At 41.6% G+C, this 141,170-nt stretch overlaps 9 protein-coding genes and 1 long non-coding RNA gene across 14 annotated transcripts in view; 7 read left to right on the top strand and 3 right to left on the bottom strand.

The window, feature by feature from the left end:
* Positions 1-8,261, top strand: part of tox4b (TOX high mobility group box family member 4 b) — a 10,734-nt gene extending 2,473 nt beyond the window's left edge. The window contains exons 1-9 of one of the 2 annotated variants that reach the window (XM_069707979.1): positions 1-480; positions 1,163-1,231; positions 3,300-3,587; positions 3,680-3,940; positions 4,311-4,631; positions 4,869-4,949; positions 6,210-6,854; positions 6,960-7,114; positions 8,112-8,261. The exon at positions 1-480 is cut by the window's left edge and continues 1,370 nt beyond it. In XM_069707979.1, the coding sequence (XP_069564080.1) occupies positions 373-480; positions 1,163-1,231; positions 3,300-3,587; positions 3,680-3,940; positions 4,311-4,631; positions 4,869-4,949; positions 6,210-6,854; positions 6,960-7,114; positions 8,112-8,169 (1,986 nt within the window). In that variant the 5' untranslated portion in view covers positions 1-372 and the 3' untranslated portion in view covers positions 8,170-8,261. The remainder of the gene's footprint in view (positions 481-1,162; positions 1,232-3,299; positions 3,588-3,679; positions 3,941-4,310; positions 4,632-4,868; positions 4,950-6,209; positions 6,855-6,959; positions 7,115-8,111) is intronic. The other variant, XM_069707980.1, reaches the window with a different exon arrangement.
* A 2,232-nt stretch (positions 8,262-10,493) lies between these two features.
* Positions 10,494-24,116, top strand: supt16h (SPT16 homolog, facilitates chromatin remodeling subunit). Its single transcript, XM_069708018.1, has 24 exons — positions 10,494-10,930; positions 12,120-12,212; positions 12,309-12,479; positions 13,519-13,671; positions 14,095-14,241; positions 14,820-14,971; positions 15,127-15,299; positions 15,791-15,881; positions 15,992-16,065; positions 16,176-16,288; positions 16,830-16,895; positions 17,559-17,657; positions 18,129-18,244; positions 18,847-19,000; positions 19,081-19,208; positions 19,309-19,571; positions 19,689-19,807; positions 20,281-20,519; positions 20,653-20,728; positions 20,907-21,076; positions 21,259-21,388; positions 21,565-21,691; positions 21,931-22,005; positions 23,045-24,116. Exons 1-24 carry the CDS (start codon positions 10,865-10,867, stop codon positions 23,158-23,160), a joined length of 3,111 nt encoding a protein of 1,036 aa, XP_069564119.1. The 5' UTR covers positions 10,494-10,864; the 3' UTR covers positions 23,161-24,116.
* A 22,158-nt stretch (positions 24,117-46,274) lies between these two features.
* On the top strand, positions 46,275-48,299 carry LOC138626420 (sterile alpha motif domain-containing protein 9-like). The gene has a single exon (XM_069708063.1). The coding sequence runs from the start codon at positions 46,516-46,518 to the stop codon at positions 47,575-47,577; it is 1,062 nt and encodes a 353-aa protein (XP_069564164.1). The 5' UTR covers positions 46,275-46,515; the 3' UTR covers positions 47,578-48,299.
* A 2,670-nt stretch (positions 48,300-50,969) lies between these two features.
* LOC138626414 (E3 ubiquitin/ISG15 ligase TRIM25) lies at positions 50,970-56,270 on the top strand. Its single transcript, XM_069708057.1, has 7 exons — positions 50,970-51,729; positions 52,164-52,269; positions 53,296-53,391; positions 54,200-54,433; positions 54,750-54,772; positions 55,043-55,191; positions 55,493-56,270. The coding sequence occupies exons 1-7, from the start codon at positions 51,098-51,100 to the stop codon at positions 55,789-55,791; spliced, it is 1,539 nt and encodes a 512-aa protein (XP_069564158.1). The 5' UTR covers positions 50,970-51,097; the 3' UTR covers positions 55,792-56,270.
* Positions 56,271-57,681: 1,411 nt separating this feature from the next.
* Positions 57,682-61,192, top strand: mrpl48 (mitochondrial ribosomal protein L48). 2 transcript variants are annotated; one of them, XM_069708071.1, is made up of 8 exons: positions 57,682-57,856; positions 58,264-58,316; positions 59,005-59,036; positions 59,159-59,244; positions 59,795-59,964; positions 60,123-60,225; positions 60,342-60,431; positions 60,894-61,192. In XM_069708071.1, exons 1-8 carry the CDS (start codon positions 57,836-57,838, stop codon positions 60,969-60,971), a joined length of 633 nt encoding a protein of 210 aa, XP_069564172.1. In that variant the 5' UTR covers positions 57,682-57,835; the 3' UTR covers positions 60,972-61,192. The 2 variants fall into 2 exon arrangements, with proteins under 2 accessions (XP_069564172.1, XP_069564171.1); XM_069708070.1 differs by having other exon boundaries at positions 58,258-58,316.
* Positions 61,193-66,210: 5,018 nt separating this feature from the next.
* Positions 66,211-71,811, top strand: LOC138626416 (E3 ubiquitin-protein ligase TRIM21-like). Its single transcript, XM_069708060.1, has 11 exons — positions 66,211-66,640; positions 66,722-66,807; positions 67,010-67,100; positions 67,210-67,298; positions 67,527-67,631; positions 67,996-68,091; positions 68,177-68,280; positions 68,381-68,489; positions 69,206-69,350; positions 69,447-69,473; positions 70,428-71,811. Exons 1-11 carry the CDS (start codon positions 66,622-66,624, stop codon positions 70,970-70,972), a joined length of 1,416 nt encoding a protein of 471 aa, XP_069564161.1. The 5' UTR covers positions 66,211-66,621; the 3' UTR covers positions 70,973-71,811.
* Positions 71,812-73,345: 1,534 nt separating this feature from the next.
* Positions 73,346-75,819, top strand: LOC138626379 (uncharacterized). Its single transcript, XR_011311289.1, has 3 exons — positions 73,346-73,433; positions 74,268-74,433; positions 74,773-75,819. It is a non-coding gene; the product is annotated as an uncharacterized lncRNA (long non-coding RNA).
* Positions 75,820-81,721: 5,902 nt separating this feature from the next.
* LOC138626343 (complement C1q tumor necrosis factor-related protein 3-like) lies at positions 81,722-83,342 on the bottom strand. Of its 2 annotated transcripts, none has more exons than XM_069707917.1 (3): positions 83,159-83,342; positions 82,911-83,039; positions 81,722-82,160 (listed from the first exon to the last, which is right to left on the bottom strand). In XM_069707917.1, exons 1-3 carry the CDS (start codon positions 83,301-83,303, stop codon positions 81,856-81,858), a joined length of 579 nt encoding a protein of 192 aa, XP_069564018.1. In that variant the 5' UTR covers positions 83,304-83,342; the 3' UTR covers positions 81,722-81,855. The 2 variants fall into 2 exon arrangements, with proteins under 2 accessions (XP_069564018.1, XP_069564019.1); XM_069707918.1 differs by having other exon boundaries at positions 82,911-83,036.
* Positions 83,343-84,602: 1,260 nt separating this feature from the next.
* Positions 84,603-86,402, bottom strand: LOC138626378 (complement C1q-like protein 2). Its single transcript, XM_069707978.1, has 3 exons — positions 86,138-86,402; positions 85,891-86,019; positions 84,603-85,060 (listed from the first exon to the last, which is right to left on the bottom strand). The coding sequence occupies exons 1-3, from the start codon at positions 86,364-86,366 to the stop codon at positions 84,780-84,782; spliced, it is 639 nt and encodes a 212-aa protein (XP_069564079.1). The 5' UTR covers positions 86,367-86,402; the 3' UTR covers positions 84,603-84,779.
* A 2,211-nt stretch (positions 86,403-88,613) lies between these two features.
* On the bottom strand, positions 88,614-109,524 carry casq1b (calsequestrin 1b). Of its 2 annotated transcripts, XM_069707976.1 has the most exons (12): positions 109,120-109,524; positions 95,833-95,865; positions 93,651-93,744; positions 92,397-92,497; positions 91,605-91,716; positions 91,405-91,478; positions 90,973-91,103; positions 90,657-90,702; positions 90,494-90,548; positions 90,272-90,372; positions 90,063-90,137; positions 88,614-89,181 (listed from the first exon to the last, which is right to left on the bottom strand). In XM_069707976.1, the coding sequence occupies exons 1-12, from the start codon at positions 109,366-109,368 to the stop codon at positions 88,879-88,881; spliced, it is 1,374 nt and encodes a 457-aa protein (XP_069564077.1). In that variant the 5' UTR covers positions 109,369-109,524; the 3' UTR covers positions 88,614-88,878. The 2 variants fall into 2 exon arrangements, with proteins under 2 accessions (XP_069564077.1, XP_069564078.1); XM_069707977.1 differs by lacking the exon at positions 95,833-95,865.
* Positions 109,525-141,170: the final 31,646 nt, after the last annotated feature.

Genomic DNA, 141,170 nt, shown 5'->3' with positions numbered 1-141,170 from the left:
CGGTTAACGGCCACGTTACCTCGGAAACTCGCCCGTCAGGCGGCGGGGAGGTTTTATTTTTGGCACCGGCGGCCGGCGCACACATGCTCCGTTTTAGTCGCGTGAGCTAGCAGCCCCCAACATCTGTGCCAAGGCTTGTCAGCGTGAACTAAAAATCTCCACTCGGGTGTTTTAAGGTCGGTTACCGTCACACATTTTTACTACCAGTCTCGAATCGACCACAACATTTTTTTTTCTTTTTTTTTTTTTCTTTTTTTTTTTTTTCCCCTCCCAGCAAACGCAAAAAGCTTGTGGACATTTCGTTTAATCGCGTAACGTCTTGTTGAAGTGAAGAGGGGCCTCATAGCTAACATATGAGGCCCAGCTGAAAAGATGGACCTGAATTTTTACTCGGATTTAACGGACGGTACCGGGCAGCACGACGGTGACCCAGAGTTCCTGGATCCGCAGTCTTTCAATGGATTTGACTCTGACAACAAGGTGACTATCCGCTGGGTGGGCAGTAACTACCGGGGTTGAGTATTCCCATTCAAAAGCCACATTTCAGAATTAAATCTTTACTTAAGAAAATAATGTTACAGGATCATATTTGACAGAAAAACAGATTTTTATTTTTTTTTAATTAATTTTTTAAGAGACTGTTTGAGATTAAAGTGACTCGGTCTCCAGGTGGGGTTCACCTGGTCACCCTTCAGACATCTCTTCAGTTTTTAATCCCACCAAAGAGGAGCGACTGCCTCTCCAAACCTCTCGGAGGGTTTCATTTCAAGCATCAAAGTTGTTAAATGTTTAAAGCGCTTCATCAGCTTTGTTTTATATTAAAAAAAAAAAAAGAACATTTTTCAAAATGAAACACACATTGAAATATTCATTTTTTTTTATTTTTTTACATTGCTGCAATTTCCATCACCCTCAGATTAACACCGTGTGTCTCCAGATTATTTAATCTCATTAAAACCTCCGAACTCGTCCCGGCGTGGAGATGACGCTTCTTTTGAGTTTCCTCGGCGCTGAATGGATTTTTGCTCGGTTTCCTGTGATGGTCGCCCTCTCGTCGTTGCCGTCCTGTTGAAATGTGTTTTCATTTGAAAATAAGGATGAGGAACTATTATCAAAACCACTGAAACACCTACTTCCTCCTAACTTGTTGTTGTTGTTTCAGTTCCCCGGAGGCAGCGACAACTACCTGACGATATCTGGGTCCGGCCATCCTTTCCTCTCCTCCTCAGAGGTACGCCTTTGCGCCTTCGCATCACGCCACTGCTTGCTGTTCGTTACCATGGCGACCTCTCCTGCGGACGTACTTCTGGGTTTATCAGCCAATGTCGACTTTCACATCCCGTCAAGAGATGAAAGTCGACAGGATCGGCCCGGGCTTGCACCGGACGAAGACTTTGTGGCCCTTTGTTCGCCCTAATCTGACATATGTTACCGTCGTTAAAGACAAATATAGCGTGTAGTCCGATCCCGGCCTCACCGGTGGGTAAACGGGGCTCTTTTTTTTTTTTTTTTTTTTTCCTTTCAGCCCCTGGTTTCCAACCTTGTAGACTTGAGGCCCCTTTAACAAACAGCTCTACCTACCAAGGACCCCTTGTTAAAGTCTGCGTCAGTGGCTGACGAGCAGTTTAAGATTGAGTTCTACCGTTTCTATTGTTTTATTAGAGGCCTAAAGATTAAAAACATGTCCAGTGATTTCACACAAAAAAAAATTAGACCTCCAAAAAGAAATCAAATCAGAGCAGCAGGCCGAGAGGTTTCATTTCTGGCTTCCTGGGTTCGAACGTGAAGTCACAACTTGTGGGAATCTTTTGGCAAATGGTAAACCGAATGTTCTTCTATAAATACGTTTTGAGGAGGGAGGGGGGGGGTGTCGTTGATCATTTAAGAAAAACACACTCAGAAGTGTTGTTCAATGACCCCTTTGAGTTTTGCAAAGATCGATATCTTTCAGAAACGCGGTCGCCAATTTGATATCTGGCAATCGCGGCGGTTCGTTTCCTGGCACTTCTGCCGCGTGAATAATAGATTATTTCCAGTTGACAAAACTGGAAATGATGTCGGCGTCATGCAAATTGAGACTTTTCTGCCCTGCGTTTGAACTCCTTAACGTCAGAACGACATGTCCGAGCAGTTTTGCCGTCACTAATACGACCCGTGACATTTGTAATCTACTTGAACTCGCTCGCATGGTTTCCACTAAACCTTCGACCCCTCCCTCCCCCATCTCCTCTCTCCTCCCGTCCTCGCTGGATCTGCCGATGGAGTCCGAAGCGTTAATGACTCCTATCCTTTTTGTTGTTTTTTTTGTTTTTTTTACACGCAACCTTCAGACGGCGTTTCAACAGATGTAATGTAGGAAACAAGCTTCTCGCAGCGAGTGAGTCATCAAAAACGCCACGTCAGCATTACACATAAAACATTCTTTTTTTCTTTCTTTCTTTTTTTTTTTTTTTTTTTTTTTTTTTTTTTGAAAGCTGCAAAGCCGACTCATCCAAGGTGTCGTTGTCGGATGAAGGGAGGACGGAGAGCTTTTCGTTGCGACGCAGCATCAGACGCGCGAGTCCGAGGCCTGAACCCGTCGGCCAATCAGAGGCCGCCGTCACGTCCCCGTCGTTGTTGTTTTGCCGTCAGAACAAACAGAAAGCGAGAAACATAAGTTGTAGAGCTTTACAAACGGCTGCATACTTAACGTTTGAGTGTTTTACAGGGATGACATCATCACTAGGTTGTGATAAATAATAACTGTGATTAATGATTTAATTGCCTCTTCTTTTTTTCATGCGTTGCCAACATTATAGTAAAAGCCTAATCATAGTGTTGTTGGTTTTTTTTTTAAACAAGTTATAAACAGGGTTCTACGATGGTTTGGGAATTTTAAGAATTCCTTTCCAAACGGTGAAAGTCAGCAAATTTGATCATTTTTTTGGGGCTCGAGTCATAAACTGTAAGGGATTTATTTTTTTTTTTTTTTTTTTTTTTGCGTTGAAATTTTAGTCGCCCTTTATCAAAATGTAATAATTTCCATGTGTGTAGCTGTAAGTTATCCTCAGTGTGTATGTCTGTATATTATCGTTGGATGAATTCTTTGCCTCTGCGACCAGGATGTCGACACGCATTTGAATTATTTCAGTATTGATTAAAACGGAGGGGTCTGTGTCGGACCCTCCTCTTCCAACGCTTGTTTCCTTTCTTCCATGTTGTTGTTTTTTTTCCTAACTTCTTCCTCCTTTTTGCCTCCGTCCTCTTCGTTTCCTCCTGCTCTCTCTCCCTCTCACTCTCTTTCTCTCACTCTCTTTCAGACCTTCCACACTCCCAGCCTCGGCGATGAGGAGTTCGAGATCCCTCCCATCTCTTTGGACCCGGACTCGGCCCTCACCGTGTCCGACGTGGTGTCCCATTTCGGGGAGCTGTCGGACAGCGGCCCCTCGGACAGCGTGGTGGTCCCCGGGAACGCCGTGGTCGAAGGCGACGACCCCTCCTTCGCCTCCACCTTCGTCAGCGCTCCCTCTCAGGGGCTGGAGCACCTGAGTCTGGGGGTCATGAACCAGTCGGGAGGAAGCGCCCTGTTGGGGTCGTCGCTGGGGATGGTGAGGAGGGCGAGACGTTTGAAATCATCCCGCCGGTAATCCCCAGTTTAACTTTATTTTATTTTTATTTTCCTCCCCTGCTGCTTCCCCAGGACCTCGGTCATCCCATCGGCTCCCAGTTCAGCAGCTCGTCCCCGGTGACCATCGACGTCCCGCTGGGGGACATGGGCCAGGGCCTGCTGGGGTCCAACCAGCTGACCACTATCGACCAGTCGGAGCTCAGCGCTCAGCTGGGCCTCGGCCTGGGAGGCGGGAACATCCTGCAACGGTCGCAGTCACCCGAAAACCCTCTGTCGGCCACGGCGTCGCCCACCAGCTCGCTGCAGGACGACGACATGGACGACTTCAGACGGGTGAGTCTTAAAAGGGCCCGGAAACATCTGAATCATCAATAACTTTATGTCGCGAGGTCCGACATGGACACTGTTATCTGTGTAGCCCTTTGCTGCTGTGCTGCCTGTTTTGCATGCGTAAAAAAAAAATTCTGTGTGTTTAGTTTTTTTTGGCATTTTAGATACTTTAATGGGATTTTTTTGTTTTAAGAGACTTAATGAGCTCAAGAAGTTTGGGAACAATTTATTTGAGCTGAAATTTAAAAATGAGCTGAATTAGAGATGATTTGTGTGACAAAACAATGGCCTCAACCAGGTCCAATTTGTCAAATCTACCCTAAACGTTCATATTTGGAAATACTCATCTTCCCTCCCCTCCTCCTCCAATCAGAGCGTCCTGGTCGAATCTCCGGTCTCCCTGGCCGTCTCCCCCAGCGTCATCTCCCTCGACCCCTCTCTGTCCGACTCGCCGCTCTCGGCCCCGACCGCCAGCGTCTCCCCGGGCGTCGGACGCAAAGGCGGGGCGGGAGGGGGGAAGAAGGTGAAGAAGAAGAAGGACCCCAACGAGCCCCAGAAACCCGTGTCGGCCTACGCTCTGTTCTTCAGGGACACGCAGGCAGCGATCAAGGGGCAAAACCCCAACGCCACGTTCGGAGAGGTGTCCAAGATCGTGGCCTCCATGTGGGACAGTCTGGGGGAGGAACAGAAGCAGGTGAGGAGGCTCTTCCAGGGTTCCTGCAGTCGTGGGGGGGGAAGAGGGAATTTGTATTTCTGAGATAAAAAAAAAAAAAAAAAGTTGTGGAAAAATATTCACATGTAGTTTCAAATTTGAAAAATGTGCTTATAGGTCATCCATCCATCGAGCAGCTTGTTTTTCATCAAATATATACTGAAAAAAACCACCAACACGCAGTGTCTTGCCGGTCGGTCATAAGTTCCCCTCTTTCAGGTTTACAAGAGGAAAAACGAAGCGGCAAAGAAGGATTACTTGAAAGCGCTGGCAGAGTACCGAGCCGGACAGATGTCTCAGGTGAGCACAACTTTATGACGCCATATGATGTCTGCTCACAAACACTAAGAGTAAGAATAGCGAGAGCTGGGTGATCAATCCTTTGCAGAAGTTCGTATCAATATACATCACAGTCGAGTTATCATTTCTACGAAGCTGAAAGACCCCCCTCAGCTTTGAAATTGCTCAATAGTAGATTTCCAAACTTGGAAGAACGACCAAAAAGTAGTATGAGCTGCCAACAGATTGTATCTCAAAAATACTAGCTGGCAGCGGTTGTTCAAAAAAAGATGAATTTTCACATAATTCTGAACTATTACAATATTTATTTTATAAAAATACACTTTGCAACATAAGAAATAATAATCACAAAACAAGGCTGAGAGTGAATGAATTGGAACTGCAATTTTCTCATCATAAAGGAAAAATGAGCCCATTTAGCACTCAAATGTGTGTTTTTTTGGGGGGGGGATCAGTTCATTTTTATTATGTAAAAAAAAAATTTTTTTAAAAAATACTAATTGCCATTTTGCATGTTTCCATTATATATTCAAAAAAAGCAACATCACAGCAGGTGGGATTACAACGAAAATGCACATTTAGCGTTACTCTGTGTGTGTGTGTGTGTGTGTGTGTGTGTGTGTGTGTGTGTGTGTGTGTGTGTGTGTGTGTGTGTGTGTGTGTGCGCGCGCGCGCGCCGGCTGTGTTTTGTTTAAGTAGAGGAACGCCATTTACGACCGTCTCATTCACTTTATTGCCTAACAGGAATTTATTTTGTTTATCCAGAGCTCCGTTTGTTTTGTTTTTTTACGTGCCCAACGGTCGAATTCTTTACGTGCTCTTTAAATGCGACGTGTCCTCGGAGGGAGCGCCCGTCTCTCTGATTTGACCTGACTTTGAACAACAAATCGGTCTCGTGTCGGGAGGATTTTCGAACTCAACCGGTCCTGCCGTGTCCGTTTTAAGAAGAAGGCCGTTTCTTCTTCGAGGATTGGCCGGAAATGCTCCTTCATGATCGGGGCGTGATGAGCAGATACAACTTTTTAGTTGTCTTATTGAGGTTATTCTGGCTTTTAAATATTCTTAAGCCTGTTGTTGCACATTGTAAAGTCAGAGTTACATTTTTCTGAGGTGGCTAAGACACTATTGAAACCAGTAAAGAGACAAACGTCCCCACTGGACCAAGACACCACTGGATGTGTTGAATATATTGTAGTGGAGGTGTTCGAACGTGCTCTCTGGTTTCGTGAACTTCACTACGTCCGACTTTTCTCCCTTCAGGCCCCCATCGAAGTCATGGACACGTCCCCGTCGCCTCCGCCTCCGTCGCCGGCTCCCGCGGCCACCCCCGTCCCCGCCCTGTCCGCTCGCTCCACCCGGTCCCAGCACTACAACCCCGAGGAGAACACCATCACCAACATCTGCACCTCCAACATCATCCTGGACCTGCCCCAGGTCAGCACGCGCTCCCGCACCGGCGCCATCAAGCCGCCGCCGCCGCCCCCGCCCGCCCCCACCATGCCCATGGTCGCCAAGATCATCATCAAGCAGACGCCGCTGCCGTCCGGCGGCGTGTCGGTCACGGCGACGGCCGCCTCCTCGCCGCGCCAGCCGCCGCCGCTGCAGCAGATGCAGAGCACCCCTCCGCCGCCCCGGCTGCAGCAGATGGTGCACGCCCAGGCTCCGCCTCCTCTGCAGGCCAAGCCGCGGGGCGCCGGCGCCGCCGCTCCGCCGCCGCCGCTGCAGATCAAGGTGGTCCCGTCGTCGCGCCAGTCGGACTCCGGCGCGCCGATCCTGGTGTCGTCGTCCGGCGAAGCGCCCGCGTCGGTCTCCTCGTCCTCCTCGTCGTCCGGCCTGACGGTGGCGGTGGGACAGACGGCCGGCGCGGTGACGGCAGAGGGGGAAGTGGCGGAAGCAGAGGAAGGGGTAAAGCGCGGCGATATCACTTAACGGACACCTGAGGGTGTTCACCGCTGCACGCTCATTTTGGTATTTGATGTGAAGATGAATATGTCTGGCACTTGTCTTCAGATGGAGGTGGAGGTGAACGTGGCCCCCGGTCCCAGTCTGACCCCCGCCGCCAGCCACAACATCTGCGTGCGCGCCGGCTGCACCAACCCGGCCGTGGAGAGCAAAGACTGGGACAAAGAGTACTGCAGCAACGAGTGCGTCGCCACACACTGCAGGTCGGTACCGCCGACGAGTCAATCCTCCGGGCTCGTTTAGGTCCGTTTGCGTGGTGATTCAGAGCCGGTTGTTGTTCTCCGTGGACGTTTACGCGTTATTTGTTCAGCAGTTATTGAATAACGGCGAAGACGAGACGGGAAATGCAGGAAAGGCGCAGCTCACTGGGAATCCAACCCGTGACCCCGCTTTGAAGACTTGCGCGGCTGACTTTCCCTTTTCAGTGTCGTACGTTGTTAAAAGATCATTCATTTTTGCCGTTTCTCTTTATTTATACGACAGAAAGAAACCAAAACAACGTAAACACGACCCGTTTAGAGTTTACAGGAAGTTACAGGCTGAAAGTGTTTCTGAAACGAGCACAGCTACGAAGTTGAGAAGCAGTCTTGACGTGTGCTCGTTGAGGTTTCCGCTTCGTGAACTGATTAAAGAGGGAAAAAAAAAAAAAAAATGTATAGTTTGTTCAGACCGGACGGGAAGCGAATTATTACATACAAAGTCAACGCAAAGAAAGAAAATGTTTAACGAGGAGAAAAGTGGTTTCGCGTCCGGTCCGAACACGGCGAGAGGCGCCGCATGCTTTAAAAAAAAAAACGTCACACAGAGACGGACGAGCTGTTTGCTGTCTAAACCAATCAAGTCCCGACTTCAGCTTCACGGTTAACAAACAGAAGTGAGTGTTTGTTGACGATCTCCAGCTTTTGGCAAGAAAAAGGGGAATAAAGATGTTTCCCAACACGTCGAACCGCTCCTTTTAAAGAAGCAACATCGCAAGAGCATCTTCCTCCTGAACTCGGCGTCACGGCTACATTTGCGTCTGAAATTGCACGTTAGTGTCTCGTTTAAACGTTTTTAAATGAGGGAACACGACGATCTGCAGTTCTCCAAATCCCTGTATTTACATTACGAGTGCGTCCGTTTCAGACGCTGGAAACTCAGTGAGAACGATGATGATGATTTGATGATTTTCTTGTCTTTTCTTTTCTTCATCTTCCACAGGGATGTGTTCATGGCCTGGTGCGCCATCCGAGGTCAGAGCTCCACCACGGTCACATAGGGACGGGACACACCGGACGGAAGGAGCGCTGCACACCAGACGGAAAAAGGCCAAACGACGACACGCCGAACGCAAAAACAAACGGGAGGAAACGAAAGGAACGACCGGCTCAGGTATCGGCACGTAAACGCTTTCGTTTTAACGTGCTCCCGCTGCGGACGAGACCAAAAGAGGAGACGGTCGCAGGCAAAGTATTTAAAAGAAGAAGAAGAAGAAAAAGAAGAAGTCACTGTATTATGTTTTCTCCGGCAGAATAAAACAAAAACCAGAATTATTTGCAAATACTTCACTCACGATGACGACTCTCGCGCGGAGAGACGGATAACGATACTGAAGAAACCACAGAAGAAGAGACGAGAGGCTCCACTCTGCTGCTTCAGACATTTCCCATCGATCATCTATTGTGAATTTATAAATATGAACTCCATATATATATATATATATACATATATATACATATATATGTATGTGTGTATATATACATATATATGTATGTATGTGTATATATATATACATGTATATATATACATATATATATAAAGTACATTTTATATGAACTTACGGTGTTTTTAATTATTTCGAAAAGGAAAAAAAGAAAAGCGCAGGAAGTCTCTTGCGGGTGTTTTCAGTTTTGTTTTATTTTTTTTTTTCATTTCATGATTTCTTATGTGTGCGCGCTTCCCTTTACTGTTACAGTGAGGACCGATCAATGTGAATGAAGTCTTGAGAGTTTTGTTTGTTTCGTTCTGCGGGAATGTGTGCGTGTTCAAACTTCAGAGATTTACAAGACCAACAACCTGGCAAAGCACAAACAGTCTTAAAGCTACTTCGGAGTCGTCCGAGACGGCGAACGCGTTTGTAAAGAAGCCATTTTTGGGAGACGAGGTGGGAATGAATCTGCCGCCAGCTAAATGCTGTTTGTCACCTTTAAGAGCCACTGTGGGGGGGGGGGGATATGAACCCCACCATGATTGAAAGGTTGTTCTTTCATACATTCAAAACAGGTGCTAAGATTCAGGAAAAAGTAGCTCTATTGTTCTCTGTTCTCCTTTCCTGCTAAAACACCCTGCGACACGAGAGCTTTTTAAACATGTGTTGTTGTTGGGGTTTTTTTGCTTTATCGGGAAGATTTGGGGTGAAAATTTCTGTTTGAGGGAGAAAAAAAAAGAAATAATGGAACGAAATAAAAATAAAACACACACCAGCTCTGACAACACTACTCACTGTAAAGGGAATACAGTATAAAAGCTTTATTTTTTGACATGACATTGTTTTGATTATGGAATTGCTGGTGTGTTGATTAATCAAGGGAGTTGCTTCCAAAAAAACTGTTCCCAGTCAGATGAAATGATCGGCCTGGTTTATTGTAGATATTCTGGAAATGTTTTTAATTATGAAATAAAATATTTTATGTTTTAATATACATTTGGTGATATACATTTTCGCCTCGCAATTACTGCTGGTGTGACATTAATTTTATAATCTCACAGGGAATAACGGGAATAATAATAATGACTCAACCCAATAAATAATTTTTCTTCATTTCAGAAGAAATGCACTATATTTTATTTTTTAATTTGTGTTATACAAGAAGACAATGGTTGTGGCACATTTTTTTTTACATTAAAGCCAGTAAATATATAGAGACACATAAAGTACATAGAAGAAAGAAGAAAAGGCCCTGGGGACTAACACTTTTTAACAATAATAAGGAATTAAATTATACTTTTACATTTTGGATTTCTAGAAAAATGCTTATGTGCTGTTAGACCCAAAACATTTGTCTTTTTACCTGTAGATTAGCATTTTTTATTTATTTTTTTATATATTCATATTTGCCAATTTCAACGATTCCAAATTTTTGAAAATGTATTAAAAAAAAAAGGTTTATTTCTGTCGCTGTTGATTAAATCACCAGAAAAAGGCTGAAAACGGGGAGTCTCACTTCAAGCCGCTACAGCAGGAGGTATCGCGAGAACCACATCAGTGGAAGCGTTTGATGACGGTGGCGGGAAAAACCACCATGGCGGGAAAAAAGCAGCGTGGTCAACACAAAGACAGGGGGCGCTGTTGTGCAGTGCAGCACGACACGTAACACTGAAATGCGCCACAAAACGTCAAGTAAAATTACAAAGTAGTTAAAAAAAAAAAATAAAAGGAAGAAATTAATTTACCGTGTATTGAGACATATGTTTTATCGTAAAACATTTCATTTATAGTTAAGCAAAAAGAGTTTTAAATGTTTATTAGAAATAGTGATGAGTAGGCGGAGGAGGGAGAGGAAGGAGGGGCGGGGGCGGCCCCCCCGACTCTGAGGACTTAATTATAACAGATTGGTGTGTGCGTGGTGTTTGTGTGGCGAAAACAAGAGGAGCTATTTTATTACAGTTGAATATTTTTTTTTTTTTTTTTTTAATTTTTAACCGGTTGAATGCCTGTCGAGGATATTTACGGGATTTGTTTTTACACGAGTCCTCAGTGGAAAAGGCCTCTGGTGAAATTATAAAGGAGGCAGCAGCAGCAGCAGCAGCATCTCGTTGTGCTGGTTGGATCTCAGCAGGCGTGGAAGGAAAGTGCGTTGTTGTTAGTTGACTCCGATCATCCTCCTCCTCCTCCTCGTCCTCCTCCTCCTCCTCATCCGGCCTGCTGAGCAGAAGCGAAGCCGGGAGCTGGAGTTTGCTACAGAGGAGTCACCATGGCGGTAAACCTGGACAAGGAAGCGTACTACCGCCGAATCAAGAGGTTATACAGCAACTGGAAGGTGAGCTCGCTCGGTTTAAGTCAAACGTGCCTCCGGGGATTCACGTCATGTTTGAACTCGTGTTTTTTCTCCGCTGCTGGAAGATGAAGAGTTCATCCGCGGTTTGTCTGCCGAGCGAGAGTCGACTTGTCTGCGTGAAGAGGCGCTCTCTGCGCCGCCAGCATCCGGCGCACACACCCCGGGCCGACAGGCCCTGCGCGGGTTCACCAGCTTCATTTGACAAATTCCTCTTTTTTTTTTTTTTTTAATTTTAATTTTTTTTAATTTTTTTTTAATTTACCACTTAAAAAGAGTTTTTATTTATTTATTCGGTCGCTCGAATCGTTTAAACGGACGAGCTACCTCATGTTAGCACGCGACTCTCCCATCCAAGCTAGCCCGCTAACCTCGGTAACTTTACCCGAGCTAACCGGACCAGCTACGCGGCTGGTCGCGTCAGAGAGCACGCGTCTTGTCCGTGTGGTGAGTAAATGGTTTACAAGGCGACGAGGACATCAAACGTCCCCCCGTCCCGTCCCCCCACCCCACCCGGGGAGATGTGCTTTGACATTCGGCTAACCGCGAACATGTTTTACCGTCATCGTCAGTGAACGTTTCGCTACATGCTAATGTTAGCTGGCTGATTAGCATCGGGATAAACGGCAGCATCCCGGTGACATGTGCAGCTCCTGGAAACCTCTTCATCTGCTAACGGGGTTGTTTTAATTCACGGTAACCTTGTGGGAACTTCTTCTTTTTCTTTTTTTTGTTTTTTTTTGGAGGTGTTAAGCTTGTTCGCAAAAGTTGCTCCGTGATGTTTGTAGTTGGGAGTTTTCCAGTTAAAGTTGAACCGCATCGCAGGAACGTTTCTCTGGTTCACTAAAATATATAATAAGTGTTTAATGTGCGTTATTTTAAAGCCTCTAAAGCACCTGAACGTGTCTGCGGTGACCTGCTGCTGATTTAAAACCTCCATCACCTTTTTAAGTGACTCCAACTCGACTAACTACCTTGATTTATTTGAGGTTTTTTTCTCACCAACATCCATCAAGTGTTTGTTCAGCTGTAAACTGGCTCGGTGTTGTCTGCTCCCGGTTCCCCGAAGAACCTCAAGCTGGACCTAATTTTGTAGTATTTCTTTATGCGTCGTATTCAAATTTTTAATGTGATGTATGTTGTTGTTGTTGTTGTTGTTTTTTTTAATTTCCAGAAAGCAGAAGATGAGTTCGGTAAAGTGGACGCCATCGTGGTGTCTGTCGGGGTGGACGAGGAGATCGTGTACGCCAAATCCACCGCCATACAGGTGAGGGTGTTAAACACTCTTTATTCTGTATTAAAAACAAATGAACTCCTCTCTCATGTTTTTTTTTGTTGTTTGTTTTTTTCCTCCCACCCCCAGACCTGGCTGTTCGGCTACGAGCTGACGGACACCATCATGGTGTTTTGCGACACCAAGATCATCTTCCTCGCCAGCAAGAAGAAGGTGGACTTCCTCAAACAGGTGGCGGTGACTAAAGGCAACGAGAACGCCAACGGTGCCGCGCCCATCACCCTGCTCACCAGAGAAAAGGTAACGCACCTGAAGGCGTCGTGGTCACCGCCGCACAGCTGGAAGTCATCGGTGTGTGATGAGTTCGCTTACCGATGGGACGAACCCGTGTTGTTGTCAGAGTTTGAAAAAGATTTTGAAGCCTCCATTTCAGTGGTTTGATTGGGACTTCTTTTTTTTTCCCACCTTGAGTGCAGATATGTTTCCTGTATTTCAGTTACTTTGTGAAACTTTTTTTTTTTTTTTTAAATCCTTTTGTAGCCTGATGTTTACTTTTAACATTTATCTTGAGTTTTTTTTGTTTTTTGACAGAAAGTTCACCTTTTATAGATCACGCTGTCTGCAGGTGTTAAGGACCCGTTAAACTTCCTCAGAAACCAAAGCCGTTAAAATGTATAAAAACGTCCATAACGGTTTTGAATATTGTCTTTTGTAGGCAGTGATGTTGGTTATGAAATGTTCAGGGGGACCGTCCAGGAAAAGTTAAATCGTTCTGCAGGAGGCTCTTTAATCCTTTTCGGTGGAGTTTTCGACTCGAGTGTTGCAGCGAGCTACATCAGCGTCTATTGTCAGTTTTTATCATAAACGACAGTGTCTTCCCAGAGACACACAACTTATTGAGGGATTAATTGCGCCTCCTATCAACAGTGATTTCACACCAACATAAAAGTGTCCGCACTTACAGGCATGAAGAGATTACATTGCAGACGCTAGTCATTTGTGTGATTTGTGATGTGAATACAGCAAAAAAATACATGATGAGGAAACACTTGTGCTGATTAATAGATTTATTTATTTTTTTAAATAGCAGTTGGTACTTTTCACAAGAACTAATGTAAAAAGGTTTTAAATTGAACTTGATGAGTCTTAAAGAAACCTTTTTTTAAAAGATGTCTGAAAGTCCACAAGGAACTTCAGGATGTTATTATATGATCATGTGCAATAATACGATAATCAATTACGCAGTAACTGTAAAGTACGATCAAACCCTCTCTGGGTTAAATCTACTCTGTTTTCCGTTCTGATGAATCTGGATGTTTGTGTCTGCGCCGTGTCTCAGAATGAAAGCAACAAGGCCAACTTCGACAAGATGATCGAGGCGATCCGAGGCAGCAAAGAGGGCAAGACGGTGGGAGTGTTCAGCAAAGACAAGTTCCCAGGAGAGTACATGAAGAGCTGGAACGACACGATCACCGCCGAGGGACTGGAGAAGGTGAGACGTCGGCCGAAAGGTCAACTCGAACGGTTTTAAAGATCCGGGAGTGAAATAAAAGCTGAATCGGATTCTCGTTTTAAACCCACAACTCACCCAGTTCACCAGCGGAGGACTTTTTTTTATTTTTTTTTTTTATTTACAGCCAGAGAGCTTGCTTGGGGTGTAGACTTCAACAGACTTTACTGATTTGAATTACCCACAATTCATTGCGGTACAGACACGACATGATCATTTGTTTTTTGTTTTTTTTTCCAACTGCTGACTTAAAAACAACCAAAATAACTTCTGAATGTGTAAAACATTCCTGAAACATAATATTAAACGAGCACGGGCGAAGAGACGTTTGGACATTTTGGACATTCAGACTCCCGACCGCAGCGGTCTTTCGTAATGATCTCCGTCACCGCGTTCTGTCTGCAGGTGGACATCAGCGCCGTGGTCGCGTACACGATGGCGGTGAAGGAAGACGGGGAGCTGGGCCTGATGAAGAAGGCGGCGGCCATCACCAGCGAGGTCTACTCCAAGTTCTTCAAGGAGCGCGTCATGGAGATCGTGGACGCCGACGAGGTGAGGAGAAGAAACCTGTGTTTCTTGTGTGAAACAGAGAGCATCATGGGAAAACTAAAACATCTCACGACACTCCGATCTGCTGCTCCCGATCGCTAAAATTTGCAATTAAACGCACTTTCTGTGGCAGAAGAGGCACGTTTACGAGACGTTGTTAAGAGTTAGTTGAGAGTGACAACGTCGGGAAAACTGTTGATATGTTTGGGGAATTTCTGGCGGCAACATTTGGCAAAACAAATCCAGTTTGCCACATTGCTGCCAAGACTCCCATCGCTGGTAACTGCTCGGAAATAAAAACCCAATATTAACGATATGGATGAAATTAATGATCATTTTCATTGCTGATCCATCTGTGGATTGTTTTCTCAGTTGTTCGCTCTTAAAAATGTTTGACCGGTGTTCCAAACATGTTTTGTTTTTTCCCAATTTAAAAAAAGAAAAAAAAATCCACAACTAAAAGTTTTTTTTAATTTTTTTTTTTTTTTTTTTTTATCAGTGCACAAAAGAAAAGGTCACATTAAAGTAGCTGAAGTTTGAATTTTAGCTTCTTTTTTTTCCCCCCCCTCTCCCCCCAACAGAAAGTGCGTCACAGCAAGCTGGCGGAGTCGGTGGAGAAGGCCATCGAGGAGAAGAAGTACCTGGGCGGCGCCGACCCGTCCACGGTGGAGATGTGTTATCCTCCCATCATCCAGAGCGGCGGCAACTACAGCCTCAAGTTCAGCGTCGTCAGGTAGCGCACGTTTCTGTTACGCTTATAATTCCGTTTTTAATCGAGCTGCAGTTGCCGATTATTTTTCCCTCCAGTTAATCAACTTGCGGATTTATTCTCTGGATGAATCACTCGGTGTATCAAATGCTAAATCCCGACTCTCTCTGCTCCCCCAGCGATAAGAACCACATGCACTTCGGCGCCATCACGTGCGCCATGGGCATCCGCTACAAGTCGTACTGCTCCAACCTGGTGCGCACCCTCATGGTAGACCCTCCTCAGGAGATGCAGGACAACTACAACTTCCTGCTGCAGGTGGAGGAGGAGCTGCTCAAAGAGCTCAAGCACGGTGAGTTCGGGCGCCCGCCGGGAGCGTGGGAGCTTCGAGGGCTCGTTGGAAGTCACGCAGTAGGACGTCAAGTGGGGAGCTTCTTCTTATTTTAATCCTCTACCTTTTTTATGTTCTTTTTCTGGTGTAATTTTGCTCAGTGGAAATGTTTTTTGTGTGTGTGAATAAATTAAGACTGTAAATATGGCTTACGGATATTTTAATGTACCTGCAGAATGTTGTTTTGACTATTGATTGATTGTAGTGGAAAATAACGCCCAATGAGACTCATTCAAAATGTCTGTTTTATTCAAACAATAGTAGAAAACTCAAGATTGTCACAGACAGCAGGGAAAATCTTGACTTTTTCAAAAACTGAAAACGAGTAAATTCTTGTTGTTTTAGCTTGAAAAAGTGAGTGAGGCGATGAACGGTGGGCCGGTCAGAGAAATATTGACCGCGTGTGTGTGTGTGTGTGTTTGTGAATTTTTCTTTTTGTTTCCTCTCCTCAGGTGTAAAAATCTGCGACGCCTACAGCACAGTTCTGGAGTACGTTAAGAAAGAGAAGCCGGACCTCGTAGCGAAGCTCACGAAAAACCTCGGGTAAATAGTCTCGCATCCGTTTCCCTTTTTTTTTCTTTTTTTCTTTTTTTAATTAGATGCACTCGGATGCGTTCAAACACTCACTTCCTCATTTTCTCTGTCTCGTGTAGCTTTGCGATGGGGATTGAGTTCAGAGAAGGCTCGTTGGTTTTGAACACAAAAAATCAGTACAAGCTGAAAAAAGGTGAGTTTAAGTACTTTATTATAGAAGCACATGAAACGGTGCTTTCTATGGATTATGTAAAATTATATTATTGATAATCAAACTTGTGTGTGTGTCCGTCCTTCCACCAGGCATGGTGTTGAGTATCAGTTTGGGTTTTGCTGACCTCATGAATAAAGATGGCAAGAAAGACGAGCTGAAGAAGTACGCTTTGTTTATTGGTGACACAATACAGATCAATGAGGTGAGTTTTTTGTTATTATTATTGATATGAATCTGACTTTTAGTTTTTTCAGTTAATCAATCATGTGTTTTAGTCTTTAAGATGTGAAATCACAATTTCCTGCAGCCGATGTTTATTAGGTTATATTTATACCAAAAAAAAGCAGCAAATCTTCACATTGGATCAGAAACCACAAAACTTCAGGCATTTCTATTATAATACAGCCTAAATGTTGTTTTAAGTGATTATCAGAATAGTTTAAAATTCATTTTTCTGTCAATAACTAATTGTTTCAGCACTCAGTCAAATCTTTTCCCTGCTGAGAAGCCGTAAAACATTTTAATGAAGCTTTCTTATTTTGAAAGGATTTTCTTTTTATAAACATGTTGGACCATATCGCTGAAATTTTCAGGAAGATTTTTTTGATTTTTAGTTTGTTTTTATGATTTGTGTGTGTGTGTGTGTGTGTGTGTGTGTGTGTGTGTGTGTGTGTGTGTGTGTGTGTGTGTGTGTGTGTGTGTGTGTGTGTGTGTGTGTGTGTGTGTGTGTGTGTGAAAAACAGGAAGAGGCCGCCACGATACTCACACCAGTTAAGAAAAAGATCAAAAATGTGGGAATCTTCTTGAAGGTACGACTCTTTTTCTTTCAGTTATTGAACAAATACGAGCTGAAGTTGAACTTGGAGACCGACCGATTTACCGACTTGTGTTTTCCGATATTTGAAATTTACTGCATTTCCGGGGAAGTTCGGTGTTTCCACGTACTGACGTCATTTTGGAGAAAAGTTTACTGTTAAAACGTGAAATATTCTGCCTTTAATTCATACTTGTTTTATGATCGTGTTTTAGTTTATATATCGGAAATAATTTTTCTTCTGATATCGGCCCCCCCAAAAAAAATCCATCATCTGTCAAGCTTAGTTAAGGGTTTTTTTGGGGTTTTTTTTTTGCGTTACCTGCCCACATTCAACAGCAGCTATCTTTTATTGCAGCTTCATTTCTGTTGATATTTTAAGTCAAATGAGTGGATGAGAAAAAAAACAAATACTCGCCCGTACGTCTTTCTGTGAAATAATCTGTCGTGTATGTGCGATCAGCTGGAGCCGTTTTCTCCCCGTTATTTCACGTGTTGTTTGTGTTGGTCTTTTTTAAAATTTATTTATTTATCGTTTTGCTTATTTTGTCCCGATATTGTGATCGTTTAAAGAAAAGGGAAAAAAAAAATCGCGACTTGATCGTAGTCAAGTAATCGGAGGGACCAGAGCCGTAAACTCACTGATGTGTTTTGTCAGAACGACGACGAGGATGACGAGGAGGAAGAAGGCGACGATGCCGAGGAGCTGCTGGGGAAGGGAGCTCGCAGCGCCGCTCTGCTCGCCGACAGAACCAGAGTAAGTGTGGACGAGTGTGTGTGTGTGTGTGTGGTGTTAAATATGTGATCAGTGGCTTTTTATTTTTATTTTTTGCCACCATGACAGAATGTTCATAACTAAGAGTGTGAATGTCTTTGTACTCTCCCAGCTACTGGGGAAGGTAAGTATTCATTGTTCTTTCTAAAAAATTTCATAAGCTGAACTTCACTCGTTCAAAACTCCCCCTTAGCTGATTTTTTTGTTTTTGGGGTGGGGGGGAGATCTGTTGTCGTTTTTAATTTGAGTGATTTTTGATTTATCTTTTGTGTATTAAATTCTTTTTTTTTTCTTTCTTTCTTTTTTTTACCATCCAAAGCTTTAAAAACACATCTGTTTTGTGCATGTATGTTGTGTTTTCCACCTTTTATTTATTTTTTTTAAACAACAGAAAAGTCTTGGCTCCTGGTGTTTCTCTGTGGTCACTCAGTCGTGTCTGTTGTCAAACTCTAGAACGAGATGACGGCGGAGGAGAAGCGGCGCGCTCACCAGAAGGAGCTGGCCAGTAATCTGAATGAAGAAGCCAAGCGGCGCCTGACGGAGCAGAAAGGAGAGCAGCAGATTCAGAAGTGAGTGATCGGACGCCGGTAGTCCGCTCGTATTAGCGGTTTTTTTTTTTTTTCCCTCTTAGGCCACTCTGAATCGGCTAACTGTGTTTGTCCCGCCCCTCCTTCGCTGTGATTGGACGGCTGGTGACGGCGACGAGCGCGGCGTTGATATTTTTCAACACTCGCTGACCGGGGAAGAAAAATCGAGGCAGAATAAACGCTCGGCACTTCGTCAAGCTGCTAAATTAAAAACATTAAAGACTGGGGAAGAAAAAAAAAACCTCTGTTGCAGAGTTTCAGGTAGTTTTGCCGCATGCTGATTGGTTAAAACGAACCTGAGAGGTCTCCGCCCAGAACCAGATATTCACAGACTGGAATTGTCTCTGGGCCGCTCCAGGTTCGCACGTCCGACGGGGATTGTTGTCGTCGTGTTTATTTCGTTTAAACCTTCTTTCATCATTTACATCCACCAGTTTTATTGTTACTTGTGTTGCTGTAAATGATTTGAAAAATGTGTCTTGGATAACTCCTAAAGACAGAAGTAGGTTAAGACGCACGTTTAATTAAGTTCCAGCTCATTAGTCGGCATTCTTTCTTTCTTTTCTTTTTTTTCCCCCTCTCAGGGCCCGAAAATCAAACGTGTCCTACAAGAACATGTCTCAGATGCCGAGAGAAAAAGACATCAGGGACATGAAGATCTTTATCGACAAGAAGTACGAGACGGTCGTCATGCCCGTGTTCGGCATCGCCACGCCGTTCCACATCGCCACCATCAAGGTACGCGGCGCACGCATTTTATTTTATTTAACCGTTTATTGTCTCGTGCACCGACCGATCTCTCCTGATTCTCGGCGTAGAACATCAGCATGTCCGTAGAGGGAGACTACACCTACCTGAGGATCAACTTCTACGTCCCCGGCAGCTCCCTGGGACGGCAGGAAGGAAACATCTTCCCCAACCCCGACGCCACCTTCGTCAAAGAAATGTGAGTGCGGGAATTTTGAACGCTCGTTTTTCTTCTTTTTTTTTTTTTTGCACGCTTTCAAGGGGAGGGAAGATATGATTTGACTCCTCCCCCTCCCCAGCACGTACCGGGCGTCCAACCTGAAGGCCCCCGGCGACACGTCGGTGCCCTCCACCAACCTGCAGAACGCCTTCCGCATCATCAAGGAGGTGCAGAAGCGCTACAAAACGCGAGAGGCCGAGGAGAAGGAGAAGGAGGGCATCGTGAAGCAGGACTCGCTGGTCATCAACCTGAACCGCAGCAACCCCAAACTCAAGGACCTCTACATCAGACCCAACATCGCGCAGAAGAGGATGCAGGGCTCGCTGGAGGCGCACACCAACGGTGACGCCGCCGAGACGGTTTCTCGTCGAGTTTGAGAGATTTCTCACGAGTGTTTTTTGTTTTGTTTTTTTATTGAAGTCTCTTCTTCTTCTTCTTCTTCTTCTTCTCCTCGCGCAGGTTTCCGTTTCACGTCGGTCCGCGGCGATAAAGTGGACATTCTTTACAACAACATCAAACACGCCATCTTCCAGCCGTGCGACGGGGAGATGATCATCGTGCTGCACTTCCACCTCAAGGTCTGCTTTGTTTAGCTGATCCGTCTTGAGAAAACGCAGAGTAAGCTTAATTACTGCCGCGCTCGTACGTTCGGTAAATACGAGGCCTGCAGCTCGCGGCCGTTTGGCTTCCGTTTACAAAACCCGGAAAAACAAATGAAGTGACATGTTGGTGAGTTTTAGAGAAGTCAGCAGGTAGAATTTCTGATTGCCTTTCGTGGAGCCGGGTTTGCCGACTCGTCCTTTGTCTAGTCTCCCGGCTGCAGCTCCGTATTTGCAATACGAGGCGCAATCGAAACGTTCACGGCAGCACGGTGACGTTTTGGTGACCACTTGAGCGGAAAGCACCAATTTAATTCTGTGTAAAAAGAAAAAAAAGAGTCTCAGAACCTTTTTGACCGCGCCTCGTACGGACACGAGCGATATCGAACTCTTCGGCAAATCAGCACTTTTCCCAGAGCGTCAAACTCTGTCCCGTCGCACTCTTCCTCCAGAACGCCATCATGTTCGGCAAGAGGCGCCACACGGACGTCCAGTTCTACACGGAGGTGGGCGAGATCACCACGGACTTGGGCAAACACCAGCACATGCACGACCGCGACGACCTGTACGCCGAGCAGATGGAGCGCGAGATGAGGCACAAGCTCAAGTCGGCCTTCAAGAACTTCACGGACAAGGTGGAGGCGCTCACTAAAGAGGAGCTGGAGTTCGAGGTGCCCTTCAGAGACCTGGGGTGAGCGGATCGGGCCGGGGGGCCGCCGAGCATCGCCGTAACGGCCCCGAACGGGGGAAAAGAAAATAAGTTCTGGGGAAGTCGCTGTAAGGAGGTGGGCTGACTGTTTCTGCCTGTGCGTCTTTGTTTCCAGGTTCCAGGGCGCCCCCTACAGGAGTACCTGTCTCCTACAACCCACATCCAGCTCACTTGTCAATGTCACTGAATGGGTGAGGCTTTGACGCACATTTTGCACGTTTAAATAAAATATAACCTTTACTCTTCTCTTCTCTTCCTTTTTTTTTTTTTTAACATCAAGCACATTTTTGTCCACAAAATGGTTCCGATTTGTCTTTCTAATCTTAAATTCAAATTTTTCGTACCCTCTCCTGTTGGATAATCTCGTAGCCGCCGTTCGTGGTGACTCTGGACGAGGTGGAGTTGGTCCACTTCGAGCGCGTGCAGTTCCACCTGAAGAACTTCGACGTGGTCATCGTCTACAAGGACTACAACAAGAAGGTGACGATGATCAACGCCGTGCCCGTCAACTCCCTCGACCCCATCAAGGAGTGGTTCAAGTAAGGCCGGCACGCAGGGAGAGAGCAGTGGAGTTCATGAAGGAAGTCATCTAATTGAACCAATGCAGGCCGGATCACAAACAAGTCGTTCTGGTTTCGGTTCTTTTTTTTGTTTTGTTTGTGTGTGTGTGTGTGTGTGTGTGTGTGTGTGTGTGCAATAAAATGTTTTGTGTCTTTCTCAGCTCGTGCGACATCAAGTACACGGAGGGAGTCCAGTCTCTGAACTGGACCAAGATCATGAAGACCATCGTCGACGACCCGGAGGGGTTCTTCGAGCAGGGAGGCTGGTCCTTCTTGGACCCAGAGAGCGAGGTGCGTTCAACGCAGTGGACCGAAAAAGGAAAGGAAACGAAAATCACCCCCTCCTTCCCCCCGTTGTCCATTTCAGTCGAAGTTCACGACGGACGATAGATTTGTTCCGCTTTGTTTCCTCCTGTTGTTTTGCGTTTGTGATCACGTCCTTGTTTTTTTTGTTTATTTTCTCTCAGGGAAGTGGTGGAGAGGAAGACTCGGAGTCAGAAATGGAGGATGAAACGTTCAACCCGTCGGCGGATGAGGAAGAGGAAGAAGAGGAGGACAGCGACGAGGATTACAGCTCGGAGACGGAGGACTCTGGTAGGGTTCATCACAACCTCTTAAACTCGCCACGTCGGCAACAATTCTCTGGTCCTTTTCTTTTATCGTATGCGAGAGTGAGCGGAAACTTAAAAACAGACCGTTTTTGCCGTTTTCTTCAATTTTGTGTACAAAATATCAAGAAGGTAACATCTCGGACATCTTCAGCGAATGATAATCTGAACAACTCTCATTATCGCGCTAATTTCTGACCGTCTGTTGTGATGGCCGTTGTGTAGACTACAGCGAGTCGCTGGGCAGCGAGGAGGAGAGCGGAAAAGACTGGGATGAGCTGGAGGAAGAAGCCAGGAAAGGTTCGTATCTTAAACTCTCTTGTGATCCGTGTGTTTACACCTGCTAATAAAATGCAGCCCATCAATGTGTCCCAACCTCAATCCTGTCAACAAACGTACATCCCAGGTCAAGAAAGCAATGCAGCTGTTTGTGTTGTGGTTGTTGTTGTTGTTGTTGTTGTTTTTTTCCCGCATGTTTTATATGACAAGCTGCTGTTACTTACCTGTTGTTGGGATATATTATAACAAAATATTTTAAAAGTTATTGTAAAACCGTAGACTGTATATAAAAATGCACGTAGTCTCCAGGTCTGAAAAGTGAAGCCAATGCATTACCACTGATGGCCACTAGGGGCCGGTTCCAAAAACACCTCGGGCTCCAATCGACTCCCATTCAAAAAGCGTCAACTTCGCTCATCAAATACAAAGTCGTTGCGTCAGGAAGTGACCATATTTGGACGAGCTGGCGGGGAGCGACCGATGGATTTGGGAACCTGAGGAAGCTATGCCCCGCCCATCGATAGTGACTATCTGACTGCACCATGGGCCTTTCAAACAAACGGACACGCCTCCCAAAGAAACAGTTTTTAATTTGCTTTCCTTATTAATGACGGGATTATATTTAGATGGACCGCCAGAAAACTAATAAGAAAGTGACTTTAGTGAATGAAAGGAAAATGTATAGAGTCTAAGGAGCTGAAGGCTTTTTGGAGGAAACCCCCTTGTGGCCCTCTGTGGTATTAAGAAGCTACGTCCGCTTTTATATACGGTCTGTGGGACAGCCTGCCAGCCTCAAGTGGCCGTTCGAGGTACTGCAGGTCAGCGTTGGGTTCAATTTTTCCGCCCGTTGTGTAAAACATTCAGTTAGAATCTTGGTTAAAATGAAAAACACAAAAGAAAATCAAACTCCAGGATCCATATTGAAGTTGCTTGTGCTCGTACGAAACGTCTTCTCGATACCTGCGTCGGTCAAAGACCGAGCGATCGCACCCTCGTCCTCTTTAAACGACAACTGTGACTTTGTGTGTGTGTGTCTCCCCCCCCCCCTCCCCTCTTCCAGCTGACAGAGAGAGCCACTACGAGGACGAGGACACCTCCAACAACAACAACATCAACAACAAGAAGAGGAAGGTGCGGTCATCAGCTCCGCCCAGCAAGAAGAAGCGACGGTCCTAAATTCCTCTCTCTCGCATACACGCTCACACTCACACACTCACTCACACTCTCACACACATACTGCCAAACCTAGTTAGCCCCCTCCTCCACCCCCCACCCCCCCTCCCCCCGGCTCTTCTGACGCTCACACACACACACACACACACACACACACACACTGTACATAGACGTAGGAGCCCATTATTTTTGTGCCGGTCGGTGAAGTGCCGCGGCGGGACGGTGAACGACGGTCACACTTCATCCATCGGCTCCTTCTCCTTCCTGGTCCTCGCTTTTGTTTCCACCTCCATCCATCCATCCATCAGGGTTTGTTTGTGTGTGTGTGTGTGTGTGTGTGTGTGTGTGTGTGTGTGTGTGTGTGTGTGTGTGTGTGTGTGTGTGTGCGTGCGTGCGTGCGTGCGCGTGCGCGGGTTTGTGTGCGTGTTTAAATGGGTTTTTATTGCGAGCATTTGTTTATTTTCTGTTTAAAAAATAAAAATAAAAAAAAGTTTCTTAACTAATGGGTGACAGAAGAAAAGACCTGACATCATCTCTGCCAAGTGTTTTATATGAAAACAGAGAAACGTACTGCTCCCCCTCCTCCTCCTCCTCCTCTTCCTCACCTCCCAAGTTTTCACTCCCACCTTTTTGTTTTCTTCAGTGTTTGTTAAAACATAAAAAAACAAAAGAGATAGAACATTTGTCTTTTTTGAAAGGGTGGGGGGGGCAGATGCACATTTTCAGATGATTTCCTTTCATTTTTTTTTTTTTTTTTTTTTTTTTTTTTTAAACGGGGTTTGTAAACTTGTGCATCCAGACAAACACACACACACACACACACACCATCTCCTTCCCACTTGTCCTCCCCCCCCCTTTTCTTTTTTTTTGTTCGTCCTGAGTAGATATGATGTTGTACTGTTAATTCTGAAAAAAAAAATCCTGTTTTTGTTTTTGTAATAAAATTAAAAGGAACCGTAGTTTGTTTTTTAGTGGGATGTTTTTCTTTCATGCAGCTGGTGGGGAAACGATGACGTGATGTGATGACGTTTACCATGTTTTTTGGGTTTTTTTTTCTGGGTCACATGAATCACTTCAAGCCTTGTCCAGTGCTTGTGGGGGGGGGGGGCTTTCAAACATACTCAAGTACTTTTGAGCTCAAAGTCCAGGTGTGGATGATGGCTGTACTTTAAAAAAAAAAAAAAAAAAAACAGGAAGTGGTCGTACTTCTCGATTGTCACAAACAAGCTGCTCTTTTCAAAAACAAAAGTTATGGTTTTGACGTACGTAAATGTCCTGTCCAGAAATCGTGCAGGCGCTGCAAACTAAAACACACCGAGGGACGTCTCTGTTTCTGCACTGGGGGGGGGGAGATGGACATAAAAGACATGCTTTTCCTTGAAATGAACTTATTAATGCTTCTGAAAACACGAGTCGCTGCCAAAACGGTCCTTGTTTTAAAAAAAAAAAAAAAAGGCCCCGTTTATTTTTAACAACTTCAATCCTTTTAAAGTTTTAGGCTTTTACACCTTCTTGGCACGAACATCCTCTGAACGACTGAAACTTACTTCTCTTATATTTTTATCTGATTTTGTATGTTTTTTGTTTTTTTTCTTTGGGGGTGGATGGGCTTCTTTTTTCTTTTTTTTTTTACCGTGGCGTATTTTACATATTGTTTTGTTGTTGTTGTTGTTGCCTTTCAGCACGTAGAGTCTACGCCTTTCGTATGAAATGTGCAATATCAATAACGTAGATTTGACTTGCGGAGACGGAAGCGCGCCGACAAAGAACACAAACCGCTGGCGTCGTGGTCTCGGACCATACGGACGCCAAGAGGAGAGGTTAGACCCGCTCTTACGCAGTTATTGCACCATTTTTGTTGTTATTTACAGGTTTTGGGAAGGGGAAAAAAAAAACAAAAAAAATAGAATTTTTGATTCACCGCCGTGAGGAGTTCGTGTCGTCACTGCAGATCACGGAGGGATGTTTGGAACAACTTGCTGTTTTTCGGGTTGTTCTCTTTCCTCTGCAAGCTTGTTTATATAGAGCAGCCATACAGTTGTAGTTTTTTTTTTTTTTTTTTATGCGTGTGTTTTATTCTAATAATGGATGTTTTTTTCGCAGGAGCATTTTTTTTTTTTTTTTTTTTTTTTTTTAATGAACATGGAGTCACGCACCAATCGGGATGTGTTTTTATGACCAGCAATTTTTTTTTTTTTGTAAAAAAAAACTATATATATATTTTCAGAAATAAGAACCTGCTGCTGACTAGTCTTCAAAAATACTCAAAAATAACCCTTGGACTTTATTAATACCACAGTATAACAACAACAACAACAAAAAAGGTGCACACAAGAAAGAATTTAGAAATACCTATGCATAAAAATTTAAAAAAAAAAAAGATGGATTAAAAACAATACTTATTTTAGAAAAAGAAATAAGAGCAATACATAAATACACACACACACATATACAGACTTTATACACCAATAAAATTCAAATGATTAATTACAGTTTGGGATGACTTGGAAGTGACAGGTGCTGTGCAATGAAATGAACAGTGCAGTGTTATTTTATGGTGGCGTTGAATAGAATAAAAGTATTAAGTAAATGCAAAGCTGAATTTTTCTAAATGGACAAGTGCACGATCAGATTAACCTGAAAAGTTGTTTTTGCGCCCCTTTTGATCACCACTTTATACGTCAAGAGTCATTATTCCCCCCCCCCCCCCCAAGAAACCACCCAGAGAATAATTGTCAGCTGCTTGGGACCTTCACAGAAGATGGTATTTAGAAGTGTTCCTGTGCCCACGCAGTGATTTCCACTACCGAGTCGTGTCTGTTTTTAGTGCAGCGCCGCCTTAAAGCCGGAATATCACGGCCGTCCACGAGTGGTTTTCGGCCTAGTCCCCTGCGCAGTGATTTCTCCAGATTTTCTGAATTTTTTTTAATGATTCTACGCACCATAGATGATCCCCAAATTCTTTCCAGTTTTACATTTCAATGAAATATGGGTTTGCATGATTTGCAAATCATCGCATTCTGTCTTTATTTACATTTTACAATGCGTCTCGACTTTTTTTTTGGAAACGGGGTTGTAGTAAAACACTGACAGGGAACATTTACTGCATCGTGTGTATTTTTTTTTTACTTTTGATACTTTAATTTAATCGTACTTTAATTTGAAGTTTTGAATGGAGAATTTCAACTTGTATTTTTTACAGTGTGGTTTTAGTACTTTTACTAGAGTAAAGGATTTGACTTTCTTACACCTCTGGCAACATTATAGAACTTTTTTTTTTGCCTGAGGTTACATCTTTAAAGTATTACATGACAAGACAACAAGATAATGCAAATTGCACTCCTCCCCCACCACCACCACCACCACCACCACCCAAGACCCCTTCCTAAATAACCTATAAACATCTCCACTCGTTGCTTTTGTTTGAAAGCTGTTGAATTGTTCTTCTGTAGCTGAACTTCACCCGCCCACCGGCTTCTCCGCTTTACTATCTTTTGCCTTGACGGCTCACCAAATTTGATTAATCAAATGACTAAAACCAAATTTGTACTTTCGAACAGGAAAGTCGCGACGACGGACATCAAAGTCGAAACACAATTTGAATAGTCTCCATAAACAATTACTGCCGCAGTGCTGCACACGCATTGTAAAATAAAAGTTTCCGTTTGTAGTGACACATTTAACGGTTTTTTTTTTTCTAACTCACCCCAAACACGAATAAGAAAAGACAAAGACTATCCGTCTTGCTTTTTCGCTCCTAATTATGTAAGGTGTTTTAAGAGAGACACACCAGCACTGCACACGATTAATTACACAGGTTAATGACTTTAAACCGTTTAATAATACAATACTTAAACCGTTTGATCCCTGATGACAGGATATTCAAACCAAACCAATCCTGCTGTCCAAAAATATATATATATTTTTTAACAAACTACTTATTATTGATTTCCTACGTGATGGTTTGTAACCTGATTACACTGCTACGACTGCATCTTATTTTTTCTTATTGTTGTTTGTCCTTGTTACATCTTGTTTTCATCTTATTTCTACGTAATGACATTAAAAATGTCTTGCATGTCTTGAAAAAAGAAAAAAAAAATTATGCAATTTACAAAACCCCTGTGCCCCAATTCCATACCATATAATAATTATTTATAGTAAACAATTGTTTTTGTTAGTGTATAAATAAAATCGACATATATTGCTGTTTCATACAAACTTTAAATCATGTGATATGTGCAATCTATAAAGGCATCAAATGACAGTTTTAATTGGAAAGGGTACTTCTGGTTAAAGAAAAAAGCAAAGTGTTTTTCTATGAAAGTTAATTCTTCATTTTTTTTTTTTCTCTGAAGTATTCTGAAAGCGTTTTCCTCTCATGCTGCAGCTCGTTGTTATTATTATTATTTTTTTCCAGCTCAGGGAAGAACCTCCATTTCCTTTGAGCATTGCACTGTGGCAGAATGTCTTTACTTCATCTAGTGCATTTTTAGTACTTTATACTAATTATTATACTAAAACGGCAAAAGGAATCAAACGCGTCACAGAATTTGTCAAACCAGCAGAGTTGACTTTGACCTAGTTTAGGTTGCACGACTTTTGTGAATGTGATTTGCCTTTATTTGCATTTAAATCAATTCAAATTTATATAAAGAGGAATGGAAACGTAGGTCGTCAATAAAATGGGTTACTGTTTGAATTGAAGTCAAGACGACATGGACACAAATTGTGGGGTTCATTTTTGATGAAGAGGTTTAAACAGTCCTATGTGTTGCATCGCACTGTGACATTTATTTCTATGGATCATGGAGTGGAGTTGGAAACGATTCATTATTTGGGGTGAGTCGAATAATAATACACATCTTTAAATATATATATATATATTTTGGTCTTTGTTTAACAAACAACTGTCAATAATCAGTCTATTCGAGATTCATTGAATTATAAAATGATTAGTGTGAGATTAGGATACAAGTATGTACGATTTTAACTTTGATCTAAAATGTTAAAATTAATAAACCACCTAAAATTAATCTAAGAGGGTATTTTTAAAAAAATACAACTTATTTTGTAGGCCACAAGATGTTCTACTATAGAAGTGTAAGAACTGACGCAGTCTGCATGCTCACTTGTGTATATGTTGAATGTGTTGATAATGATGAGTTTAATATCGATGTTAAACTTGTTATTTGCAGGATCTGTCCTTCTTGGTTTGAGCATTTCTCACCGGGCAGGTAAGAACATGTTTCCTGACAGGAAAAGTACCACTATATCAATTTAAAAAATACTTTGCTGTTACATTAAGTTAAATTCCTAAAGTCCTAAAATGAAGTGGATTAGGTACGATAAAAAAAAAAAAAAAATGCAGTAACATATGAGGTTTTATGAAAGGTATTTTGCACTAAAACACAGAACAAACACAATGAAAATAACTTGACAATTTTAAGGGACATTTAAAAAAAAAAAAAAAAAAAAACGGAAGTCACTGAGATGGCAAGTAAACGAGTTTTTCTGGCATTTGGAGGTTTGAAGGAAAGTGTTACTTATTATTATTATTATTATTACTAATTATTATTCGCCATGCAGACTCCGTGTCCACCAATGGCTACACTCTTATCACTGAATGGAGGATGACCTGGACAGAGGCTCAGGGCTACTGCCGGACAGTGTACCGTGACCTGGCCACCGTATTTAGTGAGGAGGGCATTAAAGACCTCAATGAGCTGTCCGAAGACTTGGACGACGCCGTCTGGATCGGTTTGTACGATGACGTCAACAGCTGGAAATGGTCTCTGGTGGGTGAATATTACTATGCAGGGGTAAGCAAGGACTTCAGGAACTGGCAGCACGATCAGCCGGACAACGCAGGAGCGGTCGAGCACTGTGTCTCCATGAAGGAGGACGGCTTCTGGAGAGACAACGCTTGCGCAATCGTCAAAATGCCTTCCATTTGTTTCGTCGGTGAGCTTTTAATTTACTGGACAAAGTGATCAACAATCGATCACCACTGAAGAAGTTACATCATTTGTCATTTTTTTTAAGTGCCGAATAAAATACGTTTGACTTTTGCATAGAATAATTCAGATTTATATGTAATTTTCCACCTTAAAAAGATGTGATTTTTGTCACGTTTCCCCCCCCCCCCCCCCTCGTTTGTTCTCCACGTAGATGGTGCTGGCGATCAGTATGTGCTGGTGACGGAGGAGATGACTTGGGTGGAGGCTCAGATCTACTGCAGGCGGCACCACACGGACCTGCTCAGCGTGAGGAGCGCGGCCGAGAACGAGGGAGTGAAGGGCGGGGTGCTGGGACACGGCTCTGTGCAGGAGGCCTGGATCGGACTTCGCAGGGGCTCCTGGAAGTGGTCGGACGGCAGCAGCCTCACTTTTACTGCCTGGGACAGCGGACAACCCAATAACGGGAACGGCTCCGAGGCTTGTGTCAGTATTCAAAATGGGACATTTCACGACAGGGACTGTGCCACCAGATTCAACTTCTTCTGCAAAGGTAAGTCCAAATTCAACATGTCCTTTTGTACTACTCAAGACTAGTTCGTGCATCTAAAGGTTTGTCTTTAGGCCCCAACAGACACCCACCGTTTGTGTTATTTAAATGAGGGGTTTGCTGTTTTAAAGGCGCGCGTTAAAGGGATTCCAGCAATGGAAAACAGAGGAAACCCGATCCCATTGAAATGAAGAAATATAAATGTAACAAGAACAAAACGCTTTCTAGGAGATCATCAGTAAGACAGTCAATACTGTGGGAAAAACAAAACCGCGAAAAAAAAAAAAAAAACCCGCTTCATAATAAAACGTCGGCAAATAAAACAGGAGGGACGGTGGATGAGATCCTGTAACAAACACCGATCAGCAGGTCCAGATCTTTCTGTGATGAGCAGGTGACTTTTCATCCAGTGCCTATGTAAACACTATGTACCTGTGAATTCTGCCGGACACATGCAGGACCTTGGACAGCACACTTGAATAACGGGACTTGGTGGGCAGGAAAGTGCTGAGTCGTAAGAAGTTTTTTTTTTTTTTTTCAATTGCTGGTACTTCGTAGCTCCTCCTTCTTATTGGCTGTCAATCATCATTCAGTTCCTTCAATAACTCAGAAATGTCACCGCTGGACAAACGATATGTCTGAATATTTTGTTTTCCCTCTGACGTCTCAAAAATGTTTCCACGGGTGTAAAACCACGTTCTCTACATATTATCTGCTTTCTCTGCGTCTCCTTCTCACCACCATAATAAGAGAGGCAGTCTCTCCAGATTTGCGCACCTGATTAATACGTGTCTTTCAGTCGTACTAAAATACACACGCAATCACTTAAATCTGCTTGGACATTGTTTTGCGGGTGGTGTGGAGTTTGCACGTGATTTTCCACACGCAAACCTTTGATGAATCAGGCCCTAAATGTGAAATTATTCGTTTTGCAAACGTTGCAAATGTTTCTCAGACAGGATTTTTTTTTTTTTTCTGTAAGAGCAGCAACAACAAAACGAGGCTTTTGAATATCGTTCCTGATATGGAAATTAATTGTACTTTCTTGCAACTTGACCTAACTTAACATGACAAGACTACAAGACTGTGCAAATTGCAAACAAATGAGAGATTAAACAAACGATAGGTAGTGAAGCCAGACCTTTGAGATGCCTGTGAGTCCGGCCTCATTTTCTTCTTATCGCTGAAGATTGTTCTTTGTGACTTTTACTGTATCTGTGGGGTTGTTGGCGTGCGTTCACCAAATGTCTCCCTGGTGGTGTTGTGTGAAGAATAACGCTAAGAATATATAAACTTTGGAAAACCGTTACAACAAGTTGAAAATCTTGTGTGAATTTTAAGGGACATTTAAAGAAACGTTTCACAGCTCCATTTGCCCCACAGGACAAAGGACCAGCAAGAGCACAAGAAACAAATACCAAAACGCATACAAACTAGAACTACCACCTCAGGGTATGTCAACCGGTCACCTTCCAGTTTCCACCCACTTCTGTCTAGACTCATATATATGTAGTGAAGTCTTTGAATGAATGTATATAAATTCACAGACTTGGCCAATAAAGCTGTTTCGATAACCTCTAGAAAATAACACATCATCAAATCTTTATCTAATCCCATCAGCACATTTGTGTGAAATTCGACTTCAATCACGGCCAATCAAATCAGCTCCTTTCATCCTCTCTAAAAGTCATGTGGCGTTGTTCGCAAAAATTGGACGTACAGAAGGAGCAGACATGACGTCGCAGTGACCTCGACTTTTGACCTTTGGCCACCAAAAACGCATCACCTCATCCTTGATTTCAAGTGAAAGTTTTTGCCGAATTTGAACAAATTATTAGCCGTTCTCGAGTCGTAGCTTTCAAAAGAATAGGCAGATGTGAGCTCACAGTGGCCTTAATCCTTGAACCCCAAATTTTAAGCAGTTTATCGCTGGGACCAAGGGAACGGTTGTTCCAAATTTGAAGAAATGTCCTCCAGGTGATCTTGAGATATCGCAGTCAACGGCATGGGACGGATGGACACATGTATGTAGCACGCGCAGGAGAGACAGGCCACCCGCAAACATAACGCACCCGTAAACCAATAAAAAATCAAAGTACTTGACCAATGGCAAAAAAAGAATCAAACAGAATCGCTTCCACCAGCTCTCAGCACAAACACATTTCAATTCAATGTGCCATGACATTTTCCTGGTTTTTGCAGTCAATACAACTGAAGCAACAAAAAAAAAAGTCAGAGTTCGATTTTGTCTCATCAATATTTCTCCAAGTATCTGTCTAAAAAAAACAACAACAAAAAAAACTTAAATATGAGCAACAACAACAACAACAACAAAAATCCAACCATGAATCCAGGTTCTGTTTGATATTTAAATTTTTTTTTTCTCAGGTCCTGTGCCCTCTGTTGTGACCACAAATCAACAGACTGGACCCTCCCACACCGTAGAAGGTAAACTGCATGGCCCCGACTATAACCGTAATTCAGACGTCACCTGATTTAAGGGGTGTGAACGTTGAAACAGAGGTTGAAGACTCGGATGTCAGAAGTCCTGCATTCAAAAGATTTAGTAGGAAAAATAATGCTGTGGATCAATTTGTAACTAATTAATGTTCATTGAATTCTTTCATAGCTGCCATGACGGCAGCTGTGCTGCAGACAGGTAACGTGGCACCGACAGGTAGAGCGACGCAGTCTGCACCACCGGCTTCTGCAGAAACTGGTCCAAAAATGGCCATCGATGAACACCCTGGCCCAACGTCTTCGCATGTAACCTGCGCCACGGTCCCACAACAACTCAACCCTTTGTTGCGACTCGACCTGCAGAGTATATATCGCGTAAATGTCGTGTCTGTCATCGCCATGGGAGATTGCTGCCATGAGCAGCTGAACGGTGCTGAAATCAGAATCGGCCTCAAGGCTGACCTCAGCAACCCAAGGTGATATTTGCAGGAGCAGAAGAGTACTTACTTGCTGTTGTAGCAACTAGCACTTACCGGCCACTTTGATCCTCCTTCGTTTTTTTTTTAACCACGCTTCCTCGTGTCTTTTAGGTGTGCTGTCATCGCAACTGAAGCGGGACAGCACAAATATATCTACCAATGCGGAGGTATGGAGGGTCGCTTTGTCCATATTGTGCTTCCTGGACACGGGAAGACATTGACTCTGTGTGAAGTACAGGTGTATGGTACTGTGCTCGGTAAGCTCCACACACCACCACGGATGATTTTATTTTATTTTATTTTTTTTTTTTAAATTGAGCATGCTCAACTCAGAAGAATAACAGTTTTCCTTTTTCCACTCTGTTTTAAGTGCACGGTAACATTGTTATAATAATATACTAGAAATATCAACATTGTAGGTAGAATTTTTTTTTTTTTACATTGTGAAAAGTGGACAGTGATGTTTAAAATCTTTTTGTAATACCACCTTGCCAATCACACGAGCAACTATTTTTCAGATTATAAGAAGAGATCTCTGGTGAAGATCAGCGCCGACTTTGACATGAGTGAGCCTCTCATCCAACAACAAATCCAAAAGCAGGTGGGAGATGAATTTCCACTATTTTCTTTACATGTTCTATATGTGTATTTCCAAAGACAACTTCCTTCAACCAATAAGTAATAGCATCGTGTCAGCTAAAGCAAAAGCTATTTGGTTAATTATGGAGTAAATAAAGGTAAAGACTGATTGTTACGTATGCTTCCAAGCTGGAGACGGAGATGGAAAACAGGGGCATCAGTAATTTGAAGATACGCTGGAGGATATCCGGGAAATGGGTTTCGCACATAGGAGCCTGAGCCCGTACAGTAAGGCTTTGACCATAACATTTTCTCTCATTCCTTATTAATTTATTCATATTTGTCTGTTTTTCTTTTCACACTTCTAGAGTTAATGCCATGTACCAAGGAATATATATATATATATTTTTTTTTTATTGTTGTGTAATAAAATAGAATAATGATACTTTTAATGCTAATGCTGTCCTTTCTGCAGCTCGTGTGAGAAAAAAAATTCCAGCTCGAGACTCGGCTCACCAGAAGGACTGGGAAGTGAACAAGAAGCACAGCGTGCGTGTACAGGAGGGAATGCAATGACTTTAAACATATTTACATTTTGAACCTACTATTTTCAGTTTAATGCACGTCAAAATAAACGTATGCAACTTATTGAGACAGATGTTAAAGAAAGGTGCAGTGTATATTTTTTGCATTTAAAAATATTGTGTGAAACATTTCCATGTTATGTTTAAAAAACGGATTTTTTTATTTTTTTTTTTTTTATTTTTTTTACTTTGTCATATTACATACAAATAAGAGCGTTTCCTTAGATACGCTTATTCAGTCTCAACATGTATGGGGAACAAATGGCAGAAATTGAATTTAATATCATACAAATGAATAAATTTGAAAAGCAAACCTCATTTGCCCAGTTAGTCTTATTGTCACTGCGTGAGATGTTGTGAGATTTCACGTTTAATGTCCATATGTTCACACTTTTATTTTGCATTTATTCAAAAAATAGATGCTTTTGTTGAAAGTGAAATACAAATAGTGCCTCAAATCATCACGTCCAGCCTGGAACAAGAGGCCACAGGGCTATTACCTGTACGTAACAAGTGCCTATACATTTTTGATTGATGATGTTTGATTGGACTGTTCAAACCCCATTCCAAAAATATCAATATGATATCAAAATGCAAAATTATCCCAGGAAATGTCTCCGTTTGTGGACGCAATGTTGAAATTTTTGTTTTAATAGATAGATTTGTAAATGCTTGTTGTTAGTAATGTTCATGTGTTGTGTCGTCAGGAAATCTGCCTGCTAAAAGGTTTGTGTTTTATTTTGAAGGTCTCTCCTGTCTTGTTGTTCCAGTTCCTGCGTGTGTGTTTCCTTCACCTTGATCTTTCTCACCTGTTTCCACTTTACCAGCAGCTTCCTCTGTTCCCTGTTCTCCTCTCTTCTTTCTCAACTTGTTGTTGTCCTCTTGTTTCAGGTCAATGCCTTCGCGTTTGCTTTCACCTCGCCTCTCCATGTATTTTATTGCTTACTTGGTTGTATGCCTCTGATTTAATAATTTAATTTAATAATCTTTTCTTAGGGCGCAGTTTAATTTTCTAGTTTTTAGAAATATTTTTGACTGTGTTATATTACATGCAAATAGGAGTATTTCCATAGATACGCTTATTCACTCTCAAGATGTAGGGGGAACTGTTGGCAGAAATTGAATGTAAAATCATACAAATGAATAAATTTGAAAAGCAAACCTCACTTGTCCAGTTAGTCATCTTGTCACTGCGATGTTCTGAGATTTCACGTTCAATGTCCATATGTTTACATTTATTTTGCATTTATTCAAAAGATAGATGGTTTTGTTGAAAGTGAAATTCAAATAGTTCCTCAAATCACCACGTCCAGCCTGAAACAAGAGGCCACAAAGCTTTGACTTGTATGTAACAAGTGCCTATATATTTTTTTTAAGAAAGAGCTAATGAAGGATTGAGAAAGAGAGCAAAGTCATGTTTGGAGAATGACTTGGTTTAAAATAATGCAAAACACAGACTGGAAATAAAAGTGAAGAACTGGCCAGAATCAGCAGAAGTCCAGTCTTGAAAAGATTAGGTTGATAGCTCTGAACTGAAATTGTTGAGCCGGCCCTTCAATGGGAAGGACAGATAGAGGTGGGTATCATCAGCATAGCAGTTACTGTTTGACTGGATGGTCAGACCAAAGATCATATGAAGAAGAGCAAGCGACCAACCGCAGATCAACTTTGAATGATTACGCTGAAGAAGGACTAGAATTGAATAATGTTTTTTTCTCATGTAAAGTGTAATTTTACAACTCAAATTCTAAAAACTTAAACAATTTCAAATTTATACAAAAAAAAATTAAGCTTACTTTAAAATTAAGGAAGAAACCTGGTAAGACTGCAAATAACAAATAACCCAAACACTCAGGTGGGCAACCAAATGAGATGTTTAACCAAGTGATGTCAGAGGTCCATTGGAACATTTGTGTGCTATGAACATGAGTAAATGACACACAGAGGGGTTTTTTGTAGGAGAGATTTAAAAAAAATAAAATAAATAAAACTCTGAATGGAGCAACACATTTCTCAATGGTGGTTGATGGTGGTTTACTTTGGGATTGTTGGGGCAAAAAGAAGAAACGTGCTTAACTTATTTTTAGCCATGCTAGTGCTCCACAGATCAGATTTACCACTTTGGTCCCGACTGAAATAACTCCCCAACCATCCAGTTGTTGGTGAGTGAACACAGTGGAAATGTTATGATGAATCCTCAAATTTTACCATTGGTCTTTTCTTCTTCTTTTTTTTGTGAATCTGCAATTTTGGGATAGTTTGCCCCGAAATTTGTAGAAATACTCCCCCCTCATGTCCTTTCTTTTATTGAACTATCCAACAGTTTGTGACCAACCATTCCAATCAGCCTCAGCTGTGTTTTGTGTAGTGCTAATAAGCACGCTAACACGATGTAGCCTGCCAAGATGGTACTGCATACGTTCACATTGCCATTATAATGTTAGCATGCTGATTTCATTGGAAGGTTTCATTCTTAATGTTAGCATGGTTATTTACAGTACTTAAAAGCATCTTTGTGCTACAAGAACAGCCTTGCAGAGTTACTATGGTAACTCGTCACGATTTTGAGGTTTCCCAAATACATATTGACTCATTTCATAGTATCACAAGGGAAAAGGTCTGAAAACCACCGCAATAGGCCATTTACACAAACAGCAAACACTTTCAGCTTATTATTGTTTGAAAACGGACATTTTCTTGAAATCTCTTTGCTTCAAAGACCTGCATGATCTCGGCAGGAGTTTACATTCATTCCTTCGATTTCATTTACTCATTGTCTTGCCCGAGGCTGACTTGCCTTTCAGAAGACGGATGTGACGGATTCCTCACTATTGATCACTTTCATTCATTTCCCGAAAACAACGGTACTGGAAAAGAGTTGAATCTTGCTTTTTATTGTTAAGCTGAAAATCTTTGAAAATGATGGCATTATTAAGGCACTAAACCAGCTTCATATGCGTTTTGATTCGACAGATCTCAAAGTGAAGAGGATTGTCATAAGGATGAAGCTGCACTCTGGCGATGCACTCCTGAAGAAGGTACAAAAATAACTGATACAATAATACTTAATATGCATCTGCTTTTGAAAAACAGAAAATTACACTTTTCAGGCATAACATTTACATTGAAATGAATCATGAAATTCCTGTATGTCTGTGAAGATCCTCTGTCATGTACAGATTTATAGACTGATTGAAGAACCCATTTTTGTTTCTAACACTGGTGTTTGCCTCCAGTTGGAGACAGACCTGCGACATCAGAGCGTGACTGATTTCCATCTCCGCTGGCGCGGTGACAGAGGTGGACTCGTCTTCAGACGTGATGAACAGTCGGAGGTCGCTGAGAAGAGGGGTGAGTGTAGCCCCCTAAATCGTACACAAAGTGGAAAATGCTCTCTCCAAAGGTCACGAGATCACACTACGAGCACCTCTAGAGCTCACACGTGAACACATTGTAATTCATACAGAAGACAAAGTGTAAAAAGGCCGATTTGTAGTTTCACGGGGCCTCGTGTACCGAACTATTTCTTGCACACATTTGTCATTTTGGATTTTGGATCACAATCCGGAACCCTTAAGTTCGTTCCTAAGTAACAAATATATCATGATTTGTATAAAATGAGCTTCTTCGGGCAGATAAACAGTTTAGATGGACCCAGTGCTGTTCGTCAGGCAAATATCCATTAGTTAGTTGGAAAACTAACCTTAAGTTATAAAAAAAAAAAAGCCTAAAATAAACATCGACCACGACAAGGAATCCAACGAGCTTTCAAAATAAAAGTTCATTTCTGGCTCTAAATTGTTTTTCTAAAATCCCTTTTTTTTTTTTCTTTTACAGGAGGCTGATTGTTAAGCACAGGAGCCCATATGGTTTCACTCCAGATGTTGGAGCTAAAGTGGATTGAAATGTAATGTAGAAGAAGTCTGATTGATCATTTGAAGACCGTATAGCTTCAGTGTATTGATGTGGACTTATTCATTCTATCTTGCTTCATAGGAGCTGATGAATGTATCTTCTTTTAACTCACCGGCCTTCTTAAGTAAATAAATGAACTGCCTGACCTCCTCGATTTTATCGAGTCTATACTTTGAAAATATGATGTTACATACACATTATTTACATTTGTAAATATTTACATGTTGTTGGCAACATTTATGTATTTACAGTTTTTCCTGATGAATGTGAGATAACTTATTAGTTACTTGAATTGAGGTTCAAAATATGAAATTTTCCATGATTTTTAGAGTCCCTAAAAAACCTTGTTGACTTTTATGACGCTGCTATTGGTAATTAATTTAATACATTTATCAATATTCAAGTTAAATTTGAATTGTGACTTTATGTGAGTAGCATGATTTGATGCTATAAAGTCATTAAAAAGGGTGATGTTATTAGTTTTACGTGACATTAGTGGCTTTATACCTTTATGTTTTGACCCAACAAACAACTGAAACAAATGAATGACATCCGGTCTAAAATCATTTTCATGATCTCTGTGGTGATTCAGAGACTTGCCTGAAACTCTTCATCCCGAAATCTTTTTGCTCGTACAACCACATGTAGCCAAATATGCGGTGAATACAAACCAAACTCACCGCATGTGTTTGCATACGTGTTGAATAAGTACACCCTGACATCGATTGAAGGTTCAGGACTCCAGAGTCAGACCACAGCAGATGCAGTGCAGCGCATCAGGTACTTTTATAACTTTGATTATCAACAATTATTATAAATATTTAAATTTTCTTAATTTTTGCTGCTCGTTACTGTGCAGGTGGACAGAATATCAATACTGAAAAATGTATTGTGTCTTGTTTTTAGGTTTTAAATATTTAGACTGTACTTATAAATTAGGAATTTCGTCTGATTTATTTCCTATTGTGCGATAAAGAAAGAATGCCTGGCTGAACATCAACTCTTTCTGCTATACTTTTGCAGCTATGGATCACAAATGGCTTATTTGTTCAGGTAAATCTTAAAAGTGTCAAGAAAATCTCTTTTTGTGAATGGATGTCTTGAGTATTATCTTATCAATATAAGATAATACTTTGGTCTTCAACATGCTTCAGTTTTAGTTTTTTAGTTTAGTTTTTTTTTTTAGTTTTAACCATTTAAAAAAATCTTCTGAATTATGAAGATCAAGCTTCACAACATCGTTAGATATAAAATAGCACACCATCAATATCATACTGGATTACTGTAGGCATGATCAGTTTAGTATTTTTTGAAAAAAATTATGAATCAGGTTACTGAATAAACTAAAAACAATAATAAGCTTTATTTGTGAGGTGAAGTTTTACCCATTCAAATGTTGGAGATTTGGTTTGCAGTGAGGTTTAACGTAATCAAATGACTGTATGGAAACTCAGGGTGTGTGAGATTAGCTTGCAAAACACAGATGTTCAACAGCAAAGGTGGAAAGTTCTGTCATTACATACAGATATCTTCTGTAAACTCAATCTATACTTCTGAGGACACCAAAGTCATGTACAGCATGTGCAATTTAATCCAAATATAGTTTTTGATGGCTACCAAATGTTTAACGATAAGGATTTGAACACAAATTAAAATTGAGCAAAGAACTTTCTGATCAAAAATGAAATGAGTTAATATATTATTAAATACCGCCCAACCCACCCGCTGTTTGGTTTGCAGGAATTTTCCTGATGATTTTGATGGCTACCACCAGGACTAACGAGATTCGTCCCACAGGTAAGCAAGCATTCACTACAGCACTGGGTTCCAGTTTTTTGTGCGTCATTACATTTATGCTTATAATTCTTTAAAAAAGCAAAAAACAATTGAGTTGTTGTAATTTTAACGCACTTTACACTTAATGGCCACCTTGTGCTAAAGCATGCAATACACCCATCAGTCCACCACAGGACAGCATGACAATGTCATAATTTTGTCTTGTCCAGGTGAAAAACCATGTGGTTTGGTTAAGAAAAACCAACTAATGTAGTTGGGTTTGAAGTTGGCTTTTATATCCATCCAACTCATAGACTGCATATAAAAGATGCAACTACCCCCAACCTGCCTCCCTACACTGACATGCTGTCCTCTAGTGGACTAGTGGGTGTTTCACCAGCTTCCCATGCTGGTAGGTGTGGTCAAAGGCCACATGACATTTGTCACGTGACCCGTGTCATGTGATGCACATATCCTTTCATGGCAAGGCCAATCATAACCTTGACATGATGCCCTCTAGCAGACTGGCAGGTGTTTTTACTTACTCTGGTGTGATACTGGGATGGAGGCCAGTATTGGATGGGCAAATCTGATACAGCATTTTACAGTGGTTTGTAGGGTTTTTAGCTACCTAAGAATCTTATTTTTTTTTTTTTTTTAAATTTTGACCACAGTGAATCGACAGTACCTGTTTGTTTCAACTCCTATGAATTGGAGTGATGCTCAAGAATTCTGTAGAGCCAGCCACAAAGACCTGGCCAACGTCGACGGCATGGAGGAGCACGAAAAGCTGAAGAAGATCATCGGCACAACTGAAAAGATAGTCTGGATTGGCCTGTCAAGATCAGAGACAAAGCAGTGGGGGTGGTCTGAGGGCATTGCAGAATTGGAGTGGAGACCAAGCAATGATGATGGTGACTGTGTGTGGATGGGAGGAGATGGAACCTGGAACCTCGAAGACTGCAGCACCCTCAAGCCTGCTGTGTGCTTTTACTGTGAGTTACAGCAGCGAATAATGGTGTTTTGTTTCTAACTTTTCTAACATTAATACACAAATCTGTGAATCCACATGTTTTTGTAATGATTGACTTTTCATGACAAAATGTTTTGTCGCAGCGAACATACTTTAAAAGACTAAAATCCAGCTAGTGACCCTCAGGGGCTGCAATGTTCTTAAGACACGACAGTACAAAAGCAAAACTAAAAACATACACACACATAGAAAAGTGTCCAATGGCGTAAACATATATTAATTCAATGAGCAGCCTAAATTTGCTCAGGATATGAAATTACAATACATTATTCAGCTCAGTAAATATAATTACACATCATTACATTACAGATTGCAAATTAATCAATGATATTTATTGTATTTAAGTTGATAACAACAGCTTAGAAATTTATTCTCTGGGAACCTGAACAATCCCCCAAAAAATTTAGGCACATCATGAGAAAAAAAAAAAAAAGACAAAGAAGTTCCTCCGACAGAATGATGTATCGATTTTATAAAAAAATAAATAAAAAAAAAAATCTTTTTTTTTTGTTTTGTTTTTTTGCAGATGACAGCTACGGGATAAAACAATATTACTTGTATAACATTTTGCAGTCTTATCGAACAGCCAGGATAAACTGCAGATTGTTTTATTCTGACCTGGCCACTGTAAACAGTGATGACCAAAATATAGAGATTAAGGTGGCTGCAAATGGCAACGATGTCTGGATCGGGCTGTTCAGAGACGCCTGGAAGTGGTCTGACGGAAGTACTCGCTCTTTTAGAAACTGGTACCTAACTGCCCCTATTAATGTTGGAGGAAATCGGAACTGTGTTTCGATGAGAGCATCCTATGGATACCAATGGAGTGATATTGATTGTTCTAAAAAAAGTGCTTTCGTCTGTAACGGTGAGTAATTTATCACAGATTTTCACAAATATGTATGCTGTTTAACAAAGTGTCAATGCAATATAGCCTTCAGTATTTCTCAATTCTGGTTCTGTTTTCTGGTTCCATTAGATCACACATTTAATGTGGGATTGTCATAAGGTATTGTGTTAAATGTCAGAAAGCTCTGCATAAATGCTGTCGGAGTAAACGATTGAAGAATAATACATGTTTATTCATTTCAGTATTTCATGAGTGCTTATGTGATTTATGCACGTTTACATTGTTGGGAAGGACAGTTTGTGCTTTCTTGTCAGGAGTTAGATGGGAAAATTGACACCAAGATTAAATTCATGCAGTAAATATATAGACTAGTTCGACTCATTGCAGACTAATTGTTAACAGTCAGTTAGCTTCGTTTAGCAAAACTGTTTTTTGACAGATGTCATAAAACTTACAATACTCAAAGTGCATTATGGGTTTATCTGCCATTCTGGAGGTGCTATGTTGTCTAAGGTGCTCAATGTTCAACTTAGAAATTGTTGTACCTTTACTGATTTAATGGTACAATGTTTTATAAGATGTTATAAATTGCAAATAATAAGTCCCGAGATAGACACGGTAGAAAAATCTACCACGAGGCAAGATTTTTAAAGTTTCCCACATGGAAAAAAGGATACGTTAGTATATTTCCCCCAAATATTTAACAAAAACATATTTATGTTATATATATGTATTAAAATTAACTATTTAAATGAATCTCTGTTTTGGGGCTTTAGCACAGGGTACCAAGAGATTTGTGGTGAAACTGGAAATGAGCTCCGCCGTAAATCTGAATCTTCCCACAGTGAGTGAATCACTCCTGCAGCAGGTGAGAGTAAAACAAAGACAAACACAGACACTCACAGTAAAATGCGTCTTTACATTTTCATATGTGCTTTCAGGTTCAAACCCAGTTTGAAAAACAGGATTTGTCAGGTGTCAAAATCAGCTGGCGAGCTGTTAAAAATGAAACAATCTTCCGTCGCAAACAAGACAAGGACGATGGAACCAAAAAAACAGGTTTGTAAATTTTTTGGGGGGTTTTGTGCACTGGAACAACAAATCACCTCCACCTTTGAAAACACTTTTATTTTCCTTTAAAACAAATTCATAGTTTGAAAGTGAAACAGGTTCTGCTTCATGAACTTATTTAATGAAGGATTTTATTCATTTTTAGAATTGTGAATCCAGGTCCCAGAATAGAAAGGCCATTGAAGACTCCTGCTTGGTAAGGTTGTGAAGAAGCAGCTGTTCAATGACGACAAATAAAATCCTGCGTACATGTCATAAGAAACCTTGTTTTGTGGAGTATATGCTAAATACTCCACTATGCTCACCAGCTTGCAACTCTCGCTGGTTGATTTGCTGTTTTTTTTTTTTCCTGCGTTCTGCAGCTACATTTTATGGGAGCAGCGAGCGTGAATGTAAACAGTAACGGTGAAAAGTTAACAGTAGAGTTGTAAAACCAAAACAATGAGCTGAAAGATGTTAAATCGCTCCATAGAACTGGGCTGAACTGCAGAGTTGAGTAATAATTCTCATCATCATGAGAAAAGTTATTTGTTTTTGTGTTTTGTTGTTGTTTATGTATTTTGCACTTCAGTGCCACCGAAGCAAAAAGCCATTGACAGCACATTATCATTTCACCCAATGATTATGTAAAAATATTGTCTGTCTGTATGTGAATGAAACATGTTTTGACTAAGTCCAAAAAGAGATTACATATTACTCTAATTCCAAAGTCTTTGCTCTGGCTACCTGTCCGCTTCAGAATTGATTTTAAGATTGTTTTATTGGCTTTTAAAGCTCTTAATGGTCTTGGTACATCTTATTTATGAGATTTGATTGTATTGTATGAACTTTGTCGAGCCCTCAGGTCTTCTGTTAGTGGCCTTTTAATTACACCTGGGGTCAAAACAAAACCCCACTGGAATCTTTTCGTTACGATGATTCACGTCTCTTCACCCATCCTGAAGATCTCAGGGCTGCAGAAAACGTTGATATTTTGAAAAGCAAATTTAAGATCTACCTTAATTTTGCCTTCATTGAATTCTATTGATTTAATGTATTTGCTCAGTTGTCAACTTATTCATACAATTTATTTGGTTTTACTTCTTAGTATATCTAATTTAGTTTTTTATAAAATTTGAAATTGAATTCTATTCATATAATCTTAAATATAATAATTGTCTAAATATTCATGCATTTTAGTTGGTTTTCCTTGGTATATATACTTTAGTATTTAGTTAACTTTGAATATCATTTATTTTATTCATTTATTAAATTGTCTACTTATGTAAACATTTTAGCTGGTTTTACTTCTTGGTATATCTATTTTATTATTTCATTTAACTTTTACTTTTGTCTACTTATACATTTTAGCTGGTTTTACTTGTTGGCAAATGCTTATTCTCTAATTTAGTGTTTTATTTAACCGTAATCCTGCCATGATGTTTCCTCATTGCAGATATTTGTGTTTAATAGCATGTCTGAGTTCCTCTGTTCCAGTTTTATTGATTCTTTTATCCACATAAATAAAGTAGTCATTTATAGTTTTGCAGTGAATGGAAAGAACGTGTGTGTGTGTGTGTGTGTGTGTGTGTGTGTGTGTGTGTGTGTGTGTGTGTGTGTGTGTGTGTGTGTGTGTGTGTGTGGTGGTGGGGGTATTGTTTTTATTGTTTTTAAAGCTCTTTGTGTCAAACTGTACTTCGATGAAAAGTACTATACAAATAAAGTCTGATTGATTGATTCAAATAAGACATGTTGTTGCCTGTATTATCCTTCTTTAGATTTAGAATGATTATGCACTGTATTCTTGAAGCAAAGATCTTATTAGAAAGCCTTTTGTAACATAATACAGTTTCACTGGTTGTTATGTATAACGTATATTCATGAGGAACGATGTGTTTTGGATATAGAATATGTCTTAATAAACTTAGCAGCTTAATAGTGATGCTGCATTATTTTAATTGAAATGTTAAACACATTAAATATATCAGGCTTGTAAAGTGATCATTTACAGGAAAGCAGGATTTATAGGCTGCTTGTCATTTATGCAGAAACAAAACTGCTCAGTGGCATCTCGTCTTTCAAGTATGAGCTATTCAAGTTGTGTTCACCCACACACACAGCAACACTATTGTTGTCATTGGTATTTTGGTTTACCAACGTCACCACACTAAGACTTACTCAATATCAAAGATTCCAGAAGACTTAGTATGCAAAAGGCGTGGCTCAAACCATTTATAAATGACAATCTCAGTCTCCACAGTCATCCACACACCTGCTGGAAGTCAAACAGGTAACAAGATTTTCAGAACATTTGCTGCTTTTTTCAAAAGTTTTTTATTTTTTATTTTTATTTTTTTAACTAAAAGATATCAGTAAGTAAAAATATGGTCTTTTCTTCTTTCTTTTTTTACCTGTTTGATTGGACTGTTCAAACCCCATTCCAAAAATATCTTTATGATATCAAAATGCTAAATTATCCCAGGAAATGTTTCTGTTTGTGGATGCAATGTTTTATTTTTTGGGAATATATACATATATTTGTAAATGCTTGTTGTTAGTAATGTGTCTGTTGATGTGTTGTGCCGTCAGGAAATCTGCCTGCTAAAGGTTTTGTTTTATTTTGAAGTTCTCTCCTGTCTTGTTGTTCCTGCTCGTGTGTTTCCTTCACCTTGATCTTTCTCACCTGTTTCCACTTTACCAGCGGCTTCCTCTGTTCCCTGTTCTCCTCTCTTCTTTCTCAACTCGTCCTTTTCGGTTCTTGTATTTCTGTCCTCTTGCTTCAGCTCAATGCCTTTGTTTTTACTTTCACCTCGCCTCTCCATGTATTTTATTGTTTACATGGTTGTAAGCCTCTGATTTGGTAACTAAAGTTGGACATTTGCTTAAAACTCCTGCTTCCTCTGCCGTGCGCGGAGGTCCTCTCTTCCTGCGAACACTTGTGACACAAATGAATGAATTGGTTTCTTTTTGACAGTGGCATAAATCATCTATTCTTCATTTTCTTTTCTCCTTTCTTTTGTGTTTGTTGTTTTTGGTTGGGTGAGGGTTTGGAATTTTTTTGTTTCTCCATGGAGAAAAGAAAAGGACAAATTGAACATTTAAAAGAGGAAAATAGTTCCCATTAAAGACTGCATAACATAGAATAATAATAACTATATTGTTCTTGTATATTTTAAACCTAAATCATTAACATTCATCCCTCATCCTCACGTCTGCAGGTATTTGAATACTGCTGGATTAAAACGAAGAAAACAGTCAAAAGTCAAAGCCACTATGGAGCGTAACTCAACAGAATCTGGGACCACTGATGTCATTGATGTGGTTGCTAATAAACAGATTAATTTTGATGACTTGTGGAACCGGCACCTTTCACAGTACGTGCAGCAAAACCCAAATTCCACCAACACGCAACTGTTCTCGGTATTAGCGCTGCTGAACGCATACGTTCCCGATTCGTCCCTCTCGATGCAGGAGTGTCAGCACATCCTCGGTCCACCTGATCCCATCCACGGAGGCCCCCCCTTCAAACAAAGAATGGAGCCATTTACTGAACTAATTGACACATCTGAAAACGTGCGTATTGACCCAGTGATTGCACAGAATGTTGTGGAGCGACTCGCTGACTCCGGAGTTACCCGAAGCAATACAGCGAAGCTTTTGATGTCCTTTCTTTGCGGAGATCAGCCGCAACCAGACATCGTCCAACACATCAAAGATTTGCTCACAAAGAGAGAAATGGGGAAAAAGGGTAAAGAGCTCTTCTCGTTGTTGATCACCGATATTTTGGAAAAAGAGAGATTGGTCCATGCAGTCTCTGTGTTGAAAACGGCTTCAGATAAATTCAGACAGAACCCCAGTTTTCCTCAAACCATTTCTCGTCTATATAACAACAAAAATGACAGTGACAAAGCAAAAATTTGGGCAAAGACAGCCATTGAAAGAGCTCCAAAGAACTCGTACGTGGCTGACACTCTTGGACAGGTTTATAAGAGACGTGTGAGAGCCTGTCAAGTGCAGAATATTTTGCATTGTGCGACAGAGGCCTTGCGAGCTTTTAAAGATGTGGAGAAGAAAGCTGAGCAAGAAGAGGGCCCAGAAAGGCATGACATAGCTGACACTGTAAGCATGTCAGATAACTTCAACAACAGAGGTCTTTTTGGTTTCATTCAAGTGGCAAAGATAGTCTTCGAGAAACTGGGCAACGACTATGCTAGTGTTCAAATAAACTTGAAAGAAGAAGTTGAAGCCAAGTTTGAGTTTTTTGAATGGTATCTGACCTACTCCAGGCTGGACATGACCTCCTTAGAGCCAAAATTCTTCTGGAAGGATGTTGCAGAGTGTTATAAACACTACACAGGGCAAACAGCAGCTGAGTCCACCAGCTTTCCGGGCCTTCTTGATCGTCTGAATCAGGGCCGTTTCATTTCAAAGGGAAGACGTGCAGGATTTGAGGAAGCCGAGATAACAGCGGACGCTCTACAGTCAATCCGAGACACTTTGAGAACTAGCCAGGAGAATAACGCTGACGACGTCAAAGTAGCAGAGAGGTACATCCTCTCCAACATCATCTTGAGCAACAAGATGCCCAACTCTCCTCAGCCCACCCTGGTGCACGAGCTCCGAGCAATAATCTTCCAATTATTGAACACGGAGGTCGGGCGCAGAAGCCCTGAGTTTTACCTTTTGGTTCTCATGTTGTTCTGCCCGGAGGAACAGGCGACGCAAGAGCCTGGCCTGGTGATTAACATCGACCTGCAACGGTACGTCACATTCATGGCGGATGCATTTGAGAGAGTCGGGTATGCCAAGTACCTCCGAGGCCGTTACCTGTTGCCACTGTTTTTTCTGGGAAAAGGCTCCGGACTGAGCAAGTGGATTCACAAATCAAGGTTGGATGCAATCGTGGAAGAACAGGTGGACACGGAGCTCGCTGCTGAACAAGATAGAAGAACTGAGATGAAAATGAAGCGCATCAGTGATATGTGGTGGAGTGGGGAAGTGTGGCAAATCCCACAAGTCCAAGAAATCCTTCTCCCAGTCCAGGTAGAGCCTTCTACAAATCCATGGGAAGTGTTTATCTATGTAGGAGGGAAGAAAACTAAAGCAATAACAGAAGCTAAACCAGATGGATCAGCCCTGAGACTTTACTACCTCGGCTTCACCATTCAGGGTCCTGTAGTCTTCTAGGTGGACAATGATGACGATGATGATTATCAATGGCCGTAATAAAGACGCAACAACCATTAGCTTGACAACAGGATAGACTACGCTGTTAATGTTTAAAAAAATGATTGGAACACATGGATTCATGAAAAAATACAAGCAAAGTTTGCCAAAAAATAAAAAAACATGTTTTGTTTAATGTATAATAATATATGTAATGTGTATAATATATTTATACATTTAAATGTAAGTTTGAAGCAGTAAATTATCTTTGTTTAAATAATTAAAAGGTGGTTGGGTGTATAAAATATGCTCTTTTAAATTCAGGTTTCGATCTTTATATTTTTATTAACCATGACTCAAAACAACATTATCTTAACCATGAGTCTTTAGCGTCATATTTGAATCATACTTCGGTAGCAAAATGTAAATATTGAAGAATTATCAGTTTGAAAATGCCAAAAGTGACATTTGGTTTGACAAGATCTGAAAAATCACGCAGTTTTAAATCTGTTATGATTCAGATAAAAAAAAAAAAAAAATAAGACTTTTTTTTTTTTAAAGTTTTGTTTTGTGGCCTACTTTTATAGAAAGAAAGTTAAATTGTTGTATTGGGCTGGATGGGATTTTGCAGATATGATATTTTAGGAGTTGCTGCTTATATTCATTTTATTTGAGGTTTTTATGTTGGTGTATTCCAACATAAAACCCTGTTTTCAAAGAATTTACTTCTGACAATGTATTTAAAAAAAAATGGATGCAGTTGTTTTGGTAATAAAAATATAAGCTTCCAATGGTATTTTTGCTTTGCATTTCTTCTTGAAGATCTTAACTACAGCTTTGAAGCCTTTAGTTTCCTTCATGTTTTTTTTGTATTTTTTTGTATTGCTTTGCCCTGGATATGCTGCTGTAACGTAAAAATTGACGAACTTGGATCCTTTACCCAAGCAATACAGCAGTGTAAAAATACTGTACATAAAATTTCTCTTGCAGTACAGGAATTTAGTTTGACTTTATACTGTAAACTGTTACATAGTTTGGCGCAGTGGTTCCCAACACAGGGGTCACAAAATAAATCGGAGGGGTCCTGACAAACAATGAAACAACAAATCTGGAAACATTTGGGGTTTTCTCAAATATTTTTGGGGTCAAATGAGATCATTTGAACAGTTGTCAAATTAGTGCAGTAAAAAAAGTACAATATTTGTCGGGGAAATATACTAGACTACAAGTATAAAGCAGCATGCGTATGGAAACACAAATATGTCAAAATCGTACTGAAGAACTAAATAAACAGAAATAAAAAGTCCCTAAGCAATATTTGTGACAGCGTTTTGCTTCATCCCTCTTAATAAAAAAAATTAAAAAAAAGAAGGCATAATATTTGAGGACTCACACACACGACTTATCGAAAGCAACAACTTCCAACATTTATGCAACAGCGGACCCAAGCGGTTAGATATTTTACCGGGTTTACAGAATTTGAAAGCTAAATTTCCGAGGAACCCTGAAGGCAGCATTTTCCCCGCATCAACCTGCTCGGTTTCAGTTCACCGGCTGTCCGTTTGTGTGCGGCTCAGGTGTGTGTGTGTGTGTGTGTGTGTGTGTGTATGTGTGTGTGTGTGTGTGAGAGAGAGAGTGTGTGTGTCCGCTTGTCCCTTTGTGTCAGATACCGAAAGCTCCAGATGAAAAAACGAAACGCCCGGTGACAGGAATATCTCCTCGGACTAAACTGGCCTGTTTGCGGGAACAAGGCAGAGCCAACGGGTCCGTGACGCGTGTTAGCCGCGGCCGGACAGGTGCACCGCGGCTTTGGAGACTCGAGCCGTTGGCCTCATCCTGCGCGATACAGACCTCCGGCTGTGTGTCCCGAGCTCCGTTATATATATATAAATATATTTATATATATATATATATATATATATATATGTCATCGAGGTAAGAAGCCATAAGTGCTTGTTTGTGTCGTGTTTTGCGACTCAACCGCCGGGAGATTAGAGTCGTAGAGAGCTAATTGTCGGTTGGCCCCCGTTCAGCTGCCGTCGGGAAGAACCGCCGCATGGAAACGGGACGTCGTGTTAATGTCGCCGGCTTTCTGGGCAGCTTCACGGGCCTTTTAATGTGACAGTTGGAGGACTGGAAACCGGGCGGGGAACAACGGGATGGGGGTGGTGGTGGTGGTGGGGGTGGTGTAAACAACACGGAGCGGCTCGGCGGTGTTTCCTGGTCAGATTTGAGGTCACGGTCTTTAAAAAACGGATTTCAACAAGTTCAAGCAACGAGGCCCGAAGTCACAGCAGGTTTTTTTTTTTAATGACGTCTTCATCCTTTTCGTTTGAAACTTAAGACAAGAAGAAGGAAGTTACAGTGGTCCAGTGTCACGTGTGGTCGTAATGCACTTCAAATAAGTTATTGATTTACTTTTATGGCTCGGTTACAGATAGTACGAGCATGTTTACTGCCGTTACTTCAATGACCTAGATTGATTTGTGGATTATTTCCTCAAGTATTCAATCGTTTTGTCGATAAAAGGTCAGTAAAACTAGGAAAATGTATTGTTTTTTTTTTTTTTTGCTTGTTTTATGTTCAGATTACTATTGAAATGAACTATTGGAAAACAGCCACTTTTTTTTTTTTTTTTTTTTTTTTAAGTTTGAGAGACTTTTACTTGTGAATTCATAATATTTTTGCTTGAAAAAAAAATGGTTAAATCACTGAAAGCACAAGGTGTCAAAACAGCTCATCAATTAATTGACTCGTGATTGAATTATGTAAATTAAGTCTTGCAACTAATGAGGGTGAAACCATAAATCAATTCATCCACGAGTGTCTTAACAAATGAAAACCATCTTCCCAGCAGTTCAGGTATTTATCAAGCACAAATACCAGGTTCTTGCAGTTTCCAGCTTTTCTAAGTGAGGGTTTGCTGCTTTTCTCCGTTTGGTGTTCACGTTCATTTGAATATTTTACTGTCTTGCACTGTAAGTCTGACAGGAAATGCAATTTAAAGACATCAACTCGGGTTCTGGGAAACTGTGATTTCACCCTTTTTTCTGAACATTTTACATCTAAATAATGCATCAAAAGACAACTAATACAGGAATTGACAATAATAATAATAATAATAATAATAATAATAATAATAATAATAATCATTAGTTGTCTCTCTTTTCATTAAATCCATAATTTTGTTTCCTCTATGAAATGCTAGAAAGTGGCGAAAAATGGCCGTCGCAAATTCCCTGATCATTTAGCGACATGTAATATCAGCCTTTCCTGACGTGTGACGAGTTAAAAACACAAAGTTGTTCAGTAACTACTTTCTTACGAGCCTTTCTTTCTTTTTTCCGTCTGTTTCAGCAGCAACACACTTCCAGGAGGCGAAGAGTCTGCATCAGGAAACCAGCTGTCGTCACTCCTCTCCCTTGTCTTCCCTTTTCCATCTCTTTCCCCACCACCACCCCCCCGATTCCACTTCTGTCATCTCGCTCCACGTCCGGCCGCCTCCAGCTCACCTCTCCGGCCTGGCAGCCTGGATCTCGACATGGCCTCGGCCCAGTCGGAGCAGTCCAGCGTCCTGCATGAGGAGCTCACCTGCCCGGTGTGCCTGGACTTGTACCGCGACCCCCACTTGCTCCCTTGCGGGCACAACTTCTGCAAGGCCTGCCTCGATCGGCTGAAGCGGCAGGCGGATCGGGGCCGCTTCCGCTGCCCGGAGTGCCGCGACAGCCACCGGTGCGGCACCTCCTTTCAGAAAAACTTCAAGCTTGCCAATATCGCCGACGACTACCGTCACAGGCGCACCGCAGCCGCCACAGCTTCGCAGTCCAGGGATTTGAAGTCGTCTTCGCTGACGGCGCAGCAAGCCAGGAGCGCGTTCGCCGTTCCGTGCGACTACTGCCCGCCGCTCGCCACCGAGGCGGCGAGCGGCGACGACGGCGGGAACGCGTCTTCTGCTGCTTCTGTTTCTCAGGAAGGCGACGACACGCAGGAGGCCGCCGCCGCCGCCGCCGCCGCCATGTTCGCAGTCAAGACGTGCCTGAAGTGCGAGGTGTCCATGTGCCAGGAGCACATAAAGCCACATCTGGAGCTGCCGGCGTTCCGCGAGCATCCTCTCACAGATCCGATGAACGACTTCTGGAAGAGGAAGTGCCCTGATCACGATGAGATATACAGGTAGAAGGGCATTTATTTATAGTATTCATGTTTTAAAAAACCACGTCTGTTCCATGTAGGAGTGCAATTCTGCTTTTTCTCTGTCCCACAAGGCTTTTAAAAAGTGTGTTTTATATCTGTTGTTGCTGGTTTCCTGTCCGGAGCGGTGTTTGTGTTTATGGGGTTGAAACTGCAGCTGATTTTCATTGTCGATTATTCTGCTGATTCTTGTCTCTGGTCACAGTTATTTGTGTTGTTGGGAAAATATGTCGAAATTATAATTTCCACGAGCCGCTGGTCTGACGTCTGACCGTCAATCCAAATCCACAACATATTCAGTTTTCTGTCAAATTGTATGTCACACACAAAAAAAAGCAGCAGCAAATCTTAGAACCAGTCGTAATATCGTAATATTTATCTGGACCCAGTTTTTTTTCTTTGGTTTGCGAATGCAGATACTTCTGCCTGGATGACAAGATATGCGTGTGCAACGCTTGCACCATCGAGGGACACTCGGGACACGCTATCAAGACGCTGAAAAACACCATGAAAGATCTCAAGGTACGCTTTTCACCAGCGTCACGGTTTCTTCCCTCGCTTTATTATCGTCATAACAACAACGGTATCGATAGGTCCGCTCCACTAACCCCGCCTCTGCATCCTACACAGCCATAAGTGTTTGTTGCATTCTTATTAAGATGATGTCACTCTGAAATAAATCTGCTGCAGCACCAGAGCTCAGAGAGCGTTTTAGCATCCTGTTCCCTTCAGTTGAACTACCTCTTCATTGTTTGGCTTGGACGAAGTCCTGTGATGGATCTGGAATCCTAATGAATGAACACAGTCAGTTGTTTGGCCGTCTGTGAATGAACGAAAAGAGTCACGTGACTCTGTGGGCTCTCTGTCAGGGGGATGAATCCACTTCCTGTTCTTTCATTCCCCTGAACAGACTGTGAAGTTGAAACTCTTCCAGTTCACTGCTGCGGAAATTCACTCCGCATCCCGTTTGAATGTTTGATAAGTTAAACACCCTAATACAAATCATTTCAACAGAAATTCTTGAGCAATGTTTTGCTCAAAAACACGATAATGAAAGATCCTCCACGTGATGGATTCCCCTCTAATGTTTCTGTCTCAGGGGAATCCACCACGTGTTCGGTTTGCCGGCTTGTGATAGTTTTTCCGCTCCGATTTAATCATACGAAAGTTTTGCGAGACAAAATATTTCACAAAAACATTTTACAAAACAAATAAACATTTCGCAAAACGCTAAAACATTTCGCAAAGATCTGTGTTTCGTGAAAAGTCGAACTGTTTTGGTGATTTTCTGAAATGTTGTTGCGTTTTGACCCTCAGGGCCACCTTACTTTTAAGATATACGACGTCAAAGTCAACGTAGATGAGAAAAACTAATCGGAGCTGAGATTGAACAGAATAAGGAAAAGAGTAATTGCAGTATTGTACCATGTAAAATAATGTACTGATGATACCAACAGCTCCCTGCTGTCCCTGCTGTTAGCTCGTGACAAAATGTCCCCCCTCCCCCCCCAAAAATAATAACACAAGAATAATGTTTATGTCCACCAGGGCACGCTGGAAAAGCAGCTGTACCGGGTAGAGAGGAAGTACAGCCTGGCAGAGAAAAAACTCCAGGAGCAGAAGGAGAAGGAGAGACAGAATAAGGTAAAAGGACACGTTTGAAATTCTGCACGGTGGTCAAATTAGAAGAACAGTTCAATATTTCACCAAATGTTCACTTGAAGAATTAACTGATTAAGTTTTAGTGGTCAAAGGTCACCGTGATTTCACAAAAACACATTTTTGGCCATAACTTTAATCAATTTACGTGCCAATTATGACAAAACGTCACACAAATGTCTAATAGGATTAAATGAGGAAGTAGTGATGTTTTATATACAAAAAGGTCAAAGGTCAACTTCACCTTCAACTTCAAGAAGGATGTTTTGCAAAAAAAAAAAAAAAAATAATGTATATGCTCATGATTCAGCACCATAACTCAGGAAGAGGAGGGGAGATTAGGAGCTTTTCAGCACCATGGACAGCTAAAAAGAGGCCGCGGGGGGGGGAAGTGGTGCGTTTTCTCTGGCTCCGCTGTTCAAAATTACAAAGTGTGAAACTGTGCTGCGCAAACACATGCGACCTCTGTTTAACTTGATTTATAAAGCTAAAAGTAAAAAAAAAAGAAGAAAAAACGCATGAGAAATTATGTCTCCCAGCCGCTTCACACAGAGTTAAGAGTTACTACAAAAATAGAATAATTTGTTCCAAGTTCATTAGAAATGAATGCTTATTTGGTTTTAATTATTTCAAATAAAAAAAACTCAATCTTGAAATGAAAATTAGAAATTTTAAGTTTATAAAAATATAAAAACGCACTGGTTGATTCGACAAGATTCCCGTGTAATGTTTTACAGTGTACTTTTCCTACTGTGGTCTTCCTCTTCTCCTCCCCGTCGCTCCCCTCATGTAGAAGTTCATGGACGACTCGGACCAGTGCTTGTTGAGACTCGGCGAGGAGATGAAGGCCAAAGTACTGCGCTTCGTCATGAAACTGAAAGAGTGCTCGGGCGCTCACTGCGACATGAACGGGCGGGCGATTCAGAAGAACATCTCCAAGATCTCTCAGGACCAGGCGCGACTGCAGGAAGTCCGCTGTGGCATCGAAAGCCTCATGCAGGAAAACGACCCGTTCCGCTTCATCGAGGTGGGACGCGGCGCTCGACGCTGTCCGGCTGTAAACTGTGAAACTAAATATTTCAAACATACATTGGGAGTTTTAATTTATTTAACAGGAACGTTTAAAGCCCTGAAAAGAAACTGTGACAAAAACGATGTCGGCTGCACATTTGTAATATATTTGTAGCTGACCTTTTTAAGAGACTCCCTCCGTCTGGCCCCACCTACACATTTGTACTTTTCATTTTCAGTTGTATTTATTATTATTTATATGGCCGCAGTTTTGCCTATTTTTGAAACCGGCTTTTTGTGTGTTTAAACATCTACTTTTGTTCTCTTTTCAGGCATACAGGTCAACAGGAAAACAGTAAGTGCTGCTTTCGTATTGATTCAGTCTTTATTATCATTTCTCAGTCGATGAATTAATGATTTAGTTTATATAACGTCTGAAAACAGTTTGCAAACAGTCCAAGATATTCAATTTACTGTCATATCTCACAAACAAGCATAAAATCCGCTGTGTTTAATTGTATTCGTCATTTTTCAAGGGAAACTAGTCAGTTTATAGACGTATCATTGTGTGTGTGTGTGTGTGTGCGTGTGCGTGTGCGTGTGTGTGTGTGTGTGTGTGTTTTAGGTGCCGCAGGCAGGTGAGGAAGATCATGTTTTACCCCGAGTATGTCGACATGGAGACGGACGTTCTCGGAGAGATGATGGAAGAGGAAATGAGAAAGTTCCTCGAGGACGATCTACCGGGACACATCATCGCCGCCATCAACTCCCTGTGTAGGAAAACTTTCACGTAGTTTAATACAGTCCCTCCAGGAAATCATGGGAAATTCAAGCGATCTCCACAATATTTGCAGGATCTTGCAAAAAAAACGTACTTAAGAATCCGCAAATTACGTCCCAATTTTTTAGAAAATCCGACGGAAAACCGAGCATTTATGATCGCAACGATCACAAAAAAAAAACTCCTGGAAATCCTGGAGGGACTGATGATAAATATTGAAACATGGATTTTTTTTTTTAAACTGTTTTTTTGTTGTTGTTGTTGTTGTTTGTTTTATTTTGTTCCACCCATCAGGTCATCTGTCGGGTTCTGAGGAGGAAGAGGAGCAGGACGATACCGAGCAAGAGGCCGCGGAGGAGGAGGAGGACGACGACGACGACGACGACGACAGCAGCGAGGAGGAAATGAGGAGCGAGGGGGAGGAGGAGGAAGACGAGGAGGAGGAAGAGGAGGGGGAAGTGCACGATCACAGCGAGCCGGTCGATGACCTTTACAGCCCCGAGGAGGAAGAAGAGGAGGAGGAGGAGGAGGAGGAGGAAGAGGAGGAGGAGGAGGATGGAGAAGAAGACGAGGAGGAGGAGAGAGGGGTTTAACCCAGGATGGGATTTTTGTACACAAATATTTTTACAACTACTGAAGCACTTTGAATCTGAATCCTTAAACCGTGCATGAAGGAAACAGACGTTCAGGTTCCGACATCGGCTTCGCACCCATCTTCTCCTTCAGTGTGTACAGATGAAAACTCCAGCAGCTGCCACATTTTGCCTCAAACCCTGCAGAGACAGCAGCGGGTCGATAACGGAGCTTCGACTCAGCTGGACATTAAACGAACTCGTTGTGAATCTCGTGCTAAACCCGTGTTGCATCCTGCTAAACGTTATTAAGGTGCTTTAGATTAGACATTTGCTGAACACAGTACGTACACACACGATTGTACAATGACAGAACGTGGCTGGAGGGATTGAAATGGAAATTTTTGGGGGGGATAGGGGAACAACTTTTTGCATGTCCCGTGATGCCAGATTTTCTACCGCTCTGCTAATAATAATAAAAACAAAACAACTTTACAAAATATCGATAGATTCGATGGAGTTCGTTTCGAGAACTTTCGCTGGTTTCACATTAATTTTTTGATACGACGACAGGTGCGGAGAGAGCTCGGTCGCAGACGCAGCCTCGGAGCTTATTTTTTCCTGACATTTAACAAAGCGTAGATCAGAAACAGTTTGAAATCCTCGAGTTTCCCAGTTTTGCATCACCGCAGAAAGCCTTTCGATCGGCGGCCCTCGAAGCAGGTCGAGACCCGTGTCGGCGTATTCGACCCGAAGAAGGAAGAAGAAAACGCAGCCAACAAGTCCTGTCTGTGGGGTTGTGATTGTTTCATGCTAAACATTGCAAGCCAAAGATAAAGTGTGTGTGTGTGTGTGTGTGTGTGTGTGTGTGTGTGTGTGTGTGTGTGTGTGTGTGTGTGTGTGTGTGTGTGTGTGTGTGTGTGTGTGTGTGTGTGTGTGCGTGTGCGTGCGTGGATACTCGGCATGACGTTCGGAAAAAAAAAAAAAAAGGAATGCAATGCTTTATAAAGAGTTTACAAAGGCTACAGAATGACTCTGCTTTTCATAGTTGTGCTTCTAAAGCAGTCCACGCATTATTTTATGAAAATGTCAATTGTTCCTATGCACAGGTCGTATATTATTCTTAAAATATCAGTTTCAGGTGGTGTTGGATTTTTGCACTTTACTACAAAAAAAAAGATATGCTGGGCCTGAAATATTTGAATGTTAAAAGGGGATTTTCATCTTGATACGTGGGATTTTGTGAGCGGCCAAACTGAAAAGGTGATTACATAATAATAACAATAATAATAGTAATAAAGCCTGTTGAATGTGCACACGTATCAAGTTTTCCTTTATGACTATTGAGTACAATTTTGAGGTACTTATACTTAACCTGAGTATTTCCTTTTGATGCTGCTAATACTTCCACTTTGCTACATTTCAGCGTTGTTCTTCAACTACATTTATTTGACGGCATAACGTGAAAATTTGACACAGAATTTCTTTGTACAGTTGGACAGTTTTCTTACTTTTCTCAGTATTAATCCGTTTGAAAGTCTTGATATAATCTTTAAATTCACCCCAAAATCCGGTGCAGTCGGGGGAGATTTTTGACATTCTACATTTGTGAGTGAAGAATTTGCCGTGGAGGATTAATGCATTTACAATGAACTCGGGATTATAGATTTTCGTGTTCAAAATATGTGATAACATTTTTACATTCAAATTTAATATTAACATTTATTTTACACATTAAATAACCTTCCATTCTCGACCGGGACATAATAGAGTGTGTGCACAAAGCCCGAGTGTTACTTTATTCCTCGTACCCGCGGTGACGTCACCGGTCCTAGGAACCTTCGGCTCCTGTGTGCTTTGCCGACGGACCAATTTCCCGTAAGCACTTCCGGGGTCAGCGGATGTAGTACGAATTGCGTGTGTGTGTGTGTGTGTGTGTGTGTGTGTCCCCTCCTCCGGTGTTTTGGGGGCATTAATTATTCTCGCTCCATGTAGTTTATTTAATCCCTCTTCGACGCACAGACTTCGCTTCTCTCTGTCAGTATCCGACGAAAGACGCGGAGCTATGAACGCAGCCCTCCGAAAGGTGACGTCACGTTGGTTTTGTCTGTAGTCTTGTCAGAGGTCACAACATCAAAGCTTCAGTGAGCACGTGTCGCACCGATTTAATCCGTTATTTCTCACCGGGTGTGAACGTTCAGATAGATTTATGGGTCTCAAACTCCTTAACTTTTGTTTATTATAACACGAGTATCCTGTATTTTTATTTTATTTTTTTCCTGGTCCGGTATAAATGCCATAACCAGAGCAGTACATTTTTTTTATTATTATTATTGTTGTTGGTTAATCAGCTGATCCCCCCCCCCCTCAATTATGTTGCCTTCACAAATATAAATAAAAAGACAGAAAGTGACAATGTTACACGATTAAATGTTTGAATTCATGTATAATAAACGTTGACAGCTGATGTTATTCTGTTTTGTCCAGTTGCAGGTGTCTGGGACACAACAGGCGTTTGCGCTGAATCAAGCTCTTGCGTTATGCCGGTGAGATGTTCTTCTTTGATCCTCATGTGGCCTGATTTAAAGACTTATCATTTATAACTGCAGAGATTGAAGAAGGTCACGTGATTTGGGGATAAAACACAAAGTGAGTTCAGTGCGTGAAGCAACTGTTTGGGTATTATATTTAACATTTGCCATCATATTTTTCCGAATATGTTCCGGCTTCACTTAAAAACCCTCCTGACCGTTGCGCGTTTTTGTGACTTTTACCCGGTGTAGTTTCTTTCTTCTTTTTTTATTTTTTATTTTTTATTTTTTTGCAATATTACCACATTTCCACATTAATGGAATTAATTAATTTGGAGAGTAAAATATTCATCACGTTACCGGTGCGAGAGATCGAAGGACCGCAGGTGGAATAAAGCAGAACTGTCCTGTAAATTGGGGGCGTACGAACGGCGGCAACGATTCACTTGACCGGTTCACTGCAGTTATATGTGGGCTTTTCCCAAAATGGTGATGAAGTCGTCTCACTTTGGAGAGGTAAGGCCTGATGTCAACATGGCTAAGCCCCCGCAGAGCGGACCATTTTCAGCGTGTAGGTTGCTGGTCTGAGTTTGCTGTCGTGGTTGTTTGTCGTTTGCTGTCGCGACGGGGATTTTGAAAATGAAAACACATGCAGGTGATTGAAGCGGAGGAGAAGCTAATCCTGATCCTTCCATCTTTCCAGGACCTCGCCATCCGTCCGGCATCCTGTCTGGTGTAAGTATTCAAAAGACGAGAAGAATCGGCCGCTTATCTTTTCAATGAAGATTTGACTCCGTGTAGCTTCTGCCAGATAATCTCGCCGTGTGTGTTTTGAATGGACATTTTGTCACCTCCAGGCGCCGCCTCTGTGAACGACAGACAATACAAAAGCAGGCCGACCCACGGGATCGGAAAGTGGAGGCATCTTGTGACCAAAGAAGCGGTAAGAACTTGAGGACTAATTACATTTTTGGGAGAAAAAAAAAAAAAAAGAAGAATCTCCATCTTAACGAGCTGTAAAAGAGTAACAACTTAACCTGTGAGAGCACGAGATAAGTAAACGTTCAAGGTTGAATTTATCCTGCAAAAAACAACAAAAAAAACAAACAAACGCATGTACACGACAGTTTTCACATCCTCGCTGATGAATGTTGATCAGAAAATAACGGAATAAATGACCCGAAAAAGACAAAACGGAGCTAAAAATAACAAAACTAGTACCGACGTAAAACCCCCTTACGGGTTAAAGACAACATTAATTCTGGCTAATTGTAAAAACGTGGTTGCGGACAACCATTCACGAAAGTCTTTCAAATTGGGAGTCTTTCACGAGATCCATTCATATAATCCACGAAACACTCAGCCGTCGCCGGGTTAAACTGAAGGCGTCCAGTTCTGATCTGGACAAAACCATAAAGAAAAAAAACAACAAATCCCGCCGGTTTGAATGACGGATCGCGGATGTCGGCGTCTTTTGTTTCGTTTCGTTTCAGCCGAAGAAGAAGAAAGACAAGCAGCAGATGAAGCAGATCGTGGCGGCGACGGATGCGGCGTACGGCACTCTGAGCGTGAAAGTGTCGGGTTACGACATGACGGTGGTGGAGCATTACTCCCAGTACGTCCACAACCTGTGCAACCGGCTCGCCATCAAAGTGTCAGAAAGGTGCGGACATCGACCACATTAATACGGATCCGTCCAACGAAAGCACGCTCGTCCGCTCGCATTCGTTGAGTCGTCCCGTGTCACGTTTTCAGTCCCGTAGAATAATGTCGTATTTCAACGACGCTCTTCTTCCTGCTTTTTTTTTTTTCCTCATGCAGCTACGCTTTGCCAACCAAGACCACGGAGGTCATGCTGATGCAAGAGCCGGGCACCAAGGCGTACGTCGACGCCGTCCTGAAGACTCACGAACGAGTTGTCCAGGTGAAACTCAGCCCGTTGTTTTGTTTTGTTTATCTGTTTGTACTGGTCTTTACTCCAGCCCGCGTTCGTTCCCCGAGATATGAATCCCCGACTGTTCAACCTCGTTGTCTGTCCAGCTGAGCAGTTTGGACGCCACCTTGTGTCCCGTCTTCATGGACGTCCTGTTGCAGAACCAACCGGAGGGAGTTCAGCTGTCTGTGAAGGAGGTGAGTCAGCATGAATACAGCTATTTTAAACGTTGCTCGGACAAAACAAAACGTGACGAGGTCACCTCATGCTCTGCTATCAGAGGGATTTTCTTTCTGGAATTTGATTGGCTTAATAAATAATGGAGAAAACACTAGATTGATCATGAGAATAATTGTTAGACGCGGTCCACTATTTTCTATTATTATTACGTTGTGCTGTTTTACCCAAATGATGGAAAAACATACCGATGTTTATTATTATTATTATTATTATTATTATTATTAACCAACACATCCCGACAATAAAATCACCTCAATGCAGTTTGACTCCAATCAAAACCCGTCTTGATTAAATATTATGTTAAAACTTTGTTGGAATGAATTTGAATATGAAACCTTGATGTAAAACAGTTATTCTAATTGAGGGTTGTCATATTTTCAGTAATAATTCACCTCTTGCCCTCCTTCTTTCCCTCTCAGCACACCGAGGCTGATTTCCACGCACGGTTCAAGGCTCGTCCCGAGCTGGACGGGCTCATGGCACAGGTCAACCAATAGGACATTCTCAAGTTTTTCCAAAACTGTGCGTGCCACCAACTTTCCATCTCGTTAGGAAAATGTACACCCGTTTGAATTTATTTATTGCCCGTTCTTCCTCAGCTAAATGCTGTTGAAGGTGATTATTGCATTGAAGTAACTGCACACATTCACGCCGGCAATTCTTCTGTAACCTTTGGAAAATAAAAACCTACCTGTTTTTAAAAAAAAAAATTCTTCTTTCCAACAGAAAACGTTGTCATATTTTAATGCTTCAATTCTGTCCCTAATAGATTTTGAAGTGTTTGTGTACAGCCTGAAAGAGTTTAAAACAAAAATGGAAATTACAATTATCAGGTGTATTAGTTCATTTAAAACCCAATCTCGACACTTTTATTCAGATTTATACGTTTCTGCTCTCCACAGAAAACTTCTGAAACTTTCACCTGCCCGTTTGACCTCGCATGTCATTTCCGGCCGGACTGAAAATGTGGAACCCCAAAAAAAGAAAAATCAACTATTAACTATTTACGGAAATCAAAATCTTTAAAAAAACAAAAAGTATATTTGTGGACAGGCAGCTCCTCAAACCTTCTGACATGGAGCTCTGCAGCACACCGACCTTTTACCCACCGCCTTCACTGTCGTTACACAGTCCTGTTTAGAAAGTGTTTATTTCACAACTCCTTGTGAGTGAAACGTGTGGGCAACAGACTGTATGTAACAGGTCTGAGCAAAGTACTGACACGGCAATTAGCAGCTCTTTTTTTTTTTTTTTTTTTTTTTCCCACAAATGAAACTGGAAGCACAAAAAGTATTCAAAGTAGCAGAGAGGAAATACTGTTTTTCAAGTAGAGCGGCAACAGAACAAAGAAGCTCATTAAGACTCATCGTGGTCAAGGCAAGGCAAGTTTATTCGTCAGTTTACAGCTTTATTTGCCCACTTTATTTGGACAGGCTGTTGCTGACCAGAAACACCGACGATTTTGAGGCTACTGAAACAGGGATCAGATGGTCTTTGTACGTACGAAGTCCATGCCGACACCGATTTTGATTCGAGCACCATCATCGGGGTTAAAGTCCTGTGTTTGTTCCTTCCAACCACCAAAGCCTCTTTCCTTTTTCAGACTTCATCACACTTTACATTTGGTACCCTCAAGTGGACTGATGGCCTTAACTGGTCTTGAATCCCCAAGGAGATGATGATGATGATGATGATGACGACACCTCTTCACTTTGTATTTGACATATCATAATTGCAGTAGCTGCATGGCTGCTGTTCCACAAAAGCTATATAGTTATTAACAGTATACTTAATGTGTAATTAATGTGTCTGAATAGTTTTTTTTAATTTTTTTTTATAAAAGTTTGAAGGGGTAGATACTGATGATAAAGAGATCACAGGAAACAGGGAAGAGGATCTATCAATATGCCCTCTTTACTTTTCTTTTCTTTTTTTTCCACATGAATGTCTTCAGATAAACATATCAGAGATGCTGCTTTTATGACCTAGTATAGATCAGCTTTGGACTGACAGTTTGAACAAAGTCAAATACAACTTTGGGAAAACTCAACTTCTGTGTGTTCACGCCAAACAATGATTTTAAATAATACATTTAACACACTCGCTCAGATATGTCACGTTTTAGCCGGCTTGATTAAACCAAAGTGGAAAAAAAAGATCTTGGAGATTAAAGAGGATTTAAGGATAAGTAAGGAGACAAACCCTTCCTGTCTTGCATTATGAAACACCAGTCTTCAGTTGGAGAAAAGGTTTCCATGAACTACCATTAACAAATATCCTTCCTGGTTTAATACAAAACATGGAGTAACACAACATTGACTTTCACACCGTTTCTTTTCACATAATGATGACATGTTGTATACAACCTCAAGTTGATGTTGCACTGTTTTTCTGACCCATTACTGCTTCTTTTTTTTTTTTATACTTTAAATGCACGAACATAAAGAAAAAGAAAAAGACTTGTTCCATGTTTTAGCACGAGCCTGTGTGCTGTTCATTTTTCGAGGGAACCTCGATTTATGTGTTGCAAGACTCCTTCGGTGCAGTCAGGACGGTTTTGGCCGAAACGAAACTAAAAGTTGAGGTGGGACGAGGAAAGCAAGAGTCGAGAGGTGATCACTCAGTGGAGCGTCGACATCAACAGGGTGAGGAGAAGGTGAGATGTGCACGTCTTACTTTGAACTTTTGCCATATTTTATAATGACAAGAAATAACATTAATTAATTCACGACGCGTTAGACGTTAAGTAGATGTTTTCCCGAAGTGTTGTTTTAATCCGCTTGAAAAAAAAAAAAAAAAAAAAAATAGAAATCACATGTAAAACGCGTTTATGACTTTAAAAACATATTCGGCATTAATTGCCTCTACTTTAAAAAAAAAAAAAAAAAAAAGTTAAACGGTCTTAATGTAATTTATCAAACCAAAATTTGTAACTACAATATGAAGAAATGAGACGGCGGTGCTTGACTTATGTTTTTTTTTTTATCTTTTTCTCCTACGACTTATTTGCATCAGGGGAATTTATGTATTTAAATCCATCTATGTTTATTTGTTATTCTGCTGTCCTATTATTTCCACATTGCTATTGCTTTTTCTATACGACATAATGAGTACTTGTCTACACTATAAAGTTACGTCTCGTTTAATACAGTTCTTATTCAAAATAAAAAAGACGATGACGCTTGATGGTAAAAAAAAAAAAAAAAAAAACGAGACAGGAATGCAAATCCGCTAAACAGTGAAAGTGCAGGTATCCGGGTGTGTGCAGAATACACCTAACGTAGTGATGTAGTGTTGGCCGTGCGTGGATTAGACCAATCATTCATAAGCAGTTGTTATTTTTTTTCTGCTGTGATTATGACGTCAAGCTTCCAATGCCTCAGCGCAAGTTGTTTATTTAGATTCTTGGTTGTTTGTATATAACATATATAGATATATACTGTACTGTATATACTGTGCATTTTATATTTAATATTTTTTTTACTGCTATTTTATTGCTTTTTATTATTCTATTATTATCTTATTGCTGTAGCGAAAAAAAATTCCTCTTGGGGATTAATAAAGTAAATACCTACCTATCTGCAGAGTTAATATGAACTCCTTCTATTCCATTATATTTCTGATTGCATTGAAGTGATACTATGCGTCGAACAAGGATGTTTTTAAGAACTAAAAAGAGGAAATAAAGGTACAGCCAAAGAATTAGGATTGTTATATAAACATCTCTAGGGGCTATCTTTCACATTATACTTAATTAAATTAAATTAAAAATACGAACTAAATCCTACTTAAAATATAGGCCTAGTTAATCTGTACTGTGCCAAATTGACCAAAATTATTAGAAAACTGCACTTTAGTTTTACATTTACATTACTGTGGGCGTTTAACTCATTTTGTGCTGCTCTAGAGCAATATTATTATTACTGTTTCTATGCTCTGTAATTTCATCTTGCTCTCTTCCTGTTTAACTTCCTGGTTGTGTCCGGTTGTTTGTAACCTGCAGCAAAATCGAGTCCCCACTGTATATTGCAATTCAGTACCACTAGAGGGAGACACCGAGTAACTATCCACGTCCTACACGTTCAGGTTGACATCAAATCATTGAAATAAAAGAAATTTAATGACTTAAAGAATGAAATACAGACATTTTACCGTATATTTAACAACAATATATGTTGGACTTAACAAAAGCGATACATTTAAATTCCTCTCAAATTGTCTTTACTCGTAAAATCTAACTTTGAGACGGGTGTTTCCTTAAAGTGGAACAGAGAAAAATGAATGAAACAAGGGTCAAAATGAAGAAACTGCAGCAACTGATCCGAGAAGACTCATCTTAAGCATGAAAATCCTTTCTTTCTGTCTCAAAAACAGGAACACAGGTTTGGTACAGTTATGAATCCTGAACATATGGAGACGCATGCTACTACAAATGTGTTAAAACACATGCTTTTGTATTGGTGTTATAGTGGCACAAAACATTGCATTTACTCTGTTTTCTACAGATTTCGCAACACGTCCGACATGTCGCTCCAGGTTTGCCACTGCGGTTGGTCTAAAGTTACATCTTACCACGGCCTCAGGACTCACCAGGGGAAGATGGGATGCACGCCGAAGGGAATGAGGATCCCTGAGGCTGAACAGATCATTTATCTTCCTAAGTACACCTACACGGCTCCTCAGATCAAACGACAGGAGCCTTTCAGGGATATCTTCAGCAATTTGAAGTCTGGTGAGTTTCACAAAAACATTTCCCGTCTTTGTGCATGCACGGCCCCGAGTTACTGGATGTGCTCTGCAGAGTCTGTGATGCACCTGCTGCAAAATGTTAAATGTGAGATAAAAAGGTGCTGAGAATAACAATAACAAAAACAAAAAAAAGCTTCTGTTGCCTTCGTGTTGCACCCAAAATGACATAATATAAAAAATAATGTATATTCACCCCAATATGAGTTGTTACTCCTCAAAGTGTCATACACTTTATGGTTTCACCCACGTGTGTACCGGAGCGCGTATATGAATGTATATTTATATTGGTTTAATTTAATCAAGTTAACAAGAGGATTCTGTCATTTTCAACAGATGTTTTGGATTATCGATTTTACGTGTGATTGTCCGACTTCAGTCACAACACAAATATTTATCCATAAAAGCCTTTATAGGAAATGAGGAGGTTTCTGTCAAAATAAAATGCTTAGAAGGCTTTTAATTTGAAATAATACAGGAAGTGCTGAGTTTGTATTAACGCGGTAAATGCAGTAACTTTGACAGCGCAAATGTCCTTGGATCACAGCAAGGTTCAGGTTAATGTCACGAATCAGTTAATTCATCTCAAAAATCATTTCAAAAGGTTTAACCGTTACATTTGTCTTTATTGTCTCTCTCGAATGATCCGCTTCATTGTGAGTTCAAACACTCAAAACATGTAAATGAATTTCAACCAGATCAAGAAAACTGTGGACATTTTATTAGCTCACTTGAAGAAAAAAAAAGTGGCGGAGTCATTCTGGCAGCTCTCCATCCCTGGTTTCACACATTTTCACTTTATCCCAAAATACTGACTAAGACATGGCTATCCCATTTGCACATAAAAAAAAATAAAAAAATTCATTACAGATAACTGTTTATTGACGTTGCAAATATGTCGATCCCCCCCCCTCAAAACAGCTACGTAGAAACATCAAATTAATTCTTAATCCTTATGTCCCAAACAGACTCTTTGTCCAAAATGGTTTGCCACTGCGGTTGGTCTGAAGTTACATCTTACCACGGCCTCAGGACTCACCAGGGGAAGATGGGATGCACGCCGAAGGGAATGACCATCCCGCAGAGTGAGCAGCCTTTCTGGGCGAAACAGTGGGAAGAATCTCAACTAAGGAACGTCGGACGGCTGCGCAGCGCTCTGGTCAAACAGGAGGCATGTAACAAAATAAAAGATTCAATTAGGCCGAACAAGTGAGGTCTGGACAGGGCGTGCAGGCCGCCATACAAAACCATGACATTTAATAAAGTTATGGAATGATCTGTACATTTATATCCTCTTAAGTATTTTTTTTTTTTTGTCTTCCACCTTCTCTCTGACAGGATCTGTTCTCGACTTCAAACTTCATCACCCAGACGAATCCTGCAGCCACACAATCCGCAGTCATGGAGATAATCACACCCTGTATGTGTTATCATTTACTTCATTCATAACAGAGAATAAAAAGCTTTTATTTCACAGTGAACCCATCTTCTTTCCCTACAGTGGTCGGACCTCAACAGCATTTTCTACAAATGGGAGCGAACCCGTTCAATACTCACCAAGCGCTTGATTTCACCGCCGGCCCGAAGGTGCGGCAGATTTCTGGCTCGTTTGAATCTAATAATGTTGAGAAAGAAGCTGTTCGAGTGTAATCTCTTCTCTCTGATGCAGTGTGTTTCAGAGTATTTCAATTTTTGACCTTCATTTAAAAAAAAAATATATTTCTGTAGTTTTTATTCGAAGCTTTGTTCGGTTAAACCCATTCAAACCTCCTCCTCCGTTTCCCGACAGCCTTCCTTGATGCCGCTGCCGTCGCTGACCTTCCCCACCCAGGCCGACCCCGCAGCCGCAGATACCACAGTGAGGGAGTCCAACGAATCATGTACGTATTTGTTAGTTGCTTAAATTCGCAGCAGCGATAGAACGAGAAGAAAAAAAAAAAAACATCGAAACAATTTAAAGCAGCTTTGTTTGTTTTATTTTCTCTGCAGTATTTGAGACTCCACCGCGCTCTCCTCCAACCACCTTCAGCCCGGGCAAAGTTCGTCGAGCGCTGGACTTCTCCACTGCCACTCAGCAGGTACGCGACTCATATTTAAATGCTGGGGAGGTCCTACCAGTTCTTCAGAAACAGCCCTAAAGTACAGCAGTCTAGATGCACCTGTATACAGTGACATTTTTACCTTGTTGTAAAGAATTTGACATGATTTTTTTTTTTTTTTACTGCTTTCTCTTCAGTAGATGCACTGCTGACTGAAAAGTTCTGTTGTGTTTAAACTGGGTTTATTTTTTTTTAATCATATATCAGGTGGAGCACCACCTGAAGCCTCCAACAACCACAGCCCGGGAAATAGTGAAACATCCAAACGAGACAGAAAAAGAGGACGAGAGGGAGGCTCAAAAACGGCGAAAGGTACAGCAACTGTTTTTGCCCCAAAACAAGCAGCCTCGCTTGTCGGGACGGCGATATAAGTTTATTGTTTCATTGTTATGTCGGTTGGTCGACCATTTTGTCCAAACTGAAAGGCATCACAGTGCTTTGAACATTATTGACGACTCATCTACTACCATGAGATTAACATTTGTCGTTTGAAATTAGAAGTCTCAAAAGCTATTGGCTGCAAATCCAAATAAAATTTGGTAACAGATAAATCAGGTCATAACCTAGATTTTGTTTTACTTGGTCGTCGCTGGTCAGAGCGAGCACAGCCGTAGACTCTTACGTCTCGTTGAGCTCCATCGGGTATTTCACTTTGTATGTTTTGCCCTCTTTCAAGGCTCGACAGGATAGGACGAAGGCTGATTTACAGCAGAAAATTCACACCGGAGAGACCAAGGTGGCCGAAGTACGATCGTCCGTGAAAGCCTGCAAGGTAAGCTGCAGCGGCCCGTTCCACTTCTGGAGTTGTGGTCGTGGTATTTTCTTGAACATCGCCCGTCACCTTTTTTTTTTTTCAGGGCAATTTGGATGCCGAGTGGCTGGAGATCAACAACGTGTTCTCCGAGGTGATGAGAGAGGTGGAGGAGGCTCGGCAGAAAGCCCTTCAACCTCTGGAGGAAAGGTTAGCTCCGTGCGGCCGAGTGACATTCATAGTTGATGAGGATTAGTTGTTTCCACTCTGCAGGTCCAACGACCGGCCTAATGCGCTCTGTTATTTCTAGGAGGCGGAAGGTGAAAAGAGAAGCGAAAGATCTGGTCCAGAAGCTGCAAAGAGAAATTGATGCACTCAAAAAGACCATCGATGAACTGGACAAAAACACAGACTTGCAGGTGAGCCCAGAGGATCTGATGAATTTCAATTTTTTTAATTCAATTCGTTTATATAGCGCCAAATCACAACACAAGTTATTTCAGGCCACTTAACATGGTGAATATCCTTAAAACAGAACTTTATAGCATCAAACAAAGGAACCCAACAGATCAACAGTTACCACGTGAACTGTTTCCTGGGAGGACAAACCTCCAACAGTGAGAAGGAAATATTTCATATTAAAAGAGAGAAAAACCTCAAACAGTGAGAAGGAAATATTTAACATTAAAAGAAAGAGAAATCTCTAACGGTGGGAAGGAAAATCTTCCTTTTAACAGGAAGAAACCTCAAACAGAACCAGGCTCAGAGGTGGGCGGTCTGCCTCGGACGGTTGGGGTGAGCAGAGAGAGAAAAGAGCAGCAAAGCAGTCCAGGACAATAAACTGTCATAAAAGCACTAAAACAGGAAACAGATTGTTCGAAAGCAGTCCAGGACAATAAACTGTCATAAAAGCACTAAAACAGGAAACAGATTGTTCGACTCAAATTTTCAATTTCTGTGTATTTTCTAAGTTGAGTGTTTTACTCCTGAACATCAAAATGAATCTTGTATACTGTCAATGTGACACACACACACACACACACACACACACACACACACACACACACACACACACACACACACACACACACACACACACACACACACACACACACACACACACACACACACACAGGTTTCCCCTCCAACAGGCCTGCATGAATCTCAGGATTGGAGCGATGTAAGTGTGGACACTTCATTATCCTTCGGTTCGCTGAGATCGGCAACTTCAACCATGATGAAACAGATTCACCAGAAACTGGAAAAACTGTCCTCCGTTGGTGAGTCCTCACATTTATTATGGTTTGTATTTCATTTAATCAAGATCTGTCTTTAATTTATTGCGTCTTACTTAAATTGAATTTCTGTTTCCAAAGAACTGAAGAGGATTCCCACATTTGCAGGTGCGTATCTCCAAACCTCTGCATGACATCGAATACTTTGGTAGTCTTATTTAGAAAAAATAAATAAATAAAAATAAGTTAAGAGTTCAGATGTTTTTTTTAACAAACTTCTGTTGATGTTATCACTTTGGTTAGTTCCCCATATTTTTTAGCACCTCGATCAGTTTTGCCGCCTTAGAAACAAGAAGCGAGAAGGAACTCTGCGTGCGGTACACTATCGGTGAATTTTGACGTGCGAATCCTAATTTGCTGTGTCACATTCGAAACCGTGGCGGCACAGTGGTGGAGTGGTTAGCATGGTCGCCTCACAGCAAAAAGGTTCTGGGTTCAAAGCAGGGTTTGAATCCTTTCTATGCGGGGTTTGCATGTTCTCCATGTGCCTGCGTGGGTTCTCTCCAGGTACTCCGGCTTCCTCCCACCATCCAAAAACATGCACCTCTGGTTAATTGGTGGTTCTACAAATTGCCCTTAGGTGTGAATGGTCTTTGTCTCTGTGTGTTGGCCCTGCGATGGACTGGCGATCTGTCCAGGGTGTACCCTGCCTTCACCCTACGTGAGCTGGGATAGGCTACAGCCCCGCCCCCCCTCCCCCTTGACCCTGTTCAGGATAAAGCGGGTATAGATAATAGATGGATGGACATTCGAAACAAGCCAACGTAAGAGGTGAATCATGGTTCAAACAGTTGATTTATGGACTAAACAGTATTCATTTCTTGTCTGGTAGCAAGTTAGCGAACAAAATAGCTGGCTATAACTGGTAGTAGTTTCTACGCACAATTTATGGTGACTTGGATGTCAGGCAAAAAGGTTTTAACCTTTCATTCTGTTGATCTTACAGGGTGGTTATTAATCGTTTTCAGTAACATATGCATTAAGCTGTCACACACGGTTTGTACATATGAATTAGCCCCGCATCATGATTCCTCTATTCACCTGTATTCTGTGTGACTGCAGTGGATGTGAAGTTGGACCCGGCCAGCGCGCACCGATGCCTCGTTCTTTCCGACGACGGGAAGGAGGTGAGAGACGGCGGGAAGAAGTCGGAAGTCCCCGACCCTCCGGAGAGGTTCGACCTGTTCGGCAGCGTGGTTGCGCTCAACAGCGTGGCCTCCGGGAGGTCGTACTGGGAGGTGGAGGTCCGCAACAAGAGCGACTGGGACCTGGGCGTGGCGAGACGCGACGCAAAGCGCAAGGGGAAACTCTCGCTGAACCCCGATGAAGGTTACTGGGTCGCTGTACATTACGAAGGGGGGAAGTACGCGGCCCTGGCGGCGCCGCCCGTCAGCCTCTCCCTGGAAGAGAAACCTGAAAAGGTCGGGGTGTTCGTGGACTACGAGGAAGGCCTCGTGTCCTTCTACGACGTGACGACTCGGTCCCACATCTACTCGTTCACCGAGTGTTCGTTCGGCGATGAGGTCTTCCCGTATTTCAGTCCGCATCTGAAAGAAAATGATAAAAACGCCGCCGCTCTGATTATCTCTGCTGTGCCAAAGCAGTAACGTGACATCTGATGAGACGCGCACAAGTTCGCTGTTATACACTAACAGCTGACTGCTTCGTGGTGTTTCAGGTCATGTGAAGGGTTTTAAATGAGTTTTGTGTGCCGATCCAGGTTTAAAAAAAAAGATTTATACTTTAATGTTGATATTATGATGCAGGCGTCTCTTTTAGTTTTGTATGCTAAATATTTGAACTTCCATTTTCATTTAAGAAAAGTCAAAGTGTGCAAAAAAAAGATATTGTTTAAGGAAGGAACTAAAAACTAAATATGTATTTTTTAAGGCAAACGATGAATTAATAAGGTTAGTTTCTCCTTTCATTGCCTAATTTCCTTTTATTGATGCCACAGATATTTTAATTAAGCTGTTTGAACAATTAGTTCTCAATTTGCAGTCAGAATTTGGTGGACAAGCTTTTTACTTCCCTTTGAGCTTCATTTTTAAGAGTCTGCATCGATCTGTTCAACCTTTTACCTCGAACAAGTTCCTCATGTGGTTTCTGTCTGTGTCACTGTCAATATGCCGATTCACTGTTTCTGCAATATGTTTTTTGGTGTGGAGTGAGCATGCATCTATAGAACTAGCTGTGGGGAAATTTTTTCTGTACTCTTAAGTTTTAATTTTAATGGTCTTGGTGCAAATAAAAGGATAAATATTTTTTTTTAATGTAATTAAAAGAAACAATGACACCTCATTTTCTCCCCCTCAGCCCCATGAGCGCTTTGTTCCTATTAGCTTCAAATTTTCACTGAATTCTTTTGTACTTTTATACTTTTTTTAAGTCAGACAATGTTTTGTAGACTATGTTATCCAATCAGATTAAAATAAATGTAGTTTCCACACAATCCAACTAGTCTTGTTTGTGTGTGTGTGTGTGTGGGGTTGGAGGGGGCTACATGCAAATTAGGATGAGACCTAGTCCATGTATGTAAAAATAAATAAAAACCACACAAGGTGATGCAGGTTAAACTAAGCAAGCCAAACATGTTTAGAGCTGCCTGACTCTAATAGACTCACTATAAATGGACTTAAAACACCAAGACCGTGGGAAGTCGAGGTGCGAAGGGTGCAGCAGCCCCCCTGGCAGATGGGAGAGTACCGGCACGCCCACAACTATAAATTAAAAAAAAAGAAAATAAATTAAAATAAATAAAACTGTCGAGGAGGAGGAGCCTGGACCAGAGCCTGGACCAGAAGCTGGACCAGAACCTGGACCAGAACCTGCGCCGCCTTCTGAGTGAGAAGAGGATGTATTCTCCTGATGTTGTGCAGCATGTATCTACAGGAACGTGATGTTGGCAGTAAGAGAGAGTTGACTGTCGAGTGTCTCCGAGGTTCTTAGCAGTCAGGGTCGAGGATAACACAGAGTTGTCCGAGGTAGCAGTCAGGTCGAGGGTGGGAGAGTCTTTCTCTGGAAGGAAGAGCAGTTCGGTCTTGTGGAGGTTGATTTTCAGGTGGTGTGAGGACATCCACTGAGAGATGTCAGTCAGACAGGCAGAGATTCGTGCTGCTACCTGTGTTTGAGATCGGGGAAAAGAGACGATCAGTTGGGTGTCATCAGCATAGCTGTGGTAGGAAAAGCCATGTGAGTGAATGACAGCCGAGAGAGTTGATGGACAGAGAGAAGAGACGTGACGTCCCATGTTGGCGGATCGTGTTGACCTGCTGTCTCCCCTTGAAGATCCTCAGCCCACCTGAAGTAGACAGATATGGAGTACGGTGGATCTCTGAGGCAATAAAATACAACAAATACAATGAAGGATAGAAAAAAATCAGTACGAAATTATATACATGTTCCACTGTATGATATTAGAAATGCTCTTTTTTTTGTGTTGTTTTTACTGGTCTTGTTTGGCCTGGGAATACGGAGTCAGCGGTCGATGCTCTTATCATGAAGGTATTTTATATATCTGGCTTTCAGGAAACTGTTGTTGTGTCGTGTTTGTGTCGACTTTGCGTTTGCGCGCTGTCAGATCATCGTCTGCTTTGTGAGTAAATAACAGTGTCGTTGTTTTACCGTCAACGTTCAGTGTGTAAATCTGGTTGATGAGCCAGTGCCAAAGCTGCAGTTGTATATCCGTGTAGCCTGTTATTGTCGTACATGACTATAATTTCTTTCACGTGCAAATCTTCATCAACTATACAACTTAATTTTGAACTTTGAAGTGTGTTCATTTGTCCACATCTTGCGCTGCATTGTAGACACGCTGCACTTGCTGTTCTTGTTGTATTGCATCATGTTTCTTGGCTTAATGCCTTTTTTCTTGTGTACCGAACTTACCTTTCCTCTTTTGTGATTGGCTGTTGGCTCCATGATTTTGGAGCAGATGATTGGCTGTCATTAAATGTGCACAAAAAGAGGAAGAGAAATCAGTTCATAAAAGCAGAATGAGTTGAGAACTTCTAACAGAGACCGGAGTTGGTGTTGATCCTCTCCAGACTCAGACAACGGCTGACAAAGGTACGGAAACTTCTCTTTATCTGTTTCTGAAATCCTTATGCAGTTATTTTTTGGTTTATTTATTTTGTTTAATTTATTTTACAGAGTCAATTTCCAAAACAGTAACCAGCAACTGTTTCGATGCCTGATGAGTTTTGTTTTTGTTGACTGATATTTCAATACATAGCATTATTTTAGCAGATGTTTTGTCCAGAATATTGTTTTTATTTTATTTCATTTTTCACTTTGCTTAAACTGCAGCTGGTTCCAGTAAAAGCAAAGAGAACCAGGTTTTGTTATGTAGAGCGCCCCCTGGTGTCCTAGACTGTGAATCAGCCTCGAGTTCTTCCAGCCTCTGACTGTTGTCAGTGATGTTTCACTGTTTATGTCAAATGATGGAGCTGGTGCCAGAAGAACAACAGATTTTGCAGCTGTTTTCCATTTAATGAAGAATTCAGTTGGCAGAAAATTGTGGCAAGTTTAGTTTTTAAGTCACACCATTTAACAGGATTTACGAGGATTAAGGAATCAATTATTAAAACAAAAAAAAGTTCCCTCAGGTTCATTCACACAGTTCTATCTAGTTGCATGGGGTAAACAAATAGCACAGACTAGTGGGACCACATCATACTAAACTCTGCATGTAAAATGTTATGATGCTACGTCTTAAAAATACCAGTGTGATAATAATGTTGCAGTTGGTAGCTGTTGATTTTAGTGCATGCACAGCCTTTGATAGATATTTTATTTGGTGTGTATTTATATATATATATATTCACACACACAGAAAAATTGGTTTTAAACTGCATATTTTCATCTAAAAATTAAAGTCTTCCCTTCTTTCTTTCGCTGTAGTGAAAATGATCCTCCTTACTGCCTTCATCTTCACTGTGGCCCTGATCCACGAGGGGAACTTGGAGCCCTGCCAAGTTAAGATCGTCAAAGAAGATGACGACGTCGTTACTGAAAGGCCCATCCTTCAAGAGCCCGTCGACAGAAATGATGTAGGGGAGTTGGCAAGGTGAATTGAAAGTTTAAATTGATTATTTCATTATAAAACAGACAAGAACTGTGTGCTAAATTACGGTTCCTTCAGTTATCCGGTTCCTCTCCTGTGGAACCAGCTCCCAACCTCTTCAAGTCTGAGCTTTACACGTGTTTGTTTGACTAAACTTAAAGGCTGAAAAGAACTCTTCTTCGTATCTCTGCACTTTTCTATTGTGACTTTTCTTGAAATTGACTAAAGTTTTAATGTTTTTTTTTTTTTTGTGCTGTAAAGTATTTTGCACTGAAAAATAAGATTCAATTGAACTGAATTAAATGTAAGACATTATAGTGAAATATTGTTCTCATTATACAGAGATACAGCGCAGTCTGTCATCGAAGCCAATAACAATGACGACGACAAGCAGATCTTCAGCCTCACTGACCTTAACCTGCCAAGCCGTGGGAAGAACCCGGGTAAAAAAAACGGTGGGAAGAACCTGGGAAAAAAACGCGGTCGGAAGAACCGGGGTAAAAAACGCGGTCGGAAGAACCGGGGTAAAAAACGCGGTCGGAAGAACCGGGGTAAAAAACGCGGCCGGAAGAACCGGGGTAAAAAACGCGGCCGGAAGAACCGGGGTAAAAAACGCGGCCGGAAGAACCGGGGTAAAAAACGCGGCCGGAAGAACTGGGGGTAAAGAAAACGGTCGAAAAAACGCGGGGTGAAAAAAAAACAGTCGGCACAACCTGGGTAACTTGTCTATCAGCCAATCAAATATGACGATCTAATGATGTCACATCCAACATGGGGGACCATTTTTTAGTATTGTAGTCCTGATTGTTTTGCTTTATATACTGTCAAATAAATGCATTCATTCTTTTTTTTGATATTTAGATTAGAAACAAATGACACAAGTGTGAACTTTAAATGGGAATATTTGTAGTAGAGAGATCGTAGAGAATAATTGCTAAACCCTTAAACTTTACAGTTTTCAAACACTTATTTTAGTTTAATTTCTTTTGTTTTATTGCTTGATTTTTAATGAATTAATTTGCTAGGAATTATTAAAGAATCTACTCCTGTTAAAGACAAATATCATTAATGTGCACTGTTCACTGGTCATTGTAAATATAACTTTTCTAAACTGTCCCTCAGTTGTTGTTCTCTTTAATGCATTTTATCAACACTCGCACTTCTTTCTCACGTGACTCGTGAAGAACAGCTCATGTTTTTTGTGTGTCCTGCAGAACTCACGACCTTGGGTGTGAAGGTGTTGTTGTTTCTGTCACTTTAAAGAAGTGCGATGAGGAAGTGCCTGTACTGCTGTTTAATGTCATTTGCTGTAAACATACAGAAAACATCCTGTCGCGTTTGTCTGTTTTCATGACGATGTTAAAGAAAATAAAACCATATTCGACATTACGTTGGTTCTTGTGGCTTTTTATCCTTATCAAACAGCACCAACGACAACGTGGAGCTTTTGATATATTTAACATATTTCTTATTATTTGTTTTGTTGACTGTCCTGGTTTCAGGTGCTGTGCAATATTTTAGGTCTTCCAGCAGCTTTGGTTGGTTCCTCTGTGTTTTTCTGACGTTTGTCATATAACCACATCTCGCCCACAGTGACCCAGCCTGACAGTTTCACACGTACTTCTTTGCATTAACGTGCGTCCCGGGCGAGCCGATCGGAAGTGGTCGGCTAAGAGTACTGGTGTGAACACACACTAAACACACGGATGTGAAAGCTGTCCTCAATTTCTCAAAGATGGCGCTTTAAAATGAGACGCGAGCGAGCCAGAATGTCTCATTGTGTTGAATGCCTGCCACTGTGACTTCTCTTTCTCATCTCTGCTCGTGTTCACATGTTTACCTACTTGTTTATTTGTGCGACGCACGTGCAGATTTGCATATGCAATAGTGAAATTGAGATTCGATGGTCACTTGGGATGAATGTGGAAAGGTATGTAGATGTCTGGTCTGAACATGGCCTTTCATTGGCTGTCTGCTCTGGGTTAAGATGATTGGTTGTGCTCAAATATTCACCGGGCAAGGGGAGAAGTATTTCCTTCCTTCGATCAGAGACTGACGCAGCAACACTGACAGCACAGAGGCCGGCTGATCAGAGAAGGTGAGCAAAATCTCTTCCCAGCTAACCAATGTTATTTATTGTATCACATTATTCAAATCTGTGTGTTACACTTTTTAGGATTCGACAGATCAAGAGATTTTGGGAATCATTGTGTTTTCCTGCCTCTCTTCTGACATGAAATAGTCAGCCGCACAGTTGCAGAGCCCCTTTGTAGATCTGATGTCACAATGACAAATGCAGCCTTCCAAAGAATATACAAGAGAAAATGCTGACATAAATTGTGTCTTAACTTTTCTCATATTTGGCAATTACAGCGAAGACCAAAAAAGTCTCTCAAAATATACAAATGCTATTATTTTAATATAAAATTATAAATTCTGTGCGACAATGCTAATTTACCATTATTTCATTGTATTCAGTGCAGTGTATAGTACTTGTGAATTTTTCTCACAACAAATAAACTTTGCTTTTCCCTCACTCCAGACAAAAATGAACGTCGGTCGCCCGCTCACCGTCATGGTCGCCCTCGCCCTCGCCCTCGTTCTCGGGTGGCAGGAAGTGGTTCACGACATGAGCAGCGACTCGGTGACGCCTCGCTACAATCGTCGTCCCTGCGAGAGGAACCCTGACAATAATGCGTACGACAAATTTGTTCGGAGACACATCCTTCAGGAGTCCTTTAACGTTTCGTCGCGGTGTGCATGGAAAACGTGAGTCAAACGGTTAAATCAGTTCATTTTATTGTGAAATATCCACTAATCAGATAGACATCAAACATTACAAGCACATGCATACCTTCTGTTTTTACTGTGCGATCGTGTTTTCTCACTGATATGCAGCCATTTTTGAATATCACATTACTGTTTTATGGAATTGTTAAAGTCAAAATCCGTGAACTTCTCCCCTTCAAGCCATTTCAAGTTTAAGTGCATTACATTTTTATAACTTATACAATTTCTAATATATTGATATACTATATATATATGATTTTTGCAATTTTTGTTGATACAATTCAAAATATGTTTGAGTGAGATGTTCTGCAATTTTCCTTTTAATCACACATCCTTTTAAATTTCATGTGTGCACTTTTAAAGACTGTATTTCTTCCCTCAATATGGTTTCATTCTCAATGTCTCATCATGTTTTCGTTCTGATAACATTGGACATTGATCTTTTTCTTCAGGTACTTGAACAGGTGGAGACTCTGCAACCGAACTCGGCAGTCCTTCATCAGAAAGAGTGATAGAAGACTCGTCCTGCAGATTTGTAACGGCTCCGGCCGGCGCCTGTCCTCTCGTAACTTGTGCATCAGTCACAAAACCATGCTGGTGTATGATGTCAGAGTGGGAAACGGTTGCAAAGTTGAAAAAATGGCAAAGGGCAGAAAATATGTGATCGTGGCTTGTGATAAAATTGGAAACTTCTGTCGTCCTGTTCATTTTGAAAGAAACAACAACCGGAGGCCTGATAGAAGAGCTAAACACTGCAGGCTGCGTGCTCATCATCAGCCTGACATCTAAAACCTCCGGCAAGATCACAAGTTTAAAACTGAGCTCCGGTTCTTTAATGTTTAGACACTGCAAAAGGGAGAAGTCAGTAGATGCTGCAGTTCCATGTTGATACAGGGTTCGGTCCATTAAAGTAGCAGGACAACAATACATGGTATCGAAGAGAGAGAAACTTTATTCATGAAGCCAATAAAGAAAAGTTGCATTTGGAATGAACCAGAAAAAAAACAGCTTTTTAATCACTATTAGAAATGATTGTATGGGGGCTGAATTGAAAGCTCAAGAAAGTAGGTTTGATGCGAGGAAGAAATTGTCATGTCTTTTTTAACGATTCTTTAATGTGAATTTGGTTTTTAATTTGTAGGCATTTATTGTCTTTTTTTTAGTATTGTAGTCCTGATTGTTTTGCGTTATATACTGTCAAATAAATGCATTCATTCTTTTTTTTTAATATATTTAGATTAGAAACAAATGACTCAAGTGTGAACTTTAAATGAGAATATTTGTAGTAGAGAAATCATAGAGAATAATTGCTAAACCCTTAAACTTTACAGTTTTCAAACACTTATTTTAGTTGAATTTCTTTTGTTTTATTGCTTGATTTTTAATGAATGAATTTGCTCGCTGAGCGTTACGCCACCCGAAACCAAATGACCATCTTAAAAATAAGATTGTGCAAAAAGAGATATTTGCTGAAAACAGCTGGCTGAGGATGTAGTTGTAGATAAACTTCTGAAGTTCATCATTACAAATTAACCTTTTCTAATACACATCATTTGATCCACTGTTAAAATAAAAGTATTGATGAATACAGCTTTTAATACCACATGAGTTTCAGTGCATACATTTCTCTTAATATTTAACTGCATTTATATATTTTCATCTGTTTAAGTTCTAAAAATGTGCTGTTTTTTTTTATTAAAGGGATTTTGTTGTTTGCATTTAACTCTGAAACAAAAAAACTGCTTTTATTAAAAAAAAAAAAACAGAGTAAAACATCAAATTTGTTGCAAATGTTCTGCCCGAAAAGGAATTATTGAAGAATCTACTCCTGTTAAAGACAAATATCATTAATGTGCACTGTTCACTGGTCATTGTAAATATAACTTTTCTAAACTGTCCCTCAGTTGTTGTTCTCTTTAATGCATTTTATCAACACTCGCACTTCTTTCTCACGTGACTCGTGAAGAACAGCTCATGTTTTTTGTGTGTCCTGCAGAACTCACGACCTTGGGTGTGAAGGTGTTGTTGTTTCTGTCACTTTAAAGAAGTGCGATGAGGAAGTGCCTGTACTGCTGTTTAATGTCATTTGCTGTAAACATACAGAAAACATCCTGTCGCGTTTGTCTGTTTTCATGACGATGTTAAAGAAAATAAAACCATATTCGACATTACGTTGGTTCTTGTGGCTTTTTATCCTTATCAAACAGCACCAACGACAACGTGGAGCTTTTGATATATTTAACATATTTCTTATTATTTGTTTTGTTGACTGTCCTGGTTTCAGATGCTGTGCAATATTTTAGGTCTTCCAGCAGCTTTGGTTGGTTCCTCTGTGTTTTTCTGACGTTTGTCATATAACCACATCTCGCCCACAGTGACCCAGCCTGACAGTTTCACACGTACTTCTTTGCATTAACGTGCGTCCCGGGCGAGCCGATCGGAAGTGGTCGGCTAAGAGTACTGGTGTGAACACACACTAAACACACGGATGTGAAAGCTGTCCTCAATTTCTCAAAGATGGCGCTTTAAAATGAGACGCGAGCGAGCCAGAATGTCTCATTGTGTTGAATGCCTGCCACTGTGACTTCTCTTTCTCATCTCTGCTCGTGTTCACATGTTTACCTACTTGTTTATTTGTGCGACGCACGTGCAGATTTGCATATGCAATAGTGAAATTGAGATTCGATGGTCACTTGGGATGAATGTGGAAAGGTATGTAGATGTCTGGTCTGAACATGGCCTTTCATTGGCTGTCTGCTCTGGGTTAAGATGATTGGTTGTGCTCAAATATTCACCGGGCAAGGGGAGAAGTATTTCCTTCCTTCGATCAGAGACTGACGCAGCAACACTGACAGCACAGAGGCCGGCTGATCAGAGAAGGTGAGCAAAATCTCTTCCCAGCTAACCAATGTTATTTATTGTATCACATTATTCAAATCTGTGTGTTACACTTTTTAGGATTCGACAGATCAAGAGATTTTGGGAATCATTGTGTTTTCCTGCCTCTCTTCTGACATGAAATAGTCAGCCGCACAGTTGCAGAGCCCCTTTGTAGATCTGATGTCACAATGACAAATGCAGCCTTCCAAAGAATATACAAGAGAAAATGCTGACATAAATTGTGTCTTAACTTTTCTCATATTTGGCAATTACAGCGAAGACCAAAAAAGTCTCTCAAAATATACAAATGCTATTATTTTAATATAAAATTATAAATTCTGTGCGACAATGCTAATTTACCATTATTTCATTGTATTCAGTGCAGTGTATAGTACTTGTGAATTTTTCTCACAACAAATAAACTTTGCTTTTCCCTCACTCCAGACAAAAATGAACGTCGGTCGCCCGCTCACCGTCATGGTCGCCCTCGCCCTCGCCCTCGTTCTCGGGTGGCAGGAAGTGGTTCACGACATGAGCAGCGACTCGGTGACGCCTCGCTACAATCGTCGTCCCTGCGAGAGGAACCCTGACAATAATGCGTACGACAAATTTGTTCGGAGACACATCCTTCAGGAGTCCTTTAACGTTTCGTCGCCGTGTGCATGGAAAACGTGAGTCAAACGGTTAAATCAGTTCATTTTATTGTGAAATATCCACTAATCAGATAGACATCAAACATTACAAGCACATGCATACCTTCTGTTTTTACTGTGCGATCGTGTTTTCTCACTGATATGCAGCCATTTTTGAATATCACATTACTGTTTTATGGAATTGTTAAAGTCAAAATCCGTGAACTTCTCCCCTTCAAGCCATTTCAAGATTAAGTGCATTACATTTTTATAACTTATACAATTTCTAATATATTGATATACTATATATATATGATTTTTGCAATTTTTGTTGATACAATTCAAAATATGTTTGAGTGAGATGTTCTGCAATTTTCCTTTTAATCACACATCCTTTTAAATTTCATGTGTGCACTTTTAAAGACTGTATTTCTTCCCTCAATATGGTTTCATTCTCAATGTCTCATCATGTTTTCGTTCTGATAACATTGGACATTGATCTTTTTCTTCAGGTACTTGAACAGGTGGAGACTCTGCAACCGAACTCGGCAGTCCTTCATCAGAAAGAGTGATAGAAGACTCGTCCTGCAGGTTTGTAACGGCTCCGGCCGGCGCCTGTCCTCTCGTAACTTGTGCATCAGTCACAAAACCATGCTGGTGTATGATGTCACAGTGGGAAACAGGGGTTGAAAAGTTAAAACCTGGTAAAGGGCAGAAAATATGTGATCGTGGCTTGTGATAAAATTGGAAACTTCTGTCGTCCTGTTCATTTTGAAAGAAACAACAACCGGAGGCCTGATAGAAGAGCTAAACACTGCAGGCTGCGTGCTCATCATCAGCCTGACATCTAAAACCTCCGGCAAGATCACAAGTTTAAAACTGAGCTCCGGTTCTTTAATGTTTAGACACTGCAAAAGGGAGAAGTCAGTAGATGCTGCAGTTCCATGTTGATACAGGGTTCGGTCCATTAAAGTAGCAGGACAACAATACATGGTATCGAAGAGAGAGAAACTTTATTCATGAAGCCAATAAAGAAAAGTAACGTTTGGAATGAATCAGAAAGAAAACAGCTTTTTAATCACTATTAGAAATGATTGTATGTTCGGATCTGTTGACAGTCATTTCAAATTGCTGTGACAACTGAATCCTGTTCAACTAGTTTGATGAGAAAACCACTGAAGGTTGTAAAATCACTTCTCCAAACATGTCTTCCTGCTACCAAGCGCACATACACCTGGTCTCCTTTTTGCAGCTGCAGAAATGCTGCGTTGCCTCCATTATCAGCCCCGTCGTTTGTTGAACTGTGGTCACTGGACTGAACGACAACATCGGCGTTCTGGATGAGGCTTAGCTTTGATCTTTTTTCTCCTCCAGCATGATAGAAGAAGGTGAAGTAGTAAAAGCCTGCGACAGGTGCAGCGAAGATACCTGTGGACACAAACATTTTAGTCCAACAACTGAAACAGCTTTGTGAACGACCTCGATTCCTTCTTCGGACAGTTTTTTGGAAATGTGTTTTCTGTATTTATTGCAACATACTGTAACAATTCAATTAAGGATTCAGAAAAGGCTTTAAAAAGCTTTCTGTACCTTTATCTATCACACATGTAAGTAGCATCAACACGTTAAAACGAAAATATTTCTGTGATGTGCAGCACGATTAATATCACAGGAACTGATTACATATTATTGTTTATCAGGTAGTACTTACAAAATTTAAAATCTTTCTTCACTTGCAATTGTTTGGAATTCCGTTAGTGCAAAAAACTCACTTAAAACTCTACAAATTGCATTGCAAGTTTTGAGAAAATCTTCTGTAAAATCAAGCATTTTTGATCGCAACAATTACAAAAAAAACTCCATGAAATCCTGGAGGGATGTTTAATGGGTGAAAATGAACAGTGGAAACAGAAAGGGAACAACATGAGAGCTGTTTCTCTTTAAAAGCTAATTGTGGATACGATGGGAGACCGCTAGATTACTCCAAAATTGAAATGGTCTATTCACAAAAATTGAAGAGGCCTTTTTGATATCATATTAGGAGGTCAAATGAAAAATACATCTAAAACAATCAACCTCTATGTTACAATCTATATTACACACTGTTATTCACATTGTGCTATTTATTAATTTGTAAATAATAGATTTGATAGAAAATGTCAGTGCTGCTGTACTTACCTGTGTCGTAGTTGTAGGCATTGCCAACATTAGTTATCACTCTGCTGTAGACTAAAACTGTGTCATGGCTGAAGGGCCCAAAGGCATCGCCTCCAACAGCTGCAGCACTGAATATTATGTTGGTTGCTTCTAGATTTAAACAAAACATTAGCATCACATTATTTTGTTAATTTGTTTCCACACTAATCCAGTTTTCTTCAATGACATTAATCTTCTTTAAACCAATCAGAGCACAAGCTTCACTTTACCTTTGTTCTTCATTTCCTCGATCTGTGTTTCACTTTCCTTCAGCCTGTTTTCCAGATCGATTAGTTTACTGAAGACTTCAGTTTCGGCCAAAGTCGAGCCGCAGAACAGCGACACAAACAATAAAATTGTCAAATTCATCCTCATTCAGCGTTGCTCCGTCTCCTGAGCTCTGACTGATGTGATCCTCGTTTTTGGCTTTTATGTTGTTTCAAGATCACCTTTGGACATTTGGCTTTATTATCTTGTTTGGCTGTATCATCTGTTTGCTGTTTCAGTTTATGTACAATGATGAAATATTGTCAACTCTATTTATTGCCAATTAGTTTACCTTTGATGTCCTGCTTTTCTCTTATTGGAAGTGGCGCTGCTCGGCAGCTCAACTTCAGACTCTAAAACGTCATCAAGAGGTTCTGGCGGAACTGACCTGTCTGTTTTTGGGACCTCATAGCAGTTTTAAAATTCCAGTTATTCAGCTTTCTAAAATCAACGACTGAGGAGTTTGAGTCCCAATATCTGTGGTCCCAATTACACCTGATATAAATAACTAATTAATGTGTTAAAAACATTTAAGGTAGGTCGCTGTTTTTTTTCTCCGTTGCTTAAGTTCAATTTCTATGACGCAAACTGATTTATTAATGTTTAACAGAGTTGGCTTGCATAGAGAAATGCCCTTGATTGAACTGACTGTTTAACTGCTTCCACAAATTTGACTCTTTTCCACTAGAAGTCCTTCACCCCTCTGCTGTTGAACCAATGCTGTGTTGCCTCGGGTTCCTTCTTTTGCTTGAGGTTTCTATTTTGAAATATTTAGGTGATTTACTCTTTCCTCCAGTCTCTTTTCAAACTATTCTTTTAGTGCTCATATAGTTTTCTCCTGGGTCCATTCCATTCTGGTATATTTTCTGAAATGTTCCTAAAGTTGTTTCTGAAGTATAGTTCCTATATATTCTGGGTGGGTATTTGTTGTCTCATCATGTTTTCTTTCTGATAACATTGGACATTGATCTTTTTCTTCAGGTACTTCAACAGGTCGATACTCTGCCACCGAACTCGGCAGTCCTTCACCAGAATGAGTGATAGAAGACTCGTCCTGCAGGTTTGTAACGGCCACGGCCGGCGCCTGTCCTCTAGTAACTTGTGCATCAGTAACTCAACCATGCTGGTGTACGATGTCAGAGTGGGAAACAGGGCTTTACCTGCTTGTAGTCGTACAGACTTTGATTGATTTGAAATTTTAAGCGGTTTAAAAGAGCAAACTCATATATTTATGTTTAACTGAGTTAACTGAGTCAGATGACTTGCTCTTAATTCAGCTGACCTTTCAAAAGCTTTTACATTCATTTCTCTTCTAGAGGCAATGCAAAAGGTGCTGCAGTTATACGGAGTTACAGTGAAGTTACATTAAAGCAGCAGTACAACAAAAAACACTATCGAAGCGAGAGATACTGTATTCAGCAGAAATTATGATGCTTTTATTTAAAAAAACAACAACACTTGGAATGAATGAGACAGAACATAGTGTTTTAAATTCTATTAAAAATTATTGTTTTAATAATAATTTCAGATCTGTTTAAAATCATTTAATTGTTATGACAAATAAATCCTTTCCTGTTCTGTCCTTCAATCTTGTTTGAGCAGAAAACCGCTGAAGGTGGTAACGTAATCATTTCCCCAAACATGCGTATTTGCACGCAAGCGCACAAACACCTGCTCCCCTTGCTGCAGCTGCAGAAATACAGAGTTGCCTCCATTATCAGCCCCGTCATGCGATGTCTGGTGGTCATAGGCCTCCACAACAACCTGGTCGTTCTGGATGAGGTTTAGACTCACTCTGTGAGTTCCTCCAGCATGGTGAAAGAAGGTGAAGTAGTAAATGCCTGCGACAGGTGCAGCGAAGATACCTGTGGAAACAACATTTCAGTCCAACAACTGACAGCTTTATGATCGACCTCGTTTCCTGGACAGATTTGTAAATCTATAAGTGGCTGGATCACACTGTAAACTTTCTTTATTCATTACAATGTGCGGCAGCTATTAGATTCACATTTTCTTCACTGTTCTGCACTTGTTTCGATGCAACCTGGTGTCACAGCAAAGCGTGTAATGTAAAATCCCATCCACTAGAGGGCAGCGAGTCAGTATCACGGAAAAAAAACGTGGTTAGGGAAAAAACTGGAATCCCGTCCTTCCTGGTGAAAGTGTGGACGTTTGACTAAAAATGATGACAAAAATTACAATATATAAACGCAACAGCCAATGAAAAATGAACTTCCGTGGCTTCCGCCATTTCTGTAAATGTCAGCAAACACGTCACAACTCGTGAACTTTAGGCTTGTAGTAAATTTGGATTTCCGATGAATACCACAAGAGGGGGCCGTTCATATGGACTCTTCTTGTTTACCTGGTAAATACGACCCCATTTAAACGCAGCATTACCCCTCTAATTATTTAGTCTGGTCTTGTCAACGGATTCACCGAATGACGTCATTAAAAGAGTGATAGTCAAGATCTTTATCCTGCTTGTCCATGCAGATGAATGGAATTCACATTAATGATGTAGTCAAATTTAAGAGGCCTTTTTTAAAATAGCCTACATGGCACTAAAATGAATAAATAAAAACAAGTAAAAACAATCTACTTGTTTTAACCCACATTACACCTTATTATTTACATTGTGTTATAAATCTATTTGATTTGAGATGGTAGAAAATGTTAGTGCTGCTGTACTTACCTGTGTACTGGTTGTAGGCATTGCCAATATTTGTTATCACTTTTCTGAAGATTATAGTTGTGTCTTTGCTGAAGGGTCCAATTGCTCCGTTCCCACCAATTGCAGTACTAAATACTACAGTGGTTGTTTCTAGATTAAGCAAAACATTGGCATTACATTATTTTGTTAATTTATTTCCACACGAATCCAGTTTTCTTCCATGACATTAATCTTCTTTAAACCAATCAGAGCACAAGCTTCACTTTACCTTTGTTCTTCATTTTGTCGATCTGTGTTTCACTGTCCTTCAGCCTGTTTTCCAGAGCGTTCAGTTTCTCTCTCATGGCACCAAACTCTTTCAGTAAACTACAAGTATCAGAAAAGCACAACTGTGTTTCACTGACAACTTCCTTGTCGGTAGAATTGCCGTCGTTCTCGGCCAAAGTCGAGCCACAGAACAGCGACACAAACAATAAAATTGTCAAATTCATCCTCATTCAGCGTTGCTCCGTCTCCTAAACTCTGACTGATGTGATCCTCGTTTTTGGCTTTTATGTTTTTCAAGATCACCTTTGGACATTTGGCTTTATTATCTTGTTTGGCTGTACCATCTGTTTGCTGTTTCAGTTTATGTACAATGATGAAATATTGTCAACTCTATTTACTGCCAATTAGTTCACCTTTGATATCCTGCTTTTCTCTTATTGGAAGTGGTGCCGCTCGGCAGCTCAACTTCAGACTCTAAAACGTCATCAAGAGGTTCTGGCGGAACTGACCTGTCTGTTTTTGGGACCTCATAGCAGTTTTAAAATTCCAGTTATTCAGCTTTCTAAAATCAACGACTGAGGAGTTTGAGTCCCAATATCTGTGGTCCCAATTACACCTGATATAAATAACTAATTAATGTGTTAAAAACATTTAAGGTAGGTCGCTGTTTTTTTCTCCGTTGCTTAAGTTCAATTTCTATGACGCAAACTGATTTATTAATGTTTAACAGAGTTGGCTTGCATAGAGAAATGCCCTTGATTGAACTGACTGTTTAACTGCTTCCACAAATTTGACTCTTTTCCACTAGAAGTCCTTCACCCCTCTGCTGTTGAACCAATGCTGTGTTGCCTCGGGTTCCTTCTTTTGCTTGAGGTTTCTATTTTGAAATATTTAGGTGATTTACTCTTTCCTCCAGTCTCTTTTCAAACTATTCTTTTAGTGCTCATATAATTTTCTCCTGGGTCCATTCCATTCTGGTATATTTTCTGAAATGTTCCTAAAGTTGTTTCTGAAGTATAGTTCCTAATATTCAGCAATATATTGGAGTTTTACTGGGATTTGTAACTTCTGGTTGGGTATCTGCTGTCTGATCTGAAATCGTCATTTAACTTCATATCAGAAAACCCAATTAAGAAGACTTGCATTGTGGGTAATTTATACATTGTTAAACCTGCAGGTAATTTATACATTGTTGGCAGCTCATCTCTGAGCCTGGTTCTGTTTGAGATTTCTTCCTGTTAAACGGGACTTTTTTCCTTCCAGCTGTCGCTCATGTGGGACTTGAGGAATGTTGGGTTCTTTTGTATTATGTTGTAAAGTTCTGTTGTCAGGATTTTACTCTGTTAACTGCCTTGAAATAACTTGTGTAGTGATTTGGTGCTATAGAGATAAATTAAATTAAATTAAATTAAATTGAATTAAATTAAATTAAATTAAATTAAATTAAATTAAATTAAATTAAATTAAATTAAATTAAATTAAATTAAATTAAATTAAATTAATTTGATTTGATTCGATTTGATTTGAATTTGAATTTGAATTGAATTATGCTGACACTGTTTCTGATGGCAAACTTTCTCTGTGAAAATCCTCACGGGTCTAGGATAGATCCATAGATGGCCAACTTGTTTTGTAATTTGTTTTAGCTGCATTGGCAATACTTAGTTTTAGCTGACATAACTTCTCATAGAAAGATATAAGAGCAAATTTAATGTGTCTCTTGTGCTTCTTGGGCCTGATATATTTACTTGAAAGTCTCCATACAATCATTATGGAAATAATACGAATTGATTTTAATGACTGAATAAAACAAATTATTTACATTTAAAGCCCTCCTCCATTATCTGCAGACCACACCCACACATGTATACCTGGTGTTTTGTATGACAACGACAAAAAGATTTTCAAAAATGTTTTTTCTTTCATTTTTAATGAGAGCAGAAACACATTATTTTGTCATTTTTATTACCCAGCGCATTAGTTTTCCAAGACTGCAATGATCTTAAGACTGTCCAGTGAGTTTATGTTTATTCTCTTTAAAAAAAATTGTACAATAAAAGTGTTTCTTCTCTTCATCAAGTAGAAAACATGTCATTGAAACAGGATTACAGTAAACTGGAGAAAATGAGAAGGGGTATAACCCCGGTCGGTGACTTTAGGTAGAAAGTGTTGGGGAAGGCCTCTGTTCGCCTCTTCGCTCACATTCATTGTGAATGTCGAGAGCCGGGACATGAGCAAATTTACACAGTCACAGAGGGCACATAATACTGACACTTTAACCCTCCTTTTGTCCTCGGGTCAAAATGACCCGCAGCTGTGGTCAACCAAGTTCTATTTTATTTTCATATTTTTTGGGGATCACTGGTGACAAGGAGGCTGTGAGGGTTTCTTCAAAGAATGATGACCAATGATCCCCAAAAAATATAAAAAAAATATAGAAATAAAATAGAACTTGGTTGAACACAGCCACGGGTCATTTTGACCCAAGGACAACAGGAGGGTTAAGCTGCGACCCCGTTCATCAGCAGACGGAAATCCTCTGCTGCTCTGGAGATCTCCTTCCCTAACAGTAAAAGTAAAAGTTTCCCATGAGGTGGTTTTGTTTGTCGCTCACAAGAAACCATACAGGAAGCAAACAGACACAAAGTGTGTTCGCGGCAAGATGTTACAAAAAACTCGTAATATTTTTGGCTTTGCCATTACCGGCTAAAACATAATGAAGTGAAAGATGGTAGTAAACATTTATTCGTCATCATCGTCATCGTCATCGTCATCGTCGTCGTCGTCGTCGTCGTCATCGTCGTCATCGTCGTCGTCGTCATCGTCGTCGTCATCGTCGTCATCATCGTCATTATCGTCGTCATCATCGTCATCATCATCATCATCATCATCATCATCATCGTCATCATCATCATCATCATCATCATCATCATCATCATCATCTGGATCGATCTTTCCAGACAGAACATCGTCAATCCACTGATCGAGCTCGTCAGAGGAGGGCATGTCGTCCTGGTCGTCCATTTCCATCCACACGCTGTCAGCCTGCCGAGGACAGAAATGTCGGCAAAAACATTAGACTGCAATGCAAACCTCTTCTTGGTATTTCCTAGTAATAGTATGTGTTATAGTTCTATACTACTGTCTGTCTGTAATAATAAATGTGGACTGTGATTGCTCGATGGCTTGTGCCGACTTCACACTCACCGCATCCATTGTGGAGATTCATAACTTCACAAACCTCGACAGCCGTCCATCTAAATATGGTTTGATGACTGAATTTGCGGTTTATCTCTTAGTTTGATTTCTTTGGGAATTTGCAAAGTACAATGTTTTTGAGTGATTTTTAAAAAAAATTTGTAATGGGTTAAAATGGGCCACTACCTTGTAGCTAAGAAAACTCTTTTGTATAAAATGTAATCAATTAGCCTGGTGGGCGGGGCTTGTCATGGTTAAAAGGCCCTCTTCAAGGACTGGAGTTAGTTTGGATGACTGGCTGCAGGGGAAAGAAACCTAGCTATGGTGAGATTATCAGTGATTGTGTGGTTGTGTGTCTCTCCGTCCCAGAGTTGTATGGTAGTCTGTGCGTCGGTGGCACCGAGGTGCGCTAAAACTGGCTCCATCGAGCTTTGGCGATTCAGGGGATAATTCTCTGTAGATGCTATGAGCAACTCCTTTCACATCGTCGTCAGATGCAGTTGTTTTTAAAATATCAATTATAGCCACATTAAGGTACGTTGCTGTCAAAAGTAGCTGTAGCATTAGCAAAGACTGTTTTGCAATGGCAGTTTTATGTTTTCTTTTCCTGTTCTCATGAAAACACACATTTGACACATTCTAATACTTGTCTGAATAATGTGATTGTCTTTTTCTGTACCAATAACTTGAAACCTGTTTTCTATTTTAGGATGGAAAAGTCTGCTTACGTCCTCAACATCGACGACACCAATCTGAGGAGAGCCGAGGTCGATGCCGAAGGTCCTCTCCCAGTAAGGAACCAACTGGAAGCCAGAAACAGACCCAAGGTAAATGTTATTATTGTTTGAAAGCAGCTACAGGAAACATAAAAGGATCAACAGCAAAAATCTTTTCCCACCACTAGTTAATGTACAGTTTAAATGGGAAATGTTCATACCAGGGGGAAATTGTCAGGGTCGATCCAGATGATGCTGAGGTTGGGGTTGTCAGTGTTCTCGCGTGCCACCTCCTTCAGAATTTCCAGGAACTCAAAACCATCTAGGAAATAGTTCAACGGTCAAATGCGGTCACATGCCAGGTATAAAGTATTCAGCTTCATATTTGATCTTCAAGTTAATCCCAGTTTAGTTCATCTAAATGCTATAATTTGGAATAATACCTGGATCATCCTCCTCGGCAAAGGCAACAATGTGCTCTCCATCAATGTCATCCTCCTGTGAACAGAAAAAAGATGGATAAAAACAGGATTTTTGTTATTTCCTCTCTAGACTGACTGATTGGATCACAGTTTATTGATTACAGAGAAAATTCAGATCTCATACCCAGATTTCGTACATGCTGTGAGGCTCAAGCTTCCTCAGGGTGGGCCTGAAACCCAAAAATATCAAAAAGGAAACTCTTACAAACACTTATCGAAAATACATTTTTGAAGAAATCATCATTTAGTACGTGCATATGTTTAAAAAAAAAAAAGACTTCAATTAGTGTTTTCTCATCTGCAATCTCTATAATTAATAGCTGGTTAGCTTTAGAGCATGGTTAATAATATTAGCATTAGATTATAACCCTTTAAGTAGGATTTAAAGCTTGCCATGTATGTGCTTCAGCTATTCATTTCAGTCTCCCACGGGGTCTCACCTATCATGCTGCTCAATGTAGTCAACAAGCTCAGACTCGATGTAAGGCTTTCCTGGAATGGAGACGGGTTCATCCATGAACGGCTCATAGAAATCCACTTCATTCATCTTCAGTTTCAGCTTCTTGGCGATCTGAAAATGACAAATGATACAAATTTAGAAGATAGCACAACGGTGATTTTGAAGCATTTTAGGAATTCCTTGTGTTTTAGCAAACACTGTGTAAATATTGGCTTTAAAATGTGTATTCAGTTTGCCTCTTCACTTATTCAACCTCACTGATATAATCATAATATTTTAAATTAATGTCTCCATTGTTAAAAGCTCGTTAAAGTATTTTAATCCTCTGATATGCAGCTCTTTAAACAAATGTAAGGATATTAATTCACAATTTTGCTTACACATGTTAAACAAAGCCATATAAATACTAAACCTTGGCGTCGAATGTGGCGAAGAATTTGACAAAGGGGTGGAACTCCTCAGCAGCATCATTGTACTCGAGGAAATCTGGATGGAGAAAATAACGACAAACAAAACTTTTAAAGTCATAAAATCTATTCTCTGCAACAGGTAATGAGTGATTGAGTGTGATCGGTTTCAAGGTCAGGCTTGAGATCATAATCTTGAACCTACGAAGAGATTTCTCGCTCTTGAAATAGCCGACCAGCTTGATGACCTCATCAATGTTGTGGAAGCCCTTCAGCTCACGCTCGTTGTCAATGATCTCCACGGGCTCCTCAATCACCTGAAGATACAGGAGGCAAATTTAATGAAGATTTAAATCTGAGGTGCGGGACGTTTTGTCTCCCCCTTTTGGTAGTGAGAGGAATTACAAAAACACTGCTGTTGCGTCCTCTGTTGTTAATGTTTAGCTGTAAAGCGGTGAATAAATTGTGGGAATGAATCCAGTTTGGTCCGATAACATTTGGAGAGAGGAGCCATGTGATTCAAATGTTTTATCCCTTTTCTAGTTAAACCAGAGGTTAGCTCGCTCACACGGTCAAAGCATGCCCAGTTTGCATTCACTCAGCCAGACAGGGAATGTCTCACCAGACACCAGATTTAAAAAGAGATTTAACTCTCGGTGATATCAGCGTTGTATGAACTCTTTTGGCTGGAACACAGTACATGTATTTATGTCGTGCACTGAAGCATTAAGTGTTGCAATGAACAAAATCTTACTGCACTCAAAATTACAGTACAAATGCACATCAATCCTAATATTTGGGTGACATAATTCCACTTGATCAGTATCTTGAAGCAGAATGGGAAAACGCAGCCTGCTCAATTACAACACCTCCAAGCGAACCTGCATGTACAATATGTGTGCTCTGTATAATCATAAAAATATGACTGAACCATAGTTTGATTTTACACACAGTACTCGGCACCATCCCTCATCATCAACGACCATGAAGCACTTACATCATAGAGGAACTCGACCAGGGTGTCGGCGGCCAGCTCTCCATCGTACTCAATTATCTCGTTATCGGCAAAGATGTAGATGCTCTCCACCTCGTCCAGACCTGGTAAGAGAAAAGTTTTTCATCAGCGTTAGAAAATGAAGTTTCCCACCTGTTTTTAAGATGGATTCCACACTCGTGGGTAGTTTACCATCGTCATGTCAAACTAGCACAGCAACTGTCTGAGGGATTTTAAAACTACATGACACCTCGACTCAAATTTGACATAACTGTGATAAACCAGTGAAATAATAACGATAAAATCATAATCAATTAGTGTCCAGGATTAGCCTACATGTCAGTACTTAATGAGATGTACTGTTCCAATACATTGCCATATTTACTTTGCATTTTCACAAAAGCAGTATATATTAATAGAGATACTTATAGATTTATCACATCTATTTCCATTATTGGTTTATTATAAAAAATAAAAAAACAAAAAACAAACAAGACTGTAAACATATAAGCATGGTATTAAATATAACAAAGCTGTATGATATATAACATATTTTAATACTACTACTTTTCTACTACTTTAATATTATTATTTTGGATGTCAACAAAGTTTTTTTCTTTTACATTTAAATTTTTCAGTCTTTAGGTCGTTGGTTTGGGTTCTGCTTTGCTAAAACAGTTCTCCACTTTAGCAGCTATTGTTATAAAGAAGCTGTGATACCTTTGGTGAACACTCGGGGGCAGGCTTGTTTCATATTTTCCCTCGACAAGGCATCACACACCAACCTTTCCCTGACAGACATTTACAGTTTGAATCCTATAAAAAGAAATTCCAATTTGACTTTCATTATTGACTATGGTAAATATTAGATTTGTAGTCCATACATTTTTTGTTTTGCCAAAAGATTCAATGACCACGGTCCAACAATAAACAGGTTTAAGTTTAATTCCAAGTGACTGAAAAATCAACACATAAAGCTGCACTAAATTAGCAGACTGTAGCCCTATTTTTCATTGCTGCCTAATTTATTAAATGTAATACAAACCCGAAAAGCAAAAGGAAAAGTCATTTTATGACCTGATGATATTTGTTGTGTTTAAGCTCTGTAAAATCAAATGAGGTTTGCAAGTGCTTTAATCAGGCAGATTTAGTGAAACTCTCAACAAGTGGTGGGATTTGTTGGAAAATAGATGATTTACATCGAGCCAAAGAGTGGAATTGTTTTGTTTTCACCAGCAATGTTTCTGTCAGGCTTACCCAGCTTCTTGGCAACGGCAGAGCCCTTCTTTTCATCCACCAGGGCAAATCCAATGTCCTCATCGTCAAGATCGTCCAGAACTTGGGCAGCGAGCTAGACAGAAGGATAAAGAGACATGGAGAGAATCGGGGGGAGTCGGGACGACAGGCAGAAAAAGTGGAAGTTGTAATTAGTATCATATGAGTGCTGGTTTTATCTCTGACTGATATCGGTGATAAAATTATCATCCTGGAACGCAATTAAAAACATACTTTCAGTTTCATTTATGCGAGTAAGCCCTTGGCTTTTCATCTCAATTTCAAGGCCTTAAAGGCAAAAACGTTGGCTTGCTGCCTTGCACTTTCTAAATCTGAGTGAAACCGAAGCCAACAATTGACAGCCTTCATAGCCGGTGCGAGAGGAGCACGGACGGCGGGGTTTCCAGAAGAACAAGAGGGGCAGAACTTGAGCCAACTATGTCGAAGGGAAGAGGCGTTTGCAACAGGTGTGATGGAAAGGAGAGGAGCTCACACTTTGCCAAAGTAAAGCCGCGTCACACATGCGCCATACATATTTACTGTAAACATTCAGGCTGACAAACTATCTGTCAGAGTTGTAAACATTTGCACAATATCTTCTTCCACATGTTTGCACTTCTCATTGCTTCGTCGTATACTTTAGCACCCGCAGGGTACACGATGATGCGTGAGGTTACATTTTATACGAAAGTGAGTGGAAAGCATTATGCAGCAGCTAGCAAAAGCAGCATTGCAAAATGGATAACATTCAAAAGCAACCAAATGCCCCAAAGCACCAGCACAAATAGCTGTGCACTGGTGTTATACTGTGTCTTAAGTTGCTCTTTGCAGACAATATTAAATGCCATCCATTCTTTTGGTCTCCAGAGTCGGGCCGGTTTTTCTATAATTAGGAACTTTCGGCCTATTTGCCTTAATTGGATTAGATTATCAACATGTAAAAGCCAGGTCAAGTCCTCCCAAATCAGAAAAAAAACCAAAAAAAAAAACATTTCCTCACTCTGTTCTGTTGACCAATGCTAAAAGTTGCAGGTCTATCCTCTGAGGAGAGCGGTTGAGACTTAAAAGGAAGTCACTTTTACCAGCCCAGAAATAGTCAAATACCAAAAACCCCCTTGTTAAGGCGTCATCTATACACTTCTTTTTCTACGGTTTATCCAAAATAAGATGTTATTAACCGAGCTACAGGCTAAAGGCTCGTTTCTGATCGATAAGCTAAGCCAGACGAAGCAAACTACCTGCTAACAGCAGCTTCATTCAAAGAGCAGATGGCATACGTGAGTGATATCAAACCTTCTCGTGTATTTGAGAAGAAAATAAGATCATTTCCCAAAATGTCAAAAATGTTCAGTTCTTTTTTTATTTTTTATGATTTACACAAAGAAGATATGTTTTAATCAGAGTTAAAGGCAGTTTCATTACCTTATTTCCCATCGTTAAGCTAAGCTAAGCTGAGTAAGCCAAACTGCCAGCAAGCTGTAGCTTCATATTGACCGTACATTTGCATCACTGATATCAACCTTCTGCTGTATTTAAGAAGCAAAAAAAATGTCAAACTTTTCCTTTAAGATATAATTTTTTTTTTGTTTCTCCTCCACCGATGTCAGTGGAGGTGTTTGTGCTCTGAAAACCTTCTGTTCATTGGGTTTGAGCTTTTGAAACACTGTTTATGTCCACTGTAGCGCGAAGGCAGAAACCCAAAGCTGTGGCACCGATCTACGACACATTTGTAATAAATCAGAAACGTTTTTTTTCATTTTTTTATGATTTGGGTGAAGTGGCCCTTTTCGATAATCGATGGTTTGCATGGATGTACGGATGACTGAGATGAAAAGGAGGATAGATGGATGGTTAGAGCTTGATTAATAGATTAGATGGGGGCTTTTTCAAACAGTATCCACTTACTTTTCTCTCTCTACACATGTGACGTTAAACTGGCACAGCCCAAGCCGCTGCTGCCGCTGGACTTTGAAAGCATTTCAGTCCCCATTCGTCTGTCACGTATGCTGTTGCTTTTTTTTTTTTTTTTTTTATAACCAAACTGCAGTCAAGGAGTGGGAGAGGTGGAACAATCAGCAGATACGGCAGCAGCAGCAAAATAATCTGTATTTCTCAGCCCGAGCTTTGAGACACTTGACACAAGAGGCAGAATTTTTTAACATACCTGAAAGATAATTGCTGCTTCACTTGTGATCAACTGCAAGAAGAGGTAACGCTTTAGGGCAAAGCACAATAGTCACAGCCTCCAGGTTTACAACAAATCGGAGTGGCCTTCACAGGAGACAAAATAGGTCCAGATTTACACACTGAGATTGTACCAGGGCGAGTAAAGCTCCATCCACACAGGGCTATCATTACCTGAGGGCCTTGTGTACAGTACAGCTGCAACATGTCTGCAAGCCAGTACTTGAACTTTTGAACACAAAATTCATCCGTGATTTAACAAACACAAAGCCCATCTCAACACTTAAATTATCAAAAGGTAAGACAGACATCTTGGAAGGAATATATTTTGTATTTCTATCATACCCAAAGATGAGGTTTGGTCAGTACATTTCAATTAAACAAGGTTTTATGTGACACAGTACACAGTATCAATTATCACCTGAGGTCCGGAGGTAACGCTGGCTGAGTGTGAATATGGCTTAACACAAGAAATCAAACAATTATTGAATAATTTTTTTATTTTTTTTTATTCTGCCTTAGAGCTGAAGAGTGTTGACTTATAGACAAAGATGACCATTTTGAAAACATATTTTTATAACTGGCAATTAATGGATTATAAAACATGAATAGATGTTTCTGTAGGCCAAACTTTGACCACCAGATGCAAATTGCAGAAGTGGTGGATACTCGCAAGACATCACCAATAGTTTATACCCTAACCCAATCTATGGTTTTTTTTTTAACGTGTTTGTCCAAAAATGATTCCCCAAAGCTTAATCGTCTTCCTCCCTATTCAGACAGGGCATAGCTTTATTAGTAACACGGGGGTATTTATAAAAGAGATGAAGTTTAGGGTGCTTGCAGTGGGGTGGGAGGCAAAGTAGGGAGTCCCACAGCTATATTAGGGCGCATAAGAAAGCCTGTTGAGGACCACAAAAGAAGGCTGAGGTCCGTTACATATAGAAATGGGTGTGGAAAAGGGAGGAGAGAAGGCAGGCAGCGCTGATGAATGGAAGATGACACCTGACACGCAAGTTAACACTCACATCAATCATCTTCCTCGTGACTTCTCTCCACCGCCTCTTTTTTTTTTTTTACCCTCTGTGTCTATTTGGATTTTTCTTTTTTTTTTGTTCACAACTCCTGAGTCCCCATTTAAAAACTACCTCATCTGCTCCCTTGCTATCACTCGACCCCCATTCGGAAGTCTGAGTGCAACACGGCCAAGAGGATAGGTCAGCAGTGCAATCGCTTGGCTCCGTCTCCCAATGCCCAGTCATTGCCGGCTTGTCAGGTGATCAAGATGAGGGCAGAGTACTGCGGTGAGTCGTCAAAAACGTGCTCTGGGTCCCTGCTGTACTTGGCTGTGGCACCAAATGATGAGCAAGGAGAGAGCAGCATGTTCGCAGTGCAGTAAAGGGGTCACATTTCTTGTAATATGACTGCTTCATTCAGGTTAGCCTGTATACATTGGTTGCCGCGGTTTAGCTCAAACACGTACTGTCTGAACAGCGTCAGTTACTCTTGCATAAGAACGGCTGCAATCCTCCTCAATGAGTTTGCCTTTTCCTTTTTTAGATGCATACGTTTTGCCAGAGGCTTTAGGGTTAAGCGATGTAATAATGAGGCACAATCCAAGTCTAAGTAGGTCAAGCAGAATTGTCCAAGAAGAGCTTCAACACTCACACAAATGTAAAAGAAATTACACCTGACACAAGTGTAAAATTAAGCAAATTTCTTCTGATGCTGATGTAAAAATAAGCAAATGTTATCCAACACAACTGTAAAAAGTTATAAATATTACCGGACAAAACTGGAAATATTAAATTAGACTTAAAATAATCTTACATTGATTTAAGAACTCGTTAATTGTGAAAAGTTACAAAGTTAAAAAGAGTAAAATGTAACAAATTTCATCTGACACAGATGTAATTTTGACTCTGCTGATTGCAAACAGAGGTTATTAGTTCCTCCTTAAACCAGATAAAAATGATTTAAATGTGAAGTAGACTTCAGTTTGATTTAAGTTATAGGCTGAAAAAAGTCCAAAACATACAGTACTTAGTGAGCTTCAAATAATACTGAAAACTCAATCCTTCAATCTTCAAAATCTCGAAGTACTTCTGCATTTTATATTTCAAGACAGACATGAGTTTTTTTTTTTTTTTCAAGAACAGACTGTGGAAGCAACTGGCTTAAATCATTTTTGCAGTATAATTCAGTGCATCAATGCCTGCAGAATTAGTAGAATTTGGGTTTTTCCTGTTTCTCGTAACCATATTCGAGAAGAAATACACCAAATAAGCTTTATTGTACTTTCCTGCTCAACTCTACCCTGCGCGTCCTTCACCCTTCCACAGCCGGTTCATAAGAAAAGGCTGAATGAACGATTGATTGAAATGGAAGACCTTGTTGTGCCCTCTCGTCCCTGTCTTCGGTCTAAATCTGAGCCACCGACCGAGACTTGGTGTTTTGGTTGCGTCCGTGCACCTCTGGCGTCTTAAGTGAACGACTGAGCGGTCGATGAGTCACACGTTTGTGACATGTGCGTCACCTCGTGATGTTAGTCACTCAGAGAGAACTCCTCACCAGCTGAGGAGAAGCAGTTCGCCCTGCAGTTTGCCTGGGCGTCATTTCTTTTAAAAGGTGCTTGAGTGCCCGAAGTATAAATATTCAGAGCCAGGGAGGAGAAACATTAGTGGTAATGCAGCTCTATGTTTTAGTGAGTGTTTTTAAAAAAATATATATTTATAAATGTGATGTCAGAGGAAGCAATTGGTTTTCATTCATTTCTACGTGGTAAAAAAAGGGAATTTGCAGAGATGAAGAACCTGTTTGGGATCATTGCGATTATTGGCTGTTTTTTTGTAGAAGATATTGCACGGTCATGGAGATAAAAAAATTTCATTACAAAATATATCTTTTGACAAAGCAACTATAACACAATTTTAACAAGATTTCCACGCAATCAGTTTCAATGTTGGGATAAATATTGTAGCAACTAATAGCTAACTGGTGGTAAAAGCATTTAAAAAGTCAAAACCCACATTATACTTTGGAGTATAATAATAGTAAATGGATGCAAACTAGTAGGTAATACAGAAAAAAGATGAAAAATCCCACTTTAAGTCATCTTTGGTGTTAGACCAGAGAGATTCTTTTTTTATGTAAAATAAAGGAACATTAAAATGTTTTGTTTTTTTCAAAGCAGGAATTTTTCTTCCTGTAGAAAAGCAAGCATCCTGGGAAGAATGTAAAATTAGAAGTTCAGCTGGCTTTTCCCCTTCAGCCAGATAGTAAATTAGTAATGGCTGCTGTAACACATCAGGACGTTCTACACCAGGCTGTTATGTAACACTGCGCCGGGGAAGTCATGAAAGATTCATATACAACAGCGTATAAAACACACACTGTGACTCGCCACAATCCAGTTTCACTGTTCTGTTCGGAAAGGAGATGATTCGGGATTTTTCAGACTCTCAGTGTGACTGTTTTTAGTTGCTAGAATTCTAAAACAAAATCTCATTGTGATCCTTTTAACTTTGAGTTGAATATTTACTGTCTTTCAGAGCACAACGTGGTCTCGTGGGAGACGTGATGAAATCCATGGAAAGCTTTTAGGAGCCTCACAGGCACACCAGCTGATTCTCCCACAACAAACTGTGAAAGGCAGAAGTGTCTGGGACCATCTGTGAGTGACTCACTGTGACAGCAATAAGCCATAAAACAAACATGTCACATAGCAATCAAAGCTAATGAACTCAGAATCCTTCCTGCGTTCGTTAAGCTTGTTTTAGTGAGTTACACCTTTTAGGTTAAACATTTTTTTTTTTTAAACAGTATTTTTTTGTATCTGACTGGAGTGATTTGGATTTGAGGTCCTGTATGCACAGAATTATCAGACAGTAACAGTGGCAATAAATAATATGTAGAATACGAGCATAAATGAAATATCTATATAAAAGAAGTTTGTCATTATATAAGACAGGACGGTATTCCAAAAAAGTCAGATAAAAACATAAGAAGGTAATATTATATTTTATATAGATGGGAATGATAACAATAATACTACTATTTTAGAACACGCAGCTTTCCGACAATTTATTTCACCGTCCATTATTAACGTTTTGAACACGTGTGTGCTTCCTATGATGATGATGATGATGATTTCCTACGACGCCTGCAGAGGGCTGTTGAATAGCTGTAGTGTAACACTATATATGCTTTCAAATATTATCTTTGCAGGAAATTGATAGAAAATGAGCTTATTTGTTTCCACGTTCCTATAAATAACAAAGTGAATTGGGTGAAAAAATTGCCAAAAAGCTGATTAACAGTGTGTTCACGTACACACGGTGATGAAAAGCACGTATGCGCTGCCCTCTTGGTGATATCTTTGTTCAGGTCCATCACTTTGTGGAATGAAGATGTAAGTCGGGGTGTCAAAGTCACAAAAATTCACATGTAAATTTTTGATGACACACCTCGATCCCCTCCATTTCCGTGACATTTTTCTCCCATGAATAAGTGATACGAAGACATTCCCTGATACGGGTGACGGAGGCGGGGGCGAAGCATTAAAGGATATTCAGGGGAAAGACGAAAAAGAAAAGAAAATGTATGTTCTGTTGAAGGGGAGAAAACGAGCACGGTAGGGTCAGTCATAAATAATTCTGTAGACGATAAAAGCACACGTACATAACACGCTGCGTATGATCGGACGCGAACACAGTCGAGTCTGCGGATAATTCACAATTGGTCCAAGTAGATATAATCGCAAATCAAAGCCTTCTTACGAGTCACATTCAGGAACAAGTGCATTCGTTTAACTGCGTTAAGTTCTGTCAATCATTTAAAGGTCCAGTGCGTAGGATTTAGGGGGATCTGTTGGCAGAAATTCAATATAACTTTTATAATTATGTTTTTCGTCAGCGTATAAATCACTCGACGTGAAATAATGTTGTTTTTGTTGCCTCGTAATGAGCCGTTCATATCTACGTCCACGTGTCGTTCCGCCATCTTTCTGCAGCAGCGCTGAGGGGATGAACGTACACAGCAACACTGGCTCTAGTGAGTTTTGTGGTCACCGTTGTTGTCCTTAACACAAAACCTGCAGCTGAGGTTTGAGGCGGTACATGGGGTCTCGGAGGATCCAAGTGAAAGGGATTATGGGAAATGAAGGATCAACATCTTTGATAGCTCATGGCTTGATATCTCAGCCTCTTCTGCTGCAATTCTTTCTTTTATTCAAAATGTCTTCTTTGACCCCCCCCCCTAAATGTCAGGGAAGCATAATGAAAGTGAAATTTGCCAAAGTGCCTCTTCAAATGCTCAGTTTTACTTGCAGTCTAATGCAATTTCTCAATGTTAAGTTATCTGGTAGAACTGCACGGCGAATATCCAACTTTTAACTTCCATACCTAGAAATCCTACCACATGACGTCAGTGAGCAGAATTTTAATTTGAGTGTGTCAATATGAGACACTCCTCTCTGTTGCAGCTGCACTTCATATCCACACCGGCTGCAGTTGACAGCTGTTCGGTGGAGCTCTAATGACAATAAAGCTGTTAAGTGTTTTTACCAAACTAGACTGCAGATGTGAAAATATAATCTGTGGATTCTGTTTATAAAAATCAACAACACTATTCATTTGCAGAGACGGGCACGCTTCCACTGTTATTATATTTTCAAACAAATTCCACAAATTCGTACAAATCAGATTAATTTTTTTACGCCTTAATAAAGGTGCAGAAATCATTTCCTGCCTGATAGAGTTTCAGTAGAATCAACTTGAGAACTGCAGTTCATCATATTCACTCTCCTGAACTGACAAAAAAAAAAACATCCAAGTATCATATTGTACTGCACATCCTCAGATCAGATACATTACCACCGGGATGCACAGTCATCGCTGTGATTGATGAGATATACTTTTATTTTGAAAGGCAGATAAAGAAGAGAGAAAAATATAAATGATATTTGGTTTAGTTTGGTGCTATTGAATAGAGAAACACCTGATCTATATTGTGGCAGAACATCAGACCGCAAAATATATAGTTTCACCAGCAGCTGCGACCCTCGAAATCAACAGTCAAACGTTTCTATTATTAATCCTCTACAAATAACAGGTGGGTTTTGACATGGAACGAACTGGACGAGCCGGAACGCCGAGCTGGCCGGCAAACAAACATCTTTACCCGTTAACATCTGACGAGATGTCTCCAGAGAATAACACCAAGGACACTTAATCTAAACTTAACTCCTGTCAGGTCTAATGACATCACATCTCACAAATGAGTTCTTAATTTAGATCCTCTTTCAGTGTTAATTGGAGGATCAGGGAAGGAAGGTGGGAGGAGCTCTACTATGGCGCGATGGAGCTCCAACACAACTTGAAACAATCACAGTTTAGTCTTTTCTTCGTATATTTTAATTGTAAATGAAAATAAAACTGTCTCAGAGGTTGTCGAATCAGCTAAAAAAAAAAAAAATGTATCTGCTCACGAATAGTGTTTGGATGTTGGCAAGTTCACGGCAGTTGCGAAGGAATCTCACTGGAAGGAGAGACCGGCTGAAAACCAAGCGGCTCCGAGCTCGAATACCCAGTGAGGAGTTCGTGAATTAAAGGGGCCGTGGGGGACTCGTAGCAATGAGATACGAGATCCGGCTAATAACCTTCTGAATGTGGGGTGTCGATGGCTGTTGCTTGAAATCAGCGTCAGTAATAGTTATCTTGCCGCCTGTCAGGTTCACAGGTTGTTGGGCGGGATAGAGTCGCGAGGGAGGACACGCCAGTTAATACTCACCCTGATTTAGAGGAATTACACTGTGATGCGGGCTTATTTTGTCTGCTTAGCAAATTGGTGTCATAATAAAACCCAGATATTGTACATTTAAGGAAAATACCATTTTTAAGCTACATTTTTCAGGAATATGAAGTCAAATGTATCAGCCGTTGAGCGTCAGTGTGAACGTACAATAGTAGCCCCGCCCGCTTCCCCGTCTCCTCATCAATACCGTCCCTATCATTAAAAATGTAAGAATGGAATTTATTGTGCCCGACGAAACAGCAGTCGGTTTGAATAACGGTTACCACGGCGACCGTCTGACCTTTTCCCACATCTCTGAGTCGAAGGGAAGACGATCAGACGAGACAAATCAGGAGCTTCCTTCAAACAAGATTTCCTTCAAATTATGAGGTTATATTTTGACTCGCTTTGTGTTTGCACCTATGTCACCTTTCTTAGTTATTTATGCAACCGGGGGAAAAACAGCAGAAAAACACGGTCTTCTTTTCCTTTAGCTCTTACAGGAATACTGTAACTCAAACGGTGTCTGTCTGTATCAGGGTGTCTCGTAGCAATGTAGTGATCAATGAATTATTCACGGTTCCAGTCACTGTACTGCTCCTGTAATTATCTGCTAAATAAAAAAAGAAAAGGAAAGCGGTCATATAGGTTGTCAGTGCGGGCACCTACATATGACCCATATTTAAACTTACTCTGACCTCTCGTGAGCAAAAAAAAGGAAATCGCTGGCCCTTGTGAGTTGAAACATTTCAACTTAAGTGACGTATTTAACTTATTTCATGCACATAACAACTAAAATAGCGAACGAACCCAAATCCAGATTGTTTTTCCCCCTAAACTTATAGCCGAGTAGTATGTTTTCCTAAAGCTCACCAAACTCTTAAAATGTTATTTGTTACCATGACGACATGGGTCTGGTACAGAAAAGCCTATTTGGCAGCGTGATTGCCTGGCTTGAGTTATTGCTGTGCAGCTTTCTTGAGAACAGCTCGCCGCAAAAGTGGGTGAAGACACGCTCAACTGTGCCTGTGGATCTGCGGCTACTTAGCGGATACTCCGCCCCCGATGCTGCACAGAGCGCCCGTCGCTGTTTTATTCAAGTTTATTCATATTAAACATGTTGCATGTCCAAATCATGAGCAGTAGACCAAGTTATGCCGGGGACAAGCAAGCATATGTACACACAGAGACACAGAGATATTCCTTGAATTATATGCTGTAATATTAGGGAGCTACAAATGCCCCTGCTGCGTTGTTTGTAGTGTGATGGGTGGGTGATGGTGGTGGTGGTGGTGGTGGGAGTGGGGGGGTGGGGGGGGGTGGAGGGGGAGTGGGTATGTTGGCGAAGAAGGTGGCGAGTAAAAAGATCGCCGCAATCGGAGCTGTGTGGTGTAGTGAATGATGAGAAGCGGCATTTACAGTACGCAGCATGCCAAAGGTCAGAGTTCAAACTGAGAGAGAAAGACAAGCCAGACAGCCGTTAACAGCAACAGACTTTTTTTTTTTTCTTTTTCTTTTTTATGTTTCTCACCGCTGTAACAAGTACATGTTATTCATTTCGTCACTGCTTTGGGCGCGTGGTTGTTAAATTTGCACTCTGCCTGTGAGCCTTTATTCATATCTTTGGTGACTCGTGCTTCACAAAATGGGATTTGAGTCCTAATAACGGGAGATATTTTTGGCTGAAGTGCTGCAGGTGAGGTTGTATTTTTATCATGGTACCTCCTACTCATACCAATCATCTGCCTCCTGAAATTTGCTTCCAGTCCATTAAACAGATTGCTGTTGTCACTTTGCGGGCGGATGTTAGACATCTGCGGTGACTCTCCCAGATATTACATATAACTGAGTAATTGCACGGTGAGAGCTATATTAAACTCTGTTGCCATGCTAAGTACGAAAAACCTCCATGAAATTATCACTTTCTTATCACTTTGTCACCTTCAGATCAACGAACGTTAAAGGGGGGGAAAAAAATAGGCATTCGCAGATTCCTGTTGCCACTATACGTGACAACTCTGTTTAAGGTGTAAAAATAAAGAATAATTCTCACTGAACTGAGATCAAATTGAGGAGGTGAAGCTCAAAAGCTGCACATTATATGAGATCATGTAACTTGAAAACTTTAGTAGTAAAAAAGAATATGGTACTGATTGATTAGTTAGAACATGATCTCCTTCGTTTAAGCAAAATGACACAAAAATGAATGATTCCAGTAACAATTTGGTGTTTTTCTCAGTCCTACTTTATAGCTCGTTAAATTTCTGCGGCTTTTTGTTTTTTCTGAAATTTTACAGACCAAAGGCAGATATCTAAAACAATCATCAGTCACTGCCACAGTATGACATAACAATAACACTGTTGACTGTGTTTCTTGGTTGTTTGTATATAATATATATAGATATATACTGTACTGTATGTACTGTATATACTGCATATACTGTGCTTTTTATATTTTATATTTTTTACTGCTATTTTACTGCTATTTTATTGCTTTCTATTATTCTATTATTATCTTATTGCTTCTGTATGCTGCTGCTGTAGCGAAAAAAATTTCCCCTCAGGGATTAATAAAGTAACTACCTAACCTAACCTAACCTAAACACAGAAAATAACGGCAATAATATTGATTTGTGTATTAATCTATTGCCTGATTTGCTCCTAATGCAGCCAAAGTGAAAGAGCCTTCAGGTACAGCTGGCTGATTAGCTTCATCTATGTTCCACAGTCAGGGACTCGTTCATCAGCTGTGCATCTGTCAGCTGACCAGTAACATCCAATCAAATTCAGATTAGTAGTGACATTTGCACACATCGTTTGACGTGCAAGCTCCTTCCTCCGACCCAACCTCCTCATGTCCTGTAGTTTTGGTGCTGTAGATTTAATTATATTAATTAAATGTATTATTCATGTTCGTGTTTATAAAGGGAGATTAGTTCTGGTGTGGGCGTAACTTTTTAAACTGCCAGGATTGGGAGGCACTGTGATTAAAAAGGTAGTCTTGTGCATGTCTCGTTGTCAATGTGACTGGATTCAAACTTGTTCCCTTTTGAAAATAATACAGAAGTGTTTGGTCTAATCAGAAAGGTCACCAGGATGTTTATTCAGACATTAGACCAACTAGTTTAATTGTAATCAAATTAACAGAAGGCGCCGCATGTCTGGTGGGACTCGGGTGTCTTTTTGAACAACAAACATCCATGCAAAGCCAGAAACAGATGAAATAGTATCTTTTTCTGACCTACATAGAAGGCCATTTCATTATCCCACTCATCTAGGAAATGCAGATGTATTTATACTACATGGACTTCTTTCAATAGATTGTAAATAGTAAGGCATATTCACCAGCCATGGCCACTTCACAGGAGTCATAGGTGTGAGGACACGCAGGATTGTTTTTCACATACTAAGACAACTCCAGCTGTGGTCAAAGGTGACAACGTTGGGCCTATTTCAGGAGCGACAGGGTGACTCTTTCCAGCACACAGGCCCTTTAAGTGGAAAATGCTGAGTTTGTTGTTGGTGACGTGTGTTTGACGAGGGTTTGTTCCAAAGAACGAGTACCAGGAGGTTTCTGCCGTCAGGATTTACGTCCTGTCTGCATTAGAGCATTTTCGTCATTATTTTCAAGCTTCTAAGGAGACTTTAGAAGATATAACCTTCATGTGTAAGTGTTCCAAGTTTTGTAACTTTATCAACATCAGCACCTGAGTTACGCACATTTTGGTGACTACTTGTATGTGTGATGGTTTTGCACTTTCGCTATGGACTTGAACAGAAAGCACTCACCAAATTTTGTGTCAAACCGACACCAGAGACCCTTGAAACGCTTCAGCAAGTCTACGGCGATGACGCAACGGTGCAGGAGAGGTGTTTCCCAAAAAATGTCACGATAAACCTGATGTTCGCTCTCCTTTCAAGTTTCAGGTTGATGGTAAATGTGCACATAACCAGTGGTCACGGAATCGTGTGTAACTCAGGTACTGATGTTGATCAAGCAACGTTACTTGGAATACTTAGTCACAAAGGTTATGGCTTCCTCCCGCTCAGTTTGCACGCAACAGCGGCAGTCTCTGAATTTTCTGATTGCCACTCGTATAAGTTCTACGCACGTGCTCAGTGTCGATGGCCTACGGCATTACTTATTATAAAATGTCTTAAATTAAACGTATTCTGTGTCTATTCATATCCTCACTGTCGAGGAGGAAGTGGAGGTCTGAAAAATGAAGAAAGATCCTGTTTGTCTGACAGCATCGGTGGAGAAAAAAACAGTAAGATGTGGCTATTTTTCTCAAATTAAGATAATAAACCTGTTGACATAATTTTTTTCATAAAAACAAATGTAATGTATTTTGTCTCAAAGGAAAAAAAACTTAAATGTAAGACATCTTATCCTGATGTATGACCTAATCTTTAAACAAAAGTAATTAAAATTCGAGTCGCTGACTTTAATAATTCATCCTTCCACATTCATATGTGCTAACGACTCGCTATTTTAAGGATCCCCTCTGAGCACCTCGAGTGCTCTTCGCTGATTGGTTGAGTGGCCACAACTGGCAGGAAGTCAGAAGAACCGGAGTAACGGTCAGTCGGGGAGCTGCTCCAGTAAGCATCTCTATCTCCAGCCAAGAAGCACCAGTTGGCAGCGCTGAGAGGAAATTGATCAGATCCAGTGACTTGGGTGTGTAAATGATGGTTTGGGACTTCAGCCTACACCTAGAGGCCTGTGTCGTAATACAAAGCAGGCCGGTGTGTGTGTGTGTGTGTGTGTGTGTGTGTGTGTGTGTGTGTGTGTGTGTGTGTGTGTGTGTGTGTGTGTGTGTGTGTGTGTGTGTGTGTGTGTGTGTGTGTGTGTGTGTGTGTGTGTGTGTGTGTGTGTGTGTGTGTGTGTGTGTGTGTGTGTGTGTGTGTTGTAGTAGGTGAGGTAGGTGAGGAAGCTGCGGCTGACGTGAAATACAGCCCCCTAAACTCTCGGCCTGTCCCGCGAGGGCTTTCAGCCTCTTGCTAAGCATGCAGCGCTGTCCAGGGCTATTTACAGAGGTGACTTATGCGGGCTAGTGTAAGGTACACTGCGCCTCTGTAAGAAGACACTGCTGCTCTGACGGGCCGAGCGCTGCTGTGGCGAAACTACTGGCTGACAGCAGGGCCCAGGTGCACCGACGGTGGGCTGTCTTTTGAAGAGTGCTTGAGCGTGTGTTTTTTTTTTTTTTTTGATCCAATAACAGTCTCTGGAACGCGCGCGCACACACACACACACACACACACACACACACACACACACACACACACACACACACACACACACACACACACACACACACACACACGCACACATACAGTCCTTCTACTGTCGGATGATTAGCAGCATGTCTGGAATTATCTCCGTGCGAGTACCTGGCTCAAAGGCACCAGAGCAACAGCTGCTGAGTCGTCGCTGCAGTCTGATTTCTAGACCTTCTGGCCTTTGCTCTATTTACTACTGCTCCTGGCAGTTGAAATTCGCTCATATCATACAACTTATCTGCAGAAAATATAATCAACAATAGAGAATACAATGTGCATGATTCATGTTTTTTGCACCATCTTATGTTTATGATTAGATTATATCTAAAGTGTATGATGGCTTGTGTTGTGTGTGTGTGTGTGTGTGTGTGTGTGTGTGTGTGTGTGTGTGTGTGTGTGTGTGTGTGTGTGTGTGTGTGTGTGTGTGTGTGTGTGTGTGTGTGTGTGTGAGAATTAAGCCTTGATTCCTTTCTATCAATGGTCAAAAGTCAGCAGTTATGCCGGCATGGTGCCTTAGACATGATTAACCTTTACGTGTATTTGTATGAGATTGGCTAGGTTTTCTCCAAACGTAGTCACAGTGATGCACTTGTCCAAAAGACAAGAGAAGGAATTTGTTGTGTGAAAATCAGAGTTAAAACGATGGCAACGCTTTTGCCCACCTGACGAATGACAGCCTGAAGTGATCGTTATTCTGTTTCAGAAAGTCGCAAAACAGTAATCAGACAGCAGGTGATTGAATGTGTGTTCACCCATCGCATACACTCCATGTCAGCGCTCGCCTCCATCCTGTTCCTCAAGTCCCCCACATTCTCCGCTCTGCCTCCTTCTCATCAACTTCTATCCGGTCATACTCGGCAGGATGCCACACTTTGAAAAAGGTCCGAAATCCCTCAAACGGGCCTCACTGAATAATCTGCGCCTGCTCTCTTTGTCTTCCTCCTCACCTGTCAACCACATCATCGCACTCATCTTGAAACCCCAAGCGCAAAAGCCACAACTGCATCCAGGAATCTCCATCTCCTCAGAAACCCTTTCCTTCCTTCCTTCCTTCCTTCCTTCCTTCCTTCCTTCCTTCCTTCCTTCCTTCCTTCCTTCCTTCCTTCCTTCCTTCCTTCACCTTTTCCCATCACGACCATTCCCACACATGCGCCACAGTTTGGTCCCGTGTCGTGCCTCGGCGGAGACCCACCTCCAAAGTCAGCTCCTCTATCTGAAACTGCTTCATGGCGCTGCGGTTCCCGTCCACGTTTTTGTGGTAGTAGATCACCATCACGTCGTACTTCTTCATGACGGACTTGTAGTTGTTGGCGGTGAGGGCGTGGACGCGGTCTTTGCCGTCGTACTCGGGGACCTCCAAGCCCTTCTCCCCCCAGGACAGGGTCCCCAGAGAGAGGAAGACCCCCAGAAACACCCACTCCCACTTCATGACTATCGTCATCCGCCTCTCCTCAAAGCCTGTCGACGGCGGGGGGTTAGAAGCGGAGGAAAGTACGCTATCCAAGGTTTTAACCTTGTTCCTAAGGCGAGTTGGTGCGAAGCAGGGAGAGTTAGGAACAACGTCCGCTTCCTGTCCCCACCGGCTACAGAAGAGCGGGTCTGACGTTGACACCCTCCCTTTAAAAACCAGGCACACGTGGTGTTGCTGATGCTACTGGCCGAGGGAAAGGGGGCGGGGACCCTTTCGGGGAGGGGGGACTCGAATCTAGGAGGCCCGACACTGATCCTGCTTGTCTACAAGCCGTGAGGGTGCCAAAAAAGTAGGAATGACATGCGGTGGGGGTGGAGGGGAGTTCCTGAGCGGTGGTCAGAAAAATAGCAAATGGGCGGAGCCAGTGCTTAGGCCACCTGTTTGTACCCGTGGCTATGAAAAGGGATGGCGGTTTGAGTTGGGTGTGTGGAGAGCTGCAGATACCAGCTCAGTGTCTTGGAGGACTGAAGGTATGGATGGATGTATGGGAGAAAGAAGAGCTCCAAGATGCTATTTCCATATTAAGTTTTGCAGAGGAGCCAAACTTCTCGCTAAAAATAAGGCCTTTGTGGGACAGACAACACTGTGGACAAGATGGCGTACATCCTGAGGGTCAGAGGGCAGATGGTGCTCTGATAGACGGACACTTGTTCCTTCTCCGACTCAATAAAACAAACTCCAGCATGATGTCAAACTGACTAAAGTCACACTCAAATCAGAAATACTGTCTCGGTGTATTCTGATTTTTCAAGCCATAATAGCAATCAAATTCAAAATCAAAATAAAAGTGCATTTATTTTTCTGCTATTTCTTTGTTCGGGACTGATGGAAAAAAATTGATTTGTCTCTTCCTCTTGTTTGCATTGTGGCTCCGGAAAGTCTCTTTGTCAAGAAGGCGCCGAAAAGTTTCCTTTGTTTTCTGTCTTATTTGCAAGTGATTCTTTCCGCATCTAATTGACGACTCCCACTGTGTCCTTATCTTGTGCCCTACAACCAACTCTGTATTACCATACGAAAGCAGATACAAAGGGAATGGGGGTGACCGTCAACTGTTTGTCAACTGTATAAAAGCTGCCCTAAGGAAGAGGACTTAGTGGAGAACGGGAGACGAGGACTGGGGAAAGCCCGGCTGGGGCGAGCCCTGCTGGAAGGACTGCTGGAAAGCCCTGATGTAGAGCCCTGCTGGGGGGATGGGAGAGCCCTGCTAGAGAACTGCTGGAGCCCTGCTGGGGAGAGAACTGCTGGGGGGGAGCACTGCTGGACACCTCTCTTTGAGGGTGCATGTAGTTGCTCCTTCTTGCAAGAATAAAATGTCCGATGTGTTTGATTTTGAACCAAGCCTCTTGAGCAATTTTTCCAACAGGGACATTTTTATTGAAAATGATATCTGCATAATTTCTGCAGTCACAACCAAAATGACCTTTTTTGTATCGGAGATTTTTGTTTATTTCGCCATAAATGATCACAACAGTCTCAACCCTAAAATGTTGGATTGTGTTTTGTGATTTTTGTGATTTTGTACTCTCGAGAACAAAACTCAGAAAGCATTTCAGGATAATCTCAAGTTATTTTGTATTGATTTGCTGCCTTAAAATGACAAACTTCTACCAAACAAGTATGACATCCAAAACAAAACATCCATTGTAGAGCTCGAAGGTCCTGTCAATTGATACAAAGAAATATATACAGGTATATAGATATAGATATAGATATAGATATAGATATAGATATAGATATAGATATAGATATAGCCCCATTTACTACATTGTGCAAAGGCTTTCAGCTGCATCTCTTGACCTCAGTTGTCATGGAAACTATTCACTAGTTATCGCATGACAAATATGGAAAAGGAAATCTGACATATATAGCATAAACCCATCAATTTCAAGGGAAAGTTTCACCTCCTCATCTTTTGCTGCAGGTATTTGTGAATTTTTTTCAAATTTGATTTATTTGTTTCACACTTTAGAATTAAATCCATTAAATTACAAAAAAAAAATATATGTATATATATATATATATATATTTGAAATGCTGTTTAAATGAAAGTTCAACTGATAAACCTGCAGACGCAGCTACGCTCCTCAGCAAAACACAACTTTTGCTTTTCAGAGAACTTCACCGAAGCGCAGATTGGAAAGTATTAGAAAAAGTAGTTACATTAGACGTAGTGTTAGTATTAGTAGAAAGGGGAGAACTTTGAATGAAAAGTTGGCTTTGAAAACACCGTTGTAAAATACAAAGATATTTACAGTTTTTACACTCAAAGCTACACATGACGTTCGCCGCCAAACTGACAGCTTTTAGTTTAAGTACACACAGTTTCAGCCTCCTCATTAAGTTTGTTCCAACACATGTCAGAGGTGTCAGGAAACTACGACTCACTGCATACGTTTTCCATTGGCAGCGCTGCCATGACATTATTATCACTCGGTATGTTATTGTATGTTATTGGGGGAAATGGATGGAGACAGAGGGACAGAGGCCGAACAGAGGAGTGGCACAGAGGGACTCGGAGACAGTGTGAGATCATGTCAGCTATTACTTTACAATGAGAAAGTGGAGAGGGCGGCTATTAATATCAGTGTGTAATATGATCAGCCTTCATGGGTTCAGGCTGTGTGTGCCTATTTAGGCGGTGGCGGGGGGGCGGTGGGGGGGTCGGGAGACTCGGGCGCTGCTGCACAGAGGCGGCATCGTCGTGACTCCCAGAGTTTTCACACGTTTGCCTACGTTTGTGTTTTACACCCGTGAAGGTGCTCATCAGTTCTAAGACAGGGGTCTCCAACCCAACCCCTCCCCCTCCCCCGCAAGAGCTACTCATGTTTTGTCACATTTATTCACATAGCTGAGCTCCACCCAAAACCAGCTGAATCAGCTGCTTTTATGCCAACGGGAACAAATCGATCATCTTCACAGGCATTTTGTTGTCACAGAGGCCGAAGCTGCAGGCACGCTGCAGGTCGCCGGTTTCTGTCCTCTGATCTCTGCGTGTCTCTCTCGGGGCGGAGCTCGACCCTGCCCTCACCACCCGCCCCGCCATAGCGTTGTTCTCTCGGACAGGTTAAAAAAAAAAAGAAGAAATCAAAAATGCTCAAATTGATCACCAAAATATACTTGGGGGCGGGTGTCAATAAAGCCCGGCGGGCCCCCCCAAGTAAGTTTGTCTGTGGGGAAACACTGCATATTGTTCGAACCTTTGAGGAAGGCTTGCGACCCAAAACATGTCAACATCATCAAGAAATCAACAAACATCACTCTGAAAACATTTACGGTAAAAGGCAAAACAGGCATTTTATATAACATTTTACAAATAAAGTCTAAATGAAATTGAAATAATTCTAAATATGTTTAAAAACAAGCAAAACTAGCCCGTATCTTCGAGGTGCTTCAAAAAAACCCAGTTTCTTCCCTTTTTTTTTCTTAATCCCTCAACAAGAGCAGGAGTGGTCTGCTGACTGAAATATCTAATATGTTGTGATATGCAGGAGAGACAGTTCGCTGATGGACTTGACGCCAAGATACAAGCAGGGCGCACATACCGGTTTTTATTTTCAGCTTCCTTCATCTGTCATCAGGGAGAGGAGGTAACAGGAAGGCTTAATGAGACTTTCAGTGCCACTGAAAGAGCTGGCAGTTCCCCTTAAATATTAACAGCTGTGTGGCTAATAGCTCCCTTGAACTGTCCTCCGAACTGTTGCACCTCGGAGGTAAACAGCTCCCTCCTCTGGCGGTTGACCCCCCCCCCCCCAGCCCCTCGCCCCCCAATAAACCTCATCATTACGAGCCCGTCGTCTCGCTCTCATCCCTCCTTCAACCCTCTTTTCAAATGGTCTCAAGCGAGATGAGTAATAACAGGCGTCCGTATGGTGTGTGTGTGTGCGCGCGCGCAGAGGTCATTAAACTGTGTGTTTGTGTGTGCTGTTGCCACGGCGACCGGTAGGCTGACTCAACGCTTGTTTTGTCCGATTTAAAAAAAATAAAGAAAGAAAAAAGCACAACGACACACATTAGGTGATGAGATAAAACTGAAGCGTACCTATCAGCCCCAATTAATACGGATTCAAAACGTCCTTGAAAAAAAGAAATGCAATTACATCCCTCGCTCAGAAAATGGACGACGAAAAGGTATCTGCCAATTTCATGACTCAGACTTTATTTGAGAACGATGTCAAGGCGTCCGTTCACCAGTCAGGACGTTCGGTATACGACTGCGCAGTCTTTGCTCCTTTGTGCTTTTATAGTAATGAATCGAGTCGGTCGCCGGCGACCGGCAGCACACATCTCCAGGCCTCCGTGTCGCACGTCACCTCCTCCGCCACCGTGGCATGAGGGTGAACATGTGACACGTCTGAGTCGAGGTGCTAATGAGATCGAAGGCTCGATAACGGGGGAGACGAGAGAGGAGTGGAGGGAAGGCGAAAGGTGTGACTGGGGAAAAAGAGGAAAATGAAGCGAGAGAGTGAAGGAAACTCAGAGAGGAATTAAATAAGGGCAGGAGAAAACAGGAAAATGTGTCTGTGACTAGTAAATAAGCAGTAATTAATGTGGATAATAAAGAGGGTAATCACCAGATTGGTGCAAGGTTCAAACACAGCAGGCTAAAAATTCCTTGCGCAATTCAATTGGCTCGCACACAAAACATGCAACAGTCTACGTGGCGTGTGACTTCGACGTTTTCAGTTGCAGCACATAATGTTTAATTGGCTACGACACCCTCGTGAAGGTCCTTTCCATACAGGGGGCGCGACCGATAAACGACACGAAAATGAGTGAATATTTCGCAACGGAAGCAGATGCGCGACATTTTTCTCAAGAAAAGTACAAATGGACTTGCGTCAGTTTTTCTTCAGAAACAAACAACGGATTTAAAAATGGTGCAAATATCTTTAAAATTAGGACAAAGAACAGCAACCAACTGATCACTGGTCAGATGTTATGACGTAATAATTTCAGATGTAAAACTGAAATAAAGAGAAATTCCCCTGTAGAGGAACAAAGCCAGTTTATGAGAGAATAGATCCTTATTTAACAATAAAAGCTAAATGACGCAATCAGTTTTATTGGAGCAAATATTTACGTCTGCCGCATATAAAAGTATGTGATCATCCTGGGATCCCATAAAATATTATGTTTAGCTGGAAAAGGCAAAAAAAAAAAAAAAAAAAAAAGAAGTGAATCCTTGAATGTAGCATTGTCTATGGCATTACTCTTGAAGAATAAAATGAAGAAAAGCCATTTATTTTCCTGTATGTCCAATCGTATCAAAAAAAAATGTGAATGTGAGAAACGGTGCAGCCATAAAACATGGAGCCTTTGGGGCTTTTCCACTTATAGTCCCCCTACGGATGGCATAAACAAATGATATGTTATCTTAAAGGCAAGAGTAACAGATTTCAGCTTTAAGGCACTGCGGCGCTGCCTTTCAGCCGGGCCGTAATCGGAGCGTCGCAGCCGGCGTCGCAGCCCCTCGCAGGCGTCCCTCGCAGGCGTCCCTCGCAGGCGTCCCTCGCAGGCGTCCCTCGCAGGCGTCCCTCGCAGGCGTCCCTCGCAGGCGTCCCTCGCAGGCGTCCCTCGCAGGACATCAACCCGTCGCAGGATCTCAATTTATGTCTGATTCGCTTCTGAGTCACATCCAACACGCAGCAGAATATGAGATTTATCATCTTTAATAAGAAAAAATGTGTTTGACTGATACTTTATTAGATGTGAATAATCTTCTAAATTCGACCCGAGTCACGACCCTCCACACACACACTCACACACACACACACACACACACACACACACACACACACACACACACACACACACACACACACACACACACACACACACACACACACACACACACACACACACACACACACACACACACACACACACACACACACACATTGACACCTCCCACCAGCACCGGTCTGGCCCTGGTACCCTCTCCCTCTCCGCCCAACACCCACGGTCCGTATGCTGGCAGACATGTTGCTGAGCAGCTTCCCACGAAGCTGACACTCTCTCTCCTGCTCTCTCTCTCTCTCTCTCTCTCACACACACACACACACACACACACACACACACACACACACACACACACACACACACACACACACACACACACACACACACACACACACACACACACACACACACGCTGTCATGCCTGAAGTTTTAAGAAAACTCAAGACATACGTGAAAGCAGATTGTACGATAATAGTTTACAAAAAAAATAAAGGTCTCCAAAACAAATACGCACACAAAGAAACACTCAAAAACACAAACGCATCTCCGGGTAAAGCGGTGAGTTGGCACTCTCAGTGAAACACTGGCCAGCCTTTCAATTCTGGTGTCCAAGCAACCAGAGAGGCCAGAAACACACACGCAACACACACATCAGCAAAGAAGAGTTTCTTTGAACTGCAATTTTATATCATTAGCAATTAGGGCCTTGACATTTCCAGAAGAATGGGGGAAGGGATGAGGAGGGGGAGGGGGAGATAGGAAGGGAGGGGGGGGAGGGTGCAGCGGCTGTGAGTGAGCCAAATTTTTTACAGTTCAAAAATCCCAGTCTTTCGGGTGAGACATGGTGAATAGCTGTCAGACTTCACCTGTCTTCCAGGACAGCAGTCGGCTGTGAATAACAGGGAAGTCGGGTTTGACTTCATGCAAGATTCACCGCGGGGTCGAGTGAGGCTCGCGGCTCAGTGCAGCTCGCAGACACCTCCATCACCCGCAGCAGTCCTTGGCTTTGAGGAACTTCAGATGCGAGTTTTAGCACACAGTTTCCCTGGTTGTTTCACTCTCGCTGTTCTCCGAGCGTCATATTTTTTTCACAGTGGTTGCTTGCTGCAAAAGATGTGAAAAACCCCCACCATCTGTGACACTTCCTGTTCGGCACCAAATCACAAGACACGTGTAGCAACAGAAGCCGTGGACCCTCATCTGAATATAGCGGTTTCTTTGTGTCGAAAATAATTTGGCAAAAACTTGTCTTTGATTTCAATTCAAATGACCGATATGCATTTGGTGTCGCAATTCATGAGGATTCTTACTCCTTATAAGTTACAGGTCTGACTGTGGACCAGATCTCAGTGGGAGCTTTCCCAGGATCCTATGTTCCTACTGACCTATGTTTCCAAGGTCCCATGTTCCCAATGACTTATATTCCCAAGTGTCCCATGATCCCAAGGTTCTAAAATACCACGGTCATATGTTCCTCACTCTTATTTTCCCAGGGTCCTATGTGGTCCTATGTATGAATCCTATGTTAGTGCTAGAGTGCTAAGTTTCCATTTACAAAAGAAAATTTCACAAAATTGACTTTAAGGGCTGCCGTTACGATTCTAATAACAGAATACGCTAAAAGTTTATTTTTTAATTTGTTTTCATGCACTTGTTTTACTTTACTTGTAACAGAGGTCTAGTATGTCATGGTCGATGTCTTCTATTCAAATTTTTCGACAAAAAGGAAATTGACGTCAGTGCCGAGATATGCGGCAGCACGACTCTGATGCTCACTGTTGTCTTGTATTTCGTTTTTTTGTTGATGTTTGGTGTATGTCTGCGTGTGCACCAACATGTATGGCTGCATGCATGTAGCAGAGTGAGAGAAAAGCAGTAGGTGCTGCAGTTGTAACAAAGAACAGGGATGTTTTCTTCTGGCGTGACATATATAATTAAGGTATGAGACGTTAAACTCAGGGATTATCCTGTTTTCACTGATGGAGTTGTTGTTTTTTCATCTCACGTGTAAAACCTGTAAGAGCAGACGCTGTAAAATTGCATTTCATCTGTGCATTTTCGGTATTGTTTTTTTTTTAAGCCATGTTAAGTAAGTGGAAGATTACTTGCTGTCCTGACTCTTAAATGGTGGAATGAGCTCCCCAACGACACCAGGACAGCGGAAACTCTGTACATCTTCCGCCGCAAACTAAAAACACACCTCTTCCGACTTTATCTTGAACAGTAGAACTTTAGTAGCGCTTAAAACGGCACTTACTGGTAGCACTTTGTAGTTTGGCTTCCTTGAAGAAATTGTATTTTCTTGATTGTTGTTGTTCTGGGTTTTGTACCTTCATGGTTGAAATGCACTTATTGTAAGTCGCTTTGGATAAAAGCGTCAGCTAAATGTAATGTAATGTAATGTTGACAGTAGTTGAAGTGCGGCACGGCTTCCTGTGTGCTGCCAACATACCCAGCTGCACACGGTTTTTCTACCACTTCATTTTTCTCACTGGAGAGAATTCCCCCATCGCACATCACCCTCGTTGTCCCAGAGCTGACAGCATTTGGATTCCCCATGAATATTTTCGTATGAATGAAATGTGAACATGTAGTGAAAGCAAACACCTAATGAGAGACGCTTTGGGGCCTTTCACTGCACATTTGATGAATATTTGAGGGAATCTTGTGCTCAGAGCAGAAGTTCATTTCTGCCTGTAGCGATTGTTTTCATCTCCGCACTGAGAGCTTTTAGTCTCTGTCAAGTGATGTCAATAAGGAGAGACTTTTTGACAGTTGGCTGATGACTGGAGGATGAGATGTTGCTAAGTAACCGAAAACCTGACAGACTGAGTGATCAGGCCTCAGACCGAACAGTTGGCGGGTGTAGGATGGGAATACATGCTGTAGTAAGTGTGTGTGTGTGTGTGTGTGTGTGTGTGTGTGTGTGTGTGTGTGTGTGTGTGTGTGTGTGTGTGTGTGTGTGTGTGTGTAAAGTGTGAGCTGTGAAGGGGAAAATGCAAATGTTTGTTTAACCCATTTACAGTCTGGATGGCTGCAGTCAAGAGGCTGAAGCAGACGGTTTTTCAATCACGAGGCCGGAGTCCGTCTTTTCCCTCCTGTTAGAAAAGATGCGTTTGACTCGCCAGTGACATCAGAGCAGGAATACGAAAAATTAGTGTGAAAAACATCGTGGCTATGGAGCGGATACTCCCCTGAATGAACATGAAGGACAGAAAATCCTTTTTGCATCATAATGGCGTGTAGAATCATCCAGGATCAACAGGGTGTCTGCTGCTGCCTCTTTGCACATCACGCAGACATCCTATGATTCATTTCGAGTCATGTTTGTAGCCACCTGGAAAATATAAGTCCATTATTCACTCTCGTTAATCTCTGTTTTTATTCTCATCCGACTCCTTAAGGAAATGGCTGTTTCTCGATCGGCTTAGTGCTCCACTGTTCTAATATAATTCTGGAATTCTATAAAAATCCATTTTAAGAAAAAGAAAATGACATCGCACATTACAGTTCAGGTTTTGACGGCTGCAGTCGTCTGCGCATGTTTCTGCTATTTGTACCGTGGCATCCAATCTCGCAGTGAACTCCAGAGCCCGGTACCACTGTGTTCTTCTTCCTCTCCTTATAAAAATACAGGAGGGGAAGCATAAATAACTTTCTGGTGCATTACTGCCACCTTCTGGTGTCTACCGGGTGCCGGCAAAAAAAGGAGAAATAAGACAAGACGATATTCAGATTAACTATTACATTTTTTTTTATTCTTAACTGACTATTTGCAAATCCTGAAAATCATGACCCATACCTTGTCGGTTCCTCTTCAATTGACCATGCCGTGGTTTTGCGTGTTGTTTTTTTAATCAAGCAGTAGGGATGGAGCATGGATTTCAAATATTTGAATAGTCCTAATAATCTACAAAATCTACAAAAAAATAATTCTTCGTCTTTTATCGGCGCCCGGTTGTAATGTGTTACTACATTTTTTTTTTTTTTTAAGTCAAATAAATGCTCATAATAATTTTTACTGCAGCATTTCACCCCTCTTTTTTTTTTTTTTGTAACAGCTTCAAATGTCAGAAGCCATTTTGTGTTGTGATGAATCAGCTGTGATCAATACCTCTGCAGCTTTCTGAACAACACCTAATGTGACAATCCTTTTAGGCCATAATTGGAAATTGTAATTGTGGCTTGGCTAACAGGCCCTGTGGGGATGGTATAATTAAGAGACTGCTGGTAATAGAGACCAGTTATTGTTGTGTGGTTGTCTAACCCAGACGTGGCCCCAATGTACCTGTGGCTGGCAGCGGAGGAAAGACGCAAAAAATGAAAATTAAAAATGAATCGGGGAGAAGAAAAATCTGCACTGTAGGAAGTCTCGCAGTCTAAAACTGTTATTATCGTTGTCGATTTTTTTTTTTGGTGTGACATATTTGACAAATCGAAATTAGAATGAACTTCAATAATGAAACAACCGAAGAAAGAAAATTGACGAAAAGATCCCAGGAGTTATTTTCCAGCTGATAGCATGTGATGAAAGAGAAACCCCGGAGCGATCCTCATTTTCATGTTAATATTACATATACAGTATGTCGTGTGTGTGTGTGGTGAGCCCATTCTGTGACCTGGTATAAAAAAGAAAAAAACAAAAAACGTGGTTTATTCAGTCATTACTCATCACAGCTCCAGTCCATGCGAGATGCAATTAACAGACGGCAATGAGGAGTCACGACCATCTGCAACACTGGGACGCATTTAGACGAGGCTCGAGTCGGGGAGAGGAGCGAACGAGGCCCTGAATGACTTCACTCGTGACGGTTATTTTGAAATCCTAAAGAGGTCACTCAACAGGCTAAATCAGGAAGTGAATATGGAGTTAATTAAGCCTCTCTTAATGCTGTTGCTTAAATCTGCGTTTCACTCACTAAGCTCACCTCGATCACAAGGAGAGAAACTGGCCCTGAGCAACGTCAGATCTACTTTCCACACCGCGGCGCGACGAACAAATGACACGGAAACGCGAAATACTCGCCGGCAAATGTTTCGCATAGAAACTATTCGTCACCGGCAGCGATGCGGATTTGATACGGTTGCAATATTTTTTCCAAAGCAAAGTTCAAATAAATTTGTGGCAGATCATTCTTCGGAATAAACGATGGATTCAAAATCACAATAAGACCCTGTCTTTTTTTAAATCAGCACAGCTGGTATTAAACTATTACGATATACCACGATATCCCTCCCGCGTGTGAGCAAACAAAATTTATTTATTTGAGATATGGTATAAAACTAAGCACACCTCTGGAGAACCAGAATCTGTGGGGAAATTAGCAAACCTCAGATGTCTGAAATAATACGTATTTAAATGGGAAAAACCACAGCAAATACAGCAGCTCAGATTTGAATCAACAATTCAGCTTGTGAGAAATTTCAATACCAAATAGGGTTTGAATTCTGTATAATTGTCTGACTGCTGGTGCCTTGTTTCTTTTTAGCAATGCTGTTTTGTTCCCAGAATTTAGCAATTCATTTGATGAGTACAATGTTATTATTCCCTCCATGACTAATGGCTCAAAACTCAGTGAAAAAAAAAACAGCAAAAAGAAGTTGTTAATCATCACAAATGATCTTTTAATTCAGAACCATAACTCCATTTCCATGTAAAAACCCCAAGCAGAATCCCAACGGGTTCACACCTGTTGTCTGGTAATCATGAGCAGTAATGGCAACAATTTAAAAGGGCATAATAATTACTGCTATTTGTGTATTGTTCGTAGAAGTAATAGTAGTACTTTGGTGTTATTTAATCGCAGAATCGAGCGCAGCAGAGGGCATTAAATGGTCACGGTTTAACCGGGGAGGGCAGGCTTGTCTGTCTGTTATCAACCGGCTGCTTTGCGCCTATTTGTCATTACCGGTCTGAGCTGGCAGTCTCTGTGTTTATAATGGGGTCTGATGCTCCGAGCGGCTAGCCTGCATTTAGTACCGTTGGCGATTACAGGTCGGGGCTTTTGAATTTTCTGCTGCGGAGGTGCCGTCGTCGTGTGGAAAAGGCCGAGAGAAGACGGGAAGTGGAAAGGGAGGATGGGGATGAGCGGAGGAAAGTTGCTGAACACGGATGAAAGTATCTTTGAAATATGGATGAGAAGCTTTCGAGTTTGAGTGTGTGAAGGGAAGGTTCTAAAAAGCGCGGCGGGACAGTGAGCGATGAGTGAAGGCAGGTGAGATGGCAGGATGATAAAGGACACGAGACACCGGCTGGAAGACGAAGCAGACAGAATTTTACACATTAAAAGTCTTTACAGAGAATTTCTGACACGGCAACCTTTAACGAACCGGTATGTGTCCATTGCTGCGACTACGTTTACAAAACAACAACATTTGACTTCATCATCATCGCTCTTCACCGCCGGCCTTGCTGATTGGTCTGACCTTCAGCGTAGCGAAGCAAACGTTAACAGGGAGTGTAGTAACAGTAAAGAAAACTGAAGCTGTGAGCGTTAGTCTGGTGGAGCCAGGCTACTTAATCACCTGACTTCCTCCATTGACCACTAGAGGTCACTATAAACGTAAATACACGACGCCTCAGTGTCCGTAATGATAGCTGGCGTCACATCATTGCTGTTTGAAGTGACTTAAGTATTTCAATTTAGGTTATGAAACTCAAGGACGAATATCTGGTCGTTCCCGCTCTCAAGACCGTGTTTAAAAACTAGACGTAGCCTCGGTGACATCACCCAAAAGGCGTCCGCCATCTTGGCAAAAGCCTTACTGTGATGCCACCAACCTCAATCCCTCACTCAAAAGCAGCGGCGTACTTAATCAGGCATAACTTTAAACCTAAATACAATACAACACTCCCCCCCCCCGCCCGTACAGCTGTCATGAACGGGTAATTAGCTACGAAGACCGAAACAGTTTTTAGTACCATGCTTCAAACGTGTTTATTTCGCCTGTAAAGTCATGCGGATTGACTCGCTTTTGGAGCCAGCCTCCAGTGGCCAATGGAAGAACTGCTGTTTCGTTTTGGCAACGTCGCTTCCTTTTTCAGCCCTCGGAGGTTGCCGCTTGGTCCAACACCCTCAGGATGCACACGGGTGATACCACCTGAGCCGTGTTAGAAATATAGAATGATTCGCTCCTATTTGCAACTTTTTCTCACTGATTGCTGAACATCAAAACCATCCAAATGAGGAATCTTTCAGCTGCATTGTTAATAAAGCCTTTTATTAGGACAGGGGGGAGAAAAAAAACCCAGCAGCGTTAGAGAAGGTAAAGCAGCAGAATAAGAGATTTGAATGAAAGGGCTGCAGTGACTCTGCATTTTCATTGTTTCTCTTTGCACTGACTCATCCCTCTCAATAAGCACATTCACACACAGTGACACAACAGTCCCTCCCTATGTCTCTCTCCGTTGATCTTCTTTCTGTCCTTCTCTTCTGATCCTTCTCTTTCTCTTTCATTTGTGGTTTATTCTCTCTCTCTCTCTCTCTCTCTCTCTCTCTCTCTCTCTCTCTCTCTCTCTCTCTCTTTCCTTCCTGTCTTTTCTCAGCAGCTGAATCCTCAGAGTTGTTTTGTTCGGGAGAACTTCCTCTCCGTTGTCGGCCCTTTTTTTTTTTTCTCCCCTTCAATAAATGAGCCGGTCTTGTGATGGAAAACAAGAACTTCCCTCTTTCAGTCTGCTCGGAAGGAGGGGGGGGGGAAACATACACAATCCGCATACTTTACACACTCGACTGGGACTCTACATAGCAGTTCCAACATACAGTAGAAGTGTTTTTGTATTAAATCTACAAGTCTTTGTGTGTGTGTGTGTGTGTGTGTGTGTGTGTGTGTGTGTGTGTGTGTGTGTGTGTGTGTGTGTGTGTGTGTGTGTGTGTGTGTGTGTGTGTGTGTGTGTGTGTGAGCGAGACAGAGGGAGAGCCTGGCTTTGTGTTTGATCTGGATCCTGTTTGTCTGTGAGGACAGCCACTTCCACATCCCCAGGATGCAAACATGAATGCATTCGCCCAAAAGAATCTCACATCCACCTCAGCAATATATCAGCATCCGCTCCAAACACTGAATGTACGATTGCAACATTTTTGAAAATACAATTCATCATACCAGATGTTTCTCACTAACCCTTAATCGGACTAAAAAAAACAACATGAGCTGTACAAGCACGCGACCTGGAACATAATCGTTCCTTCGGTTTGGAGCCCGAAAACTGATGAAAGACAGAAAAAAATACAGTGAAAAGGAAACATAATTTCATATTAACCATTAAACTCCAGTCAGTTTTGAAAATAGTAAGTTTTATTTTACTGTATTATACTGACTCCAATTCTGGACCAATCATTGGCCTTGACATGCACACCCGTCTTCTTATTTCATGATCTAAAATAGTTTCACAATCAGGAGGAAAACTTGAAGTGTAGAAAGAGAAATGGGAAATGTTGCATTTACGAATTAGATATGAGCCAAGATTAAAAAAACAAAAACAAACATGTATTGTGCATGTGAGAGTTCAAAGACAGGCTGATGGATCAACAACTGTCTACGGTGTCTTTAATCACCGCAGTGTCTCTGCTCTGTTTACACTTCACTACCTTTTTGCAGTTCAAACTTCTTGCGGATGCTCTTTGTTACCATGGCAACCCCGAAACAACTGTTCGCACCGATACGTTTGCTTACGCCCGTTAAATATTTTAACGTAAACTAACTCTCCAGCCACCTGTTTGTGGGAAATAGTTCCCCCCTTTTGGAGATATTTCAGACAACATTCTTGACGAGGAAATAATTGAGACATGAAGTCGGCGTATTCATTGTTCCCCGGCGATGAGACGGCGTTGGGGAGCTGCTGTCTGTCACGTCGAGAACATTTTTATAAATCCCAGCATGCTAATCAACATATTGGCCTCCCAGGCGACGAAAGATCATCAACTGACTCATCCGTCACTCACTGAGAGCTGTTTGAGCAGCCCGAGTTAGAAACTCTCAGGCTGCTGTTTCTCCACCTCTTTATCTTCTTTTCACTGGAGTTTTGTTGCGGCTGAAGATCTCTCACTTAAAAAAAAGGGAAGTTGAGTTTGAACAGCGTCCCGTGGAAAAGGCCTCAGATTTAAGTCATTAAAAAGGAAGAAACAAAAACAACAGACTGATTTGGATGCATGTGTGGAAGCTTGTGTGTCGGCATCATTGTTAGTGCAAAGAGCATTTTCTGCTCATTGCAAATGACTGTGTGCTTATTTGCATACATTAACGACAGTGTGCCTTTTGTTCCAGTGAAAGCAGCCCGGGAGAGGACTCCGTCTCATTTAGATGGTGAAAGGTGGAGGACGTGTAGATCTCGTTTTAAACAATGATCGTTGTGTTCGCCGTGTTGGGTAACATCCACGGTATTGTCTCGGTTACCTGAAGTTCGAGCTGCTAATCGAATCTATGAACCTCTAAAAGCCCCAGTGTTGCTTCGCTAAAGCACAGATTCTAACATTGGTTTTAAAGCGACTCTATTTATGTATCCTTTCCAGTCCTTATGAGCCCCGTCGTTGTCGTCGTTGTTGGTTTTTTTTTTTGTTTGAGCTTTAAGTTGGCTGATGCTTCACCTTCCTTTGTGCAAGTGTCAATATTTTAGCTGCGGCGGCCTCTCATGGTTCCATAAAATTATACAAAAATAATCAAAACCTCTCATGGACCTTTCGAGTCGCTTTGGGAAACAAAATCCATCAGACTTTTCTTCTGTCATTCAGGCACCAAAAAGTAAGTGGTTTAGTCTCAGCTGAGGCTGTTTACCTTGAACCTGATCATTCAGAAGATCTGTGTTTTTTTTTATGTAGACAGTATAAGATCGTCATCAATTGTACGATGATGACGCCATCATTTTTCCTAACTTGGTATCACGGCCAAGCGTGTAATACACAGGCCTGTCCACTAGAGGGAAGCGGATCAGTGTCACGAGGTTTCTGGTTAGAATTCATAAACCTGAGTTCAGGTAACGGCCATGTGGTTACAGTTAGGACAAACAAAAACTTCAGTAACTAATTTGCCACCTCCCGCACTCGAACTGCATAACACTAAATGAAGCTTTCGTCTGATGACCGTCAGCCACCGAGCCCCCCCTCCTGACACCTTATGCCGCTTTCAGCAGTGTTTGTACTTCCTATTACTTCCGTCGCGGCATCAGTCACATGACCTCCAGCACGTGACCTGCCTCCGTTCATGCCTGCCTCTGTTTTTCTCACGTCCAGATGACGCGAGACGTGTCAAACGAACGCTATCCTTTAGTGGACGGGCGCAAATTCCCATCGCTGCCAGTATGAGTAGTTTTAATGAGAAATATTTGCAAGTGAGTATTTTGCAATTTTTTTTTTATCTCGTTGTTCGTCAAAAATACAAACCGAGTCCTGCCAGACCTCAGCCACGCACTCACACTATCTCTCCTGTCACATCATGTGAGTCAGGGGCCAAATGTTTACATGCATCCGTTCCACAGCTCCACTGTTCCTGTGTCTGAGTCCTGAATCACTATCATCACAAAAAAAAAAAAAATTAGCCGGGTCCTTTCTCAAGAGCAGCACGTACTTTCGCTCAAACGCGCCTGTGTATTTGGTTGTTTTTTTTAAAAAGGGGGGACTTCATCGTGTCCTCGGGGTCGAGCACCTCGCAACAAAAGTCGAATTGAAGTCCAGAGATTCGATGATCCACCTCATCATGAGTTGCAGACCGACAGCAACATCATAACTTCGGTATTAAAGAGTGAAGGTCATGAGATGCCCTATAAAGTTTTCTGGGAAATTTCTAGACCGCTAAATAGTGCTGAGAGTGAGTCATTGTGAAACCAAGCAGGGCTGCAGTTAAAGGAAAAGGAAAAGGGAAAAGTTCAAGAGGTTCACAAAAGACTTTTCTTTTTAAAGACTTTTTAAAGATTGTGCTAATTATTATTTTTTTCATTCATTTTCTGAACTTTGATACAAACTTATCCGGTATGCAAAACACATACACACACACACACGCACACGCACACACACACACACACACACACACACACACACACACAAACACAACGGAGGTATGTGAACCCATTAGAAGTCATTAGCCGCCGCTAACAGCACAACTATTTCTCTCGGTGGCGTCGTGTGTGGTTGCGACCCCTTTGGTCCAGAACGCCAGTGAACTTCAAGGTTTAAGTTACACTTTGTGAGAGTTAAAGCAGCTGTGCACTTTACACCCACATATACACACAACTGAGGACTTTTGTGAATGGATGCAGGGAGGAGAAATTGCTGTCTAGAGGAGGAAAATCTCGGTATTGTTTTGGTGGTGGAACCTGGGGACGTTTCAAAAAAAGTAAAATAACGTTTTTGATTGTGTCGTAGGCCATTTCTGTCTTTGAGCTTGTAACTGGATTACCATTAAAAAAAAGAAGGGCGTTTGTCTGCCAAAATCTCGCTTCATTTGCATCTACACCGACGAGGGAGCTGCTGAAAGGACTGATGATGTTTCAGACTTGTTTTACACTCGCGTGAAGTCTGTTTTTCTCGCTTCAAACACGAGTTTCATCAAAAATGTAGAAGAAGTCCGAGGGGTTGAGGATGTTTCATTTCCACCGAAAGAATGATTAAAGAATACCTCTTTTCCTTAAACAGTATAATATTCTATAATATTCTGACATCTTTTCTGTTGCGCCTCGCAGGAATCTGACCTGCAACTGTATTTCTAAATAAGTTTGGTCCTGTTTTCCCTCTTGTCTCCATTTTCATTGTGCTGCATGGCAACCTTTTTTTTTTTCTCTCTCAGGAGGCCAGAGGAGAGAAACTAATGAATGATTTAACTTCATTTGAGGGATCAGCACCCTGCAGCACAGCTCCCGTTGGCTCGCTGTCACTTTTAAAAGAATGGAGTTGGGCTCGATGGGGAGGGTCGGTGTTTTGGACGGTGTTGTGATGGAGAGAAAGAAACAGGAGGAGGGATTTGCAGACCGGATAGGCGGTGACATCAGCTTTGAAAAATGTGTGTGTGCAAATGTGTGTGTGTGTGTGTGTGTGTGTGTGTGTGTGTGTGTGTGTGTGTGTGTGTGTGTGTGTGTGTGTGTGTGTGTGTGTGTGTGTGTGTGTGTGTGCGGAATCAGAGGGAAGAATGGAAAGAGCTCTCACTCTGCTATTTTTTACTGAGGACCAAAAAAAAAAAAAAAAAAGTGTCTCCAGATGAAAAGAATCCTGCTGTTCAGATTTCGGATAAAATGCGTTAGCCTGACAGTTTTGAACTTCGTTGTTCACCCAAGGTTTTTTTCTCACACGGCCCAGACTCATGCATGGTGTTTCTCCAAGCCATCCTCAGCCCTAAAGACACTAATCAAATCAGAGATCAATTAGAACGAAATTTATGAAAGCTGAGATTTAATTGCAGTTCAGTTTATGTACGTGAATAGTTGATAACTGTCAATAGAAGCACTTTTCTTTGTTTTTAGATGGAACAGAGATCCTCTATGCCGCATAGATATTCACTCAGGTGGTTGTAATCTGCATGACTGACAGCCAATCAACTGTCAGATATTACCAGTCATCCTGTCACTGTCTGAAGTGAAGTGGTACACAAAGAAATGAGCAATTCGTCAAAATACAAAAACCAACTGCTCTGTAGCAAATATCTTTTTTGGGGTGTTCCCAATCGGAAACCAAGTATGACGTCACCCATTAGTTTGTGAACTGCCGTTAAGAAGCCTCAAGTTCGGTATTGTAGACGTCGCCATCTCGCTATTTTGGAGGCAGAAGTGACCGTATTTGGACGAGCTGAGGAGGAGGGAGGGGCGAGTCTGATTAGACCCCCGCCCCCCTCGAGGATGCTACGCCCCGCCGACTGATAGCAGAAACCTGACTGCACCACAGGCCTGTCAATCAAACAGGCACGCCCAGCCTAGATTTACCACTTTTTAAGGCTTAATATCTAGTTAATAATGGGATTATTTTCAGATGGACCGCCAGAAATCTAATCAGAAGGAGTAGTTTTAACGAAAGACACCAATATTATTATTTTTTTGACTTTGGTGAAACTAGAATGGGAGTCTATGGAGACAGAGAGTTTTTTGGAGTCATCCCCCAATGGTCCTCGGTGGTATTGCAGTTTAAAACACTTCTGCATTGGCCTCATTTCTCAGACCCAGTAGATACGTCCACTTTTATACACAGTCTGTATTTATCCTCTGCGTCCTTGAGTCCCTTTTGGATCAGATCTTGTGTTTGAAATTTAATACATTTTCATCTATCCATTCATTGATTAAGTCATGGCTTTTTGCGCTTTTTTTGGAGGCTGGGGGAAGAGGGGGGGAGGGACAGAGTGAGCCTGTGTTGTTCATAGACGATCTCTGGACGAATCAGACAGCGTGCTTAACCGTGACCGAGAGAGCGAGAGAGAGAGAGAGAGAGAGAGAGAGAAGAGGGAAAAGGCGTTTCCACGTTTCAGCAGCCGGTTACACAGCAGAGACGAGCGACGCGGACGGACGGACACGCAGAGGAATCACGAACCATCCTTCAACCCACAGCGTTTCTCTTCTTATCACCACCACCCCACCCTCCACACACACACACACACACACACACACACACACACGCACGCACCCAAACTCTTGATTGACAGTTCGTCCAACCCGTGTCCCCTTCACGGCCGCGTTTCCCCCGCTGATGAAAAACAGCCTTAAATTCATCAGCGAGCGACTTGAACCCGCAAAAGTGAACCGAGACTGACGTGGTGGACTTTGTCTTTTTTTTTTTTTTTTTTTTGTTCCTCCTCCTTCTCCCCTCTTTCGACTGTCATTCTCCGAGGCCGACAGCAGATTCCCCACAGAGCTGCTTTCTGCGAGATTTAGAGGGAATTCTCATCAGACTCCTGCATCTCTCTCCTCTGCCTCGTATCGCTGCGCCCGGGGTGAGTACATCTTTCTTTAACTCTTCCTCCCTGCTTTAAAAAAAAAAAAAAATCATCTTTTTCTGTCTTTTCACACATGCAAAAACCTCCTCCTTGAAAAAAAAATTAAAAAAAATCCCCCGGAGTGCAGTTCATTCATTTGGCCGTGCGCTGCTTTCTCTTCAATGAGTCCCGTTACATGATGACCGCGGGGAGGGTGAGACTCCACAGCCTGCCTGTAAAAATGCAGTTTTCCTGCTTGTTTTTGTTGTTGGGGTTTTTTTGGTCCCAGATTTGAAAGCTGGAAGAAAAATAAAAAAAAATGAGGCATTCATGGCCCCGATGGAGAATACATTTTAAATAGGCCATCAGGGGCAGAAAACATTTTCGAGATGAAATGCATTTAAAAAGACATTTGGGACACTTTTATTTCCTATAAACATTTGACTGAAATTGCCTAAACATGAAGTCAAGATTAACATAATTCCCAGTAAATGTTTAAAAATTAATTAGTGAACACTTTTTTTGGTGTCTGAAGGGACGAGCCAAGTGAAACATGCACTGCTTGTTTTACTTGACACGACTCTGTCATGATCTTGACTTTTGAGTGGCAAAATGCTGAATTCTTCCATTCTGAAGTGGTCATTAAACACACCACTGATTAAACTAATTTGATTGCATTTAGTGCTGCTGTGAGCATTCATGTATTCGATTTCCTTTTCATTGCTTTCCTGTCACATGTCCTCAGGTAGAGGCTTGAATCAGTCATATTACTTTTTGATGTCCTTCTGAATGTCAGTAGTTTTTTGTTTTTTTCCCCCCTGTGTTTTCTAGGATGTTTTTTAGTGGATCATATCTGTATTTGTAAAGATCTCTGCAGCTGTGTTGGACCAGATTATCTGGATTAATCTGCTTTTAAACCAACACAAACTTCAGCCTGAGGGAGAAAAAAAAGCAAATCACTGGTGACCACCTGTGACTGTCCCGGATGTGTGTGTGTGTGTGTGTGTGTGTGTGTGTGTGTGTGTGGGAGCAGCGGATGGGGAAGGGGTGGGGCTTTTATGAATGGATGTGTCTGGCTGGCCCACATGTTGGGGTGACTACAACTCTTGTCCCTCACAAACAACTGACTTTTCTCTCATATCTCTGCGTTTTGTATGTTTTTTTTTTTTTTAATCCCTTGATAGATTTACAAAATAAATACTTTTAGGCCTGCCTTGTTTCTCACTCGAACTCTGAGCTGGGTGTTTCGGTATCGCACCTTTGAACAACATGGCAGCTCGAAGTGCTCGACATGAGATATAAAATAAAAAAAAACCTCTTTAAGACAGACGGTAAAAGAAACAATGTCAAGACATTCAGTTGAAGACGAGTTTAAGAGTTTTTAGTGAGTGGAAGTACGTACGAGCCCATTTGTCACAATGAGTTAGGGATTATTTTTACATGTTTAAGTGTTTTTAAAATTGCAGAGCTGTTAAATCTTAAATTAATCTCCCAAAACCCAATGTTAAATCAAAAATGTGCTTGTTTTCAGTCATTTTCTTAAATATTTGATGAGCTGTTTGGTCTATGAAGAAAATGGTGAAAATAGTTGACCGCTGTTTCAAGGAGCAGCATATAATGTCGTCCACCAACAGATATTCAGTTTATTCTCAATAAGGGCTGAAAGGTCCAGAAAATATTCACGTTTAAGAAGCTGTAAACGGAAGTTGAGCTTGTTTTTCATAAAAAAATTTAAAAAAAGACTCAAAACTATCGATTATCCAAATAGTTGACGGTTAATATTCTGTCGAAACAACTTAGCAGTTAATCGACTTATTGTTGCAGCTTTAATATTCAGTTTTCTTTCACACAAAAAATCCATCTTTAGCGTTTTTGCTCAAACCTTGAGTTATCCGAGTAGTTGCTGATTCATTTTGTTGCTCGCATTTTAGCTTTCATTTTCGACGTTTGTTCCTGCCGTGCACGTGCTCAGTCGCCGTCCGTGCTTTGCGTCTTGTGTCACGCGCGTACGGTACATCACACTGGAGTGTGTGTGTGTGTGTGTGTGTGTGTGTGTGTGTGTGTGTGTGTGTGTGTGTGTGTGTGTGTGTGTGTGTGTGTGTGTGTGTGTGAGTGACAGCTGTCAGTCCGTTTCCTGTGAGGCTGAATTCCACTCGTTCTTCACCCGAGCAGCATGCAAAACATTCCCCTGTGTTGAGTACTCGGATGAATTTGTGACTTTGTGAGGACATCGTGTGTGTGTGTGTGTGTGTGTGTGTGTGTGTGTGTGTGTGTGTGTGTGTGTGTGTGTGTGAGAGAGAGAGAGAGAGAGAGAGAGAGAGAGAGAGAGAGAGAGCCTTGACTCAGCTTTTCGAGAGCCGGTCTCCTCTGTGATACATATCGATCTGTCTTCTTGGACAGAGGTAAAAAAAACAAAAACGGGCAGCGCAGCAGAAATGTGCTTCCTCTCTCGGGTTCACTTCCTCTGTGTCTATTTGTGCGCGTGTGTGTGTGTCGGTGGTGTCGGTTGTCCCCGCCAACAGGGGAATGTTTGTGGTTGACTGTTTTCAGGCGCCGAGTCAAACAGTTTTCGGGGCAGATCAGTGTTAAACTGGTGCAACTTGAAACAATCAAAACAAAAGAGAATTTTTTTTTTTTTTTTCTTCGCTCAGACTTTCACGACCCGTTTTGTCAGCAGGCTGTTCGCTGTCACACATTTCAGCAGCGCACAATAGATTTGAATCGACTTAATCACTTCACCAGAAGGAACTAATCATAGCCTCGCAAGCCACATTTTAAAAGGAAGCTCGTTGCTTCTCCACACTTTGAAACCAATATATTCACTTCGCTTTGCCCAAAAATAAAAGCCTGGTGTTGAGTGTGGTTACTTCTGCAACCACAGAAAATGAGGAATCAAAACTTCAGTTCACAGAACTGGACATCTGATCTAATTCCTCTCGCCTCCCTGTTGGTTTCGCTTGGTCGTAATCACCACAACATATAGTGTGCTGACTTTATGGACAATTTCATTTTTTTTTGCCTGTAATCTTTGTCTCATAATTAAGCAACTTAGACTAAACAATTCTGAGCCTTTTGTAAGGGGAGGAGGAGAGAAGCATCAGAAAGCCTTTGCTGGTCTTTTCTTTTATGTATTATCAGCGTTCCAGCTGATTTATTCAGCCAATTTTTATTAAGTCATAACACTAGATACTTGGAAATAACAACCTGCAAACGAAAACAAACTTTTTATTCCAGGGTAGTCCGCTCCACTGTCCACCCACTACCACGCCCCCTACCCTCATGTACCAACATTCAAACAGGAAATACACCATGGATACCTGTACCAAATTTAGCCGTCAAGAGTTTTCACTAAAGGTTAACCAAGACAGAAATTACGACGGTTTAAACATTTATATTGATCAGATTTGGGTTTTGCTCAATTCGAACCGAACCGGTTTGACTTGACCATCGTAACACCCTCTTCTTTTGGTTTTGTGTTTTCAGCTACAGATTTTAGTACTTAAAGTTGCCAGCAGTAAGTGTTGTCAGTAGAAAAGTCTCTGGAAAAAGATTCTGCATCGTCGTGACAACCACTAAAACCCAGCCTGACCCCGTGGTATCGGTTGTGACGGACGGCGGCGACATCCGATATATCCTAAAACCCAGTATCAGCCCGATCTGACAACAAAGCGTGTCATCGCATCACGCTGAAAACCAATACAAACGTGTGTGGTCCTTAAGTGCTGACTCGGATATCACGAAAAACAACCCGTGTTTTTTCGTCAAACAGCGTCGCCGTCTCCCTGAACGGATCCTCTCGCATGCCTCCTGGTACACGGCGGGAACAGATATTTCACTGTCAGACTTTTTGTTTCCCATGACCTGCACATGCAAACGAACGCGTACATATCACTTAAATAAACACACGAGCGTGTACAGAAGCACAAGGACGGGGAAGTCTACGGAGGTATTTAACATGAAACATCTTTTCTATCTGCAGGCTCATTTTAATGCATCTTTTATGACGCATTTCATGTTCATAAATGTCTGAACGCTCAACTTTGTGATTTACAACCCAAACGGTCAGGCCCGACCCCGATTATGTCCACCCAGGCTCAGACAATTGCATTATTGCAGCTGGTTTGAGAGGGTTGGGCTCTGCGCTGCGGGGGATAAATTAACTGTGCAAAAGGGGGCGGGGCTCTTCCACAGCTGTGCTTCTGATGCGTGTCAGAAAATACAGACAAGGCAAACTAAAAGAAAAAAGCGTCAGGTAGACAGCCTGTGCTTTGTTCAGCTGAACTCCGCAGAATATTGCAGGACAGTTTTTTTTTAATTTTTTTATTGGGTATTGTGTGCTTATGCAGAGGACATCAGTTGAGTAGGCAGTCCTTCAGTGCGGCCCAGAATGCATTTGTGTTTACACTGCTAAAAGGACGAGACCGTTTTTGAATGTTTCTCAGCAGATCGGATCTCGACGCTGACTGCAACCCAGGAACTGAACTACGCTCGAAGTGGGGCGACATTTTTATTCAGACAGTTCATGACTGTTTCTGTGTTTTTATAGAAGCTGTTAACAGGCTAGAAAGAAGAAAACAGCCCGTATAAAAAGAGGTTGGAGACATAAATCCTTGCTGTTTAATTAACTAATGGTCTCGAAGGATGTTGTTGCCATTGACCCCGGTTGGATTTTAACGGGGCCGCCACCTAAGCAGCGAAGGTGTGAATCATTAGCTGAGGCCCCTGAGCTGAGTCTCTCCTCTCTCCTCTCTGTTTGCCACCTTCTCTGTCAGCGAACCTCCTCTACTGTCCGGTGTGATCCACTTTTTGACTTCAGAAACCTGATGTGTCACGAGTTATGATTGAAGACTCAGCTGTTTGGTGTGGACTTTACCTCAGCATAGAGGGGGAGTTGTATTTGAAGACAACCAGAAGCAGTGATGTTGAATATGTATACGCACGGCAGCTGTATCGTAAAGACCCTGAACTGAAATACAGAAGTCGAGCGGAGCCTGAATTCTGTACACTAGTCGGAACGGCCGCAGAAACTTCCGTCTAAAGTCTCGGTCTCAGTCATCGAGGTCACAGGAAGTGAAACTGCCATCACCACAGAGGAGGTGTGGACAGGAGTGGAAACTTATCACCGCTCCGGGTTTAACAATGTCTGTAACAAAATGTATTTATTGTGTTACACTTACAAAGAGCACTGTGCTTTGCTGGCTTAGGCAAACAAGAAGTGATGCCGTTACATCACCAGATTTAATAGTTTTTAATTTTTTTATTTTTCTTGTATCTTATGTTCTAGATGCTTTACAAACGACCCTCTTCGGTGGGCTTTTGTCCTCTGCAGCTTCCCACTAGCCGGCGGTGCATGAATATGTTTCGTTTCATTTGCAGGCTGATGCAGGTTAGCAGACTATTGTGTTGATGTTTAGCTGGAGAAAAAAAAAACCGTGTGCGTTACCTGAACCAGCGGCCCGGTCGTAATTCACCACGCGTGTAACCTGGGGGAGAGATGTACGTTATATCTGAAGCATGTGCAGGGATTTATTTTGAATTCCCCAGAGCCACAGAGGTTAAGCCTTTACCTCTCCGGCTGCTGCCACCTCCCCCCTCCCCCCTACAGATTTCATCCCTCCAGCTACGGCTTGGTTGCATGGTCGGATGGTGGCTGGGCTACAAGCGACGCCGACACCGGTGAAGAAGCTACTTTTTAACGCTTCGTCCGTATCGTCTCCACCGCGCCGGGTTGTAAATGAAGCGACGGCAGGAACACCTCGGGAAGGGATGTAAACAAAGTTTGCGACTCAATCGCGGTTATGGGCTGAACCGGAGGGATGCCGTCGGTTTTTAATGGATGGAGGGAATAAACCCGGGACGGAGGTTTTTTTTTTTGCGTTTTCACACAGCTGTGGAAGTGTTTCATAAACCCAATCTGTCCGACTGGCAGGGCTTCATGGTGGCCAGAATAATGGATGAAAACATCTACACGCACATAAACACACACACAAACACAAACGTGCATGAAGTACACTTAAGCCATCACAGACGGGCGAGAGCCACACAAACTGCAGCGGCACAGATTGACTGAAGCGCACACATGCACGAACACGTGGGCATCCACAATCGCTAACACACACTCTCCCGCTCTGCTTTACATCTACAAACACACACGCGCGCGCATACTGTACACACACACACGCTTTGTTTTAGGCCGTTCCCCTTCGTCCGTGTGCATAATCTACTTTGCCGCTCGACTCCGAATGAAATGCCTCGGTGCGTCTGATTGGATTTGATAAGACCTGATTGCATTGAAGCGGGATGGGAGCCAGGCAAATACAGTTCTGCAGCGTGTGTGTGTGTGTGTGTGTGTGTGTGTGTGTGTGTGTGTGTGTGTGTGTGTGTGTGTGTGTGTGTGTGTGTGTGTGTGTGTGTGTGTGTCTCAGGTGTTACACGATATTCTCTCGCCGAAGGTCACCTGAAAGTGTTGACTCTGTTTTCTGTCTGCTGGTCTCTGTCTCTCTGTCTCCCTCTCTCTCACTCTCTCTGTCTCTCTCTCTCTCTCTCTCTCTCTCTCTCTCTCTCTCTCTCTCTCTCTCTCTCTCTCTCTCTCTCTCTCTCTCTCTCTCTCTCTCTCTCTCTCTCTCTCTCTCTCTCTCTCTCTCTCTCTCTCTCTCTCTCTCTCTCTCTCTCTCTCTCTCTCTCACATCAGTATTAATTATCAAATTGACTGTGAAAGTCGCCGCTTCCTCGTGTCGTCCATCTTCGCCGTCAGTGAGCACATCCGTGTAAATGTGTGTGATACATCCGGAGGGCAGTCAGCTGCTCGGCAAAGATCCTGCATCGACACAGACTGCATCACATTTAAGCAATATTACACGAGAAGCAGGCCGACCCTTAGCAACGACCCTAGCAACAGAGACGAGATCCAGTCCGTTTTATTTGCTTTCTGGAGATGGTTTCTCAAAGTGAATAAATACAGCACATTAGAAACTAAACAGCTTCGCCAGCTCGGTCTTGTGGTCAATAAAGATATCGATGGATTATATTAGCAAGTATATCAGTGTGTTAAAACGTAACCGGTCCCGCCAGCCGCCGCAAGGATTTTAAGTGCGCGACTCTCCGTGGTGTTTCGGTACTCGTCCCGGCGGCTCGTCGGTCGCTTTTCACGGCGCCCTGAATGGAACGTGAACCAATGTTGTCTTTTAAACAACAATTGCAAGCGTTTCAAATTTTTTTATTTATTTATTTATTTTTTTTAAAGCATTGTGATTCGTTTTGTTTTTTTCTCCCGCACGCGGCCGTCTCAACTCCACGTCTCGAAACGGACGTTTGCTCCCCGATTTGAAGCGTTAAAGCCCCGAACTCGTGTTTGAAAGCTTCGATGCTGTTAACTCCGTCCCCGTAGTGTTGTGTATTGTGTGCGTATGTTCATGTACTGTACGTGCGGTTGGAAAAGCCTCAGGAATCAGGTTAACCTCCTTGCCACGGAGATGAAAAATTTACAGAGTGCATGCACACACCACACACACGCACGCACGCACGCACACACGCGCGTAGCCGCTCTCCGCTTCGACCCGAACTGACAAAGTGTGATGCAGGCGTCAGGCTTGCTCCGTGTACGTTGTTTATGTAACCCTCTGGGGACCCGTGTACCCACCTAGCGCTCGAGGTAGTGCAGCTTGCATTAATGCATTGTACCGTTGCACAAAAGACCCGACTGGAAGCTTTTATGTAATACCTTTTTCACAGGGTGGTTTGTATTTTTTGGGAGAAGCTGAACACGAGGTGGACAAAGAGCGGCCCACAAGCCACATCTGCCCTTGTTGTTGTTTTAGTTCCAGTCTGGTCCCACAGCTGTTTCTTAATTTTTCTTTTGGGCCGCACCGATTCAACATTTCCTCTCACAATGAGTCACGAGGCGTTTTAATGGCGTCACCGAACGGTTTTAAACTCTGCAGCCTTTTTACTTTTGCGTGCACGCGCAGCTTTGCGTCAACATCTCTTTGATATCTCACTCAGCTGAAGTAAAAGTCCTCCCTGCCTGGTTTCTTCATGTAAGAGTCACAGTGCTCATTTCAAATTAAAAGCCTACCAGTGTTCCATACGTAGTCCAGCTACTATATATTCTAGGTTTTAGATATCGTCTCGTTAAGTTCGACACATGTTGTCTGAGTGATAAAGTCTGAGTGATAAAGTCACACCATTGGTTGGGCGAATGTTGCAACTTCCTGTATCCATCTAAGATTAAAAGCCTGTGTTTCAAATTAAAAGACTTTTTTTTTTTTTTTTTTTTTTTTTTTTAACCTACTGTAATACTATGTTTTGGCTATAGTCTTGTTAAGTTCAACACATATTGATTTTAAAGAAAAATGAATGACCGTGAATATATCGTTAAGTTTGACATATTGGCTGATGACCATGTCACCAAAATGTAGATTTTTTTTTATTTTTTTTTTTATATTTTTTTTAATCTTAGCCATGATGACATTGATGTGATTGAAATTAAACCTCGACTTCTAGGTGATCAGACCTGTAACTTATCTGATATCAGCTCACTCGGATGAATTCAGTTTCCAAACATAACGTCTCATTGATCACCGCCCGCTGTTTTACTGTTGACAGTTTCAGGGACTTTACAGCTGCCTTCAAACGCGCAGTTCAATATCTGAGAAAGCTCCCCGACTCGCACTCGGCTGTCTGTGCGCTCCATTAATATAAAAAACTGTCTAGTCATCATAATGCGCACGGCCTCCTGGCGGTGTTTTGGACGGAGTTTGGACCGACGGGGAGCCGTCGAGCAGGGGAAGTCAATTTCACTTCAGCATTAGCAGGAAGGGCGAAGCAGAGACGGAGCGCCGTTGCGGGATCGATGTGAATGAAAGCTCGACCAGAAGATGGATAGATATATATTTTATTAATCCCTTAAAGGGACATTTTTTTTATGTTACAGCAGCATGTACAGGGCGAAAATATGAAATATAATTCAAAAAAGAAGGAGGAAAATGAGAAGCGAACGGTAAACACCGCTGCCATGCTATTTTTTTTTTTTTTTTATTTTTTTATTTTTTATAAAGGCCTCACGCAGCGTCTCATCTCGTATTAAGAGGACAGCGAGAGCATTTAATGGAGCAAGTTGAACTGTAATGGTTGTATTACATAAGCAGTAATTGGATCCAAGTCGTCTTAGTGATGAAAGTTACACCGCAGCCCTGCTGATACCAAGACGGTGGAGCTGAGAGTTTCGCCGGTTGCTAGGGGAGTTAGGTTGGAAACCAAGGAACCGATTAGCAACGTTTCACGAGACGACAACTGCTATTATCGTAGTTACACGGGTTGGTAATGATGGGGAAGAAGGACATGTCTCCTCGAGGTTGTTCTTCACTGTAATTGTTGATACTTTGACGGCTTTGAACTGAATTAAATGAAACATTAAAAAAAAACAGCACATCCACCTGAAAAAGGAGCTTTTAAAAAAAAAAAAGAAAAAAAGAAAAAGAATTTAAGAAATACAAGAACTTTAGAAAAAGTTGGCTCGCTCATATTTTCCTAATATTTATATATAAAGTAGTGTTTTTCAAGGGTTCTTGCATGTCTGTAATTAAATTACATGATGTTTGTTGATGCTAGAAATGTTGCTTTAGAGATGGAAGTTAAGTTGGTGAATTATCTCAACAAATCCTTCATGGATCGCTGTTTGATTTTTGTACAAACATGAATGATCCCCGGAGGATGAATCCAAAGGACTTTGGTGACCTCCTTGACTTTTCATCTAGCACCAGAACCGCCTTGTCAATCAACAGGTTGCCAAGCGCAACAAGACGTTAAATGTCACCACGGTCCTGCTTAGCCGACGGGGGGGGGGACACTCATTTTAACTACGCGTCGCTGCCTCAGTAATGTGGAAGAGAGACTGCCGGACTTCCCGCGGAGTCCTGCGGCGAATTCATCTACCGCCGTTTCTTATTATAGAAATCCATAACGGAGCCGTAATGTGAGGAGGTGATGAAGCCGGGCAGGTAAAGTACGGCAGTTAGATGTCTCCCATCACACACGCCGGGGGACGGACCGAGTTTCATTGCTCTCTGAATTGCACTCATCTTCCCTCCCCGGTACGAGCACGCTTAATCCACTAATGGAACAATAGAGAGGAGGAGAGAGACGGGAGGGGAGAGACGGGAGGGGAGAGACGGGAGGAGAGAGACGACTGAGTGTAATCTGAAAATTTGAGTCACGCCTGGATTCTGAAACACAATCTGGACAGCTTGCTTAATCTCTAATGGATTGTTTGGGGGATTCCAGCCCAATTATGTGTGTGTGTGTGTGTGTGGGGGGGGGGGGGGGGGGCTCCAATATAGACAGCCATTCCCCACAGTCCCGACCGTTTGACTCCCCGTCTCTGTGAGTGAAATAGAAGGGGACGCTGCCATTAAAGATTGCCTCTCCTCCTCTCTCTGTGTGTCTCTGTGTGTCTGTGTGTGCGTGCGTCTTGTCTCTTGTCCCCCCTTCGGTTCAGATGATGGTTGTAACTGATGATGACTTTTTTTTTTTCTTTTTTTTTACGACCTAATGCGCAGCTTTCAAGATGTTCTTTCACAAATAACAGAGATACCGGGGTTTTTTTTTCTCCTGGAAAATAATTTTTTTTTTTTTTTTTAAATCATCCATTTTGGCCATAAAATATTTCCATTTCATTTCAGACCTCTTGACGAGAGACGAGGGAAAACCGACGAGATAAATGTCGCTTGTAAAACATTCAGATATGAACGCATGAGCACAATATTAGTTCTGATATTGAAACGTAGACGCACGGTTTAATATCCTGTTAGATAACGGGGGTCGTTGGAGCAGATAAAAGGCAGACGCCGTCTAAAAATATGAATTATGAAATGTGCCTCGGTCTGTAAACTCTGAGTCGTGTGTGTGTGTGTGTGTGTGTGTGTGTGTGTGTGTGTGTGTGTGTGTGTGTGTGTGTGTGTGTGTGTGCGTTTATGAAAAGACGCTGAAATCCAAACAGAGAAACTTTTTCAGAGGTGTTATGAAAGTTACGCAACACATTTACTTCACTTTAAAAAGTGGCATTTCAGCTTTTTTCTTTCAGCATGTGTGGCAGCTGAAGGTTCCACGTAAATACCAAGTTTTTCACGTAACTTCTTGGAAATTTAAAACTAAATCTGTATTTCCAAGGTCGAAGCAGGAAACCGGCTCCGCTAACAGAACAGCTGCTTTTTCTGGCTTCCTCGTCCAAAACGGGGGTCGAACACGCTGCACCGGTTTTAACAAATCCTCTCGCACGTCGGTGGCTCCTCTCGCCTATTATTTTGTATTTTGTAAAAAAAAAAAAAAAAAAAAAAAAAAAAAAATACAACAAAAGGCTTCTTTTTTTCCTTCTTTTTTTCTTTCTTCTCTTTCCTCCCACTTCCTCCGCCGCTTCCAACCAAACTCCTCCGCCACCTTTACTCTCTCCTCTCGTCAGACGGTGGAGCTGCACGACTACAGCGTGCTTTACGTAAGGGTGTGTGTGTGTGTGTGTGTGTGTGTGTGTGTGTGTGTGTGTGTGTGTGTGTGTGTGTGTGTGTGTGTGTGTGTGTGTGTGATGTCGGCGTGTGAACGCGGCTGCGGCGGCCTCCGTGCGTGAAACTCTCCGAGCGTGCTCGTGCCTGCGTTTCATATAAATCTACAGTTACGTTGTGTGTGCCATTTTTTTTTTTTTTTTTCCTGTTCATGCCAGCATTCATGTGGGTCGACGCATGCAGGGTCGCTCTGCCCTGTTTATCCCTGTGTGTGTGTGTGTGTGTGTGTGTGTGTGTGTGTGTGTGTGTGTGTGTGTGTGTGTGTGTTTGTCTGCAGCTGTGGCTCTTGTCCACTGTGCGAGGCGAAGTTATGGCATCCTGTTCCTTTTCCTCGCTGCCTCTCCGTCTGGAGCCGAGCCAGCCTCAGTGAACTGTGCGATTACAGTACGGCTCCATTATGACTGCGGAGAATGCCGACGTCCGGGCCGACGCTCTGCTGTGTAACTCGTGTGTTTGTGTGTCCACGTGTTCGAGCGATTGTTCCAGCTGAATTTGAAAGACAATTTATTCTCGAAAGCGAACGTAAAATAGCCCAAAACTCTTCGTGTATGTTTACGCTAACTTGGATGTTTTGACCAGAATTCCCTGCATGAATATTTGAAT

Source organism: Brachyistius frenatus, unplaced genomic scaffold, assembly GCF_029030835.1.
Source record: "Brachyistius frenatus isolate BFR_SWC_R1_liver_20210118 unplaced genomic scaffold, ASM2903083v1 Contig_73, whole genome shotgun sequence".
NCBI lineage: Eukaryota > Metazoa > Chordata > Actinopteri > Embiotocidae > Brachyistius > Brachyistius frenatus.
This window is presented reverse-complemented; position numbering and strand designations above follow the sequence as displayed.

Bases quoted from the DNA above. Each gene is read 5' to 3' on its own strand.
- LOC138626378 (XM_069707978.1), bottom strand. From the start codon at position 86,366: ATGAGGATGAATTTGACAATTTTATTGTTTGTGTCGCTGTTCTGTGGC. The intron at 86,020-86,137 runs GTAAAGTGAAGC...TGCTTAATCTAG, and splicing joins CGACAAAATGAAGAACAAAG to AAACAACCACTGTAGTATTT. The intron at 85,061-85,890 runs GTAAGTACAGCA...TTGTTTCCACAG, and splicing joins TGCCTACAACCAGTACACAG to GTATCTTCGCTGCACCTGTC.
- LOC138626416 (XM_069708060.1), top strand. The intron at 68,490-69,205 runs GTGAGCCCAGAG...ACACACACACAG, and splicing joins ACAAAAACACAGACTTGCAG to GTTTCCCCTCCAACAGGCCT. The intron at 69,474-70,427 runs GTGCGTATCTCC...GTGTGACTGCAG, and splicing joins GAGGATTCCCACATTTGCAG to TGGATGTGAAGTTGGACCCG.
- LOC138626343 (XM_069707917.1), bottom strand. From the start codon at position 83,303: ATGAGGATGAATTTGACAATTTTATTGTTTGTGTCGCTGTTCTGCGGC. The intron at 83,040-83,158 runs GTAAAGTGAAGC...GTTTAAATCTAG, and splicing joins CGAGGAAATGAAGAACAAAG to AAGCAACCAACATAATATTC. The intron at 82,161-82,910 runs GTAAGTACAGCA...TTGTGTCCACAG, and splicing joins TGCCTACAACTACGACACAG to GTATCTTCGCTGCACCTGTC.
- LOC138626420 (XM_069708063.1), top strand. From the start codon at position 46,516: ATGTCAGATAACTTCAACAACAGAGGTCTTTTTGGTTTCATTCAAGTG.
- casq1b (XM_069707976.1), bottom strand. From the start codon at position 109,368: ATGACGATAGTCATGAAGTGGGAGTGGGTGTTTCTGGGGGTCTTCCTC. The intron at 92,498-93,650 runs GTAAGCCTGACA...TTCTCTTACCAG, and splicing joins TGCCGTTGCCAAGAAGCTGG to GTCTGGACGAGGTGGAGAGC. The intron at 89,182-90,062 runs GTAAGCAGACTT...TGTCCTCGGCAG, and splicing joins GTGTCGTCGATGTTGAGGAC to GCTGACAGCGTGTGGATGGA.
- mrpl48 (XM_069708070.1), top strand. From the start codon at position 57,836: ATGAACGCAGCCCTCCGAAAG. The intron at 59,037-59,158 runs GTAAGTATTCAA...TGTCACCTCCAG, and splicing joins CGTCCGGCATCCTGTCTGGT to GCGCCGCCTCTGTGAACGAC. The intron at 59,965-60,122 runs GTGCGGACATCG...TTCCTCATGCAG, and splicing joins GCCATCAAAGTGTCAGAAAG to CTACGCTTTGCCAACCAAGA.
- supt16h (XM_069708018.1), top strand. From the start codon at position 10,865: ATGGCGGTAAACCTGGACAAGGAAGCGTACTACCGCCGAATCAAGAGG. The intron at 10,931-12,119 runs GTGAGCTCGCTC...TTTAATTTCCAG, and splicing joins GGTTATACAGCAACTGGAAG to AAAGCAGAAGATGAGTTCGG. The intron at 21,077-21,258 runs GTAAGGCCGGCA...TGTCTTTCTCAG, and splicing joins CCCATCAAGGAGTGGTTCAA to CTCGTGCGACATCAAGTACA.
- LOC138626414 (XM_069708057.1), top strand. From the start codon at position 51,098: ATGGCCTCGGCCCAGTCGGAGCAGTCCAGCGTCCTGCATGAGGAGCTC. The intron at 51,730-52,163 runs GTAGAAGGGCAT...TTGCGAATGCAG, and splicing joins GATCACGATGAGATATACAG to ATACTTCTGCCTGGATGACA. The intron at 55,192-55,492 runs GTAGGAAAACTT...TCCACCCATCAG, and splicing joins CGCCGCCATCAACTCCCTGT to GTCATCTGTCGGGTTCTGAG.